General features: G+C 40.5%; 3 protein-coding genes across 5 annotated transcripts; 2 read left to right on the top strand and 1 right to left on the bottom strand.

Annotated features, from left to right (window-relative positions):
* Positions 1 to 41,240: 41,240 nt before the first annotated feature.
* On the top strand, positions 41,241 to 44,726 carry LOC111573346 (uncharacterized). The gene is made up of 6 exons (XM_023277460.3): positions 41,241 to 41,368; positions 41,463 to 41,528; positions 43,205 to 43,483; positions 44,051 to 44,182; positions 44,262 to 44,289; positions 44,402 to 44,726. Exons 1-6 carry the CDS (start codon positions 41,323 to 41,325, stop codon positions 44,523 to 44,525), a joined length of 675 nt encoding a protein of 224 aa, XP_023133228.2. The 5' UTR covers positions 41,241 to 41,322; the 3' UTR covers positions 44,526 to 44,726.
* Positions 44,727 to 44,840: 114 nt separating this feature from the next.
* On the bottom strand, positions 44,841 to 49,570 carry ptafr (platelet-activating factor receptor). Its single transcript, XM_023277452.3, has 2 exons — positions 49,441 to 49,570; positions 44,841 to 46,972 (listed from the first exon to the last, which is right to left on the bottom strand). Exon 2 carries the CDS (start codon positions 46,968 to 46,970, stop codon positions 45,780 to 45,782), a length of 1,191 nt encoding a protein of 396 aa, XP_023133220.1. The 5' UTR covers positions 46,971 to 46,972; positions 49,441 to 49,570; the 3' UTR covers positions 44,841 to 45,779.
* Positions 49,571 to 57,252: 7,682 nt separating this feature from the next.
* luzp1 (leucine zipper protein 1) lies at positions 57,253 to 109,799 on the top strand. Of its 3 annotated transcripts, none has more exons than XM_023277439.3 (8): positions 57,253 to 57,562; positions 77,368 to 77,429; positions 91,942 to 92,286; positions 92,389 to 94,672; positions 95,400 to 95,992; positions 96,098 to 96,277; positions 103,865 to 104,145; positions 104,895 to 109,799. In XM_023277439.3, the coding sequence occupies exons 3-7, from the start codon at positions 92,155 to 92,157 to the stop codon at positions 104,108 to 104,110; spliced, it is 3,435 nt and encodes a 1,144-aa protein (XP_023133207.2). In that variant the 5' UTR covers positions 57,253 to 57,562; positions 77,368 to 77,429; positions 91,942 to 92,154; the 3' UTR covers positions 104,111 to 104,145; positions 104,895 to 109,799. The 3 variants fall into 3 exon arrangements, with proteins under 3 accessions (XP_023133207.2, XP_035807400.2, XP_035807399.2); XM_035951506.2 differs by lacking the exon at positions 57,253 to 57,562 and adding an exon at positions 57,593 to 57,783; XM_035951507.2 differs by lacking the exon at positions 77,368 to 77,429.
* The last annotated feature ends 414 nt before the right edge of the window (positions 109,800 to 110,213 follow it).

Genomic DNA, 110,213 nt, shown 5'->3' with positions numbered 1-110,213 from the left:
TAGAGTTCAGCAGAAGGCAGGTGGGAGACTCTGAAGTAAAGTGGAAGATGGTTCTTCAGCCTGATGATGCCAAAATGAGCTTTTTGTCCAGCAGACTAGACACTATGTTTAGCGGATACCAAGCACTGAACATCATCGCAAACACGGCATCTCCACAGTAAAGCATGGTGGTGGCAGCATCATCATTCTTCTCGGCAGCAGGTTCTGGAAGGTTCGTAAGGGTAGAGGGTAAAATGAATGCAGCAAAATATCAGGAAATCTTGGAGGAGAATCTGATGCAGTCAGCGAGAGAACTGGAACCTGGGAGATTTGTTTTCTAGCAACAGCTGCAACTACAGAGCAATGGTCTAAAAATAACAAGATAAATGTTCTGGAGTGACTGAGTCAGAGCGCACACATCAATCCAATTGAGAATTCTGGCTTGAAAAAGGTTCACTCAGAATCCCCATGCAACCTGACAGAGTTTGAGCAGTTTTGCAAAGAAGAAATGGGGTAAAATCACAGAGTCCAGATGTGCAGGGTTGAGATCCATCCACACAGGCTCAATGCTGTAATTACAGTCAAAGCTAAACATTGACTTGTAGGGGACGAGTACTTATGCAATTGTTTTATTTGTTTGTTTTTTGCATTATATATTTTAGTTCATTGACATTACGTTGTATAAATCTGTTTTTGCTCTGACATGAAAGACATTTATTTTGTAAATCGTCAAAAAGGTAAATTATATTGACCATGATACAGTGTTGAAAAGCAATAAGAGGGGAAAACTTCTATATTTTTATAGGCACTGTATTAAATGTGTCCAGTCTAATGACTTTAAGCTGAAGATCTGGTCAATGAATAGGAAGTCCAACTCTGTGATGGGAATAAACAAGAAAAATTAAAGCGGTCGTTACCTGTCGGCTCTAGAACCAGTAGTCACAGCAGTCAATGGACACTACAATTGAATTATGAGCAGGATGGATAGTTGAGCTACGACATCAATACCTACTTATCCATGTGTCCATCTAGAAATCGGCTTATGAAACGTGATTAAGAGGTTGTGTGATTCATGCTTTCAATTCCATTGATCTCCTTCTATAAACTATTGTTGGAGCCTCAGATACACACAGTCACATCTGCATCACATATGAACACATGGGCCAAGACACACAGAAACACACACATGTAGATGTGCCATCCATATCTATAAATATCAGCCTGAGGTAGACTGACTGACGACCTTATTTCCTCTCCCTTACACAAACACACACACACACACACACACACTCACACACAGCCACACACAGTAGTGCAACGCAGACTTTCATATCGCCAGGGCAAGCTAGACAGCTAGTTTGCTGTGAATTTAAAGCGATAAGCTGAGCAGTGGTGAGCAGTAGCTATTCCTGGACATTAGGTGCACAAAACCGGGCACTGCTGGAAGATTTATCTCCTCCTCTGAAATTTCATTTGGGGGAAGGAATAATAAGGCATAGGAAATGAAAGTTAATCATGAATCCTCTCTCACTTTCTGCCTCCCCTCTCTCCCTCTATGACATTGGCTTTGAGAGCTTGGCGGAGGCCTGCTTTATTTATTCGGGACCCTTTTGTCTTTTTTTCCCCCCCGTGCAACCTTTTAAATGCTTCATAAATCAGCGACAAGGTGCACACTTCTGACGGTTTGTTGTCCCACAGAAATTAATTACGCTGAGAGAGAGCCCTTCCACCAGTGAAACAAACTAGAATGAAATGGTTCACCATGTAACAGCTATTAGAAAGGTGGGCAGGCAGGAAAGCATACGGAAATGACTGGAAAATGATTCAAGTTGTAATTGGAGTGTGTTTTTTATTTTCTGATATAGGTACATTTTTATTTCAAAGACGGCATAGTGGAACTATATCTACTGCATGGGCGTTTCAGTATACAAGGAAGAAAGTAATTACAAGTGAAATATAGTCTTTTAATAAATCAGAAACAATAGAGTTTTACAGAGCTGCAGACAAAGTTACTGTCTAGCTAAGATCTTATTTAAGTTTAAAGCAAAAAATAGTTTCTCAGAATGAAATATCTGTCTTTATTTGCTTTTTGTCAGTTACCATTGCAGCTTTTCACACACAACCACCAAGACAGTCCATCTGAACCTTCTGCTGCATTTGAAAGGGTGTTTTTTATCCATCAAAAGTCATCAGATGTTGATGAGCTTTAAAGTAAAGAGTGTGTTGAAGGTGAATGATTTTACTCAACACCAAATATTTACATCACTGTAAATAGCACTTTGGTTGAGGAAAGTTTACAACAAGTGAGAACATTATAGAAGATTGTGAAACATTTGAATGCAAACCAACAATCCATGCTTTTTAACAGATTTTACCTGTTTTGTTAAATTACAGATAATAACTAGTAAAATCACAGACAAAAGTATAATTTACATATAAAAAAACAAACCAGGCCAAACATCCAAATTAAAAAATCTGCAGTTTTACAAATAATAGTTTGAGTGTTGCAGCAGGTTTGACTCTGATTAATAATGAGGGGTGCCAGTAAGAGTCAAGTCTGACAAAAAACACTAGAACTAAATAGGCAAGTTGTCAAACCATACAAAACTAGCAAGCGACCCAACAGTAAATGAATTTAGGCACAAAGACTTCAGAAATAAGTCCATTTATAAAAACAAACCAGCAAGCAAAGAGAGTGAGCGAATGTCCATCCATCCATTATCTATATACCGTGCGGGGGCTGGAGCCTATCAGACAACCAAGCACACTCACAAGCAGATCATTCAGGATCACCAGTTAACCTCACCACGTCTTTGGACTGTGGAAGGAAGCCGGAGTACCTGGTGAAACATGCAAACTCTGCACAGACAGAGCCCATTACCGGACACGAACCTACGACCTTCTAGCTGAGAGGCAACAGTGCTAACAGAGCCATCCCAAATATATATTTTTAAATCAGGTCACAACACTAATGAACAACTGGACCCAGGTACAAGTCCTGCCACCCAGTTCAAACTTGGATGCTTGGGTAACACTGAAAGTACACTGTGATGCAAGGAAAACTGTGGAATAATCCAAAAGGTTCAGTAATATAAAATGGAAAGGGTCGCGGTGGTGGCTGGAGTCTATCCTAGCTGGCTTAAGGTGGAGGCAGGGTTCTTCCTGGACAGGTCGCCAGTCTATCAAAGGGCTACAAATCTCGAGGCAGACAATCAAGAACACTCACATTCACACCTGCCGACAATTTACGCTCATCAATTAACCTCAGCATGTTTTTGTACTGTGGGAGGAAGCCGGAGAACCCGGTGAGAACCCACAGGTGAACCAGCAACCTTCTACCTGGGAGGCGTCCAATCCAGTTCAGCTGAATCCAGTTCATTCCAAACACAAATCAAACCACAATTCAATACTCCGCTCTGGGTTTTACCATGGACCTTTCAACACCAACACCAAAACAGGAACTCAAATATTGAACAACTCACTCAGGTCTCTCAGGCAGTGCAACAACTCAACAGTGACAGTATGTAGATGACTTACTCACGGTACCATGGACCAATCAGTCTGTAAAACTTTAAGATGGCAGCATCACCTTAGCTCCACTGACAATGAGCACTCCTGGGAAATACCCACAAGGAAACACTCAATCCACGTGCAAGAGGCTCCTTTTTGATCCCTAACAGCTACAATAACGCAGACTTTTCGTGCAGCTGGATGCTGATGTAAAGTTGTTGTTCTTCTGCTCCACTGACCCAGGTTGGTTTCAAACTGCGTGGGGTCGGTGGAAAGTTAGGATTGGATAATTGGATGATTGTGGGAGGTGCCTGAGACAAACCTGAATGAATGTGATGTCATTCTATTTTATAGGTAATTGCTGTTTTGTTTTTCTGTTGGTTTGTTTCTTTTTGTGAAAGAATAAGTGTGTAGATTAAGAGCTGAAAGACGATGACTAGTTTTTAAATTAAATTCTAATAATAATAATAATAAGTTGCAGTTTTACAAATACTTTACAGATATTTTCCTGTTTTTTTGTGAGAAGAATTGTGGATATTAAGAACTGAAAAATGGCGACTAGTTTTTATCTCCTTTAGTTTTTCCAATTAAGAAATATTAATGTCAACATCAAAATCTGTATCTTTACAAGTAGTAATTGTTCTTTTACAATGTGTATAAAACTGGTCAACTTTACAGTTTTTAAATCATCTAGAAATATACTTATTTTGCAGACATTTGCCATTATTTTCACAGGTTTTTATAGATTTTTAATGTTACAGTATTTATAGTTTTTTGTTTGCTTTTTTTTTTTTTTAATTCTGGCATATATGTGTTAAATTTTAACCTAGAGCGTTACACAATAAGTATCAAAATCTACAATTTGCTGGTTGGATCATTGTCAAACAGATATTTTGCTGGATTACAGATATTTTACAGATATTTTGCTGTTTTTTGAAAGAGGAATTGTGTACATTAAGAACTGAAAATGTTGACTAGTTTTTAAATCAATAAATAGTTTTTTTTTTTTTTTACAATGTGTGAAGCTGGTCAGTTTGACCGTTTCTAAATCAGATAAAAATATCTTTATTTTACAGATGTTTGCCATTATTTTCACAGATTTATTTTTTTAAAGCTTTTAATTGTTATGGCATTTATAGTTTTTACATGTTTTTATTTACTTTTCATTATATTATGTTTACATATTTCTTCTGGCATGTTTGCGGACAGATTTTGCTTTGTTTAGTTTTTATGTGTGTTATGCAACGGAAGCTATTTAATGCATTTACTATTTCAGATGTGATTTCGTGTTTAATTAACCTGTAGAGTCACACAGAATAGTGTATACAAATCTACAGTTTGCTGGTTTGAATTAGCAGGAGATACTGCTTATAAATAAATGATATGTCCGTGTTGCCATTAACTAGAACAATTGCAACAAATCTTTCATGTTACAATCCAAAGCTTAATGAACAATTTTGATATTCACATTGAATCTATAAATACACTACACGGTGGAGTAAGGTAAATGTTCTGGTTTATTTTTCACGATTACCTTGATTTTATTCAACAGTAAACATATATACAGAAATATCAATAACTGCCGTCGGACACTGGTTAAATAATCCATTTTTAATCGTGCTTGTACATTATAATGAGCAAGTTGTAAATGGTAAATGTGTAGGTGGATAGTTGAATGTTTAAAATGCAGAAAAAGTCATTTAGCATTGCTTTAATATTTGTCTTTTTCTACATTCCCACATCTCATTTCTATTTCACAGTCTATTTTAATATTGGCCCATGTTTAAAATGCACTTAACCTTTAACCTTCTGCTTTAACCATAGGTCATTCTAAAATAGCAACAAGGGTATTTCACATTCAATTCAACAAGTGCCAAGACAGATTTAACGGATTTCTTTCAAAAACAAAGGAAGCAGGCAGACAGGACAATGGAAGAAGTGAATTGAAGGGGATATATAAAATAAAATAAAAATGAATCAAGGCATGAGTACTGAAAGGTTGTTTTGATGCTCATGTCTGTGTGGTAACAAAAGGAGCAGCTAAATTGAAACATCTATTAAAATGACCATGGGATCTGCTGCTGCTCTTCTGTTTCCCCAGTAAAACACATTAAAATACACTTCATGTAAATAGATGGAAACATCCAAAAAGCCTCCATATTAGCATAGTGGGCATGGGGTTGTTTACTGCTGTAGTTTATAGAGAGTGATTTTTATAAGGCTCAGCCATGTAAAAGCTTTAGACTTTATGGTTTCTGAGCGCTGATGGCAAAAACCAACAGCATATTCTTCTATTTCTGTATTGAGATCATGTGGTTTAGGGGTTTATCCAGGCATACATGTGAGCAAACACATGGATAAATATACCACAAACACCTACTAATGTGTCAGATGGAGTGCAGTCAAAAGCTTGAATGCAGCCATTAAGCAGCGGTTGATGAATCCAATTTTCTTTGAATAAAGGAAAGCTGCTGTCTGTCATTCCTCTCAGCAAGTCACTTAACCTGAATCGCTTGTATAAACACCCCGTGGGATAAATGGGTATTATCTCAGAGGAGGCCAAGAGCTGGCAAGGCACAAGGGTGATGGAAGTAACTAGAAAAAAGCTATCGCTTCCACCTCCTGGACAATGAGGAAGGCTGTAACGAGTAGCAGTGTGTGTGTGTGTGTGTGTGTGTGTGTGTGTGTATGTGTGTATGTGTGTTGGTTCGAAGAAAGATGGAGAGGTGGCGATTGGGAGAGTGAAAGGGGGAGGCAAGGGGAGAAAAGGGGGAGAAAGAGAGAGAGAGATAGAGGGGGATCACTGAAATGAGGTGTCTGGGATGCTGATGTGTTTTCAGAGATACACAGCGTAAAGCTAACAGGCGCTTTAATGCATTTGCCCCCCGACTGAGCGGAGCTGATCCAGATTGCTTGTTGGTGATGTGGCCGAGCTGTGATTGGCTGATGTGTTTACCAGCCAGCTTGGCCTTAAAAAAAATAAAATAAAAATAAAAAAGCGTCTTTGCTTCTTCCCACCTGTCTTTCTTTTCACACATGACGAGCAATTTACTGAGGCCGTTTGACATATATGTGATGACACAACTGATCTCACATGGCTTGTACTAATTACAGCACTGCTTAAGAGCTCTGCCACCAGAGAACTGAATCAGGAAATTCAGTGAGATGGATCCCATTATAAGTCACTGTATATGTATGCGTACTTCCCCTCGCTTTCCTCTTGCCACCAATTTTCTGCCGCGCTATAATTGGATACTGTTCATCTCCCATCTCAGACTCATCTCTGCCTGTAAGTGGAGCTTGACTCCAACTATGATAACATTTTGCAAATGTTAGTGTCTGGGACAGCTCACAATGAGGTCACGATGCGCCTCTAACAGCCAGAATTGGCCAGCTAAAAGGATGGCGACTCAAGGGTTTTTAACCTCAGAGCCCTTAAATTTGAAGTTTTAGTCTTATTATTTGGAGTTTGAGTCTTATTTCCTGTTACTCTGTGGTTGATGCCGTTTCCATTTTCCTTTTTTCCTCCTATTCCCTCCCCTCACTCACTCTGTTATCTGTTCTCTGCTGCCCAGGGCTGAATCTCCTGCCTTATGGACAGGTCCTGCCTGCCAGTGGGAGAGAACACAGCACATCACAGCACATGACACAACTGCCACAAAACTGTATTTTTACGCCTCTTCATGTAGCACATCAGGGTGGTTATACATGTTCTGTGTGCATTTTCAAGTACGTGTTTGTTGAGTAGGGAGGGCTCTGACATGTGCATCATTTCCCAGGCAGGCGAATAAAAAAATGCATGACAGCTCTTCCATGGCAGCCCTGTCATCATGCATCCATCAATCAACTTGTACGAAATATACACACGCACACACAAATGCACACATCGGTCAAAAGTAGTAATAGTCTGATTGAATGTCATGTCATTTATTATCCAATATACAGGAGAGGGAGAAAGAAAAGAGAAACTGTGAGGCACAGGTTGAGCTGAACATGACGCCTCGACGGCCTTAAAGTCAGATGGCGTCGAGGCTCGGCCCCCCGGTACGGAACCATTTCGTCCCTCATTTCTGTCCATTTGGATGTTTGTAGGGCGTCACATTAAATTCTCCTCCATATTTGTGGACTGAAGGGGACAGGAGCTGCTATCTGGGGGAATAGATGTGAAGGGAGATGGACAGGTCGACGAAAAAGCTGACGGATGAAGAAATGATACTTTTAAGGCTCTCGAGTGAGTTGCCATTTTATTTTGAAATAACTTCTAACACAGCCCGCTATCTTTAATCTCACCGATATGTCGTTATAAAGTGTGAATTTTTAATTACCGAGCATATATATCAACGTCTGCGGCCAACAGTTAGCTCAGGGCTTCCCTTCCCCTCTCCGCTGTCTGTATCCCAAGTGTAAATCAGAGCCTTAAGCAGGCAATATCCTCAGCCAGTCCCTCTGCTCTCTCTTATCTTTAAGCCATATATTGCCTTTTCCGTGCAGCAATTTCCTCAAACTTAGCCCGCCTCTCCCCTCAAGACTTATGAAGATCAGGTTTTATTGGTTGGGGTCTCCTGCAAGTGGATTCAGAAAGGTATGAGAGGGGCAGAAGGGAGGACATACAGATTTATTCGCTGTAGAGTCAGAGGAATGGGCTGCCTATTCAACCGGTATCTTTTTCAGTTGTACACAGTAGATATCAAACCGGAGCGCCGCCGTACTGTGGAACAGTTTGGGAAAAGGTCACAGTGCTGCCTCGCTCACCGCATACAGTCAATTTGTTCAACTGAAGCCAAACCAGAATGAGAGGACAAGTGTAGCATTTGAAATGTGTCATCATGCTTCACTTACCACTTTAACAGTCATTAGTATGATTAAATGCCATATCAAAAACACAGAGCATGATGCATATTGATTATATCATTACACCACATCCAATTGATTCTACTCCCAGTTTGATATTTTTGCAAGAAGGCTGCAATAATATCGTTTGAGTGACAGCTGGATCCTGTACGGCCTGAGATTGGAAAGGTTGTTATATGCCAAAGGCGTGGTCATATAGATAAAATATGGTTCCAGTCATTTTATATATTAAATGTATTATGCATGGATGGATTTCATTCATTTTGTGCGTGTTCGCATTTGATAAGTCCATGTAAATGAACTGTATCTTCACCCACAGTAGGAGCCCATTCTAAATGGAACGTCAAATGAGCGCTGCCATCTTTCTGGGAATAATAACAAAAGCAGTGGGAGAAATTATTCGAAGGCTCAGTTTAATGGCTGTTATTCATCCTAAATTACATAGCTTGAATTTCAGCTTATTGTAATTGCTATTTGTTAAAAAAAATGAAGCTTTGGTTTCTTAAAGTTATGATGGTTCATTTTCTTTGACTCAACTCAGGAAAAAAGCATTTAAGTTGTTAGAGAAATTTGCCAGACAACTGATACCTGAGAAAAGTTCTTTTCTCCTCTATCCTGTTCTGTTCTCTCCGATGTGTCAACAGTGGAACAGATCGGCAGATCCCTGAGAGAGCAGAGCAGATTCACCATAATCTGCTGTATGATGTCAGCATGTTATTGTTCTCCTGGTTTAAGCTGTGATTAGACAGCAGATTGAAGACATTTGTTGTGTTTGGTCCCAAAGATTACTGACTGACACAAAGATCAAAAAACAACCACCACCGTCATGAAGAACAGATAGGAGTGTTCTCCTGCACAGTCATGACAAAAAAACATCTAATGCCTGATGTGTCAGTGGCAGATTATAAAAACTGCTCATACAATCAATAGAAATTATCCACTCAGCTGCACATTGTGCACATTATTATTACAATCACTCACATATGCATGAGCATTGCAGCATGCACACTAAAAAAACAATATAAAAACAAATCTTTCCACGAAGAAGTCTGACAAATGTACTCTGACAACTGTATCGTGCATTTAGAATAACTGGGAAGAAAACTGCTTCACAGTTGACATATCTAATTATAAAGTATAATAAAATCATTTGGTAAAGGTGTGTTATAGGATGCTGCCATAGCAGATTATGCAAATCTATACCTTGGCTAATGACACGAAAATTGCATGTTCATACTGCATTAACGCACGCACATACACACATTAACTAGACTTACACAACTGTGTCGATGTGCTGTCGATGACAGATCCGTGTATACATGAGCTAATGCCTGCATGCATGTGTGCATGTGTGTCTGTGCCTGTAAGTGTGTTATACTGTCAAGTGTGTGTGTGTGTGTTTAAGTACCCAGACGTGTGTTTTCCTTCCATCTAGTGCTCTAATAGTATGTCCTCTGAATTAAGTGATATAAATGGATAGCTCTTCCTCCTGATGCACCAACCACCTCAAGGGGAAAAAAAATAGCACCACGGTAAGATACTGTCACACGGGGCCAAACCTCCCTTACTGTCCCCCCCTCCTCCTCTGGATATCTGAGGGGTCAATGCTGCCATCGCTAAGGATCAACAATGTGGAAGAAGAGACAAATGGAGAAGCAGAGGCAATAAGCAATTAGGATGCATCACGCTGGCAGAAGATGTAGGTCATCATATGTGTCTGAGTAAAGGGACAGCAGACACCCATTGGTTGTGTATAAAGATGGATGGACCCTACGTGGCGTCAACCACAGATTTCCTAAACAGCGGTTTTGAAGTTCAGTGTGGTTTCTACTGCCATCACCATCTTGGCAGTGCCTGGCTCTGCCTAACTCAGTTAATCCAAAATTAGCAAAGAGCTGGAGCAGGAGTAGGCTGAGGCATGGAAATATCCCTGAGCCACGAATTGTAAGTCAAAGCAGCCAAATGTTAAATTATGCCTAAATTTAAGCCTTAACACGGTTCAAACATGTAAAAATTCAACCTATTACAGTCAAGTAGCTACAGAGACAGATTTTTTTTTGTATCAGGCTGTAAACATGTTTATTTTTCTGTTAAGTGGCACATTTAACATGGGGAATTGTAGGGATGGACTTGTCTTTCGAGCCAACCTCAAGTGGTCATCTGAAGAACTGCAGTTTGTGCCACATTTGTGTTGGCTTCATTTTTCATCATCTAAGGTTTGTGGTCGCCAAGAGGGAGCAAACATACATTTACTACTGTTACTGTGTTGTCATCATCATCAAAAATCCGTTTATATTTATTTCAAGACAAAACGTTGCATTGACAATACTGTCTAACTGCAGTTTTAGAGCAGGAGAAAAACTGCTGCGCTTAAACCTCAGTCCTGTTTTAATGTTTGACAGGATTAAAACCACCTACTCTCACAAAGGCAACCCCTTGAAGCTGTCTAAATAAATTCATGTAAAATCTTTGAACATCTGAGAAAGACAGTGTCCCTGTCACTGCTTTTCAGGGATCCAATCATACTAGTATACTAAACCAGGGGGGACTTTGGCCCAAGAAAATGGAAGAGAAGCATGTTGCAGTTGGGGGAATTTGGCCTCCGAACATGCCTCAACCTAACCAAGTAGGTTAGTTTCCAATGGAACCTGAACTGTCCCTGAACTGTGGACTTTGTCACTCTTTAAACTAATTAATTTGCAAACCCTCATTTAGGGAGTCATTGCCAGTTGACTTAATCTGTCGCTTTGGTACAAGAACCTGTTAGGTAGCGCACATTACACCGATTTTAAAGACCTCCTCCCGAAGGCATATCATGAACAAAATAAGCAGTCAAAGTCATGACATTTCCAAGCGTTTCCATTTTGAATTTCATGTTTTTACTGTTTACATAAATTAAAAACCCAAGGAATCAAGCCCGTCAACTTGAAGGATAGGGCTTTTCATATCATTATTCTTCCTAAGAATCAGGACACATATGGCTCAATTCACACTAATATTGCAGTTTGTTATGTAGAGTAGTTTTACAGTGCTTGAATCGAGGCCTTGGTGAGCTTGTGTGCTCCAGCTACGTGAGTGAGAAAAGAGACTTCCTACATCTTCACTTTCTACATCAGGGGTGTCAAACTCATTTTAGCTGAGGGGCCACATTCACACTAATTTGATCTCAAGTGGGCCGCATTCACAAAGCATAATAGCCTACAGATAACGACAACTCAAAAATGTTACTTTGTTTTAGTGAAAAAAAAGTACATTCTGAAAATGTTCACATTTAAGGAATTATCTTTTGACAAAACATCACGAACAACCTGAAATTTCTTAAGAAAAGTAAGTTCAATTTCAAACACATCATGCCTCAGTTTATCATTTGTGCATTACAGCTTCCACATCACAATCTATATAAAGGCACAAAACATTAAGTCACAGGTAGCTGGAAATGAACAATATAATATTTTACTTCATGATCAAAACAACAAATATCAAAAAAGAAAAAAGACAAAAAACAACAAAAACAAGACAAAATATTACAAAAACGAGACACAAAGCGACAAAAAAATGGAGAAACGACACAAGCGAGACAAAACTAAGACACAAAACGACAAAAGACGAGACAAGAAACAATGAATAAAGCAAACAAAATGACAAAAATAAGACAAAAGGCACAATGGAGACACAAAGGAAACACAGAAGGACAAAAATGAGAAACAAAACAGCAAAAACATGAGACAAGCAACAAAAGTCAGATAAAAAACAAGACAAAAAACAACAAAAAAAACAAGACAAAATATTACAAAAATGAGGCATAAAACTACGAAAGAACAATGAGCATTATAGTATTCTACTTTACGATCAAAACAACTTGTCAAGGTCTAAATTATTTAAAATTTATAGTTTTACAAATTTACAATTTGCAATTAATGTTTTGTCTGTAATTTTTACACTTAACAAAGTCGTCCCATGGGCCGGATTGGACCCTCTGGTGGGCTGCATATTTGACACCCCTGTTCTCAAGGAAGCAACAGTGCAGAGTTACATCTAAGCCATTTTTAAGTAGGAATCGATTATTTTCATGAGAAAAAAACTTCTAAAGAAGTGCTTTCAATACACAGACATGACAGTTTAGGGGTTAAATTAATGACCAGAGATGGACTTCAAGGCCTTTACATGAGTTATTTGACAGTTATACAGATTTTTCTAGTTTTCATGCTATTGAAACACACCGACCAAAGATGTGACCGCTGATAGCTCTTGATATTTAAAAGGCAATATGAATATGAGAACGCAATAATGCAATTTATAGTCTCCTATCTGAATGATTCAGAAAGAGACGCTAAGATTAATATTTCACTGGTGGACAAACTCACGCTCCTGCTGCTATCGCATCACTAGGAACCTTTACAACCCTGTTTGTCTGGTGTTTCTCACTTTCATTGCAGGAAATGTAAGAAATTAAAGCAAATCTCAGCAGCTCAGGAAGATTTGATTCAGCACGAAAGTAGAGTGATAGCAGGTCATCTCCAAATTATTCATGATAGGCCTTAAAAATGCATTATGTATGGATGATATATACGTGAGGGTAGACGTTTTACTTCAATCATCAGCATCATGATCGAGAACTACATGATAAATGTAAAAAGAATGTTGGTGCAATTGCAGAACAGATTCATCTGTGACCGTACACAACCGATGCAAACTTGGATCTCAAGCTTTTGCTAATGTTGCTGCCTCATACCTGTTTTGCAGGTTGAAGAAAGTTACACAAAAGTCTATTTTCAGGACTTTAACCTACATTTGCAACATGCAAGAAGTTTCTAATTTGCATCACAACATCTTCACGCCGTTTGCCTCCCCCCGGCTCTTCTCTGTCTTCCTCCTGTCTCCCTCCATCACCTCCACACCTTCGCTCAACTCGCTACCACACATCAGTAACAATCTCATTTGCCGCCCCATTAATTGCTGGAATCCTAGACACTGGTGAGGGAGGTATGTGTGCATGTGTGTTCGCCAGTGTGTTTGTGTGCGTGAACTCGTATTACTCTTGTTGTGGGGACATAAATCAGTTTACACAGTTATATTGTGGGGACTCGCCTTCCATTTTGGGTACAAAAAGCAATAAATTGTTAAATTTAATGGCGAAGATTTGGTTTAAAGGCTGGGGTAAGGTTTGGTTATTGGTTAAAGGTTATGGTAAGTCTAAAAGAAATGAATGCAACCTAGTGTAATGTCCTCTCAAGTGATGGAAATACAAATTTGTGCAGGTTTGTGAAGATCGTGGGTAGCAGCAGTGTATTGAGAGGGTAAGGTGAGGCAGAGAACCACGATGTGTAGTGACAGTGAACCTTCTCCCTGTTCTGTAAAACCATTCTGGGGTATTACTGAAGAAAAGAAACTTCTGTGCAATGGTACAGCATGTCCAAAATATTAATGCTCCTTACTCTGATTAGGTGAATCTAGTTAGAAGTCATTATTCTTCATTGATCCCCCTTATTAAATCTCCATGAGTCGCAAAAGAGGACATGTAGATAACAGTTCGAGAGAGATTTTTAAAGTGCAGATTGCTCCAATTCTGAAAGCGTTCGTACAGTTTGTACATTCGGTTAATACCCGTCTCACCCCTGCTGCAAAACCAAAGGCACACAGATGTCTCTTTTATCACCCATACCTGTGCAGCTGTACAACAGAGAGACACACATATCTATTAAAACGGAAACAGTTTGGGGTTTTTTATCTTCGCCTCTGTCTCATCATGTCTCCCACTGCCACGACAAGCAGACACTGGCAAAAAACTCATAAAGCACAAAAAAAAGAAGAGTGGCACATTAGCAGGGGGCTGTTAATGAAGTGAGTCCCTGCCAGCAGTAATGAGTGTGCATATTTAACTACATTAACATCCCATTCCTCCACAACAGTGCATCAGGTAGGGCATGGCAGCGCTCACAGTCAGACATATTACAGTTATTTGTTGCAACATTGATCCAAGCGTCAGGAAAGCGGCTGCTCTACTAGCGGAGGGGGGAGGCGGGGGGAGTTTTGCTCCCACCGCACTGTAAGTTCTGTGGATTTGCTCTGAGCTTTGTTTGTATTTGTGGTAATGCGTTGAGAAGGTTTGTTGTTTGCCGCCGTGTTTTCCTTTCATGAACATCACAAGAGACTTTTCTGATCCAGAAAATGAGACATTTACTTCCCGAAGCGAACCAAGAAAAGAAACAACTGTTGCCGCAAAGGAATGGAAAAAACCGCTGAAACCATCATTAGTAACTTTAATAGCGCTTGTTTGCTCGACAATGGATGTACATTTGTTCTCTTTCGTGTGGCTCAGAGATGCCGCGCTTCTTAGTCGTGGCCTCCACATTATTTACCGAAGTCACATCTTTATCCGGAGGGAGCTCGGAGTAGAGCCGCTGCTCCTTCGCGTCCAAAGGACCCAGTTAAGGTGGTTTGGCCATCTGATTCGGATGCCTCCAGGGAGACTTCCTCTGGAGGTTTTCTGAACACGTCCACCTGGGAGGAGACCCCGGGGCAGACCCAGAACACGCTGGAGGGATTATATATCTTGTCTGGCCTGGGAGCGCCTCGGCATCCCCCAGGAAGAGCTGGAAAGCATCGCTGGGGGGAGGGACGTCTGGAGTGACCTGCTTCGCCTGCTGCTGACCCGGATAAGTGGAAGTCAATGGATGGATGGATGGATGGATGGATGGATGGATGGACAGCTTTATCCTCACCTCACACACACTTTGCTTGCTGTCAACAGGCAGATGCCAGTTATGTTCCTAATGTGCAATAACTCTAATGAGCGCCTCGGCATGCAGGGCACATCACGTGGATTCTTGGCCATGAAATGAAAGCATAATTACACCAGGGAAGTGCATTTGTCTCTTCATTTTCTCTCATCTTCACTATTCTGTGCTCCGTTGCTCTCAGGTGGCCTCAGCTCTTAACGTGAAGGCACTCAGGGGCAGCCTCTCCCTCTGTCTCTCCATCTTCCTCAGTCGTTTTTTTTCTCTCTCTCTCTCTCTCGCTCACAGAGGTGCGTATGTAGACTCCCGGCACTCTTTGTAACAATCATTGTCAGGGCAGGCCTGGAGAGAGTGAAAGAAATAGAGAGGAAGGATCTGAGTGTGTGATAGGCTAGAGTCCTAAAGGTCAAACAGATTGATGGTACTGAAACACTTGGTGCAAGGACGCAAGGTTATGACATCTTATATCACCAGTGTCTCCGCCGCCAATGCCATCACCGTTGTCTCCATCAGCGCGAGTTTTATATTACCAGCAAGTGGCAAAAAGGTATCTGACATTCCAAGGCTTTTGCAAATTGTTCTCTCGGCAGTTTGAGTTGGTATTTCTCGCTCTCTCGCAGGTTTTTTTTTGCTTGGAGATGAATGGGAATGTTTAAGTGGTGACTGGGGATGCCGTCAAATTGTCCTTGAGTGTCATACAATAGACACAAAGCGCAGTAGAGAGGGGGACGAGAATAGGAGGCGGAAAGAGATAAGAGGGAGAGGGTTAACAAAGAGGTTGTCAGAGACTGAGGCGCTTTGTCATTGTCTGAAGCGTTTAATGAGCAAGAATTAAACAATGACAGCCCGTAATAACCTGAGAGCGGAGAGTGTGTGAGTGTGTGTGTGGGTGTTTGTGTGCAGATTCCCTGAGGTTTGCTTTTTTTTTAAGCATTTGATATTAGCAACCTTACCAAAAATAGTTACATTCTTATATTGGCTGTGTGCATGTACAGATGTACTCCTTAATAAGTAAATTACAAACACAGTGTAGAACAGCCTATGGATTCAGCAAACATCCAAGGACTTGTGTTAAATTAACAAAAACAGCTGTACCTACTTGATGTTATTTGCAATGTCCTCGATTAGTTTCCTGTCACTCTGTACTGTCAACTGTCTAATGATGAAGATAAAATGCGTTGAAAATTGGCTGAAGGGAGGAAAAACAAGATGAAGTGTCCTGCTGGAAGTTCTGTGAAGCTCTTCATGGAAACAGCGGTGCTTTAGGGTAGATGCTAATACTCGAGGAAAAAGTTCTTGGCCTAACCTGGAAACAAGGGGCAGAACTCCCACTCTGGGGCATAACTGTATACTATCGATCTTTACTGTCCAGAAAAATGGCGAGGAAGCTTCCAGCTGCAGTGTTGTTGCTCCAGGACAATGCAACAGTCCACAGTGCACAGGTGGCAGAAGTGGCAAAATGTGGCTTTGAACTGTTGCCCCATAAACCTTGTTCACCCAACCTGCACTGTTTGATTTCTATCTGTTTCCCACCTGGAAATCCCACTTGCCTGGTCACCATTTTCAGAGCGATGATAAGGTCATGCATGCTGTTGATGAGTATCTGGAGGCTCATGATTGCGACCCTCTTCCATGAAGGGATAGCAACGCTTGGGCATCAGTAGACCAAGTGCATTCAAGTTAAAGGAGACTATGCTGCAAAATAATGCAAGAACAATATTTCTCCTGTTTCTGGTGAGTTTTTTTGAAGTACCCTCATGTTTGTATTTTAAAATACTTATAATAACAATGAAAACATGCTGATTGTAACCAGGTGACATACAGTTCAAGAGCATCTTAAATCAGTTTTAGCAAGTGTTAACGTTTGCTAATTAGCACAACAAAGAACAGATAAGACTCATGGGAATGAACGTAAACCTGCTTGACACAAGTTTGCTTTGATAGCCATGTCAAGTGAAGAGCTACGGGACCACCGATGGCTTCACAAATCATCTGGTTTACCACATTTCATGGCTATCTGTCCAGTAGTTGTGGAGACATTTCACTAAAAGTCAAAAATGTCAACTTCACGCTGGCTCTGTGGGGAAAATCACAGGAATCACATAAATCAGTTTGATTTATTTCTCAAGAATGAATGTCATGGCAATCCATCCAACAGTTGAGACATTTCAATCTGGACCAAAGTAGTAGACTGACCAACCAACCAATTTTGCCGTCTATACGGACACATCGCTTTACGAGGCATTAAAGAGAAAAAGTAACCTGTTCCTAAGCAGCTCATCGACTGGCTGTGATTCACGTCAAGTGCTTTAATGAAATTAATTTATATTTGCATTAATTGGTACAAACAGTATATGACTGCTGTGACAAGATGTTTTCGTTGTTTGATGTGTTGTACACCAGCATAATAACAATTTAATCAAATTTTTCCCAAGGCCTTAAATACACGTTGAACAATACTAGGTGCAACCACAAAACCGGCTGACAGTCAGCTGTCATCCAGCCCCCTTTTATTCATTGTTTTATCCAGTTTGATTGAGCCATTTTTCTCAAATCAGCTGTGTGAAGTTGTTAAACACTAATCAGAAATACAATTCACTCACAGCCTCTGCGTGTTTTATGAATCACTGTTCTGCCTCTTAACTGACCAAGCCGTAAAACAGAAGAAAAGAATTTTTGCAGGGTAACAGAAGGAGGTTTTACGCTTTGATTTAAGCATCGCAACACCTACTATGGGGATGCAATCACACGCTGAAAGGAACCAGGAGATTCGCCCACAGCTGCTAAAAACACTTCCTTTGTAATTGTTTAAAGGAGCAGCAAACATGAGCACGGTGTATTTACTCAACTCGGTGTCAGTGGGAACCACAGGGAAGCCAGTAAACCGCACAGGAAGGTAGCTGGCTTGTTTCATCCTTCAGGAAATTCACTGAGGTGGGTGGACACATGGTTATTGAGGTCCGAAAAATGCAACAAAGGACCACAGAATGAGGACACAGATAATTCGGCTTAATTTTAGTGTTTGGAGGCCGAACAGTTGTAGCGTTGTTCTAAAATCACAACATTTGGAGCAATTGTTAATGTGTGAATGGCACCAGAAACACCAACTTGTAGCACCAAGGACACCTTGCAGATCGCTGCTCCAGTGGAAACACAACAAAGTCTCTCTCAACACACACACACACACACACACACACACTAAGTAACTCCCCCTCCACAGTGTCTTAATGAGCATAATCCTCCATGTTTGAGTCTCGCAGCCTAGTGAAAGGTTTGGCCACCCAGTTACTTTGCTTTCCAGCTGATTCCAATTAGATGCTCCCATTAAATAATATTGTAATGCAGTGCTTTACTGAAAAGAGAACAAGAGTGAAAGGAACAGAGCACATTAGGAAAGCTTCTCATCTCCAGAGGTTAATCTACCATTTTCAGCCTAATTTACAGAGCGCCAGGAAACATGCATGCAGGGAGAATGCAAAAGAGGGAGAGCAAAAAAAAAAAAAAAAAAGCAGAAGCAGCGTGATGTGACAGGAGAAAGCAACATTAGGAGCTAAAGAGAAGACGAGGAACCGAGTTTAAATGAAAGAGTTTTAATAGCTAACACTATATATAGAGAGCGAGAAAGGAAAACAAGGGAAAAGTCTCCTCACCTCCTGACCATACAGCAGCACTGCATGTAGCAGAGATATTTCATTTGTTCTCTATTTGAGTGGAAAATGACTGGCTGTGATCCAATCAGACGGCCTGTCACTGGGACGTGTGAGTGAGCAGGCAAATATGAGGAAACATACACGGACCGGCCTTCCCCCTGCTGCAACGCATCAATCTCCACCATCAGATTAAACACGCTGAAATTAATCCACACCAACTGGCCCGATATGCAGATCGCACCGCCGTATGGAGATGATGGAGCAGCTGTCTAAAGTTGAACGCAAACTCTGACCTGTGCTGCTGTTGACCAAATAGAGAGACCTACAACGTGATTGTCATGTCACAGGATCAGATGTTCATATTTTGTACGACAAAGGAGGATCTTTGAGGTGAAGGCGTCATATAAATGTCGAATGAGGCAACAATAACATTGCAAATATGTTGAAACAGGTGAGGCTGAGTGCGGCTGATCTGAGGTCTTTACGCAGCAGAGTGAGCTGCATCCGTGAGGAGACTATGTCTGCTTTGAAGACACGCCGACCAGAGTGGCGCTTAGTGTTTGGATACACAGCTCCCCCTAGAGGATAATCCACAACAGGGACTCCCCCTATCGCGCGTGTGTGTGTGTGTGAGCGTGTGTGTGCGTGTGTGTGTGTGTGTGTGTGCGTGTGTAGGTGTGTGCCTGTGTGTGGGTGTGTGCGTGTGTGTGCGTGTGTGTGTGTGTGTGACAGACGGATTGACAACGGGAACGCAACAGTGAGGGTAATGTGTGTGCTTGTGCACACTAAGCATCAGGCTAGGCTGAGCTGAGAGGGAGACTCAGTGACTTTATACTCCTGATAATCTGGATTAAAACCCTCTGGGACAGCATTAAACACTGCCGGCTGGGCATTACACGCACACAAACACACACGGACTCACACATCCTCCCCCCCCCGTCACACTAACACACACAATCTCTCTACCTCAGTTTTTTTTTTTGGATTACAATATTTCTGCGTGTGCTTACATATGCGTCAGAGAAAATAAAGCTCTTTATTCTGACTCTCCATGCATCTTTTGATCTGACTGTTGTAGTATCGAATGTTCACACTCATTTCGTCCAAACTCTGGTTATGTTTAAGGCTGGATCGTTTCCTCAAAAGCTTTTCCACTCCAGTGTTGCACTCTTTTGCACCAAACACCTAAATCCTTTCATGTGCTTACACCACCGAGCGACAACACCGAGCGATGTTGGTGTTCGATGAGATGATGGGAGGGGATGGAGAGTGGGTGGGCTCTGGCCTGCCTGACCCACTGGGAGTATGAGGTTTGATTGGATTGGGATTGGGGATTTGTGTATTAAACTGAGATTACCATGTGATCCAGTGTTTCGCAGGGGAATCCACACAGCAGTGGGAGGCAGAGCCAGCGGTGGGAGTCCGCTGACCTCCTCTACGCTGCCTGATTCCATTCACATCTGCCCTGCCCTGCTGGGGCTCTGTGTTCTAGACTTGTGTTGTGTTTACTGTTTATTTATTCCATCCCACTGTGTTGCTGTTGCATTCTGTTGTCTTGTGTGGCCTATTCGTCTCTATGCCACAACCCATTTCATTTTGTTCTGCTCAAATCCGCTGTATGACCATCTGTTCTGCTCAACAACATACTGTTTTGCTCCTTCTCTTTTTGGTTCTGTTCTCCTGCCTCCATCCACTCTAAGTCTGTCCCATTTTATTATGCTCACTTCAGTTCCGGTCACTTCTCTTCGGTTCCGTTACATTTTGTGCCATTAATCAAGAATCCAGTGCGGTTCGGCCCGACCCAGTTGGTTGTGATAAAACAGTGGGCTTCAAAATGATTACAAAACACCATTGCAAAAATGAGGAAATAAACAGGAAAACGCACTTGTTTGCTTTCCTGCAGAGACCTATATGGCAGGATTTATAGCACCCTCGTATCTGTATGTAAATATGTGTAGCTTAGACTGGAAACATGTTTGTATCGCATTTGTTTAACCCACTATTCATTAGCTCAAGTGCAAAAACAACAGGTCACAGTTCTTTTGGTGTCTGTGTGTATGAGGCAGCCTTGTAAAACAGCCTAAGAGCTATCCAGCTGCCGGCTCCAGACTTAAAGTCACCATGCAGACACGAAAGTGGTATTGATCTTTTCATCTTACTCTATCCAAGAAAACTAATGAGCATATTTCCCAAAATGTTGAACTTTTTATAAGGTTTAGAGCAAACAATGATTGTCATGGTTACAAGAAACCATTGTTGTGTCCAGGGAGGGAAAATGCAGTCTCCCATGTCAGAGCACAACAGTTTGTTCACCCATCTGACCACCCTGACGTCTTATTTTCGTCGACTTTTGCGGTTCCATAACAAAGTCACGACTACGTCTTTGCTCCCCACAGATAAGAGTTCGCTTCTGAGGTTTTGTCAGTTGACTGCAAACATTTCATGTTTGGGTGGCTCTGCTAAAACAAGTAATGATGTATCAACCAGTTTTCAACTTCATGGTCTTCCTCAGCAGGGAACAGCTATTGATCATGATTTCTGAATTTCAGCTGCTTCAAGAAAGGAGAGAACGAAAGAGAAACTCTCGACCTGCTGTAAATGCATGTCACATTCCCATCCTGTACATAGCACACATAAGAGATGCCATAATTTATTTAGTTGAAGTCCAAGCTGTCAATATAAAAGCTTAAAGTAAATGCAAAAATAGACACCTAGTTCACTCATTCTGTTTTTTTCATTTTCAGTTTTCTCTTATTTTATATGTTCTGTATCGCCAGTTTTGCTGTTAAATCATATTACTTTTGCTTCTGCTCTAAACTAATTCCCCCACAGGGATCATTAAAATTTCATTTCATTTTATCTTAAAATTCCAATTTAACTTTGAGTCCTCACACCTTCACCGCAGAGTTTCACACAGCTCCCACGTTCCTTGTCTCAGACTCAGCGAGAACCGCACTTGACTGCTGGAATGCACACAAGACTATACACAGTCCACACTTGTGCTGTTTAATTGTGGGGATCTCTTCTTTTCCACTTTCCTCTTCTTTTATTTTTTTCTGCCGGTCTGCTCTGTTCTCTAACCTTGGTTAATGACTTCTATAGTTGTGAGTAATCTGATTAACCTGACCCCATTGTGGAACGTTAGTCTTGAAGTCTGGAGCCTAATGCTTTTCAGAAAGGAAAAATGGAATTATTCATCTGGTGTACTAATCTGTGTGTCGTCCGAGTCCACAAGGTTGTGTATGAGCATGAGAGCCCAGGAAGATTAGAGTGCACAATGGAAATCAGGATTCAGTGAAAGGAGATGTGTGACAACTCCGTCATAAGCCTCGGACATGAATCCATAGTGTTTACGGTGGGTCAACCTCTCTCTCCCTCTTTCTCTCTCTACACTGAGGTAGAAGTATTGGGCCTACCGAGTGGGTCATTGATTTTCTGTCAGCAATGCAAGGGCTGAGGGCCTATTAGGCTGGGACCAGACAGACGGACAGATGTGCGTGCACACACACACACACACACACACACACACACACACACACACACACACACACACACACACACACATACACACACACAGACATTTGATGGGCCACCATGTGCATCCAAATCACTTCTGGGTATAAAGTTTAAGATTTCCTATCATTAATTTCTCGTGTAGCCGTAGACTGCTCGAGTTAAAAGCCTGCTACACCAATTTGCCATGGCATCTTTATAAAGTTGGAGACTTGAAAAGTAACTTAATACCAGGGTATGACGGAGTGTGTTTCTCTGCTGATTGCATCCAGCTTGTCAAGTAATCTAGTCAGAAATGTGCTCTGTTGCACCCGTAACCACGCTCAGCAGTGGTGTCACTTCACCTACTTACTGACACTGTAAGGTGAAACCCCTGCAGGTGAGCAAAAACCTCTATTTTGTCTCCACACATCCAATTCGTAACACAGGATACGTGCCAAAAAAATTTGTGACTCCTAAATCCAAGTAGAGACACCCAAGGGATGTCACTATTTTAATTGAGCTTGTTTACATGCAAATCAGTAACCTAGTTTTGATCATATTCAGGATACGGCATTTACATGCAGCACAGAGAACTATCCACATCTTCATATACATGATAAATACTAGTATCCTGCTTATCGATTGCTGTGTGCTGTTTGCACACAAATCAGCAATTATTCTGGCATCCTTCTAACTGTTAGACTGTAGCTATTTAAAATGAGGCCATTTTGACTTAGTGCAGTCTTTAAGCACAATTAAATGCCAATATCTTGTTGTGGATTTGACATATCCAGCTTAATGCCAACAACAGAAGACAAGAGCGATGTCGTCCAGTTTGACTGATGTTAGATTGTCACTGCCAGCACGTAGGACAAAGAAACACAGCCGTGACTGGTGGGAAAAGATCACCCTGATGGAACCCAGTAACCCTAAGCAGAGAGAAAATTTCTGTGTGTGAGTAGAATATCCTTTTACCAGCAGTGACAGTTGAACCATTCATTAGACCAGAGGGAACAGCAGTACCAGCACCACTTGTGTTACTGATGAGAGTGGCCATAGTGTTGCACAAAGTGGGTATTTGTGGTGAACACTGCTTGGTTTGTGTTTGCATTCATCAGGGGATAACGTATATATGCAACGGTGTCCCTGTTTCATTCAGAGTGCTGCAACTAGCGCGATTAAGGGCTTATACGGGTTTACGAAATTAAATATGATGTTCACATGCACAAATGCAAAATCAGGATGCTTCAAAAACCGGATCAGAACCAGGATTTTTAAGTTCACATAGGCAAAGTCCTTGGTAAAGCTCTCCAAGGATCACAAAACACTCGAACCTCTGTGCAGGGTGTTTATATTTCTGTGATTAGTAATTTGATTTTGCCCTGTAAAGTTTTAAGTATGACAAAACATTGCAAAAGTGCCAAAAAATGTGCGCATTTTTTCCATCCTTGAATCTTAGAAGTCATTCATACAGTATTGCTTCAGGGCCTCAATCATCATTGCATTACGTCACTCCTAAACTTCACTTTCCTTCCCTCTCTCTCTCTCTCTCTCTCTCTCTCTCTCTCTCTCTCTCTGTGTCTCTCTGAAGGACATTTGGTTGATTGATGGTGGTCCAAGTATTTGTTAAGAGGCTCCAGGTGGAAAGCTGTTATCAGCTGTAGGCCACAAGATTTCTGCTCAAACTTCTTCCTCCTAAATCCTCCTATTCACAAGCTGCTCCCGAGATGGCACACAAACACACACATGCATAGCCACGCGACTACATGGACTTGCACAAACTCACTTGCACATGGAGATACAGATGGCGACGTACACCCACAGAACAGATTTTGTATTTGATATTTTTCCATCATTTTTAATACTCTTCCTTGTCTTTCTCTGTCTTCTTCCATTTCTTTCCCATCCCTTAAGTCAACAGCTTTAAATCAACACTGCAATGTTGACTCAAAAGAAGTCCTCTGACTGGTACACTATGCCTCAGCTCTCTTCTCTGTATTGACCCTTGGATTCAAACCGCTTTACCTGTCTCTGTCACTCTGCCTGATCTCTAGCTGTTTGAGCTGTTAAAATATTAAAAAGGGTATTTTCCGTCTCACTCTCTGAGCGCCGCTTTGAGACAGGTCTGACACCAGAATACGAGAGGAACTTAACACCTTTAAAGAGTTTAGTAGCAGCTACAGAGGGAGTCAGCGCAGTCACACCTTTCACCTCCAGGCTGCTTTTGACAGGATGGCTCAATGCAGAGGTGGAAAGCTCAATGCTGTTATCCCAAAAGCCATTTTACAGCTGATCTGTATAGGAAAAGTTGTCTTCAGTTATCATTACAAGTATATCAAAGAAAAATCAGCATCCTTTTGTCTGTCAAGGTCAGTTTTCTGCTGATAAAAACGAGCATGGAACATTTTTAAATTATTCATTTCGTACAGGTTGTTGGTGTCACTCAGCTTTTGGTGTAAGTGCGTCTTATTCTGGACTTACTGTAAGCTCCTCACAAAATGTCAGTTCCAGCCTTGAGGAGGTGAAGACGCTTTCTGTTTGTTAAAGCAGTCTGCAAGAGCTGAGTTTGAGAAGGAGAAAGTGAGTCGACAGCCTGGCAGAAACACACAGCAGCCCTTGCAGGCTGCTAAAGGGCAAAATACAGAGCCTGCAGAGATTGGCAGCAAGACGGATACACAGGCTATTATGCAGGTAAAGGATATACAGACAGCCTGGTTGAAAGACAAAAGTGCTATGAAATTGGAAGCACTACTGTATGAGAGTGACTGACAGGTTACAGACATGGCAGCATTGATGTAGTATTTAAAGAAAAAAACAAGAAATAAAATGTGTGAATAGCATTAGTGTATTATTCAGTCTGAAAGGGTGTTTTGCAACTCATGAACGATGAAAAAGGTGATAAAAGAAGTGAGTATGTAATCACTTGCTGCACCTTTTTTATAGGTGATATTGTAGGCTAACAGTTAAGAGATTTAATAAAGTCCAATATTGAAAAAAAGATATTTGTATAAAAATCCCAATGCCCTCTCCAGCCAACTTACTGGTTAGGAGGAAGCCTGGAGAAGCCTATAAACCAGACTGTCTTGCCCCTACAGTAAAACATGGAGGTGGATCAGTGATGATCTGGGGTTGTTTCAGTATGATTGGAACAGGGCAATTGTGTGAAGGGCGAATGAACCAGATCATGTACAGGGCTACTCTTGAAAGCGGTCTTCTTCCATTAGCTGGAAAACTCTTTCCTGCCTCCAGTGACTGGATTTTCCAACAAGACAATGCCCCTTGCTACATGTCAAGGTCAGTTAAAGCCTGAATGGAGAATCAGAACACTGAAACCATGCCTTGGCCTGCTCAATCACCAGATCTAAATCCAATTGAAAACCTGTGGAAAATCATCAAACACAAAATGGAGAACCACAAACCCAAAAACAAAGCAAATTTGTTTGAATTTGTGCAACAGGAAAGGGTTTCTGTGACAGCAGAACAATGTCAGAAGCTGGTGGAGAGCATGACAAGACGCATGGCTGCAGTCATCAGAAACAATGGTTATGCAATCAAGTACTAACTCCTGTGTGTATCATGTGACTAAAACAGACAGAAAAGAAAACATGAAATGCTTAGAAGCACTGTTTTTGGCAGTACAATGCCATAACTATTGATGTAAGGACTTATGTGATTTTGGTTATTATCAAGAAAACCATGGAAGATGGCTAGATATCAGCTCTTAAATTAAACACTTATGGACTATTTTTGTTGTTATCATTATATTTGTCCAAACAAATGTAGCTTTAGTTGTACCAAGCGTTAAAATGAACAAATTGAAGAAAACAAGGATGGTCTAATATTTTTTTTTCCATGACTGTATATGCTTCTACAATAAATGACAAATTAAATCAAGGTGGATACTAAATAGAGAACACTGTACAGTTGCCTTGGCACATTGTTTACTTGGTTGTCCATTGTGTGTTGATGGAAAAATTACTTTAGCTCCAGTTGTTAGCATTTCTAGTAGTGTGACTTTCAGTGTGAAAATGTTAGTATATTGGTCTGTCGGGCCTCCATATCGGTCCAAATTAAATTATCTCCACGAATGGATGGATTGTTACGAAATCTTGTACAGGCATCCATGATTCCACATATATAAAGTATGATCAATAAATTCTAAGATTTAATTCTGATTTAAGTTTGGCTGCTCCCCCCTCCGAAGTCTTTATAAACACTGCTCCCAGGGCTCCTGCCATATTTTGGAACCCCCTCTGGAAGTCCTGTTCTGATCACTTGCAGATACACATTTGGATTTTCACCATGGACCTCCATCCTCCACAGGGAGCAAACATCCATCCATCCATCCATCCATTATCTATACACCGCTTAATCCTCACTAGAGTCGTGGAGGGGCTGGAGCCTATCCCAGCTGACTTAGGGCGAAGGCAGGGAACATACACTACCATACACTACATATAAAGACAATCACACTCACATTTACACCTATGGACATTTTAGAACCATCAATTAACCTCTGCATGTTTTTGGACAGTGGGAGGAAGCTGGAGTACCCAGAGAAAACCCACGCATGCACTGGGAGAACATGCAAACTCCATGCAGAAAGATCCCGGGAAGGCCAGGACATGAACCGCGGACCTTCTTGCTGCAAGGCAAAAGTGCTAACCACCACACCACTATGCAGCCTGGGAGCAAACATAATATAATATAATATATATAAACTATTAGAATGTCCTGAGAAGAGCATTTGGCTCAAACTTCCTCATGCATCATGCTAACACATGCCTTGCGGAAAACGCTCAAGCACCCTATTTGGCAGATTTGGCTCCCTGCATCCTCTACCTCTTCCCCGGAATGAAATTCAAGTGGAACCATTATCATTTTGACACTGTCGAAGAGATCCAGTGTGCGTCGCAGATGGTGCTTGACACACTCACAGAACGGGACTTCCAGCGCTGGGAGTGTTGCATCGTTGCACGAGAAGACTACTTTGAAGGGAAGAGCAGGCACATTCAAATCAGGAACAGTTTTTTAGCATTTTTTAGGGAAGGTCTTGGATCTTATTGGTCTCACCTTGCAAGGGCATAGGCAGCCACAACTAATGCAACAGTCTCAACGATACAAACTGAGATAAACTGTTTTAAAACTGGCCTGTGTTTTTGGTAATTTGAATTCCACAACTTAGAGTTAAACTTGCTGACATGAATTAGTTCTACTCCCTAAGAAACTGGAGGTTTTAGGTGTTTTTACAAAACTGGACGCAGCATTCACATCTGCCCTGCTCTCACTTATGTCAATGCTGTTCATCTCTCTAACCTTTTTGCAGCTTCAGTTTTCCATCACAACAACAGGCAGTGGTTCAAACTTGGACGAAGACTGAGCACAAGTAGGAAAACAGACGGGAACAAGAGCAAAAAAAACAAAAGATCAGAGAAGGAGACAGAGGGGGGGACGGATGAAGAGAGGAGAGGAGACATACGGAAGGACACAGTCCAACAGATGGAGAGCTATGGGGATATTTGGAGGATACATGAGGCAGTTATCAACCTATTTGGTTTCTTCTACAGGAGCGCCCAAGTGTCACTAATGGCAAAGCAGGGGCTGGTAAACACATTTCTGTGACAGCATGACACTGCTAAAAAACAAATCAAACTCTCTTCTCGCATTTCACACCCTCTCAACCCTTTTCTCTCTATCTCCCGCGATTACTCATTTCTTGCCACTCCAGTTTTCTGTCTCCATCTCTCTCTCCTCTCAGTCTGTCTTTGTCCGGTCATCTCTCTCTTTCAGCCTGGCCCCTCTATTTTCACTTCTGTCTTTCTGCCTCTTTCTCCTCATCCATTCCCCGACTTGTGTGTACGCCCAAAAAATGAAAAACAGGGCCATATGTGTGGGGACAGCTAGCAGAATTGCACTCCTGATGTTCCTGCTGAGGCAGTTAAGCGTCTCTCGGCAGGCCGCGCCCACTTCAGTCCTGCCCAGGACATGTGGGCAGTTGGCAAGAACTGCAGCGCTGAACAACACGGTGGCTGCTTTCTGGCTGGGTGTACTGTGATGAGAGTGGGAGTATAATGAAGCTTCTGGGTCCTTGTGTAGACTCGCTACTCCATGTACGATGGCTGTCTGAGCCGCCGGTGCAGAACAGGATGAGAAGGGTGTGAGGTCCTCTTCCAAGAGAGCAGAATCATTTGGAAATCAGAATGTAAAACTTGAGATTCCATGAAAGCTGACTAACATGGCATGTGTTCTGATTGTTAATTGATACATGCATGTATATAAGATGAAAGTGAAGGGGATAAAGTGCTCTTAACATGCCCAGGAGATGCACGAGTTGCACCTTTTTCACATCCCCTTATGAGTTCTGTCTTAAGCAGCTGGATGTAAAATGGCTTCAAAATGGAATTCTGAAGTCTAATGAAAGCATGAAAGTCAGCGTTAGCCTCTCAGAAGACCTCCCTTCCTTTCCCCACAGCCTTAACTGGGGCTAAAATCATTTCTAAACACACAGCTTACCTCTTTCTGACCTTTACTTCAAGAGAGCTTTGCACACATGTGTGATCATGTCACTTCTTTTCACACTCATTGCCTGTTGTCCTTCAACATATCGATCTAGGAGTTACATTTTCCTGCTTTCTTTCATTCATTCAAAGGGTTCAAAGCACATAAAAGCCATAAAGTGTGACACTAGATAAAGCACTCGTAATGTGACCCCTAAATAATGCAGTATTAGGTACTGGAGACTTATAGAGTCTTTAACATGACACCGTTTTCAAAGTATTTTGGAGGCTGATGAGCCATAGTTATTGGGTGCTGAAGTTTGTTTTTATGGAGTAAATGCGACAGATTGTGTGTGGGTAAACTGTACTATAGAGATCGCACATACAAATGCAAGTACTCCAGTCATTACATGCTCTTTTCTAACATTTTAATGCAACTCCATATGTTTAGTTTTCTAAAGTTGTATTTTCTGAAGAGAAAATAAACAATTTATTGTGAAATAAAATATTTATAACATTCAGTATCCAATAATACAGGCAATGGCATAACTGTAGTCACCTTTTCATCTTTATGTTGATTTATTTTGTTGTATTTTTTATTTTCTTGTTTCCTGTATTGCAATTGCTATTACTGTTATTTTTCTTTCTGTATAAACCAAAAAGCATTTTTTGCACAACACTAATGTTGCTGTAATTTCAGTCCACATGTGGTACAAGGATTGTTGCTCTCCGGTGGGCTGTCCATGCGGTAACTAGTAAATAGTAGTATTACTGTAGAGAAAAAAAAATGGTGCTTTAATCAAACATTTTTCATCAAATCTTTCTAATATAGAATATTTTATATCTTTGCAAACCTCAGAAATTGGCATATGAAACTTTTTTTCATGTCTGACATTTCTGTCAGTTCAAGATACTTAGTAGGGGCAGTAATAACTTTTAGTGGCAGCAATGCTGGATTGCCAAAAGGGCAAAGAAGGCAACTGTTCTGTGCAACAGTTGGGCTCCAAAAGTTAACTCTCTGTCAGTTCCTTGATTATCACTTATTTAAGTGGATATTTGAAATAAAGTACAATAGCACTGAGGATGGGTCCTGCTTTAGCACATAATCTGATGTTGTGACCCCTTAAACCCAAGGCTATTGGGTTTTTGTTTGTTTTTTCATTTCCACCTGCAAAAACTTCAATAACTGTGGGCTCTATGGTTAAGAGACACTTGGGAAATACAATACTTGTTCTCATCACAAGGCTTAAGAAATATCTGGAAAACTCCAAGAAAAAGTGGTATGTTTACTTCTGCCCAGTCGAAATCGTTAATCAGAAAATATTTAACACACCTAAGCGACAATGATGCTATATAACCTGCTCTAAAAATGCTGCCAAGTTTAATGCAGTTGATGTACAACACAACAATGCTACACACATTCTGAAACATTCTGGAATGGCAGGTTGAGTTTTAATAACAGACATGTGGTGGTGCATGGATCTCCAGGGTGGAAAGGTTAGTAATAATGAAGTCATTTTAAGGCTTTGTTTAGGTTTTGTAGTGTTTTGTGTGTTTTAAAAGTTGTACGCATCAGATAGTGGTGGATATGTAGGTGTCTGTGTGCGCTATACTTGATGGAGATTTGTAGTAGAGACATACACAGAGCATAAAGAATAGAAGGTGAGGGGTGAAAAAAGTTTGAGCTAATCCAGAGCAGCAGTGGTGACATACAGAACATTAATTACGTGAGCAAAGAGAATTAAATAACTGTATTTGTCCCGCATTAATCCCTATAGTCTGTCTACAGCCGGCATGCAGCTCAAATGCTCAACTGAGGCCTTGTTTTGACACTACATTTACACTAATGCTGACAGTGTGACACAGCTGCTATTAGTTGTCTGCCCGATCTTCCCCTTCCTCTTTTACTCACTCAGTCCCTCTCTCCCTCCCTCTCTGCCCCTCACATCACACCCCGCATGCATTCTGTTATCGGGAAGGCTGTCAGAAGGATGTGCTTAACACTTCCAGCGAGCGGTGTGTGTGTGTGTGTATATGTGTGTACCCATATTTGGCGAGGTGACACTTTGGATCGACCATGCGCTACTACTGGAGCTGATGCCGGTATGTGTGTGTGAGGCGTGGCATGGGTCACTAAATCACTAACTACAGCTGAGGGAAAGCCGGTAGGGGGGTTGCTGATGTTTACAGGGGCCCTCGGTAACACCAGTACCGAGATGACGGCGTGCACGTGCAGGAATGAGGCGGTGTGTGCGCGTACGCTGAACTCTTCCCGGACTTTAATTCTTCCGAGAAACATTAGTAACAGACCAGAACACTCCCATCTGCCACCGTGCTGTCCTTCGATCTGCCTCCCATCCTTTCTTGCCCCCCTGTTTAATCATCTCTAAGCTTCTCCACTTGCTCCTTGTATCAGTTTCCAGTCAGTGACTCCTGTTTTCTTTTTTTTCCCCCTTTAAGGTTTCTCCCTTTTAAAAAAGATTGAGCAACCTGTTTTTTTTTCTATTTCCTGCTCTCCTCATTCTGTCATTCGTACCACCTGTTCTTCTTGATGTCTCTCCATGTAGTGCATCCCTCCCAGCATGCCGCCGTCCACTTGTACTGCACACTTTAATGCATTTATATGCATTTAATTCACTTACATGCACGTATTACACTTAAATATTGGATTATGCTGAGGCAAAAATGCCACCACTGGTAAGAGCTTCCCTTTGTTTCTGGATCTGTCTTCCTGTGTAAACTTCTGTCTGTTTCTTTCCCTTCTCATCCTCCTTCCTTTTTTTCACACACACACACACACATGCACACACCCCTGCCTCCAATGTGGGGAATATTAAAAGTGAAAACAATAAACGTTATCACAACAGCCACTGAATTCAGAGAGATAAGAAATTCATTAGGCGCCAGCTTGCTAATGACGTGCAAAGAGATGAAATTATGGCAAGGACAAAAAGGGTGTAATAGACGGGGGTGGAGGAGGAAGAAGGAGGGGAGAAGGAGGAGGAGGAGGAGGAGGAGGAAATGAAAAAGAATGTTCAGGAGAAAATGTTTCCCAGGATGGTACTGCCGTATCATAGCATGCCAGCCCGATTGGCTTGTGACCTCCGCGAGTCGAGGAATGAAACAAGGCCTCGCTCGCATGACAGCAGCTTCTTTTTCCCGCTTTTGCTGGTTTGTGCTACTTTTTTTTTGTCTGTCTGATATTAATGTGCTCACATTCCCTCACTCCGCTCACATGCAACCCAAGGTCACCCGATGTGCAGGCCTCCATTAACTAATAATGGAAGTTCGCAACCCCTTTGCCTCGGTGCAAACGTGGGCAAAGAGACGGTGATAAAAGGATCGAGGTGTTTCACGTCCAGGGCTATTATCCACCTGCGTTTGGTGCCGAGAACAAAAAACTCCAGGTCCATCTGTGGCACATCAAAAACAGAGTAACATAATCCCAACGTCAGCGTCTCAGCGTGCTTAACATTCACTCTGAAACAGACACACACACACACACACACACACACACACACACACACACACATATATTCACTTCCACCATCTGGTGCCCATCCTGCCCCATGTTAGACCCCCCTCTGTCCTGTGCTGGATTACCCTTTCAGTATTTACATCTTGCAAATCCAGCCAGTGGCCTCTGATAGGGGCCATCTGTAATCTGAAGGTTATATTTGCAGCATGTGTGCGTGTGTGTGTGTGTGTGTGTGTGTGTGTGTGATTCTGTGAGTGTGTTTTTGTGTGTGTATCGGCCTGTAATTTGTTCCCGCTCAGCACGGGGACAGTATCAGCGTCCGTGACATCTGTTCAACACAGGGCCTACACAGCAGAACTGAGCGCATCATCTGCACTGTGCAGCGCAGGGATAATGCAGAATCTCACACACACATATTTCATGCAGTCGCATGTACAGTACATTCGTGCACAAACACATGCATGGACATAGGAGATGTGCGTGTTTCTCAGTTGTCGCAATACGTTTAATGTTTCTTTACTCCTTTTTCTTTTTGATGTAATATTATTCTGTATTATTATGTCATACGTGTAATTTTTTCTTATTTGAATTGAGGGCAAAAAAATGCAACAAAATGAAGTAACAAATAACAGTAATATTTGTTTGCACGTATTACAAAGCCTTTCTGAGGCTAATTTGTGGTTTTGAGCTGTAAGAATCAAATTAAGTTCACTTGAGTTTTATTTTAGCTCCATCAAGAGACCCTTGTGGTTAAACGAAGGTCAAATTAAATTAAACATTGGAGATTTTTGAGCAATATTTTAATAATTAATTCATTTAGGATTACACTGAATTAACAAAGAATGTTCAAACTCAAAGAAGCAGAGATATCCTGAAAAGAGTTCCAGTGATTTAATACAACCGCATTCATGAAGTCGCTCGTCGGACTTGCAAAAGGCAGTTTAATAAAATAATGAACTCAACTGAAGGCAAGATTTCCCGACTCGCGGTCCAGTGAGTCATGCTTCAAAAACTTCTAAATCCCACAATGCAGCATCCTTCACTGGAACGTTTCTGCTTGTAAAATGCAAAACGGTTGGTTTTTAGTCAAATATTTGAAGGCTTGCCATCATCATCTCTACATTATGCAAATCCTACAATTCAGTATGCTAATATCTATATTTCTACTTTGTGTTATGTTGAGATTTTAGATATGAAAGGGATGTATAGAAGATGGATAGATGGTTGGATGGATATATGCAAGTCATTTTGCACGCTGTCGACTTTTTGCAGAACAAATTTTCTACATTTTTGCGCATTGTATATATTGCACATTACAAATTACAGATCTTTAGTACTTCTGTGAACAGTTGGTGTCCTGAAAATGTTTGATGTTCAGTGTCTCAAGTCTTTTTCTTTAAGTCAAGTATCTATCTGTTTAAATATGTTATTTATTAAACACTACCTACTTGGCAAACTGACCTTACATTTTCTAAATTTCCTTCCCCAAATTGTGACACACATCCCCCAGCTTTTAGAAACACTCCTTTACAGCTGTTAGCAGACTGCTCCTTTATTCATAATGACTCATTTTTTGTTTATTTCAAACTGATCTTTACTTTATTATATTCGCAAGACTGTTTACAGAACTTTCTTGTTGCATCCATGTGTATGTCCTGCAGATGAGGGCGTGTGGTCAGCCACCATCAAACCATCTCCATTCCACTCAGAAGAGACGGCAGGCACGGCAGCAAAGGCTCTGAGGCTAAATATTGAATGCCTTCTGTTTCCTGCAAACGATGACAACAACCCAAGTGGGATCCACGCAAAGCAGGAGAACAAAAAGACTGAAATGAATTTACAGCTCACCCGTTGGGGGAATGGATGTGCTGAAGATGAAGTGATGATCATCTCTCTTCTCTGCTAAAATGAAATATGATGGCGGGGGAGCTCAGTGCCATTTCCTGCCTGGCACAGGAAGCGCCCATCTGGAGTTGAGTGCTGTCTGTACTCTGTTGTTGTGTTGCATGTTGTTGTAATAGCTCTTGTCACTGCTGTTGCTGTTCTCAATACTGTTATTATTCTCTGAAGCAGCACACAGGCCTGCCGACAGAGACGGGAAGAAAGAAATCAAATTCATAATTTAAGATGCTGTGGACTGCTGAGGAGAGGTCTGGTAAAAACGGACAATAAGAAAAGGAGTTCATCATTAGAAGAGTGTGACGGCTGAGGAGGAGGGGGGTCTGTAGGAGGAAGAACAAGAGAGACGCATGCTGGCAGCTGCCTGCACGACTGTCACATCCCACCACCCGCCAGAAAAGCAGAAGGAAGCCACTCGTCATCGCTGTGACAACCAACGCGTGACGAGAGGAGGGAGGAAACTTATCCATCAAAAAATGATGCAGGGATGAGTGCGTTCCTTCAGCTTCTGTGCTCACAAACACACACACACACACACACACACACACACACACTTTCATATTTCATTTGGGTCATCAAGAACAACTGTCTCCGAGAGGATATCACTGGCTGAATCTCCACTCAACAACATAATAATGTATTTTCCTCGTAATGAAGTGACTGTAACCCCCCACTGAGCGAATGTTCAGACAAACTGAAAGCACAAGAGGAGGGGAGCAGGAATTCAAGTGTGAACTGAAGAAACGCCCCAGAGCCAGAGACTGTCACAAAGACACTGAAGGCAAGTGCATGAATTCATTTGAAGGGAATTAACCTACCAACCTGAGACTACTTTTCATATGCATGTAGATCCCTATTACATATAAAACTGGATTAATCCCACGGTGTCAAAATGTAAAAATCAAGCCATTGTGTTTGCTGTGTTGCATTAAAATACTCTAAATATTTTTGCCCTCAACTGACCATTTCCAATCTTCCCCTCCACTGGAAGACCTGCCTAATGGATTTCTCATTTCTCATTATACACCCAGTACATGAAAAAATGCCTAAAAGCAAAGCTGCTGTGCATAGCTGGGGCTTTCATGCAAGCACAAATAATAAGTGGCAACTCTGAGTGCTGAGCTCCATCCAGTGGTTGCTTATGTGTTCATTTAAAGCTCTCGCTGAGACAGACTCGAGTTTGTAGCTGCTCAGGGAAGCTGAAAAACTCACTCTCAGATACATGGAGCCGACACTTAATTACCGAAAGGTCTCAAAGGATTACTGCTGCTGTGTGTTTTGTAGCCTGACTGTCTGTCTTTGCAGTTACAGTGGCTACAATCAATATTTTTTATCATCATAATAATGAAAGAAATGACAGTAATGTTAAAATATGTACCATAAAAATGAGTGAATGTTGAACTTACATTCTACATGTGGCTAGAAATGTGACTCTTATTTATAATGTTGGTTTTTAACTCTTAGATTTGTAAATAAGTAAATGTAAGTTTCCTATATTAACTGAAGTGGTAATATTTGCCATTGTTGTGTTTGCATCTTAATTCAACTACCTCCAAGTGGCCAAAAATATCCATTATTGCAGGTTTAAAGCCAGACCAAGCCATCTTTGACAGAAGAAATTATAATTTCAGATGTTTTGCTCTTAAATTCTAATGTGGGTTATCGTTATCCAATTTTAGATGCAGTAGATATTACTGTCAACTGACTTTACTGAGTCTGTTTACAGTCTTCATAGCTCTCCTCTATTTATGTTACATTTAACATATATGATTATCTGGTAATTGTTCACCAAACAGTCTTTGTCATATAGATTTTTTTTTCCTCCACATGCATTCATTCCTCCATCTACCACTGATGTAAAAAAAATGTATTTGTATAGGTAAGTTTTATTTTTAATCCACCACAGCTCATAATTTCTAATTCCTAATATAGTTATTTTGTTCAACATACCTGTGGAAATGCACATGGGTTGACTTTTTTGGCCCCAATTCTTTTTCTTTTTTAGTGTTCTCTATACGCACAAAAGCCATATTATGTTGTGGATGTTGCTTGAACACACTTATGGAAGAAATGAAGACTTATGAGTCTTTGATTGACATAATTTATTAAGGCGAAGGAGTGAAATAATGTCTAAGTTCAGAGGGGACGACTTCTTCAGTCTTCTTCATGTTTTTCCTGTCCAAGCTCACACGAACCAGCTTCTTTAACTGCTGGGTGGATGCTGCCCCCTACAGATCTACAAAGTCAGTGTTCATAGAGGCACCTAATTCATAAAGTATGCAAATTATGTTATTTATATTTGTCACAGTAGGTCAAAGTAAACATCGACATGTGGGATAATGTTACATATGTGCGTATCTCACAAACTTTATTGCAGGATGATTGTAACGGTGTCTGTGGTGAGAACCTGAGTGAAGCCAGCAGTGCAGGGAGAATAATGAATGAGTGATGAATAATAGAAAAATAATGAAGAGTAATGACTGGAGGTAAAACACACACACACACACACACACACACATAAAGACAGATAATTACACGGTATTGCCATCACCAGAGGGGACAGAGGAACAACTGTCCCCTCTGGTGTACACAACTTCATTAAGAGGAAGTCACAGATGGCCAAAGGGCATGAGGAGAAACACTATCGCACAGTAGATTTCATACTGCAAAAGAAAAGGAAATAGCAGAAGCGATGTCAGCAAGAAGGTGTTGTTCCAACTCAAGCTAAAAATAGCAGCATTACTGAGAGCAATCAACTTCCGCAGCTGATGCTTCAATAAAAACTTCAGGCTTTCGGTGAACTTTTTGATCATTTCTTCATATCTACGGCAAATATTGACCAGGTAGAAGTGGAAAAAGTTGCTGTTGTTTTTCTGTTTTTATTGCGAAAGGTAACATAACAAAATGTAACTAGTCAAACTAATAAATACAAATGAGTTTATAGGGTTTTAAATTGTGCCTCAACAGGGAAAAGGGTTGATAAAATGGTAACTAACAGGTGACTCAGGATGAATTCATGCACTAATGCAGGACGTATCGTAAATTCCTTTTGCTCACCATTGGTATATTATGAAAGAGAAGGCTGTGAGTCTTGCGCTGACAATTTAAATAATATGAAAGACATTGAAAGAAAAAAATGTACATTTACTGTCACACTATATGGACAACTCAAACAAAAATGAGTGAGAATTATTGTGCTCCGTGTATTTATGAGGCGACTCATCACTCAGTTTGCAGATTCTATAAAATCTGTGTTTAAAAGGGAAGGAAAAAACATGATAATAATAATGCCTTCCACGGTCACACATTGTAAATAACAAAATATTATTTGTGAAAATACTGATTTTTTTTTTTATGTGGATGTTTTGGCATGCTATTTGTATTTTGTTGTTGTTTTATGGGTTAGGGTTAACATTGTAAAAAAAAAAGTCTGTAAAATTAAAACAACAAATACATACATATCGTTTGGCTTGTTTTGTTTGTTTGTTTTTCAGTTAACATGCAAATTATTCCTTGTTTTCTGTGATTTTCCTAGATATTATCTGTAATTTAACAAAACTGAGAAATTTTGTAAAATAAGTAGTTTATTAAAAAAAATAAACTGAAACCATTTTTACAGTGTGTATAAAGTAAAACAATATATGTATTTTTCCCCTTCTTGTAATAAGACCATCAGTTTGGTTGTGCTGCTGTCAATTTATACACACTCCCTCCTCAGCTATTGTTATCATTGATATGATGTTATATAAGACACTTGACAGTCCAAGACATAACGATCAATAAATCTAGAAGATTTTAATAAGAAAAGTTTCTTAAAAAGTTTCTTCAAGTGCATTTGTAAAAATCATCCAACACTGTGGTGATGCTGCCTCTTATGAGGATTGTCAAAGAAAGCAACTCTAACAGTTACCTCTGCTGCAAGGGCCTGGTTTATTAATTAGAGGTACCAGATACAAAAATCAACAATAAAAAAAAATAAAATAACCAACAACAAAAATACAAATAAACAACAAAAATAATTAAAAAAAAACAACTGAAATAAAATAAACAACAAAATAATGAAATAAACAACAATAAAAATAAAATAAACAACAACAAAAACTAAATAAATGACAAAAACGATAAAATAAACAACAACAAAAATAAAATAAACAACTAAAATAAAATAAGCAACAACAGAAATAAAATGAACAACATCACCAATAAAATAAACAACTACAAAAATAGCAACAACAACAACAAGGAGACCTATAAGACCAAGAGAAGTACTTTGGCAAAGAAACAGTTTTGTTTTGAACTAGTGTCTTTTAGAGACTTGAAGAAGGGAAACAAATGCATACCTGTGTGTCTCGTTTTGAACATGAAGCCAAGAGGAGGAGCTATGATGGTGTGGGGGAAGCGTAGCTGATGATACTGTTAATGATTTATTCACGATTTAAGCCGACATTTAAACCAGTATGGGACCTCCAACATTCTGCAGCAGCAGATCATCCCATCTGGTTTGTAGCTAGTGGAGGCCATCTTTTGTTTTTAACACTGCAATGACCCCAAAAACCCACCTCCAGCAAAACTCTGTTTGACTGAGAAAAAGAGTGTTGGAACGCTGCATCCAATGTGCAGACCTCTAAAATAACCCAAAATATATCCAGCTGAGGAGGTCTGGGATGAGTTTGAGTGAAGGAAAAGCAAACAAGTGCTCAGAATATGTGAAAGAGTGTGCAAAACTGAAAAGAGGTGGCTACTTTGAAGAAAAAACTTTAAAACACATTTTCCCTTTTTTACACTTTTGTGGGCTATATAATTCCATATGTCTTGTTTACGTATTTATTTTTGAAGTTTGGAGCTGTGCTTTAACTGGTATTGTACAATATATGCAGTTAAATTCATGTTAAAGTGATGTGTTTATTATCAAAACTGCCATTCTGCCCAAATAATAATTTTTATGTTCAACAAATTTTGTACTCATTGCACAACGTCAATGCTGGACTTTTACTGACGATTGAGTGTGGGTATTTTGTGTTGTTGCATTCACTTAAACTTGCAGCAGAAACAAGTCACAAACACCTCATTTACATAATGTATTGTCATCTTTTAGGTTGAGTCAATGAACTTTCTGGCAAATTGTTGCATAATTGCACATTCAGCAGTCATCAACAGCTGTTAACAGCACTGACACTGAGCAAAGCAGCTTTAGGTCAAACCTGTTAAGTTTTATTTTATTGTGTGTAAGGGAGCCTAAGTCTCCCTCTCTATATATTCGTGCTGTGCAGAAATTCACAGCAGCTGTCAGTTCGTTTTAGCAACAGTTTTATGGCGCAAGAGAAACCACTTCCTACATTTTAAGGACATAACTCTTTGACTCGTTCATTGCATGTGCAAAAACAATGTGCACGCCTTTACCTCAAGAGTGGTTACATCTCTGTCTTATATGGAAAAAACCATGAGACAGATGACTTGTTCTGCTTTCATACCAAACAGGAAAAAAAAAAAAAACACGATAAAAGGGAATTAAATCAAGATACCAAAAGCCTTTTCTGACCTACATTAAGGGGACAAAAACATGTCTGTACAGTTTTGAGATACACCTTGAATGAATGTTAGGCTTTTGGTCATTCTTAGAACAACAGACAACTCATTGGGGATTCGTGGTTGGTCATGGTTGAGGTTTGGGTGATCTTCCAACATATCGTGGTTAACAAAAGTTTACATAAGACCACGTATAATGACAGTCTTGAGTTGACTCCTTTTTTTGACTCAATGATTTGTTTTAGCAGATCTTTGTTATGCTCCTCAGACTTTCTCGCTGTAGTGTTCATCAAATGGGCCCTTTTTAGTAAATGGCTCAAAGGAGTCAGCAGCTGTAATCAATCATAATCACTCATGAGAAGTTAACAGGGCAAGCCACTAACAAAATTTCATTAACACAACTTTCTACATCACCAAAATCAATAATTCAAGTTGCTATATTTATATTTTTGACCCAGCAGATGTTGTCATATTTCTAGAAAACTTATTATAAATCTGCGAAAGAACCAAAATGTTTTTGGAGGATGTTTTTTTGTAACAAAGATGCATCGGTTTCAATGAATCCAGCATAGAAAATTCTGAATTATTGGAACTCAAGACTGCCAGGATATATGGGGTATTTACAAGTGTGTGTCATTTTTTATTCATGACTGCATATGTGTAGATATATCTTCACAAGTGACAAAAGTATATTTGAAATGTATTCCACCTGCAATACATTCTTCCAATGTGAATGAAGCTTAGTGAAATGTGATACCTAAAGTCTTGTTCGACTATAAATTAAAGCTTATAATTACATATGGGAGTCTTGTTTGAGAAGATGTATTGACAAATAAAAAAAATCTACAAAAACTTCACGAAAACTTTTAATGCAAAAACTACTCAAGAGTGGTTGGTGAATCCACAAATTAAGAAAATGACACTAAAACCTATCATATTTCTACCAACAGAAGTACTTTTCATGCAGCTGACTCATTGCATTGTAAGATTATACACATTTTTTGTTGTTTGTTCCTTTCATATGCATATAAACTCAGATATGTTTGTGTTATATTTCTGTGCTTTGTGCAGAACTGTTGAAAATCCACTTTGCTCCTCCCGATCCGTCTTGGCAGCCACTGAGTGTTTGCCTCAGGTGAGAGGTCCGGTGTCAAACTGTCCAACAGCAACAATCTGAGCTGTCATCACAGTCTGAGCCTGAAGGTGACCACTGTCGGAGATATGAAGCATTTCAAACCAAGTGTGTGGAGTGTCTGATAGACTTGCCTGCCAGCTGTGAATTTAAAAAATGCATTAAAAGTTAGCGAGGTCTGGTAAGCTCTCTTCCCGCAGGGCATACATTGACTGACAGATTGTAAATGTTACAAACTGAGGGCTTTTCTTGGGTGAGATTGGGTTTAATTATGTTTCTCTGCTGATTTGTGCTTCTATTTTTGCCGCTTGTGCACCTTGCCAATTGTTTAAAGGCCAACACTGCATGCTGCTTCTTGCCCTGTATATAAAAAGCGGGTTAATGTTAAACATTATTTCTTTATTGTTGCTTTAATTATTCGGAAAAAGGAACTTGATACTTCCGTTCTTTCAGTTTCCCAGTCTCATACTTCCTCCAGTCTCACCTATGCGTTGATTGCAACACATTCATTCGTTTTTGTACCTGTTAGCTCGACATACCTGTGGTGTTTTCTTTTGCGTCCAACAATATGCTGCTTGGCTTTACTCTCCTTTTACTTCTGTGTGAGAGCACAGGTAAGACGATTTGATTTGTGAACATAGTAAAAGAATCCAGAATTTAGTTTTCAAATGTTTTTTTGTGAGTTACTTGTGTTTCTTGATGTTTTAGCAGTTGAAAACCAGACAAGGCCGATTAACAGCACTGCTATGCCAGAAACTACAGCGGCTCATGAAGGTAAAACAGAATGTATCGACAAATTAAGTGTTTATATCAATAATGTACACATATTAAAAAATAATGTATGGCGATAGCTCTGTGAAGCTGAACACCGATGTACCCTACATGTGTTGTTTTGAGTTGAATGGTGCTAAAGTATGCAGAAATATGATGTTTATTTTGGTTAACATCTTAGTTTACCGCATTACAACTTCAGCATTTGCCAATTAGTATTAATCATGAAGTGCATTTGAGGCTCATTGGAATACTATTAATTTTGCTGGTATTAAATGGTACATCAGAATTTAGAGGTAAAGCAATACATTTCAATGTGTTGATAAAGTTAAAGGTATACTAGACAGGAAATACTGGCCACTGTTTGCAAATACAACATCCAAACTTGGGTCCTCTTTAACTAAAAGAGGCACTACAAGCCACCATTGTTGGACTGTTACATTTGTTCTGGTTTAAAAGCTGGATCCTTTAGCATAGACTATATATTAAAGATAGGCTTAGGGTTCAAAATACGCCTTAAGCCTACATTCATTTTAATAGCCGACAGGGGGCGACATGACTGTTTGCAAAAAGAAGTTTGATTGTATGTAAGTCAATAAGAAAATGGCTCTACGTCCTCCGTGATTTGTTAATTCAGTAAACATATTCCTAGTAGGTTTATGGTTTTAATCACTACTTTTAACGCTTTTTTAATAGAGCATGATGTTCATTTTGTAAAATATTGTCACATTTAAAGTAAAAATAGATGAAAACCTGGGGTGTACTTTGTTGAGGGTACCCTTGGAGTGACAGGTTGCTTCCACATGGGCTTTACACCCATACCTCACTCATTACATCTGGTTTCAAAATTTAAAGCTGGTGATGCCCCAATGCCAAACCGCAGGCTTCAAAACGGTCGTCATCAAGCTAATGGGTAACACCACAGCAGCTATGTCCATCTTTTGTTTATAGTCTATGTGCAGGAGAAAATAATCTAAGGTGACCTCCAACTCCTACTGTCCAACAAAAACTAGGCCATCACCCAATCCTCTCCTTCAGTATTTGTCAGTATGTTAAAGCCAACAATGAGTTCACTCTTGTTTTGCAATGAGTTTTCTCTACTTGGTCTACTTCTGCTGTGCCGTGATATTTGTAGCTATTATGATCCGTCACCTCATGTATGTCATGACCTCATTTACACGTTGTTATTGGCTGAAGGCCACACACCCAGTAGCATAAAACTGCTGCTCATAAAGGTACTGAGCACAGGACACAAAGTCATAGGAAAAGAAGAATATGCAGGCAGAGGTCAGGATCTCTGCAAATAGACACACAGTCATACTTCAAGTGGGTCATAAGTGATAACCAAGAGGAATTATGATGGGTCATTGCAGTATTTTTTAGCAAAAGTAATAACTTATAACATGTACAGTATGTGAAAAGTCAGGGACATGAATGTCAGAACCAAAATTCATGGGAATCCATCCACTACTTTTTGAAGCATTTTAATGTAAAAAAAAAAAAAAAAAATCATAAGCCCATGACGACTTTTGAAGAAGAATCAAAAGGTCACCGTAGACCGACATTGCCAGTAGCAGAACCATGTCACTAGTAAGACAAAAAACAAAAATATATGCAGTATGCATTACCAATATTATCTTTAAAGAGATATCCTGTTACTGCATTCTGTTTCTCCACAGACCTCTCTTTCCTGCAGGTGGTGGCTGTACCAGACTACCCAGTCGCAGCAGGTCAGAGCGTTAGTCTGAGCTGCAGCACTGGTAACATGTCGGCGCACGTCACTTGGTTTTGGCAACACCTGCAACATCAGACCTGGAAAGTAGTGGGCAATGGCAGCGACCTGATGCTCACCGAGCCACAGCAGAGTGGACAGTACCGCTGCCTTGCTGAGAACCAGTTATCTCAGAGGATATGGAGCCCAAACCACACAGTCTATATCATCTCCATCCAAGCAACAGGTTTGTAGTCTGCACATGTAAAGGCAATTGCAGGTCTCCACAACAATGCTGCCCATTTTATCGCAATGCTGATGGTAAATAATAGTCATCATTAGTCGGGTCTCTATTGAACAAAGGTAAGTTATTGTTAGATGTTAATTTTGCACCAGTTCTACTTCCATAGTGCCTTCAGGGCTTATAACAGTTGGCAGCTGAATGAATGCAATGACATGCAATAACATGCTGTGATCAAGTTTTGCCATATTTCACAAGACAGTCACCTGACATTCTTGGTAAAGAAATCAATAGAACAATTTATAGAAGTGCTTAATTTGGAAGCAGGTATTAATATTTGTTTGGATGTTAAAAAATCAAGTACATCAGCAGTGGAAAGTCGCAAGATTCTCTGCAAATGGTAAGTTATCGTCCAAAGCCATTACAGTATTAGCAATATTAGGAATATTAGCAAGACAATCTTATAATAATCTAAATAATCTCCTATAATAATCTTTTCAGCTGCTGTTATTGTGCTGTGGCATTTAAATTCGAAGCCTAAATTTCTGTGTTGTTTCCCCCAAATTACATCAGTGGGAGAGTATTTAGGAATGGCTGGCTTCGTCCTTTCTCTTCTGTCCTGGGTTTTCATCATTGCAATTATTTTCTGGCTCTCCTACGAAAGACTTGGTGGCACAACATCCACCTCCAACACCCCGGTTAAAGGTAAGGTGGACCGTTGAGCGCTTGCAAATTCTAATCAAAACGTTCTGTGGATCATTTTAATTCTTGTGTTTTGTTGAAGGTTTGCCTGGACCCCAAATGGCATCAAAGTAAGTCATGAGAGAAGACTTTATTTCTGCATTAATCTTAATGTTTGGACTTTGCTCTCTTGATCTGAGTTGTATTTATTAACACACTCATCACATTTTTTCTCTACACCAGGGGAGGATTGCCACAGGGTGACAGTGACGGAGATGTGTACATAAATTACACAGGCAGTAACCCAGCGTACACAGATCTGGATCCCACCAATATGACTCAGGATAATGTGTACTCAAGTATATGATGAATCATGAGCAGAGAGAAGGTGGAGATGTGCAATAAAAAGTGGAAGAATGACAAATGACTCAAGCTGAGTCTTATCCGCATGTAGAGCTCTGCATTACATTGAATCTGATAGATGAAGTTTGCCACCAGTGTGTGAATTGCCTTTGTTAGATTTAATCTATTTTCACAAAAGTCATGTATCGCAATCTGAACGTACTAAAAACCCACGGCTGTGTAGTTCAAAGTGTGTAGCGTAGATGCCTATCTGCTGTGTTCCTTCTTACTGATGTGCCAGAAACTGATTTTTAATTTATTCTAATGATCACATCACAACTTTACACGGAAATAATGGTTTTATTAAAAGACAAGGCTATATACATGAACAAACAGCTCATTTTCCTTTTTTAACATCAAAATAACACTGCACAAGATAATAAAGCTGCTACTCTGAATAAAAAAATACATCATACATCTGATTTGCAAAAACAAATAAGCTCGCCGAAAATGTATAATACAGTGTTGTACATATACAGCAAATAGCTGAATAATTACAAGCACTGGCTTTCTTTTTCACAGTGAATCATGGGATTTTTACCATGAGTCGTAGATGCAATGTCACAATATTGGATGCCAGAGGGGAAACACAACTCAGGCATTATTACTTCTGTTCCCTAGTGTCACAATACCAGAAATAAGTTGCCCAAGCAATGTTAAAAAAAAGAAAGATACTTCCCTAAGGGCAGACAACAATCTCATTATCACATTTTTGCTGATATAATATCCAGTTTGTGAAGTTCAAGTGTGTGTCTATTCGAGTGCCTGATATGCCCAAAAGGAGGTGGCCATAGACTTTTTATATTTGTATCATCCTTGACTTCTTTGCTGCTTTTAGCGCCCTACTTTGTGCCAAAAACACCAGTGTGAAGATTGAAATAACATGTCTAACGTCTCCATCATTCAACGTCATCCTTCTGTAGAATCGTCAGCGTTACTTACTTCTGCTTGCAAAACTTCTGCAGTTCAGTTTGTGCTGCACACAGGAAGGGCAGAAATACTGGTGCAATTCAGACCACAGATCTTACATGTATGACAAAATATTAACTGTGAGATAATTTTTCACACATTTTTGCACACTACATTGTCTGTGCGGGTGTAAAGCCACCAATTCTAAACACTTGAACTCTTGCTGAGCTCAAGAGATGCATCAAAAGAACGTAAATTTTGCCATTTTTAACAGCAGCATGATAGTCATTATATCTACATTTTAATACTGCTAATCTTTGAATCTGTCGTCTCTGGGTTGCTGGTGCTCACTCTGGAGTCTCTGGCTATGATTCCTGCTGTCCATGGACAGCTGTGAAGTGACTGTATGCGAGCATCCTTCTCCCTTCACTAACTTTTTAAGGTGTGCCATAATGAACCTCCTAAACTTCCTTGTGGCAAAATAATAAACCATAGGATCCAAAATGCAGTTGAGGCCCATGAGAACCAAAGTGACCTGATGTATGTCATTGAGCATCTGACGAGTGTTCTCGTCCCAGTTCACGTGGCCCCAACCCTCTGTGATCTGCAGTACTGCCAGCGTCCAGAAACCCTGAACTACATGGTGGGGCAGGAAACACAGGACAAATACTCCCACTACTGCCAACAACATCTGCAGAGCCCTCCGCTTCACCCCTCGGGGCCTTGTCGTTGAAGAAGACATGGTCCTCTTGGACTTACGGTGTTTAATTGTTGAAGATTGAAATTCTGACTGAGGAACATTTTGAGAAAGTAAGGCCCGAGCGATGAGGAAGTTGCACACCACAACAAGGAAAAAGACAAGGAAGAACATTCCAATTATTAAAAAATGAGTGACAGCCACTTTTTTCTTTTCAAAGTTTGTTTCGTTCTGGTATCCTTCAAAACAGCGAGTGACGTTGTTGGAGTCGGTGTTGGTTCCTGGATATGCCAGATATGGAACAGCCAACGACAGGGTGAATACCCAGATGACGACGCACACGATGATCCCACGACGCCTGTGGTCTGAAGACGCCGCGTCCAGAGGCCGAGTGACCGCCCAGTATCGGTTGACGCTGATGGCTCCCAGGAAGAGGATGGTGCCGTAGGTGTTGATGAAGAAGAACGAGCCCGTCAGCCGACACATGAAGTCTCCGTAGACCCAAGTGCCATTACGGCTGTAGTACCCGATCCAAAAAGGGAGGGCAGACACAAATAGGAGATCAGCGATGGTCAAGTTGGTCATGTAGATGCGGATTTCGCCCATGGCTTTGGCTTCCCGGAGGCAGCGGAGAACGAACAATACGTAGATGTTAGCAAAGACGCCCACGATGAAGATGATGCCATAGACGACGGGGAAGAGCACATAGCGAAACTCAGAGTCCAGGAAGGTTGAGTTATCGACGGCTGTAGAGCCCAGATGAGGGGTTCCTGTCATGTCAACTGGTTGAGTGGTCACCAGCATTTCTGTCAGTGGAGGACAAAATATATCAATACAATCAAAACACCAAGCATTCCGGTGTTTTAAGTGCAAAGCAGTATGTTTGAGCAGCTGATTGAATCAGAATTGAAGAAGAAGCAAATGTTGCTCCTTATGTTTCACTTTAGAAGGGTTTAGATGAAGATTTAAATCCTGCCTGAGGGTGTTTAGGTTAGAAAGGGGCTCATTGACTTTTTGTTGCATTTGAAGATAATGCAATTTACAGCAGATACAAGTAAACAATGTTCAAACATGGCATTAGCGAAGCAATTCCAAGCAAAGATAAATGAATAAATAAAGGAAAACACACCATGATAGCAAGAACTTGCTAATTTGAAATACACTGATTTGAAAAAAAGGAAACAACTAGAGGATTCCACTGATTTTGCGCATGAGTAGTCATACAAGTGCTTAACATCATTATAATAAATTAACTTTCATTTCTACGCTACCTGCTTCAAGGACTAATTTGTCTAACACATTTGTAATGTTAATCGAGTAACATTACAAATGTGTTTCCTGTATTTGTAACATTTTGTGTCTTTTCTTTCGTCTTTATTATTGAGTGTATTTTCACACGTGCTTCCTTTCTCTTTTTTCTTCCATCTTTTACGTCCACTTTTTCCACTTTCTTGATCTCCATCCACCCATTATCTTGATCCTTAAATGAAATCAGCTGATAAAAGCTCTTTAAACACATTCCTTATCTTTGCTTTGCTTTCACGTCCTCACTGGCAGCACGTAGACTTTGCTCTCTGTCTTGCTCTGACTCAACACATCACATATAGAGCATTTTCACACTCTCTGCTGTCTGTCTGGTCTACTTCCATAAAAAACACGTATATGGAAGGCGTCACTACTGTAACTAAGTTCATCTCTAGTCAGTTCTTCTTTTGCGACTGGCAGATTATTGAAACATATGAAACATTTGTATTTTAGAGGCGAATATTTTAGATTAAAGGACGCAAATGTTGATAAATGGCAGCATTCATCGACTATGCGTTATCTTAAATCAGTTACAGAGCAATAGTGAGATACTGAGGTGGAATTTGTGACCATAAACCACTAATACTGAAGCGGTAAGGAGCTGAGAAGATTCACTGGCATTAAGGCTGTATAAGCACTGATATCAAACTCTCTTTGATGATTTTAAGTGACTCAAAGGAAATCAAAGTGAGGATTGTCTGAATTCAAAACAGAAAGTCAGACATAAGAGTAAAAGTCAACTTCTACTTGATCCTTCTTCTATTCCTGCTGTAAATGACCAACCATTAAATGAAGTCACAAAATCAAGTCATCTGTTAACCTAAGAGAAGAATCTGTGTCTGCAGTTACAATTCAATAAGTGATAAAATACAAAAATAGGTGGTTTGCTCCGCTACAGTGAGACTTAAATGAACTATAAGGAGATTTAGGTGAGTTGTTCATTAAACATACACACCCCTGTATTGGCAAGATCACATTCCCCGGCAAAAAACGCACAAAGTTTTCCATTTTATTACTCCAAAATACTCCTTATTTGTGACTTCTTAGTACTTTCAAAGGTTTACTAATAGTAATTTTCTGTTTCCTAGGAATTTAGTGTCTGTGGAATGTGTTTATCTGTACCAGGGAGGCTCACTTCCAGTTTCTGTCTGACCTGACCAGATATTCAAGACAAGAGTTTAAACTGTAAAAGCAAAGACATGCTGAAGCCCGTTAAGTAGTGTCTTTTATACGGGTTATGACAGAATAAGCAATGAGAGATAACTAGGCAACATAAAGTGAAGTGAATTATTATAGCAGTGATTTGTTTTTGTCACAACTTACATGTAAGTCCAATAGCATTTTTTTAGAATGGTTTTTGTTAGAAACTGATTGTTTCAGAAAAGATTGCAATACATTAAGTGGTTCCTCTTAATACGGATACTGGTGCTAATTAATAAGCCAACCTTTATAAATGATGAATACATTGCAATTAACGGACGTCTTAATGGTTATTATATGATTTATATGTTAATTTTCTATGACAATTAACATAATTTGGAAGAAAAACCAGAGAACAAATATCAACAGTGACAATTTATGAGCATAAGACCTCAGTTCCCAAAATCTACTAATTTTATTAATTTATCCAATTCAGAAAGAAATGAAGGAAGGGTAAAATGTGGCAGGCCATTTTTTCAGATTCCCGATTAAACCACACATTCTTTTTATTCAGCTCTACACAAACCACAAAGAAGTCACAAGAAATGAATTTATTTTTTAAAATATCAGCAATAAAACTAAGCTTTTCTTTCTTTTCCTAATGCTTCTTGTTGAGCTGGTCACTAAAGAGTTTATTTGTACGTTTTCAGACACTACATTACACTCATTGTGATTTGCCGTCTCACAGTTGAAAACAGCCTTTGTTTTTGTCTGCCTGTCTTAATATCACCAAATAAGAGCAGCAGCAAATTATAGGTTGTCGACTTACCAGACTGTTTCTTCAACTTTCAGCGTCTCTCAGGGTGTAAACACTAGGAATGCTGCTGCAGCTGTAAAGCAGACTCAGACTGTGTTCATCCGGCCGACAGGACTTGTGTGTGTGAGAGTGTGCATGTAGGAGTGTGTTAAGAGTCAAGACAGAGGAGGTGTGAACTTCTTCAAGTCTTATTGGGAAAGCCCCACATGGTGCAAGAGGCCTATTCACCTCCATGTTTTCACGTGTTTGTTCATCACAGTCAAAATGAAAAGAGACGCCCACTTTGGTGCAATTTTGGAGTTGTGCAGTCGGCATTTCCTGTTCCACTGATCACTGGAATATGGATTTACTGCTTTATTGCTTTGAAGAAATAGAGAAGCAGGTTTTTGCTGGTGTCTTACTGATTCCTCTGTTGTTCTTGAGAATACAACATCGATCTTTAATAGGTGTAGAAATATAACTACAAGAAAATGCAGCAATTTTATCCTAATTTTTCACAAAGCTAAGGTGATTCACTTTCCCAGTGTGTCTGCTGCTGAAATACGAATATCACTTTAAACTTGCTCTGAGTCCCTTCGAGGATAAAGTTGTCAAAGCACCAGCTTCAATTCGCCTCAAATTAAAACCAAAGCGCCTTTAACTTTCCGAGTAGTTGCTTTATTTTCTCTTTAATTCCCACATTATACATCTCATTAATGTCTATAATTAATTTGCAGGCGGCCAGCCATCTAATTAAACAAGTTTCTGTCTCATCAGTGAGTCATGATTGGAGCTATTAGTTGGAATGATGACAATTAATCGGCTAGAATAAATACAGATTTGATGGATGTTTAATTTAATGGCATTAGTTTGCCTTCATCACTCCTTGTGCAGCTCATCAGTAACATATGCAAACATTTTAAGGGGCAGTGGCACATTTGGTATTAAAGAACACCCTGCACCCAATATATTGTCGTCCTATTGTCCGCAATACAAAGAATCATATGGAAAAATACATATACACACATGATTACTGATATTTTCAGGTTAATTTCTTACAAAAGTTTCTCTGAGCAGTGTCCTTTTGCTGCTCCTACCACCACAATTCCAAAAAGACATCATCAGATTTCATAAAAATGTTCTGAACCTCATCTGACTTGATCTCTACTATTCATTCTGCCCTCGTAGCATTAAGGACAATGAGCAGCAAGTGTTATTGGTGAAGGTAATGCAGCATTAAAACAACATCAACAGAGTCTTATCAGTGAAAGTCAAGATTTTGTCGGGTTTTCTAATTTTAAAAAGTTATGTATTGTGCAAAATTGCCCATTTTAGGGTGCTTTATTGAGATGTACATGACATATATACTATATAAACTGCCATCAGGGGACAAATAGAGCTTTTTGAATTGAGTCTGAAATTGGATTAAATTGAAATAAATGTATGACATTATTTGCGTATTAATATGATGCATTTCATTGTGAAAGCAACATTTTCTTGACAAAACTTGTTGAAATTTAGCTCATTTCAGCTACTTAACCTATATTTCAGTGGTTTAACCTCTAAACATGATCAGATTTAATAGACTGGTAAACTGCATCTTGCCATAAAACCACAAAAGAAGAAGAAAAGGCTTTCTAAAGATGCCTGTATGTGTGTCATGGGAGGAACTGCAGGGTGAATAGATGCCATATACTTATATTGTGATGACATACCTTGATATTTTTAGCCTGTCATCAATTTATTGTGCTCTCGGCCCATAATTAAACTAATTTCCGTCAACATTATCCTGGTAAGTCCTTCCTGTATGTGACATTGGCAGGAGATTCTGTGCAGTTGATGTGATGCATTTTAACCACAAAGTGGCAGCAGAGACTAATAAAAAGCGCTCAGTGTTTCAACAGGGCACAGTAGGGGAGTGATCTGAGTCAGGCTCTGTGTGAACTGCATGAGCCACCACTCTGCCTTTCTGCACAGTTCAAAGCTGCAGCAGCACCCCCTCTGTGGTAAATGTTTAATTCCAGCTCCTATGTACAAGCACAAAACACAACACGTCCTCCTCTCCCTGGTGCCACAGTGTAATTCCTAGATTAAGGTTAACGAGCCTCCCCAACCTTATTGCTGTTATTATGGCTTGGCAGTGGAACAAGACAGCAGAGCTTTTTTCGGTGGTTGTGCCCTCCATGCTGTGCCATTGCCGGGTATACGGCGCTGGCTCACACCGTAAAAATCTTTTCACATGCGACTTGTTGCTCATGGTTTGGGTGTGGATTCAAAAGATTCCACAGTAAGTCGCTGAGATTTGTCTCGGTCGTGAAATGGAGAGCAGCCTATGTGAGATGTGGTTTGGGTCGACGTACGGTGCTGGATGCATGTTGTTTTTGTGTACTCTGCCCGGCTGAGGCCTTTTTCTGCTTGGAGTTTTGTGTGTTAGGCCTGAGTCTGTGTGGGTTTCCTCTCAGGGCTTTGGTTTCTGCCCAGAGTCCAGACACATGGAAGTGGCAGTTCAAAATTGTTCAATAGTGTGAATGTGAATGGCTGTCTGTGTCTGTTTGTCAGTGACCTGTTCGGGATTTATCAGGCCTCTCACCCACTGTCAGCTAGGATTGCCTTTAGCACACCCAGGATTTCAGTATAAACTACTGGACGCGGTAGCATGTCATGTATCAATTCTACTATATAGGTTTTACTCAAAAAATCGACTTTTTGGGCTTTTTTTAAACGTGAGTTCCTCTGATTTGAAGTCATGTGACATGTGAAAATGAGTTGAATAAATGTTATGCTTGGTGTTAGAAACTTGAAAAACCTGAAAAAAAGCACCCATTGAAAATTTGCACTGTGTTTTCAATACATATTAGAGGAACTGTTTGACATTTGGGGAAAATGCTTGTGTATATAGCATTATATAGACTTGTTTAAGTGCAATCCAGCGACATAAGTATGTAACTATGGTGGATTTAGTTTCCCAAAGTTTCCATTCTTTGTGTTTGGCTGAGCTAACCGGCTGCTAGTTGTACAAACATGAGAGTGGTATTAGATTTTTTCTAATTAAATAATTCACACAGATGAAAACACTACTATGACCATGATGATGATTTGTCTACTTCAGACATAAAACTGGCAGCAATTTTGATTGTCATTACAACTGAACAGTTGTTAACTGCAATGAAACAAGATAATTATTGATGGTTTATGACTATGAATGACCTATTTTGCACACCAGTAGTCATCTGATCAATGTTTAAAACAAAAAAATTAACTATTGTAGTAATATCGTGTACTATTTGAACTTTAAAACTTATGACATGAGACAATTTTCCTCTGTTAACTTCATTTTTAAGGGATTTTCATAGATTTTACTCCTTCCTCCAGTGCCTACCTGCAAGCCTTGATTGTTTTTCTCAGATAGAGTCCTCTGTATGGCCTCTAAACATTGCAGAGAGAAAAAAAAATCTGATCCAGATTCATGCAGGTGATTGCTGATGTTCTGCACCGTTACACAGGTCAGTCCAAGGAATCCTTCCTCTCAAGGAGTGGACTTTCAGTCCAGGTGTGCAGAGACAAAGAGAGGGAATGCTGCCAAGAGCTCAACTGCTTTTTTTTTCTTTCTTTTAATGGGATAGCTACTTTGGAAGAGCTGTATAGTCAGAAGTAAAAGTCATGCTGAGATGCAGGAAGGGAGGGAGCTGCCTTTGTGGAGCTCCTCTTGTCTCATTAACACCTTTTAACAGTTGCTCCTTCACCTCAGCTTAACCTTGAGGCACTTTGCCTTTGGCAGACACGAAACACCTGAGTAGACTATTTTGCACAAGATATTTATGCGGTAAGTCTCCTAAGCACAGTTCACTTCAGGAGAAAAGAAAGAAAGCATGAGGTTGAGACCTGATAAATAGCTGTATGTCCTGCTTGCCTGGCAGAGGGTTCCTGGCAGACTGGAGAGTGTAGGTCTCTCTCAGGCAGATTTACTGCATGCCAGAGGCTGAGGATTGAGGAATGTCCCCCTGCAGTGAGAAAGAGAGGGCCATGGGAGGGTGAACTAGACAGGCTGAGGCATCTGTACTTCAAAATGATATAAAACCTGACAGTAGGACAGCACTTTTTTATACGTATCAAAGGATTTGGAGCTTGTTCCCTCTCATGGGGCATTCTGTGTATTTCCAAAGTAAGATATAAAAACCTCAAACAGCAGAACTTAATCAGAGCAGCTGGAAGTCAGCTATTATTGATTTAACTTGGAAAGACTGTTGAGATTCACATGACTGTATTATACAAGGGAGGTTGTCTTTATAAAGGGTCTCCTCAGACATAGCGTGTGCCTGATGCATTGGATAAGTGCATGTTTCCCTACATGACAGGCTGCCCCACATTTTGATCCATCAGGGTTACATCTGTTTAAATACGGGCCATAACACACTGAGAGGACACTGAATTAAGTATGTTAATCCTTATCCCCACTATAAAAAGGACATAAAGCAGGAAAGCTCCAGCATAAGCCATATTGTGACATAAAATCCTCCCACTTTGTTCTCATTTTATTTCTTACATGCTCATTTTGTAGTCAAAGGAATATTGTCGAGTGACTGTTGACCCAAGCTTTGCTTTCTGTACTATTGGTTGCTTGTAATTTTGGTGATCTGCGCAGGATTATTAGAGATAATCTGCCGCTGCAGCCACTGCAAGTCACTCTGGATAAGATAAAATAGCTAAAATGTGAAATGCAAACAGCAAAACCGTCCTCTTTTAAGAGAATCTTTTGGATAACCTGATTGTGATTTGGGCAACTTCTTACAGGAATAAACAAGTTAATGTTTCTGACTGGTGAAGGATGTTTTTGATTAGGAAGGATGTTGGCCAGAAACCTGCTCTTCCTGAATCAGCTTGTCTGTGTGCGCTGCAGTATGCCGTGTAGGAGATTACTTTCCCCTGGTATCCCGTCCTCATGCGTTAGATTGCAGTCTGTGTAATGCATTTATAGCATCTAATGTATTAAGGCAAATTCCCAACATGACAGAAACTTGTCTGTGCATGAGCCAAACCTCTCAAGATGGATGAAACATGACCGACACGCATCCTCATAAAAAGAACCATTTTCCATGCCTGTCTTTACTTAAAAGTCATCTCACTGTTTTCTGTTGCAGTGGTGGATCTTTTGTGCTTTGTCTCCTCATAGATCAAGGGTTGTTTTAATGTATAAAGCAGACAAGTTGCTCTGAAAACTGAGATGGTATTCTTTCTAGCACAGTGTTTATTGTCTTTTAAACACACACGTACATAAAAAAACCCATAAAAAATATAGACGCATTCATGCATATTCACAAACACCTGTGCTTGGCTTCCCTGCTGTGGTATTAAGTTGTCATAGGCGTGTCTGGTTATGCCTTTGGCTTGCAAAAGCTTCATTTCAGTTCTCCTTGATTACTTGGCATCTTTGGCATTTCCCCACCTGGAGAGAGACATTATTTATACCTCACTTAGCCCATTAAATCAAGTGATACAATAGATACATTATGGTGATTTGTCGGAGAGAAACTGTGTGCTTAAGGAAACACAGTCATGGCCAGTGATGATTGTGAGATTTCCAGTATCCACTCCCTTACATGGAGAGCAACAGTGCTGCTGATGTTACTTTTGAGTGGCAATGAGGCCATATAGATTAGATTTTTGATAGCACGGCAATCTTAAAATGTCAGTAGTGTCTGTGTTCTCCTGTGCTGCCAAATACAAAAGAGTTTCACAAGAATTAGCTCAGGAGATACTAAAACAATTACTTCACCTGGTCAGACGGCTGCTTATCACATTCAGTTAGGAAGTATTTTATCTCAGTGAAATTATTCCCCCTGTTTACGTCACTGAAAGACGGTGAACAACTGTTGAAGAATTTACTGCACCACCATAATCCTGCTGCAATAACAAAGTTAACAATACACCTCTGTCCAAGTTATTATGCTAAATTAGCGCAGTGTTTCTGCCCACTCAGTGCCACCACAGTTAAAACTAAAGTGTATACACCCAGATACAGATTTGGTGGAGCCTGTTTCAAACTGTTGGACGACCTTTAAACTCTACAATGCTATCCATTTTCGCACAGGAGGACACTGATAACAGACAGATTGAATGCGACTGTGCTGTCACGGTATTCAATATTTTGGGGTAAAGTTATTCTACATTTAATTTTCAAGAGAGTTACAGCAAATCATAACACTTTTATCAAAAGCTGGACATTTTCAAATCCCATCTCAAAACCCAGCTGTTCAAACAAGCATACTCTCTTTGACTTCCTTCCTCTTTCGTCTTCTGTTGTTTAAAAAACTGCAAAATTTCCTTCTTTTAAATTTTTTACATCTTTAAATTTTATATTGTTTATTTGAATGTGTTTTCACCCTGGTGTCTTTTGGCACTCTGAAAGGCCCCCAAATAATAAAAGGTGTTATTGTTATTATTATTATAAAAGTGTGTATCATATTAATTTATATTCTAAAAGCAATGTGAGCAGGAAAACTGGACAGATTTCAAGAACAATTCATAGTGTTTTTATTAGTTTCTATAGAGAGTGAAAGAACAGAGAGCTAAAGCTCATAAAGTGACAGTTCATTGAGATATATGGCCATAAAACGGACTTAGAATAAACTCATCATTATTATTATGTCACTGTCGATTTGTCATTTATGTCAAACGAGATAAAAATATTTGCACCAGAGGTGTAGCATCTTTTGGTATAAGGAAATGTATTTTTTTAAAGATTTTGTTTAAAACTGAGGTGTAATTTTGACATGGATAGTTGTATATTTTCTGAAAGGGATGCTGAAAACTGGCCACAGTCCACCCCTGACAATAAAACAGTCTAGATTGTTGTGCTTTGTGATGAGTAATCAAAACTTAGACTTTGCAATCAATATTGTGTTGCTACTGGAGAAGTTTATTCATACGTGCATGTAAATACTTTAAGACTAAACCTACTTTGAACCACTAGAACTGGATAAATTAAAACTTTAACTGCAATCTTGTGTTATTTTTTATAACTAGGCATGTTGAAGTTAATACCAAATACTCATTTTTTGATTTTTTTTTTTTTTTTTTTTTTTTATTTTTTTGCATTTTGTGTACTTTTGTTTTAACCGTCATTTTTTGCATTTGGTCATTCTCTTATTCAACCTTAAACAGATAGCTGTGGTGAATAAGACACAAAGGGTTCTTGTTTATCTGTAGTTGTCACGCACTCAATCAAATTTATGAGGTTTAGTCACGAGTCACGTTTATCAGAGGAACCTGGGAGCACATGTTGCATCCATTTTTTTTCTTCCAGGCAAACTTGGAGAACTTCTCCCTTAAATTCCACTAAGAACATTCATTGTTGCATAACTTTAATTATGGCATTTGCAGATTTTCACTGTACTCGGAGCGTTTTTGTGGTGACCAGTTTGTAGCTTTTGGATTGTTATGCACACTATGAAAGCCTAATAATAATATAGTAGGGCTTTTATAATAAGTCTGTGCCAGTGGTGAGTAGATTTATAATTTCTGCTTGCTTTGAATGACTTCTATCATTGCTACAGGTGTTTTTTAGTGCCTTCTAAGCCTTCTGCCATTGATTATGTTGCAAAATAATGGGAGTGTGATAAACAATGTTGAGAGTAATGGGAGTTTATTCGCTTAAATTCTTATCTTTATGGTTTGGAACTGGTGATGATAATGTCTGGAGAGTCGACATTGCAATAAAATCCGCTCACCGGCCAGACTGGCCTGTGTTCTGTGGAAGAGGCGGGACCTCGCAGCCGGGAAGGGCGTTCTCTGTGCGGTCAGACCGGGCAGAGTCATCCCGAGGGGTGGGTCCTCCGGCAATAGAAAAGGAAAACCCACCTTTTTTCATTGTTAAGGACGCGCTGGAATGTGATGGTTTGATCTCAAACGGACCAGGGAGGGGAATATCCGAGAGGAAAGGACCAACGAAAGCGGCGGAGGGAAAGGGGAAAGCAAATAAAAAAAGCGGTCTCCCCTCCTTTTCTGTCGCCTCCAACTCTCTGGTCTGGTCTGAGAATATGTGGATGAACTTGTCCCGGCCGCAGCAGCAGCAGCGAGTCCGACCGTCCGCATGAGCTCGACCCGTGTGAAGTTGTGGATTTACCGTTGCGTTGTTCGGCGTCGTGGAGCCTCTGAGGTAAATTTTAACACTTTATTCGTGTGTTTTCGGCGGTGGGGGACAGAGTGCATTTATGGGCTTCAGAGCGGCTTCCTGAGTTCAGTCAGTCGGGACTGCAGAAGTCTGAACTGCGGCAAGTTTTTCAACCCTCCTCCTCCTCCTTCGTCGTCCTCCTTCTCCTCCTCCTCTGCTCGGTTTGAAGCCAAAGGAAGCATCCAGGTCTGCGGCGAAAACCTCAGGTGGTTAAAATGTAGCGTCGCTCTCACCATTTGCATCCTATTTTTGCTAAAATGTAGCCATATTTGTAGCATAGTTTTCTCGCAAATGTTGCGTTCACGCGCATGACTGCGTTTTTATCCAAGGTGCTGCATGTGAAGCTCCAGTTCAGGTTATGGAGTCAAAAACATGCACTAAAACTGTCAGTCTTGACATTAATGTAGCCTCTGTTTTAGCCTCTGCATGCCAAGTACATTAGCTTTCTCTCAGCTGTTTCAACATGTACCTTTCCTCCTACGTGGTCAGGAATTTTAGGGTATTTCTTAAAATACATGAAGTAAAACTGTTTCACTTTCTCCTGATGATATTTGTAAGCCAGCAGAGCTACTAGCCTATAAAGGCTCCATTTTGACCCAGAATTCCCCCAAAATAGTGGGACAAAAAGCAGGAAAACTGTGCTTGCTCATTCAGGCTAACACAATTTATGAACATGATGTTTACAGAATGAATATATTGTGTTATTTGGGAGATGTATTGGGTTGAGGCTACTGCAGTTCTTATAGTAGCATGATATCCAAACAGTATGCAGACTGAACTTACACAGGCTGTATTTTGGCTATTCTAAGTTTAAAAACTCCCAATCTGGACACTCTGACAACACAATGTGTTAATTTTTTTTGTGTGTTCATTAGCTGTTTGGTCTGTAAAATGTCAGAGAATGCTGAGTAACGTAAATCAGTGTTCCCCAAAGCCCAGGATGACACCCTTAAATGCCTTGTCTTGTCCACCGCATAAAGAAAAGTAGCTTGGAGTCTCAGAGGAGGAAATAAACTGCAAAATAATCAAATTTAAGAAGCTGGAATCAGAAAATGTAGACTGTTTTACCTTAAAGACAGAACTGATTATCAACATAAATGTCGGTCAGTTTAGAGGTTGACAATTACTTAAGTATTCGATTAGTTTTTGCAGCTTTGCTAAGGTATCCACGTGTTTTTCTTTCTCTTTCCTTTCCTAACTTTTCTTTCCCTCTGTCTTGTACTTTATGGCTTTATTAGTTTATTGCTTTATGATGCATGCATGATGTTTTGCATTATGACGTAGTGTTTACCTGTGTGGACTCTAGGTTGAATAGTTGCTTTGTCGTGGTTAACGGAGGATCTGAATATAAGTTTTGTTTTAATCTGTAGTATTGTTGAAGATAGTTAATTGTTAATAGAGCCATTTGGCAGTTGCTAGAAGAGACAAATGTTCATGTGTGCATTGATTACAACCTTAATGTAACCCCAAAAGAACCTAAACTTTAATTTGTGCTAACATTTAATCTGAATAGTACTAATGAATATTATATTTGTTTACAGAGGCAAAATGCTACATGTTCTATGGTTCCAGCTTGTCAAAAGGGACGATTTGCTGTTTTTTTTTTTCGTTTACATGTCTGGAATATGAATAGAAAATAATGCATTTTGCAGGTTTTCTGGCATTTCTAAAGTAAACCACTTGACACATTAAATCATAGCTAACTAAATCATGGCCCTACTTGGATGTTTTGCTAAATTCCCACTGCACCCACAGATCCTTGTTCTTTTTAAATATATTTACGAGTGTTTGTTTTCCTTCACATGTGATGGAATGTGTCATGCTGCATGGGCTCCACATACATGTATGAAAACAAGGCGGCAGAGGTGAAGTGTGAACAGTGTGTGCCCTGTGCTCCCTCAGCAGAACAGCCATAGTGTGCACGTGTAAATGGCAGAAAAGGTAGTTGTAGTGGTGGAATACTAATCTGCCAGGTGGGGCTCGTAAAGAGCAACACGGGGAGGGAAGGAGATGGAGGGGACCTGCCTTGACCTGTTTCAGACATGAAGGAGACAAAAAAAATCCCTGATGACTTTCCAGTAAGGCTCGCCCTCCCAGCCAGCTGCAGATTATACCAGCTGAGCTACCAGCCTGTGCTGCTGTGAAGCCACTTTTCTCCTGGACTCAGCACAGGCACTTGCATGGAAGCTTGTCATGTTGGTGCGAAATGGGTTTCCTTTGGCATTTTAGGTGGGATTATTGCACCGCATGTGGAGGGAATGTCTGCAGTTTATGCTGTCAGTTTGGAAATGTTGGGAGAAATGCAAAGGGAAAATCAAATGAGAGTAGCAGCAAAGTGAGGAGTAAGATGTCTAAATTTCCCCCGATTACCGCCTGATCCGTGCATTTCCAGTACTGGGAAAATTATGCATCAAGTTTGGTTGGCTCTCAGGAGGAGTAATTCCCAGCAGATGCCCTCTTTGACCTTCTCCTCTGGACATGATTGCTCAGCACAGTGATACTGGCTAATGTTGACACAGCAGAAGCACCAGCAGCACCTTCACCTGTTCTGCAATCTTTAAAGTGACTTGATGCCAAAAAGAGAAAGTTGCACGAAGAGTTTGCACCACGTCCTGTCCAGGAGTTGTCGCCTGCCATGCAAAGTAATAATCATACCTCTCTCCTCTTTTATGACCTGGGCTATACCACGCATGATTGGTTTTCCACTCCGCAGAACGCTGCGACCGCCCTATGAAACTGCCTGCACTGCTTTGGGTGAAACCAAAAACTAATCATTATGGGTGTCCAATAAGGGTAATTATCAGACTAAGCACTGGACCTGGGGATTACGGAGTGGCTAAATGACTGCTCTGGGGATTAAATTAAAATATTGAGGTTTTCTGCCTGGGAGAATCAAACCACTGGGAATGTCAAACTTAGCCTGTCGGTGGTAATATTACTGCCACTCCGCACATCAGGGTTAGTGCTCGGTCCGTCCTGTTAGTGTAGCATGATCACACATCAGTGTGGAATTACAGGACATGGACGCTGACGTCATGTGCTGCAAGTGCACGGATATAAGAATGGATATTGGTATTTCTTCAGTGGAAGGAAAAAAATACCTTATCCACAGATTATCCAAGATTATTTCTGGTAAACAATTATTCGATTTCAGTAATTCTTTAAAGACAAAAAATTAGTAATATCTCATTCCAGCTTCTTAATTTAGTATAGTGTTCAGTTTCTTTGCTCCTTTATGATAGTAAACTGATTTTTTTTTTTTTTTGAGCGATCAACAACACAAGACTTTTGAGGACGACATTTTGAGCTTTGGGAAACACTGATTGAAATTATTCTCCATTTTCTGACATTACACTAAACAACTAATTGAATAATTAGGAATTTAATTGACAGTTATTGTAAAGGTTAGTTGTAGCTCTAAAACCCATGAATGAATATCATTTTCCTGATTCCATAGATTGTCAGAACATTATGACAATGTTCATTATAATTCTCCGGGGCCCAAGTTTTCAAGTTCCAATTGCATTTTTTTAATCAAACCAAAAAATACCAAGCCCCCAATGTGTTACTATAAAACATGACAATGGAATACATCGTGTTCACATTTACTTAGAAATAGCTGAAAAGCTTAGTGATGCTTAATATTCTGTCTGTCTAAGATAGATGAGATAAAACTTTTTTAATCCCGAATAAAATTCTTGTGCCAGAATTTGCTCAGAAAAAACAAAAGATATAACAAAAGTCATGTAGTGCCTAAAAATAGAAAGCAATAAGATAAAAATTATATAAAATCAAATTAGATATAAATATCTGCACTGGTAAGTTAATTGTCTTCGTCAGTAAAAATGAAAAAGCAATTTAAAATCTTAGAGTAAGTTCTCAGAGGTAAAAATGGGAAAGGAAAAGTCAGCACCAACACATGCAGACGAGTGTCCTATGCAGCATAACCTATACATCCTAATAAACTGTAATGGATAGCTGACATAGGATTAGGACCGGATGGTGTTGGTGTTGGTTATTATTAGTGGTAGACTCTCATTTTTATCCCTGGTAACCCTCTAACCCAGGAATAGAGCAGCAGAAGATGCAGAGTGATGTTGCAGGCGTTACAAACGGAGCGTCCTGGAAATAGCACAGATGAATCATGATCTCTGAGAGCCTTGTATTAGCGCCCACACACAGCCTATGAGTGTAGGTCCTTTGAGTGTGTGTGTGTGTGTGTGTGTGTGTGTGTGTGTGTGTGTGTGTGTGTGTGTGTGTGTGTGTGTGTGTGTGTGTGTGTGTGTGTGTGTGTGTGTGTGTGTGTGTGTGTGTGTGTGTGTTTTGTGATAATGCAATAAACGACTCAGTATCCGGGACAGAGGCTGCTGTTGACAATACGCAGGCCAGCTGGAGCTGCTGTCTGCGTATGAGCAGAATTGTAGGAAGATGGCCGAATGCCATAAAGACACCAATGTGACGCTCTGTGCTTGTTCATACTGTATCTGTGAGTGTATGTGCTGGTAGTAGGAAGAGCTGAAAGGAAAAAATCAATGTATGAGTTGACAGCAAATCAACTGGTAATCATTTTGACAGTTGATAAATCTTTCCTTTTTGCTTTATGTTTATTTTAACATCTGCTTCCAGTATTTATTTCTTTTGTAGGAATTTGCTACTTTTTATTGTCATCACAGATCTTAAACTGATTCTCTTTGATATGTAGACTTCTATTGCATCAAAAATATTTTTGGAAATGTAACCTTGGGCTTTTTTTTTTTTTTAACTATGCCAGTCAGTCATGAACGTATTCAGTAGATTAATCGATCATGAATATAAACACTTGTTGCAGCCTCAGAGGAAGGAGTGTGTCTGCCAGATGCTCATGTGCTGTCTACACATTTGTACATCTGCATTTTGTCTTGTTGCTGGTCGCTGTATTTATGTGCTGACACGATCAGCTGTTCAAAACAAAATTATTCAACAGCAGTTGACTTGAAATAACTGACATTCTCAAGCAAACATTTTCACCTTCTCTACCGCCAATGTTTTGATTTTCATTGTGAATTTTTAAAAATGTTTTTATGTCAATTTGAGTTTGAGTAGCAGTAATTAACAACTGTTTTATTAAGTGATCAGTCATTTGGGAGGAACTGCTAAATACTTTCTGACTTCAGGTTCCCCAGTGTGGAGATTTACTGTTTTACTCCCTGGAGGCATTGTCTGTGACATTCTTGTGAACGCAATATCTCTCGAACACCTAGAGGGAATTTCTTCAAATTTGTCACAAACATTCTCCTAGTTTCAGGGATGAAGTGAGTATATTTTAGTGGTCAAAGGCCAAGTTCACTGTGGCCTCACAAAACATGCTTTTGGCCGTAACTCAAGAATTCAAAGGCCAAAATGGTCAAGGTCAAGTCTGAAAACCTATAGATGTAAACTGCAACTTGACTAGTTGGAAGAAAATTCAAACTGCAAGACTATGTTTTTTGGTCCTTTTCCAGAAGTTTTTTAGGATGTGAACATTTTCTTTTTCTCTAACCTCCTTCCTTTCCTCTACTGTCTTTTCCTCCTTCTCTTCTCTCCACTCTTCCTGCCTGCTCTCCCTACCGGCTTTCTTTATCAACAGTAGGTCAGTAAAAGGGCAGGACTCTGTGATTTCAGCTGAGGTTCAAACTGCTTGAACTTACTGTGTAATCGTGACTTGGTTGCGTGTGTGTGCGCAGGTATTTCTGTGTTCCAGGGCACTTTTGCTTGGTGCTGCTCCCATCCATGTAGATCTGTCATCAGATACTAGAGGCTAAGAGCGTCAGTCACTCAGCAAGCAGTAGCCAGAAGTACATTTCAGCTGTGAGCATTCACACGCTTCACTCAGGCTCTCATTAACACGTACACTGACACACTGATACATGCCCTCACTCTTTAAGAATTCCATGTCAAGGCAAAAATGGATTCTGTTCATACACCCTCTTTTGCGTGTGTGAGTGTGAATGAATCCCCATCGTTAGCCCTCCAAACCGTGCCAGACTGCCTCCTCATTACCAACAGCGATGGTGGGCTCCCTATAATTTGGAGGCATGTTTACCTATTGGGGTCTCAGTAGTGCAGTGTGGTGCAGGTGACTGTTAACCAACAGATTCTTCACGGAGATTTTTGTTTGATGCTGCAGGTACGGGAGTGTATACAGCGTCCGGTGTACTGCAGCAGATATTCATGTCTACACACTATTGTATAGTGTATATGCATCCTAAGTTATTTTTTCCTCCTCTAAAACAAGTGGAAGGAAGGAGGAACACACATTTTGTTTTGTATCATTACAGACCTTGTCATATTGGCTAATCCTGAAGAGATGGGTTTGTGGTGGCACAATGGTTAAGTCTCTGGTCTCCTGATCAGTAAGTCAGAGGATCAAACCCCAATGCTGCCATTGTTGGGCCCTTAACCCATCCAGCTCCTGGGGCACTGTATCAAGGCAGACCCTGAACCCTCACCCCAATTGGGATATGTGAAAACAACATTTCACAATGCTGTAAAATGTATTTCAGACAAATAAATGCTGCGTCTTCTTCTTGTAGAGCTTCAAAGTTAGCCCCAATTTGCACTGTTTTTCTTTTTTTTTTTTTTTTGTTCTTACTTGCATGCCAACCTCTTTGGCTTTGCATTGTAGCTTGTGTTTTGTAATTTGTGATTCAGAGCAACATCACAGGATTGTGTAACTCAGCCTTCCATTAAACCAGTTTGCCAAACTGACATCTCTGGTAGTTACTGACCTGCAAAAGATTTTTACGCCGTCACTGGGTGGTTATCAAACATATGAGTGTGTGGTTATGAAATGAGTTGTTTTCCCAGATCGAGTTGTTTGCACAGTGATTAACTCTTGTATACTTGACACAAACCTGAGGTTAATAAATGCACAGACAGGTAGGAAAAAAAACAACCCTTGACCCCACTGAGAGAATCTGATAGTTTTATTATGCTGCATGGAGTGTTTTGTTGGCATGGTTTGGATCCACTTATCCATTCAGAGGCAAGAGTCACTGCAAATCAAAACAAAGTTGCTCTGAAACATTTCTTTTCTGATGGTAGTGGTCTCTCCCAGGATAACAGTACCCCTGACATAAGACTTAATGATCGCTAAATGGTTTAATGAATATGAAAATATTGGTAATCATATGCTTTGGCCTTCACAGTCATCAGATCTCAACCTAACGAAACATATAGCCTAGATTTTTCTTGTACCACTATCATCAAAACACCACATGAGGGAATATTTTTTGGGTAGAATGGTGTTTTATCCTACCAGCAGAGTTTGAGAGACTTGGAAAATCAACACTAAGTTGCTGTGAAGCTATTCTGGCAGCACATGGTAGCCCAGAACCTTACTGAGACTCTTTCTGCTGCTTTTCCTCTAATTTGTCACCCGTTTCATGTCACTGGGCTCTGCTGCTAACTGCAACACATCAAGTTTGGCGGATAAAAAGTTCTATTTTTCAAACATTTACTGTCATTTCACTCAGAATTTGGAAGTGCTGCTGGGAAGACAGAATGACAGGTTTCTATTTCCCTCTGTTTTATGAAGAAATTCTCACAGTTCCCTGGAGCTGCACCGTGATATTTGTAAATCTTCCTCATCCTGTTGCTATATTTACCTGAGTTAAACAGGCTACGCTAACTGAGATGATAAAGCCAACTGTGCGGAAAAGACGGGAGTTTCTTCAGCAAAATCTTGGTAGAAAATGTAATTCTGATATCCTTTATGAAAAGTTGTAAAAGTGGCACAGGCACAGATTAATGCTCCTCTGTCACAGTTGCTCAGAATTATCTACAGGTTATAATGCTGACTTCTAAACTGCCTCATAGCTCCATATTTCAGGGAGCCTAATTTATGAACATCCATCTTTAAAATCAGGCAGCTGCCCTGCTGTTGACCATGTGTAAGATTTTAAACTATGGGATGTAGCTAAAAGGGAAAAAAAAATCATCTGGTCTTCATTTGGACTTTTCAAACGTCCACCTTTTCCTCATCATGCGAGAACATACAAAGATGTAGGTAGAGTTGAGTCCATGGATGCTGCATCAGAGTGTGATTTATTATTTGTGGTTAACTTTGCTTGACATTTTTCCAGCTTTGCCTTTATTTCCACTTCTGTATTTGTTCTGTGATCTGCGGTAAAGATAAATGTGAATCAGTTTGTTTAGTCTTCAGATTTTACAGGCCAAGGTTTCTTGTGTGAGTCATCTTTTTGAAGTCTCTGTCTCTTTGTCCCGCTTTTGCAAACAGTAACAGTATTCATAGCAGCGTATTACAGGTGCAAGGCCTCTGGATAAACTGTGTCATAATGGCAGTTTTATGTATTTTAGTTGATACAGTTCAGATGCGGCTCCTTCTTTGTTTCACTTTCAAGCTATGTGTTTCTTTCAGAGTTTATTTTGCTAAACGCTCCTGCCAAGAATGTGTTTGTGGATGTTAGATGCATCCCAATAGCTGCAGGTGATAAGTCCTCAAATGTTTAATTGGTAACCTGGCCAGGCCAGGCCAGCTGCCCCACATGGCTGGAGTTTGGACTACATTGACTAACAATGTGGGTCACTCTGCTACTGTGTTTGTGTGTGACATGCTTTCAGGTTGACCTGAAACAGAAGCGTTTCCTTTCGGTTTGGGAATTTTTACTTTTTCCAACTGGTTCCTGCGTGGGATTTAGGTTAGTGTTGGACATTTCAGCCTCCAGCAAGTCGTTTTACAGAAAGCCCCCTGTGCGGCTGTTTTGTTCCTACACTGTACTGGCTCCTCAAAAAATGGCTACCTTGTTGGTCCTGGAAGAAAAGAGGAAAGAAGTGCAAAAGGAAACAGACTTCAAAAGCATGTAGGAGGCACAGCGAGGCAGAGAGAGGGAGGGGTGGAAGGGACTGAGGCACTTTAACAGGGGAGAGCTAAAGTTAAGACGTTACTTGTAAATTCCTCAGGCACACTTTTATTTTTTTAGGTGTTCTCCTCATTAACTGGCCAATATTCCCCCTCTCTCCTTCTGATTGTTATCTTGTCTCACTCACTCGCTCCTTCTCCTTTGCCTCACTAAAGAGGAGACCCCCTCCTTTTTCCTGTCACTCCCCCTTGTCCTGCATGGTCCAGGAGTATTTTTGGAAGTTAATGAAAAGAGAAATCTGAACCGCTTACCCTTAAAAGGCATGTCTGGGTCAGCTGGGTGGAAACTCGTGTTAAAAATGTCCTTAACATTTTCTATGCGAGTGGGTCATCTGTGATTATAAGTATGTGTGCGTTCGGTGCTGTGTAAAGCCCAGGAATGCTGTGGGTTGGGGGGGGACTAGAAGGGAAGGAGGGTGGGCTAGGAAACATGCCTGAGTCTTCAGGAAAGGAGGGGGGTCAGGGGCATATTTGGCATATTTCAGGAGCCATTCCAGTCTGGTTCAAGATGTATTCTTCTTCTTAGAGACCTGGCCGAGCAGCCAGACAGACAGCGATCCGTGGGGGAAGAAAGGTGAACATCACGCTCTACTTCCTATCAGTCTTGTAATGCTGGTGGTGGTGGTAGTTGGCACAGACTGCACATGCTTCGTTTTGATGGAGTGAAAGCTGAAAAGCTGCCAACGCAGGTGGTTGAAGATGCAAAAATATCTCCTCATGCCACCTACGTACTGACAGATGACTAAAATCCCACAACAACTCTACAACCTCAATAATATCCATAAAAGGATAATGTTGAACCAAAGTCCTTCACCCAGCAGCAGGGTTTGTATGTCTTGGGTACCATCACTACAATTTGATGAGTGTTTATGTGCTCAGAGCAGCAATATGTCTCTTTCAACCTCTCTTCCATAGCATTACAGTGACTGCTTCTTTCCCCTAGAATTTATGATGTTTTAGTCTGTTATTTGCAGTCGGACGGCTACTGACTGACGTGACAGCGGTTGGCAGGAGTTTACTGTGGTGATACCGGTCCAGTGCACAGCAGAGGTCCATTTTATCATGAGGTCACAAGTCAGAGCAGACAAATGTATTCTTAGGCCTCGTCCACACTAATACGGATATTTTTCTAGACGGATATCTTTCTCCTCTGTTTTAAAAATCAATTCTTTCCACAAGGCTGATGTTTTATAGAATATCCAGGAGTCAGGCCAGTCTACATCAACAGTATTTCGAACGCCTGCTGTTCCTGTTGACTTTACAGGCAGCAGCTTTTGCATAAAGTGGTCCAGCAAGGCCAAGTTGAGTTGTAAATGTGTGGTTGCAAGTGTTAACTTAATGTACCAAACTATATATCCACCATTGTTCTTGTTTCAGGGACTTCACTTCCATAGCTCTGTTTTACACGTTCATGCAGTGGCAAACTGTTTCAAAAAATGTCCGTTTGCATCTTAATGAGAGGAAAAATGTTTGCTTTGTTTTGCAGAATTTCTCTATTAATGTAGACAAACCTGCAGCTTTTAAAGTCACAAGAGAGGGAATATTTGGAATAGCAAATAAGTTGTCGTCCTCTTAGTGCTGCTCTTCGTGGGTGAAGCCCAGAGAGCCGACATCAAATGCGTGTGCTGTCTTGGCGTGTGCTTTGATATGTGTGATGCCTCTCATGTTTTGATCTTAGTACGAAAAAGTGGATTAGAGAACCACCTGTATAAGAAGAAAACACCTGAATAAATGAGTGCAGAGGAAATCTAAGAGCTCAGAGAATTTGTAGTTTGATGATTATGAAAATGACGTGAATTGTATTCTTTTATAGTCATCAGACGTGATCCGAGTTGAAGAAATGTGGAAGGTTTTGGAGTGTTAGACATCATAGAAAGTGCTGTCCACCACCATCATCACAACACCAAATGAGGGAAGATTTTTTTAGAGGAAGAGCATTCTATCCCTGCAGCTCAGTAGCAGAAAGTTGGAGAAAAGCACTACTGTTACACTTAAAGTTTTTCCTTTGATTCGTCTGTTTTTGCTCTAAGGGAGTCACATATATTTTAAAGAGATAATGAGGAATGACACACAATTCAAATGGGTGCAAGTGGTCCTTTACTGGGACCCACTTAAGGTAAAAGTGATCATGTGTTGTCGGTCTTAACCGCCCGCCATTGGGTCACCTCCATTTTTCAGATATTTGATAAGAAAATTGTTACTCTTCTTTAAATTCTAATATATTTTCTCCTAAAATGGATGTGACACTGGAATAAAATATTGACTCTATTGCTACAAAAATGTGAGCTACTGGTCCCAACAAAGACACAGAAGTAGCCTTGTATGGAGCCCGCCGTATAATGACAAACTGATGTTTTACTCTTTGTTTTTAAACAAATCAAATATATACAAGCTAAGGTGTTAATCATTTACTTTGTCACATTTGAACAGAGCAAGGCTAGTTGTTTCCGTCTATTTCCAGTCTTTATGTATGGCTAAGCTAGCGGTTTCCCTGCTCTAGTTTTATATTTAATGGACAAATGTGAGAGTAGTATTTCCTCATGAAAGCAAACCAGCTTAATCCCCAAAATGCTCAACTATTCATTAAACTCAGATTCATTGAACTCAAATAGTTTATAGAAGTTATGCCCTCAATGAGTAATTCCTCACCTCTTATTCTACACGCAATGTCACAATCCTGGTAAAAATATTTAACAGTAACTGAATAAATTAAGATAAATATATTCATCTGTTCCAATTTTACACATTTACATACATATTTCTGTGTCAGATTCCTTGAGACCAGAGTGCCAAGGGAGAAAATGTTGAACTGAAAATACCTAGAGGGGAACTTTTATAATGACTGAGAATTTGAGGAAGAGAAATATGGACTTTGGACTAGTAATACCTATGTAAATATCCTCAAAAGTGGCCTTCAGAAATCCATTTTCGATGAAGTACAGTGTAGGTGCTTGCCCCATGTGTGGGTGTGGATGTTTGTTCATTTGATTACTAGTGACTTGAGCCGCCTGGTGTTGGATCCTCACGTGCTCTTCCTTCATAAAGGATCTGTCTGGTGATACATGAGGTGTTTTCACCGAACTGTATGAGGGATATATGCAGTCTCACACACTCCTGTCTGACCTGCTCTAAGCCTTGGGTCTACAGGGCGGCTCTCAAAATAAAATTCCTCCTGCAGATTATTTTTCTTGTGATCAGAAAATATACATGTTCTCGGAGAGAGGAATGTTCGGACGCCATGGCAACCTGGCTGTTCAACACTTCCTCCTCTTCTGTTTCTCCCGTCCTCAGCTAGTTCGTCTTCTGTGCTCTTATTACTTGTTGACATACTTTTTTTTTGAGACTTTGAGGTTTTTTTTTTAAATATTTTTTAAAACGTAATCACAACTTTGATGGGTGTGACCTTCGTTCGCATTTCTTGTTTTAACATGTTACTGTCCATATTTTGTACTTTGTTTTCACCTGCGTAATTTAAAGCTAAATGGGTAAGATGTTTTTCTTCCCCCAGAGGCATCCCTCCCTCCGTTCATCCACCCATCCATGTATTAGCAAGTCTGTTTTTTGGCACTTTCATCATTGTGGAGCTGATGCATGCAGACCCCAACTGCTCGGCTATTTTCAGACTCTTTCCCCTCTTTGCCCCCCTCGTCTCTGGCTGGTTTTATTTTGGAGGAGATCTCTGCACTGTTGCTTTTTGTTAAGGGCAGCTGAGGCCTGGGTTTGCTGGTTTTCCCCTCCATGCCAACGTTGCTTTTGGAGCTCCTTCTCATGCTAGCTGTCCTGACCAGGGGAAGTGAAGCAGCACAATGCTGCTTTGGTGAAGGCCATAAAAATAGACTTGCTAAAGTGCAGCTTTTATTTCTAGAGTCATGAAACCCTTTTATGTCAGAGTTTTATGTAGTAAGTGGGTATAGGAAAAGAAGAATTTTCGGCTGAGTAGAACTGCAAGCAACCATTATTTTTGGGTATTTTGGGATTTATTTGAAGAGTTGATAGTATACAGACAGTAAACAATGGGAGAGGGTATAGCATGCAACAAAAGTCCACAAATAGAGTGAAACTAGTGTTATATGGTCTGCTTCTTAACTATTTGGTTATTAAGTTACCCCAATCAATGCAAATTCCTGGCATTTTTGCTTAATAAATTACTTTAGTGATAATTGATTTACCAAGTTGTCAATTAATTGTCTTATTAATTGATGTTTTCTAGTGAATCAGTTAATAAACTAATCATTTCAGAACTGTGGCTAAAACATTCGTAGTCACTGGGATGTCCCTGTGTTTTCCTAAACATCTTGAATTGCTTACAGTCATCATGACACATTTACTCTCCTTTTTGCTTGGACTAAAGCAGACAAACGGACACAGTGACTCATGTCATGTACGAGTCATCAGCTTCCTGCTGGTGGTCCCTTCATCAATGCTTTACTTCCTTTGTTTCTTCCACTAGGTGCATCACTTTATTGCAAAGTAGGCTAACATTTTAGACCTGTTGGTCATATTTAACAAAAGACATAAGCAATTATTCACCTGCTTACCCTGTTATTTGAGGTTGTTTTATCCAAACTCGTCACCGGATTGCACACTTTTACACTAGTAAAGTGTATGAACTTGTCGCTCACCCTTGATTGAGGTGTTTGTGTGCATATGCATGTGCAATGTGTGTTTATGTGGACACACTCAGACACAGAAGCCTCACAGGAATCCCGTAACACTCCCAGGTCTCTGAGTGGCTCATTTGTGCACTGTGGAACATTGTGGAATACCAGGCATATTTTATGATCCAACCTTCAGCTAGCTCCCTCTTGTTCTCTCCATGTCTGGGTTTATTTGTGAAGCTAAGCCGGTCTGACTGTGCCCCCCACCCACCCCTTCGCCCCTCTGGAGCAGAATACCTAAACATTACGTTGTAGACATTTAGCTGCTGGTTATATTCAGACTAACTTACAGTGAGTGCGAGCAGTTCCAGAATATGTGAACTTGAGGCCATGAAATGCTGCATGGTTCATCACCCTGTGAGATGTTTATGTGGCTAGGCGAGTATGCATATATGTGAGTGTTTACCATCTTTTTGTGGCTTTGACAAACATGCCTGCGACATATGGTGGCATGTTTGGACTGCCTGGTCAAACAACGGTACAGAAAAGCTTGATGCTCATGGCAAGGAGTGGCTCCTGCCCACCCACCTGGATAAACTTGTAGTCTTCACCTTGTTTTCACCCTCTAGCCATACATTTTTTCGTCTCTGTCTAAACCACTTCAAATCTTTCCCATCCCCGCTGGCCTTAAATACTTTCTCTCACTCATTCCATACCTCCCTGTTTCTCTCTCTGTAGGTGTAGACTGCACAGAAGAATGTGGTTAAATTAGTGTTTTATCTCTCCTGCCAGCCAGCTGCATCTGCACTCCCAGCCATGCCAAGCATTTGAGACACAATTGACCTTAAAAGGAAACAATAGCAGCCTATCAATTCTGCTCTGCCAGTCAAGGAATGGCTCGCTCCTGCTTGGGCAGGGTCCGAGCCGGACACACACAACACAAGGAAGTGTTTGGAAAGTGAACTTTAAAAAAAAGAAAAAGCCGAGAAATAAGAGTCACAATGAGTAAAGATCTTTCTTGTTTGTTTTTTTAAACAGTAAGTATAAACTGCCTGCACGGGGCCAAAGCCAGAATTTTAGAAGTACCTGGATCATGATAGTTGTATCTCCCTCCAATCTGAATTCTTGGATAACTTGCATAACCTTAGTGACCCCCAGTTGTATGTATTCTTCAAAAATATCAAGATTGAATACATTTAATCTAGCTCAGCTTTTCTGTTAATCAATTTTGCAGACAACCTGACTTTAACTTACTTTTATCCTCATTGTTTCCACATATAATGTTGAATCCAAAATGCTTCCATACATTACTTTGCAGCTGTAGAGTGACTTCCTGATGTTGTGTAAATGAAAAGAGGAAAAGAAAAGCTCTGTTTATTGGTGGGGCAGTGGGTCAGAATATCTGTAAGCCTCTTTAGGCCTTTGTTGAACTATTTTTTCGTTTCAAACAGCAGTTTGGACTTTATATCAAAAGTGACAGCCTTAGTGTGGGTGAAATATTTGATCTGAGAATTTGAGTGAACTACTAAGGCTTTGAATTTCCCTTTGGGGATTAATGAAGTCATTGTATTGTATTTAAGGCTTCAGAATATGTTTGTGGTCAAAAACAATTCAGGTAACATCCTCAGACTGAAACCTGTGCCAGGAAATGCTGATGCTGAACAAGACATGATTTACCTCCCAGTTACAGTCTCCTACATAGTTGGCATGTAGCTAAATCTGCTCTTTGACTTACAAAAGGAAATTCTCAAAACCTAAATGACAACATTGCCAGCAACTACTTAACCATATATAATTGAATTTACAATTTCAGTCATTTTTAGAACAAAAATACCAAAGATTCCCTTGTTGTCAGCTTCCTAGATTGAAGGATTTGCTGTTCTTCTTTGTCTTAGTTGATAGTACACAGAATTTCGGTGGGTTTAGCCAGTAAATTGGTTGATAATGAAGACAATTTAGATTTAAAACTTTTTAAAATGCAAGCTCCTAATGAGTTAATTGAGAATCCATTCCGGCAGGAGTGTTAAATGCATTCCAATCCAGTTTGTTTGATTTCAAGTCCTCCTGTTTATTCTAAATAGTGGATTTGACCCTTTAAGACTCCTCACATTTTTCTTAGTTTACATGCCAGGAGGTTTCTGGATGGTTAAGCTGTGTTATAAAGCCAAACAAGTTGTTCTGTGACATTGCTTGCTGTCATATTGCTGTTGCTGGATAATGAGTAATCGTCTGAATGAGCCTATCTGTGTAGCGAGCAGTAGCGTGTGAAACCCTCAGCTGTTATTTCTGGAGCAGGGAGGGCTGCAGGGCTGTAAGTCATTAGATATTAGGGCAGGTTTTGCAGGTTCACGGTGAAGTTAGAGATGTAGATGGTTTTCTATCTGACAGCTCATCAGCTTGTAGACAAACTCCATACTCCACCTTGTAGCTCTGCTGGAATGCAGACGGCAGCAGGAGGAATGCTGTTGGCAGTCTGCAGTGGCAGCAAATGAAAAATCAGCCTCTTGTTCTATTATTCACTGGTGTTCCCTCCTCCTTTGTTTTGTTAGCTCCTTCTGTCTGCTGCTTTCTGGATCTCTTGTTTCCTGTCCCTCCCCATCTTTCTCCTCACTGTGTATCTGCTCCTCCTTTCTGTTTCTGTCTTTTTGCCCTTGTCCATCTCTCTTGCTAGGCGTCCTGTTCACTGTGTTTGATTTGGGCATTCCTTTCCCCCCTAGCAGACAAAACAACCCCAGACCTCTCTGAACTGCAGTCCCCAGCGTGCACACACATATGCATGCACAGACACACACTCTCCCCGTCTGCTAATCACACACAGGAAATGGGCTCCCATGCAAACGAGGCCCGCCTGGACAGTGGAACCCAGGATGGAGTTTAAGGCCTTGAAATGTTCTCCATTAGAAGAAGCTGAACATGAGTTTTGTTTTTCTCCTTTGTTTCCTTCCTTCTAGTGGTCCATCCTTTTGTCCCTTTTGACACTCGTTTTCTCTCTCATTTAGGCCCAGCTATTACATTAATTGTGTCTTCTGTGTCACTTACATTTGAGCATTTGTGTTTCACGTTTGTCTGTAAAAAAAATAACTTCAAACTCACAGCGTAATCTTCCATTTACTCTGTTTGAAAAGTGAAAGCCTAAGTGCTCAAAAAGCATACACACTGTTATCTTATCAACAATTTTCCATTATATATGTGATAAAAGCGCACTCAAACATAAACACTGCACAAAAATGTTTATGTGGAATGAAAAGGGAGGCGAGTTCCCTGAACAGGGATTTTTGTTCTCTGTTTGACGCATCACTGGTTGTAGTTTCAAGGAAGGAATATTGTGTTGTTTCACTATAGCAACACACTGACTGTACATGTTAAGTGGGCCAGTACAAAGAGTCCTAAATGACTGATAAATGTACAGATTGCTGCAGATGTGTTTCGACCGCTAGTCATATCACATACTGACACTGATTGTACGGAAACGGTAATCATCCTCGTCGAATAACATATTTGTTGTGAGTAAAAAGATTAGATGTGACGTTTTAGTTCAAATGAAACCTAAATATCACAGGATGTCTCTTTTTCAACTGGCCAAAACAATGCCACTATTATCAGAAGAGTTAGGAAAGAAAAGCCTGGATTTAATTTGGTACAGAACCAAATATGCACTTAGTAGCTCTTTATTACCATTTATTGAATCTTGAAATTATTAAAGGTTGCAGTGTTTTTCATTATGCGTAAAAGTTATGCACTGATTTCAGGTTGTAAATTGGATATTCCCCAAAAAAGCAATTACTTCTATTACAGAAAACATTTTGTACATTAAAAAAAATGTACTGAGGACATATTCTATACATGCACAGCAGATTGGCGTCTATATATTCCAATGCGTCCACAGTACCTGTGGTATGATGCGGAAAGTGTAACACTGGCTATATACTGACAGATGTTACTAGTATTTAATCCACCCCATTATGAGACATGTCAATATTCTTGTAGCGTGATATTAAGAAATGCTGTCTGTCATCAAAATACATCCATACGACTGATGTTTTCTGTCGTTTTACAATCATATCTTCCTTGTCAGCATTTCTCATATGTCCATCCTTTGTTTTTCTGTGCACACATGGCGCCTGCATGTCAATAAACTCCTTGTGAATAAAGTTTTTAAAAATATCTGTGCATCAAAATTACCCTAAATCAGTATGAATCATGTTCTATCAGATACGTGTTTTTTGTCAAAATCAAATAGCAAATATAGTTGGAACATGCCGTGTTTGATTTAATTTGCTTTACTTTACCCTGCACCACCTGTGATGTGACTAATCTGCTCATCCACATTGTGATGTTGATGCTTGTCAGTATAATGCAATACAGTTTAATACCTACATGAACATAGAATTTATTGTTAGGTTTTTGTACTAGATTTCATTTGCTACAATGTAGTTGCACTTGGTAAGTTTTCAGTAGAATCACATCATGATGATGTGATCTCACAGTCTTGTCAGTTTACAATTATCTGCTGTCCAAATCATTGATTATAATGATGTCTTATAATTTCTGTGAGCATTAGTCTGCTTATTTTGTGATGTTTACATCTGAAAATCAATACAAGTCAATCAAATTATGTGCTAAAAAAAGCCATTTGCTGTGGGAAAATAGATGACTGTTCGCTGAGGGCCTGAGAGAGACGCCGGAGGAAGTGCCACCTCACACTGGTCCAGTTTTTTCTGCTGAGTAACATAATGAAACCTCCACAACCTGACATGCTGTGTGCGTGAGGGGGAGCTAGGGATGAGAGGGAGACAGCTGTTTTCAGTTTTGTTTGGTTACGGGTTGGCTAACTGTCTGAATGAATAGCTTCGACCCCCCCCCTTCCAACTCACACATGTAAAATACACAACCCAACAACATAAACACAGACAGACATAGTCTCTGGTCGCTTGAGTATTTGGCGTCTTCTGGATTGTGAAGAATGTGTCAAACCGTATTTGTAAAATCACTTGTTTCAATTAAAAATCCAGTTTTACTGATCAGAACCCAGTTTTTAAATCGGCAGAATTAGACATTTGGTTTTGTGCAGTGTTGTCGTGTAGCGTGAGAACATGAGATGATTCAGCAAAACCTGTGTTGACGTTATGAATCTGACATGACAGAGCTGAGCAGCGGGGTTGTCTCCTTCCTGTGGAGAAAAGATGTGCTGGAACAAACAGACAGGATGACACGAAAAGGAGTTGAGAGTGGCAGGAGCAGCTAAAAGACCGATTCTCCATGTCCATCAGTTGCTGCTTACATGATCAAAGTGTCTTTGAGGGCATCACTTGTCTCTGACTCCTTATTTGGCTCAGCCTGAGTGAAAAGAGAAACATCTGTCTTTAGCGTCGACAATTTATTTAGGAAGATAGTGGAGTGTTTTCATTGCCTTCCTTTAATCAGTAGTGAAAATTACTGTTAACTACAGCTAGTTTTTCCCATCTTTTTCCCATTTCCTCTTCCTTGTTAGAAGTCCTAATGGACAGTTAACATAAGAGGCTCATGGGCTTATTCTGCAGCTTTCATCGGCACATGGAGTTTGCTCAGTCAATGTTCAAACTTTACGTTATTCCTTAAGACGTCCAGTACGTGTTGACTTAAAAGTTTAGTTTGTTAGGCAGTAGTTAATGCTAATTCCCAGTTATATACCTGAGTGTCTGATTGCTGCTTACAGTTAACAGAAATGTTCCCTCTCTTTTTCAGTCTCCCCTCCTCTTCCCCGTTTCTCCACTTCCCTCTCTCATCCTTTAAATTCAGTCCAGACTCCAGTCTTAAATCTGGATTCTCTGTGCTTAACCAAACATATGGAATGCTACTGTCATGGAATGCTTCAAGTCTGGGTTGCTTTCTGCATGAATGTGTGTGTGTGTGTGTGTGTGTGTGTGTGTGTTTGCACATGTTTTGAAGCAGATGAGAGCTTCTAGGAGGATGATGATTATGATAATGGTGCGTGTGTGTGCCTCCCCAGAGAACTGAATAGGGCCTTCTGTTGTCGTGGCCAAACATTTCTTGTCTGCTCATGCATGAGTCTATTGCAAAGCCTCCGAATGTGTCCCATATCTGAGCAGTTAGCTCATTCTCAGCCTGCTAGCTTGACTGTGAACGATCTCCCCTACAGTGAATGCATTGTCAGCCTGGCTGCAGGCTCTGGGCCTCGCCAGCTGCCAAACATAACAATGGTGAAAGATGCCATGAGCGAGTGTCTTGATATTATGATGACCGGTGCATTCACTTTTACTAACCTCATGCCCTCTTTGTGTGTTTAACCACAGGATGGAGAGTTTGTGGAGAGGAGCTTGATGTGTTTTGGACAAAAGGATGCATCTGAAGTTAAGTAAGTTATGCCCCGCTATGCTTTGGATAATGATTTATTTTTGGGCTTTTATGTTGCTGCACCAAATTAGGGTGTCAAAACTCATTAAAAGGCGCATCCAAGGCTGTATTTATGTTTTGTTTTTTTTTTGGTTTTTTTTGGGGGGGGGGTAATGTGTCCACCCAGTACTTAAGTACATAGCATTTCAAGAGCATTACCAGCACCCTCACTGTGATGAGAAGACACTGTTCTCAGCTGCTCTCTTAAGAAGTAAAGCGTGTGACCACCCCTTTGAGCAAAGTATGACTTTAAGGGCCAATTCTGTACTGTGGCATAGCCAGGCTAGCTGTTTCCCTGTGTTTGCAGCATCTGAAGGATGCAACTTAGCATAGTGTCAAGTAAATGAAGTGTTCTTCAATAATTAACAATTTCATAATGTCCTTTGTCCTTATAGTGACTGAATTTCAACGTTGTCCGTTTCCACTGAATCCCATCACCTCTTCCTCTCTCCTTGTTCTTCTTCTCGTCATCCTCATCCCTTGCCCATGTTTTCCTCCTTTCCGCTCCCCCTCCTCCTCACTCTTCCTCCTTCTTGCCTCTTCCGCCCCTCCTCTGCTCTTTGTGAGTCTGTTTCCTGTTGGGCACAAATGCCGGCGCCGCATTTCCTTCCTTGAAGCCTGAAGTCACACAGGAGTGGCACACACAGATGTATATTATGCTGTATGTATTCTGTAATGTATTGATCAGTGCTCTAGGGAAAGCACTGAGTTTGAGAAAACTCAAAAATGTCTGTTGTGTACCACAGTTATACTGCCATAAACCATAAAGAACCAAAAAAAAATTACATTTTTTTTGTCATTTATTTCACAATAATTGAACAAAACCTGAAATTAAACACAGCATGAATACATTATAGTTCAGACAAAAAGTCCCTGATTTTTTTGTTGCTTGATTGGTGGTTGTATCTGAGTCACAAATGCATTCGCGGCCGTGTCGAGGAGCACCAAATTTTTTGTTTTTGACAGAATAGTCAATGCATATGGCTTGTTTTTGGTGCATTTATAAATGAGATGTGAAATTTTAACCATTATTTTTTTGGTTAAAACTGATGGGTAGCTTAAAATTATTCTTTATCACAGTTTCTGGCTCTGATAAATAAAGATAACATGACCTTCAGTCCTGATGGCAGATTTTGAGGTGCAGAGTGTTGAATAATGAGACTAATGCTGTTTTGAGCAGACTGAAACTTTTAGTGGTTCTCCTCCTTGTAGGACAGTTCCACTTTTGATAGTGTCTCGTGGTAATGCTCCATCACGTTTTAAATGTATTACACAGTGAATTTTGAACTGAAGCTTGACTTAAAACATTATATTACAAATCAAATGACAGTCACTGTGAGAAAAATCACAATTGTATATTTTCCCCAAATCATTCAGCCCTATAGTGCACTAATTGTCATAAACAATCATAGTGCTCTCAGGGACAGCAGCTGGTGTGTTTGTGTGTTAGTGTGACTGACATCAGGCCGGGTTAGTCAGCAGACACAGTGTATGTATCACTGTCTCGTCAACTGTCAGCTCACAACCTTTTAAGGTCAATATGTGGCCAAGGCGTGTCCTGTGCTTCTTCACTGACCTGAATTTAGATGAGTTTATTATTCCGGATGCTAGTTCACATCCTCCTGGAGCTGAATTCATCCTGAATGGTCCAAAACCGACAAAGACCAGAAAAACTGAGAATACAACAGGAAAAGGAGCTTCTCATCTGAGTGTGCTCCCACTAAAGACACTTCCCACTCATATGTACTCCTCTCATGGTCACTAGCAAGGTTCTTTTAAAAACAGATGCAGCTAAGAGTGATTTATGCTGATGTAAAATATAATATGCTGCTGAGTTTATCTTTTTTTCCTTGCTTCGATGTACGTTTACAATCAATCCACTGTAAGGACAATCTGTAAGAACAGCAGTATCCCACAGGGCCCGATCTCTCCTCTGATATCCAACGTCATCACTTTACCTCCCGCAACCTCTCCTGCTTCCTCTGCCTCCTCTTCCTCTCCTCCATCCTGCAGCCAGTGCTGCATTCCTGCTGCAGTAATCCACTCTGGCAGCTACCTGCTCTGCATTCTGTGGAGTCACTCCCCTTGTGCGGGTCTCTCTCTCTCCTCCCTCGTCTGTTTGCTTCTCTGCCAGTCACTCTCTCAGTCTTCCATTGCTTACCTCGCATTATTTCGCACATTTTGTTCTGCACATTTGTTTTGTCTCAGCGTTTCTACCGCCGCTGCTCTCCCTCTCTCTCTTCCTTCCCCATCGGAGAGCCACTGAGGTCTCCATTCACCCGCAGCAGGCTGCTAATGCCAAGGCTCAGGCTGATGAATCACTGCCAAGCTCAGCCAAGCAAACTGAGCATCTGTGTGTGTGTGTGTGTATGTGCCCTGTGCTGGGATAGGAAAGCAATGAATGAGCAGGATGTCAAGCAGCCAGGCAGAAGGTGGAAGGGCTGTGCATTGAGAGCTATTGATGTGTCTATGACAGTGTTTGTGGGTTAGCTGCCGGGGGGGTTAGCCTTGTAAAATGCCCAATCCATTATCACTGCAGAGGTTGATGATCAGCTGTCATCCCCTCTTCTTTTAGAGACAAAGGAAAGCACATAGCAATGCAGCAGGAAAGCAGGGGAATTAGGATCAAGGTCAAGGGAAGGAAACTGAAGAAATGCAGCAGCTGAAATGGGGACCAGGATGATATTTAGAGGTCGCATGAAAGGGGACAGGATTGATGATGAAGGAGGCAGGTAGAGAAGGCAATGACAGAAAAGAATGAATAGTAATAAGATGATGTTGTTGTCCCTGACCTTTTCTGGATGAAATGGCAAAATATACAGTTGCTGACCTTCTGTTCTGGCTTTGTACTTGAGTAGTTTCTTTCGCCTGTGTGTCATACCCTTCCATCATTCCATTCAAATGGCATTGTCATTCACTGCATCGAGTATAATACATGATTTCCATAGCCAGGCTTCCATAACAGATTTTTATGTGCATTTTGAAGTATAATATTAGAAAAAGTGAATGGAAATGGCAGATTTTACAAAGACATCCCCAATTGAAAAATAGAAAATGTTTTTATGCTTACTTCAGATATTTTTTTAAAAAAGATAATAGATGATGGAAGCGCCTTTTCTTAGTAGGTTTTGACATAGTGAGCATTTAGACCACGTAATGGATTAACCATTGATGCTTGTTTCATTGTCTTCCCATCTAGACAGCATGAAACATGGCTGATACCAGCTAAAGTGAGCATAGAACTTGCCTGATTAAAAGCAGTTCCTTCAGACTTGAACTCATATTTCTCATGATGGCCGAAGTTTTGTTTGTGTCTTCTTTGCGTTTGGTGGAATACACCTCATATATTTGCGAAATTTCAAAGATTTACTTCAAATTTGCTCGACGATTCTATGCAAACATGGCTAATGCTGCGTTACACACATTTTTTGACCAGTTCTTACTTATTCCTACACTTTCACATTATTATTTTGACAATTCATTTTTGCGTTTTTATCACAAATCTCAACTCACCAACCTGAAAATGCATTTGTGTGCTGCACCTGGTGCATAGTTAAACGTTGCACTGTGTGTCTGCAGACTTTGTGCCAGTGAGTCTGTGTGACTCTTATGATCTGACTGGAAATGGAGCAATACGTTTTGTAAATATTGATTTATTGGGGTGAGTATAGTCAAGTCATTTCACAATTGCAAGTAAAGCTAGAAAATAATGAGAGTATGCATTCCTCAAAATTCAGTTCTGCATCTACATGCAAAAAAGAAGAACCAAAAGATACAAAATGTTCCAAAATACAAACTTTGAAAAGAATCCAATAATAAATAAAGTGCCAAATGATGTGATCAAACAATGAAACACTTGTTCTCTGGTGTAACATTTTTTTTTAGATATCCTGCCAACTCAAACTGAGAAAGATATAAACAAACAGAAAACATCACCTCTGTAGGTGGAAATGAATGAATAAGTGTGTAAAAGGTTCAATTATTTGACTGTCATTCCCATGTCCTCATCACTGTAGCTCTCACTCAACTTTTTTCCATCTGCCTCACCTCATTCTTTCTCAACCTGACTCATACCTATTCGCACAGACATCCGCAGACTGCTGGCTCTCTAATGTTGACTCTAACAAGTGTCATCATGTTGTGATGTTTTCGTGTTCACTTATCAGTGTGAAATAGTGACACACACACACACACACACACACACACACATTCCTGAAAGAGCAGTTCATCACCACAGACAACTTCACATTTCAGCAGGCACTTATTCACTTGTATAAGGGTTTTAGCTGACGTATGCTGAAAGTTTTAAATAGATAACTAGTGTTGACCACCACTATCAAACAAGCGTGCAGAGACGTGTACAATTTGGGAACACGCACAGCTTATTGAGATATATAGTAAAGGTAAAGTGATTTGGTGTTTGGGTCCTTTTTTAGATGAAGTAAAAGATAGAAACTTAAGTTTATACTTCTTCTGAAAATAGGGAGTCATGTTAAATGAAGATTTGATACGACTTCTTTTCTTTACATACACACATATAGACCCACATTCATCTTTCAGGCCCTTGTTATTATGTGAGAGGTGAACGTGTCCAATAATTATTTATCGGCTAATATTAACTTACATTAACACATAAAATTTGCAAACAGCTTTTTAAAAAAAATATTAAACTCTCTCTGGTCATTGTTGAAAGGCCTAAAAGCTCTCTCTCTCTATCAGAGTTTCATATTTAGAAGTTTTTTTCCCATGAAAATAATCCCTTCTTGCCTTAGAATGGCTTAGATGTAACTCTGCACTGTTGCTTTTTCTAGAAAGTACAGATCTATGAAGTCTTCCTCCACACACTGTAGCTCAAGCACACCAGCTCACACATGACTCTGCATTACACAATGGCAAGGTGCAGTACTAGAGTAATTCAGCCATATCTGTTAAAACTGGAAAACCTATTCTGAGGAACAATAATGATAATATGGAAAGCCCCGCCGCGCAAGTTGACAGGATCAGTTCCTTCGGTTTGTTAAGTATGAAACCTTGGAAATCTCAATCTGTGTTTTTGAGACGTTGCAGTTTTAAGAGAGAAATGCTCAGTCGTCTCATTGACTTCTCGTTTGGCTTATGGATTTTAATAGAAACGCAAAATTCACATGTTACCAAGGTTTAACAAACTTATCGCTAGAGGTTGAGCTTAAAATTACTTTGTATATGTTTACTGTGTGGTACATTTTACAGCTGAAAAGTAAACTTGTGAAGGTTTTTCCAGTGGACAGACAACACAAAAGCAAACTAATGGGTTGAGTGATTATCAGCTTGGCTGAATAGATCCAATATTCCATATTTTTTCAGTTATTAGTATCATTATTTTTTAAACAGATTCCTGATAAAATAAGTTCATTTTAAAATGAGCTGCATTAACTCTGTTGAAGCCACCTCCCTCTGTCTGCAGTTCTTACTTTTCACGCCAAGATTTTAGTTTTTGTTGCAAAAACTAAAAAAAAAACATATTGGATGACCCTCAAAAAATATCCCAGGTATATTTATATAGCATTTTTCCACTATATTTGACAGCTTACGTATATGTACTTCCTCATTGATTTGCCATTTAGTGTCGTCAATGATCTGATCAATGTTTTAAATAGATTCATGTTAGCTGTCTATTCAGGATTTGCTAGTTTGTGGTGTAAGAACCATGAGCTTTGTCTCTCTGTGGTCTGATTATCCTATCTTATCATGCTAATATCATCATATGAATTAACAGTTACGTCTCCAATGGAGTCTTCCTGTCTATCACTTCACAACTGGGACTTCCCGCGGTTTCATCCACAAGACAACAGCCCACATACACACAAACCCATAGAAACTGCTGACTATTAAATTCTGAAATTCTCAATGCCAGAATTTAGCACCATGACAAATATTTATTAGACAACATTTTATCGTCTTTCCTATATTGGAAGTACCCATGTGTTTTCTGTTATCTGTACAACGACCGCTATTATTTAGCAACAAAAAAAGGATTTTTATTTTCCACATTCCAGCTAGTTCAGCTCAGCTCAAAAATACCACAATCTGCTTTCTTAATCAGGGCCTCACTCCTGTTTGCCCCAGTGTCTCATGTGGAGTGTTTTACATGTTTACAGTGTCAGTGACCTCTGACCCCAAACACAGGGGCCAACAGGCTGAGGACATGCCAGATTAGAAGGGGGAAGTATTTCTTAGAAACCTGATGGCAAGTCACATGGGATGTAAATGTGGGTGTTTACATCCTCGACAAAAGTATTCCTAAACTTGCGTTGGTCTGGAGTACATTTGCAAGTGTTTATACACACAGCCCCGCACATATTCACATATATTAGGAATATCTTTAACTGGGCCTGTATTTACATTTATAGTTTTAGTCTTCCATTGTCCATTAGCTATACACCGCTTAATCCTCATTAGGGTCCCCAGTTGTAGTCTTAAATAATGTTATTCTTTTAAAATAACAATGAGGGAGTGGACTCTAGTCATTGTGTCAGTATTGCTTAATATATTTAATATGGCTGGTGGAGGTGTCCATAGGTAGTTTGTATGAATGTAGGTAAAATGTAGACCCATATAACAACTAAAAACTGAATATTTGTCTTCTTTGTAGCAATTACTTTACCTAAAACTGAATATTAGGACTTTTTACCTAATCCAAAGTGAATGGACTGACAGAAAATGTGTTGCATTATGCAGTTCTTTTCCCGAATGTCTTAGAGGCTGCTCATCGCAACTCTCCAAACTCTCCACATTTGATTGCAGCAGCACAAGTTTAAAGCAAGGAGGGACATCAGCTTTCACTCATCAGTAGTAGAGGGCTTCACCAGTCTAAAATGTGGGCTGTGAACAATTTTAGCATGCTGGATTCTTTTATTTCCTCTGCAAGATACAAACCCACTGTGTAATCAGAGCTGATTGCAAGTTGATTAGGACCCTCTACTAGACATACTGACACACAAACCAGACGTAGAATTTTGGAGGCTGATACGGATATGAGAGAAAAAATTAAGCAACTATTGTTATAAATCTTGTTTGTTTTTGCTTTGTCTAAGAAAAGCATTTAAAATGAGAATTCCCTGCACTTTGTTAAAGCTTTGTGACCAGGAAACAGTGAGGCATGTAACATTTAAGAAACAAAATTTTCATTTATCTTTGGAGGGCTAGCTACTTTGTAATTACTATTGTATAGTATCTTTGACATCTTCTGTGTTGCAGTTTTCTGTATAGACTGAGATATATTGTAGTATCATACAGCACATCTACAATGAGCCAATACCAGACAGTGTAACATCCCAGCATGTTTATCAGTCTAATGCCTAACTGACCAGGTTATGGTTTACTTTTGCTGGATGTTGCACATGGTGGCTTGTGCCAGAAGTAACCTTAATTACTTGGGCTTTGAAGACGTTTCGTTTGGTCGTGCACTTCCCATTTTTTGTAAGCTGGCATGCACATCGTAGCTGATGCATAGAGAAAATAGATGAGCTGAAGGCACAAGTCTGTGAGCAGATCCGTCTCTACAGGCATTTCTGCGATCCACCGGTGTGGAAACATTGGGATGCCCAGATGGCACAGGACTCACAGAGGCAGATGTATTGTTGTTCCACCAGTGTAGAGTCTATTTTTCTCAGCAGTGACACCCATCATGTAGGAGAAGATAGCAGCGAGTCAAGCAGGAGTATATACAGTTATGGTTGATGTCACAGTTGGCATGTGCAGTGACCAAGGCTCAAGCATAACAGCAGCTTTAGACCTGCCAAAACTAATTTAGACCCATCAGATTCCTGGTTGGATATTAGCAGTAACAGGTAATAGTAGCAAGTAAACTGACCTTTTTGTGTTTTGATACACAACCAGTCACTAAATCCTCCCTGCCTGCATTTCTGTGATATTCTGTGTTGCTATAGATCTCCTTGGCTGCAGATCTGCCTGAGGACAAGCTAGCTACTGACTGGCTAGTATTTTCGGGTGCTGCTGTTTTAAATAGAGCATCTAATATCCGGACTCTGCTCTGCTTCTTCGTTCCTGCAGCCATGACTTGTAGATGTAATCCTGCATGTTGCGCTGATTTCTGTTGAAGAACATGCTCTAATTTACTGTTCAGCCACTAAGATTAGGAGCGGAGCCAATGAGCTCTGGGGGCTTTGAGTTTGATTCTACCTCTTCAAAGTCACGTCTATAATCAGGTCATAAACAGAGAAGCCAAAAATTTAGTGCATGTGCAGAACCGTCGTACTCTTCCAGAAGAGCTGACAGGTCAGACACTGTAACTCCTCTGGATTTTTTATTCCCTCACTCTGCCACATCTGTCTTACACTCTCCTCCACCTTTCTCTGGCATTTCTCTTCTTCTCCACTTTCCCCTCCTTCTTTTTCCTCCCTCTCTCATCTCCTTATCGTGCCCACCCCTACAAGCAGAGTGCTGGTTTTAAGCCCCAGCAACAAGACTCTTGATGTAGACAGACAGGAGAGAGGAAGGAAGGGGAGGGGAGCCCTAGAAAAGGCTTTGGGTTACTGGGCTAAGACCTGAGAGAGGATGGTTACTTTACAATGATGCTTTTGAACTAAACTTGACCCTGATATTCACAGAATTGTGTCACCAACCTAAGCAAAACCTTTGACCACTTTTGGGAAAAGGAAGTTTTTCTTTATATGTCATTCAGATACAGAAGAGTGAGACATGTGACATTGAGTCACACTCATATCTGTGTGAGAGAGTTTGAAAAATTTGTGTGCACAGATTTCCTTTCTTTTTATATACACTTTTATTTGCTCTGCACCTGTTCCAAACTTGTGTTGTTTCCTTTTGTGCTTTCTTCTCTCTCTAGTCTTGGTTTTGTCACTCCATGTGATGTAAAGTAAATGAATAAAATGTAAAATGCTTTGACAAATGACTGGTAATACAAAATGAATTAAGATGAATTGTTCATGCTGAGTGATTCCAGTCATCGGCACCCAGGCCTGGGAGGAAATGCCCCCAAGAGTAATGAAGCAAAAGAGTAATTTATCAAGTCACCTTTTCATTTTGTCCTCAGTCTCTTTTTCTGTGGGGAGAGGGAGGGCAAAAAACTGGTCGAAGGGATGAGAGTAAAGCGAAATAATGTCACTAAGGAATATGTTAAACATTGAGTGATATTGCCCTGACAAGCAGACAGCATCTGCTTTGTCATTATGGTGGTATTGTGGTTAACTTTCATGTCTTCTCCCATAAACAAATCTATTTTTCTACTAGAGACGACGTTTTGTTTACCCATTATTTCACCACATTTCAGTACTTATACTGTAAGGGGCCATTTCACCCGGGATCTTGAGGAAAAATCCAAGCAAAGTAGGTGTTCCACATCCCGGTTCAGCTTGCTCTAATGAACGAGCTACACGACCTTAGCTCCTTACCCATTTTTCTGTTGAAATGCAACACTGCCTTTCACTTTGTTACCATTTTTCCAGAAGCAGTAAAAAACCGAAAGGGTGAAAGAAACAGGGAAAAAGTAACATGACAGCACAGGAAACGGCAAACCGAACATTATGGGATGCCGGTTTTCTCTTTCTTGGAAAAATGGAAAAATGCAGGCCAAGCATCAGGTCTCCACCATCTTGTGGCTTCCATTGCTGCGCCAGCATCCATCCACTGTAGTTGTCCCTCCACAAACATACACAAACACACAGTATTTGTCACACTTGCACATATTCAAACCGGCAGTAACGCTCTACATGAAGATGTGGTTAAGGCATTTTGATTGGACTGGGGCCCTTTATTAACTACCGTTTATGAGGCAGAAGAGCTTCAAACCCAGAAGTTCCAACCGAATGTCAAGTGCAACAGAGAGGGGGGATTTTTTTCTTTTTCTTTCCTTCTTTCTCTCTATCATGGAGAGAACAGAATGTACTGAAGGCAGGCAGGCAGGCAGGCAGGAAGAGAGTGGCTAAAGCCTTAATGATATGGTGTATGATTGTAACCTTGGTGTGTGTGTATGTGTGTGTTTGAGAGAGTGCAGGCAGAGTAGATGGACCTCTTCAACTGAGTTTTACTTCCAGAACTGCTGGCATTGTTGGTCTGAGACAAAAGCCGCTGTACTTTTTTCCCTTCTTTGGTCTTCCCTTTCTTTTGCATGCATCACTGTCTGGCCCTCCCCCTGCATCTTCATCAATCTGCCAAAACAAATTGGTTCTTATTTTGTCTTTTTAATTGTGGAACACCTATTGGCTTCTCGCTGCTGCACATACTAAATCAGGTTTAACAGTTAGCAGATTCTGTGACCAGTTTTACACATGCCAACCTACGATTCCTATAACAAAGGAAAGTAATAGCAGCAGCAGTTTAGGCGTAAAGAAGAAGATATATTTGTGTTGCCTCCCAATGAATGCATCGTATTAGGACAGTACTGACTCAGGATGGATCCCAAAGCCAAAAACAGTGATGTTCTCCTACTGATCCCCTTTTCTTGTACTGTTTGTGCATTGCATGTATTAGTAAATAATTAACAACTGCTTTGTTTATGTAAGCACAAATTTATTATATTATAGGCAAAATACAGTCCATATTAACTGAGCTACAACCCTGAAAAACTAGATTTGAATTAACTGTTTTGACAACACTCAAGGTGCCTCAAGGTCCCTGCTTTTCAAGTTTTTTAATGGGCTTTATTAGTGCCTGTAGTATTAATAAGCAAAAAATCTATTAGGGAAATGACTTATTGCCACATAATGATTGACATGAGTCCCTGACTGTCGGGGGCCCTGAGGCAGTTACAAGCTTTACTTGTTGGTAATCCAGCCTTGCCAATGACACTCTGTCCTTGTGTTCCTACCTTCACATGCTCCTGGCTTATTCTGTCTTAGTCTGCTACTGTTGTCTTTGTCTCTGGATCCACCATGCTTAATTCATCCTTTCCCTCTGTCAGTTAACTCCCATAGTGACTTTCACCCTGTACTCTCTACCTAAAGAGCCTCTACGACTTACTAAGACAGAGCTCATCTCAAGTTAACTGTAGTCCCTGGTTATCGAGACTTGCTGCCGATCAACAGTTCCAGTGCTTTGTTTGTAGTACCAGCAGCAATAGGACTGTAGAGGGGAGCAAAAGGTCAAGAAGGGAACATCCTTTCCAGATTTCAAGGAAGTGAAAGGGGCCAGAGTTATACAGTGCTGTATTGAGCAGCTAATCAGAATGTGGTTTAAATTGTTTTCAGTCTTCTTTTTAATCCATATGCACTCGTGAATCCACAGTCAGTCGCAAAAGGCATGAATGTGGTCAGAACCAATCAGTAGAATCTTTCTGACTGAAAACTTGTCTGGCTGTACATTGTCTTGACCCACCTGATGCTCCAAGCAGACAGTTTTTTTTTCATACTCTCTCTGACTTGGCTGTACAAACCAGACAATGTCCCAGTTAAGATGAGCCCTCTGTAGAGACAGAAGGCCGAGGAGAGCCTGTCAGCGGCCTGGTTAAAAGCAGACAAGGCAGAGCGAGGAACTGGCAATGCCCTGGTTAGTCCATCATTAGGAATGTGTCTTCATGAAAGGGGTCAGTTTCCCTCACAGCTCCTGCCCCCCTCCAGGTTCTCTATAATTGTCTGAGAAAGCACAGAACAGGAGAATAAAACTCAATTTGAGATGTGTCAGAATACCTCACAAGCCCACCTTCTGCCCTACCTCCTTCACTTGTTATCCATCCTGCTCCATGTTTTCAATATGTTCTCTGTTCCATGTTCTTATTGAAATACATAAAGTTAGGAATATCCTCCTGATTCCTGAGTATATAGATTTAGATTTTATGAGTGCTTATCTGAGCGGGTCTTGAAATGGAAGGAATTTCTGGTCTGATGCTGGCCTGTAATTCCTCTGCTTCATTCACACAAAATTTCTTTTTGCTTCTCTTTTTTCCTCCACGTGTTTCGTCTCTCCACCTTCTTCTAATTCCCCCCTGTGTTGTCCTGTATGTGGCTAATGAGGCCCCGGGTCTGCCATAAGTGAAGCAGGTATGTTGATTGGTTTGGCAGAGGCAGGCCCTTGCCAGAGTCACTTTGCACGCACTGCCACCCCTTAAAAGCGTTCAACTTGGCTGTGCTGGTGTGCGTGTCAGAGAGAGATGGAGGGGAGAGATGAGGGAGGGAGGTAGAGAGCTGGCAAAGAAATAAAAGAGAATGAGAGAGAGGTAGGCAGCCTGCCAAGACAGGAGTAACTGGACCTAGCAAAACGCCATTGTTAACCAGGATGGGGCTCAACCAGAGCTGCTTTTTGTGAAGCTAAACCAAACTAGGAATATGTTAAAATCAAAATAGTAACCAAAATGTTTGATAGTTGAGTGGGTCAGGACAGAAGGATCACCAATATGGGAAAATTTTCTATGCAGTTATGGTGTCTAGAATAACTGAGACACACAAAATAAACATGCTTTTTTCAGTAGTTACAGTGGTACATTTTCCTTGAGATGCAATCTACAGTCTGGAGAACTGTCATAAAGAATTGAACTGAAATATTTTTTTTACCAGTGAGCGCTCTCTATTTTTAATCGATTTATGGGAGTTTCTCGTAGTGTTTTTACTCCACTGGAAGAGGATCAGTCAGGACAACTTTGGACCACAGCGACTAGCTCAAGACAACAGAGAAAAATTGGTCTACAACTCACTTAACAAGCCACAGCTGAGCAATGCCAATGCATCACAAAATGACTTATTGACTAAGGTGTTTTGGCATTCAAGTGGACAGCAAGGCTAGCAGTTTTTTCCCCACCATTTTTTTTCCATTCGTCTTTCCCCTTTCTTCCTCCTCAGTCCGTGTACTTTATTTCCTTAAAGTCTTGTACTATACCAAGAAGATTACCAAACCACTAGACCTCATGAAAGTAAGAAATAATTAAAACGCTACAGCTGAACGCTTTGAGTTTACATTGTACTTTGTCATAAAGTAATCTCTCCCATATTGACTTTCAAAGCTTATTGCATTGGTTTATGTTCAACAAGACATTTAATGAATTGTGGGAAGAGTGGTTTTGGCTTTTTAGACCAAATGAAACTGTAGAAAATATATTATTCTATCCTAGAGTAAATTGTAATGGTATGTTATACCTTATTGTGTACCATCTACACACATGGTTCATATAGATTAAAAAGATTTAGTGAATTTACTGCACTGGTTGATGTTTTTTACAGCGGTAGAAGTTATTTAATGTAAAAGAAAGCCATGTATGTAGTGGTTTGTAGCTTTGAAAAGGCAATCTTTGAACACAGTCCTGTAAACCAGAGGAAAGAGGAGACCTGGAGCAGCATGGAGCCGGTTGCTAAGGGGTCGATAAGTGATGATGTGTGCAGATGTTGTGTCCTACCCTCAGGTCGATTTTCCCTCGTGGTCAGAGGGAGAAGCTCGGCAAAATGATGGGGGGAAGGGGAGTAATGGGCTTTAGGAAAGGCCACTACCTGAATCATGCATGAGACAAAAGCATTGACTGTTAGATTTATAGAGGCCCTGCTGACAGGTAGACCGCGGTGTGCTAATAATCTGTGCTCTCATCACACTGAGCCATGCTGGGGTTACAGATGGAAACTAACACATGATAATGGTTGTACAAACCTCTTCCTTTTACCTAATAACACTGACTAACACGAGAAAAGGACACCACAGCTTAAATATCCTTATTTGTGGCAATTTTGGGATTTCTTAATTATGTGAAATGCCCTTATGTTGGAGGGATTTTGAGGGCATCTTACAGTCTCTGTCACAGTTTCTTTCATCATCATCGCCGTCCCAAAGGACCATAAAATCTGGACGGGCTGACAATGTAATGGAGGAGGCCGTGTTATTGAGATATGCTGCTGTCAGCAGAAGCAGGCAGGCAAGCAGGAATCGATGTTGAATAAACGAACAGGAAGACAACAAAGTGTGTGGGTGTGTGTCTGCGTGTAGAAGCCTGTGCAGGCATGTTGAAACCCCCACCTACACATGTGAGCTGTGCCATCTCCAGCTCCTACAAAAGACGGGCAAGGTGAAATGCATGAGGGTTTAATGGCAAAAAGGAAGCGAGGTGCAGGCTTAATTGCCATAATGATGAATCATACCTTTGCCACTGATAACGTAATGTTTATTTTTATGAATGAAAAGATCAACTGGCTTAATGGTGATTTAGAAACTAATTCCTGATCATATTTGTATATGCTATAAATTGCAGAATGAAAAAAACTGTCCATGTGTGTGCCAAATGATGTGCCCTATATTTACAGTACTTGTCTTCTGTTTGACCTTGTTTGCTCCTGTCCTATGGTTTGTGTCACAGCAATTAGGTGGAACTGTGAAATTACATGCTGGCTGTGTTCATGTGGCACAGTCTGCAGTCAGCTGTCTGCTAATGTCTATCTTCTTTGACTCATTTGCTTCACTTACTGAGCTACTTTTAAAATACAAATGATTGCCATTGACAAATTAGGGATGACTGAGTGTTGTTTCCTCTCTCCCTCCTACAGATGACAGACTTGCCTCCTAAGCAACACTCTAAGGGACCTTTGAAGTCTTAAAGAGACGTTCGCAAAAAGAAAGCAAGACAGACTGCAAAGAGAAAAGAGCTTTAAGGACTTGCTGTCACTGCTACACAAATGTGGACCCCCCAAAACGCTGTCATCAAATAATCTGGACAATAAAACAAATCCCACTGATACAACAGAAAGAACTTTGTAGTCATGTCTGATCATAAAGACATGACACACCGCCACCTGCGGCACAAGCTACAGAGTCTTGGCCGAAGGCTGGATGAACTGGAAGAAGCAACTAACAAGCTGCAAAAGTCTGAGGATGAGTTACTCGACCTGCAGGTCAGTACCAGTTGACTTGATGTATTTGCATTTCATAAGTAATTAGTCACGTAGACAAATCCATGAAATGGTTAATGAATAGTTGAACTTTCTTCTCTGTAGGACAAGATCATCCAGGCAGAAGGCAGCAACTCGTCCCTGCTTTGTGATGTAGAGGCTCTGAGGAAACGTCTCCTGAAGATCCAGGGTAAAGATGAGGAGGTACGCAAAGCTGAGGATCTATGTCGCACAGTCAGAGAGAAACTGGAAGAGGAGGAAAACCTTACAAAGGAGCTAAAGGCAGAGATTGAACGTCTTCAACGAAGAATGGCTGAACTGGAGAAACTGGAAGAAGCTTTTGGGAAAAGCAAGTCAGACTGCAGCCAGCTCTGCCTTAGCCTCAACGAGGAGAAGAATTTGACCAAGAAGCTTTCGTCTGAGTTGGAGACACTCAAAGACCGTTTGAAGGAGGTGGAGGGGTCTGGGAAAAAACTGGAGGGAGCAGAGCTGGCATTGGCTATGGAGCTTGAGAAACTCAAGGGATTCACCCAGACCTTTGTGAGTGAGCGTAAGAAGCTACTAGAGAAACAGAGAGAGGATGCGAAGATCATTCAAATGTTGACAGAAAACCTGGACGACCAGAAGAATCGCCTTGGCATGTCGACAGAACCCGGTCGTGCAGATTTCATGAGGCCAAGAATTGAAGATGAGCTTTCATCCACAGTACTCTTCACAAGTAAACTGGCCGGACGCAAGAAGAGCGTGGATTACTTAAAACTGGCTGACGATAAGCTTGGTATCGTGAACAAATCTGAGAATGAGAAGAACAGCAGTCTTGAAGGTTTGCAAGAGGAGGACAACAAAGTAAAGGAGCTGACTCAGGAAGTAGAGAGGCTGAAGAACCGTCTTAAACAGCTGGAGATCGTGGAGGAGGATTTAAAGAACTCCGAGTCCAAGAATGGTGAGCTTCACGAAAAGTTTCAGATAGAACGCAACCGAGCTCGCCAACTGAGTGAACAGGTGGAACAGCTGAGGACGCAGCTGTGTGGAAAAGGTGGAATTGGAGGAAATGGAATTAGTAACGTGGAAAAACACGGCAATGGAAGCACTAACGTTTGCACCAACAGCCCTGCTAAGGTCCTGGAGAATGGCAAAGCTGAGAATGAAGAGATTCTGAAGGGAGGTTTCAGACAAGAGAAGCCTAAATATAGAAGTGCAGCAAACGTCTCAGAACCGAGCTCCCCAAAACACAGAAACAGGGAACTCTCTCCTCAACATAAGAGAGAAACGAAACTGAGGAGCAAAGAGCTCAGCCACTCTGAAGACAGTTCTCCTAAATCTGTAAGGAGAGCCCTCAGTCCTGCTCACAAGAGCAGAAGGATACCCAAAACCCAGACTTCTTCGATTTCATCTGATAACGGAATACGAGACACAGGACGGGGAACTGAGGAAAAGACAAGAGGAGCCACATACAGCTCTGTAAATACAACTTCTAGTGATATTAAAAAGGTGTCTGTTCTTAGTCGCTACCCTCCAGCTGCTAATGACCAGAAGCCGCTGAGGACAGTTCACAAACAGGCTGATGGGGACATTAAGAAGAGCAGAGAAAAGTTTTCAAAGTTGTACGTTGGTAGTGATAGCGAATCAAACAACTCTGATGTAGTGCCTGAAAGCTCCAGTAACATGAACAGTATCTCTGCACTAGAGAAGGACACAGCATCTGCCTCAGATCAGGAATCAGCAGACCCAGTTCAGGAGTCTGTCTCTGTACCGGTCACTTCCAGTCTATCCAAAGCCAATGGATCATACACAGCCTACAGATCTCACATCACTCCACTGCTGCCCAGTGACCCGGGGTCAGAGGGTCATTCCTCTGCCTCTGAAACAGAATCTACTGGTTCAAGGCCCTCTGAACCAGACCCTGTAGCTGAGACGACTAGTACGACTGTAAGCAGTAGGACTGCAACCTCCAGGTATGCTAGATACCCCCATGTCCACGACTCACATTCGGAGGGCTCTTCCTCCAGAAGCTCATTCGATGAGGAGCTGCACAGCAGGACACAGTTAGCTGAAGGAGGACACCAGGGGCCTATCCACACTCCGTCAGGGATTGAAATCCAGCGAGTGTGCAGCCCACGGGAGGCGCTGAGGTCAAAAGCTGTCATCAAGCCTGCCATTATTGAGATTGACAGGAAGGAAGTAATGATTTCAGAACCTTTGTCTGCAAATGGCAAACCCAAGATCTCCACCAAACCAGTCGTGACCACTACTAGTAAAATGACCAGTAGTATCACCATCTACCCCAATGACCCGAGCTCTTCCAGAACCAGCAGTCGCAGCAGCAGCGTGTCCAGTGAACCTTTGCCTGTCAGAGAACGACACACATCTACCAGTAACATCCTCATAGGTAGGTGTTAACATTACAGAACAATTTAATAAGTACTATAGTCAGTCTTACACAGTTAATCTATGCAAAACTGTTACAGTCAAGGCAGCATTTTACTTGTTCTCAGAAAAAACATTGTTATGTGACCATCCAAGCAATACCAGATCAAACCCTTTCATCAGAAATCCTGTTCTGAGCCCAGAGTTCAACATTTTTTCATAAAATATGCTACCATCGAATTGGAGTAGAGCATGTATGTACTGTGATTATTGCACATTAACTCAAAACGCAACGCATTTGTGTGTTATTTTTATTTGTTTATTTTGCTTTAATATTGTGGTTCTGCATGTGTGTGTCAATTTGCATAGAATATTTTCAATTATATCTAAATTTTGTTATTTAAAGTTGCAAACTTTGTTGTAGAGTTATTTCCATTTTCAGCTGAAGAGCCGCATGATAATGATGTAAAGAGAGGGTATGTTTTAATGATACAGGTGCCATGATAAATTTTAAATTTCAGCTACATTACAACATGCAGTTTCAAGATTATGAGTCCTCAGCCATGTTAGCTACTCCGCAGGGCTACAAAAAATAAATAGATACATAAATCAGTGCAAAACTATTGAAGAAAGACTCAAATTTCCATCCCAAATCAGACATTATAAAGGGCGCAGTGTTACTGTCAGCTTGTTTTATCTGGAAATGCTTTTTCTTATACAATATGTGATACCATTTTACTCATTGCCAGGCCCCAGCAGTGACCACCATGGCAGTATTTCCGTCCCTTATGAGATCTCCATACCCAAGAGTGAGATCACGTTGCGGTCGTGCCAGGACCAGGACTGTGGTGCAGACAACCACAGTGATTCCTCATCAAGGTCCAAGCTCCACAACACTTCCAGGGTGGAAACCACCACCAGCCACCTGTGCTGCCAACGCAGCAACTTCAGCCTCCAGTCCCCCGACACCACCTCCGCGGACTTCAATGACACCGAGTCCGGATTTGAGAGCAGCAGCTGCAGTAGCACAACCACGGTCACAAGCTGGAGAAGCCAAAGACAAGGCCAGCACTCACAAGAAGACAGTTTACCAGACATGAAGAATGTGACTGTGAGGAGCACCTGGAGGAACAAAGGCGCCATGTCAGCAGATGAGGCAGGTCGAGGAAGAGGAGGTACGAGGGCCACAGCGGACGGTGGGTCTGAAGATGAAGCAGAAGCTGCAACAACATGGAGGGCTTATCGAGCAACCACCTTTGATACAGAGGAATCAGTAAACAGTGGATCAGGGGCTGCTGGTAATGCTGCAGCACAGAAGGGAGTCAAGCCGTCCCCTGCAGAGGTGAGACTATAAACACAATGTAAAGTCTCATTCTCAGAGGTGAAACTGTGTACTTTTCTGACACAAAAACTAAATGCTTCATGTTTGTGTTTTTTACTATCTTAGGTGTACATGCGCAGGATCAACAGTGTGGTTACTAGCACGAGAGAAGTCGAGGAACCAGCTCTTCGCAGAGGAAAACGCTCTCAGTCTCCCAGTATGGAAACTGGAGGCCTGGGAAGGACCATACCCCACGCACCTGTTACCTCTCAGTCCTGGAGCCGATCATATTCACAACAACCACCGGTAGGACAACCAACTTCAGGTTTAACACTTTACTGCGAGAGTGATTAATTTGACTAACACATGGTCTGCTTGTCTACATTAATATGACAAGTGTTTCCTAGTACAGAGCTGAGAGGTATTTGTAAAGGGGTTTGTTGGCATCGAATGTGAAATCTATCAAATATTCCTCATTGATATGGTTTTAAACTGATTTTCAGACAGTTTTGTTCTTGCCATTTTTTAAAAGCGGTCTTGTGTTTGCATTCATGGGGAATTTCTCAAGTATTTTGGACATAAATCAAAAATGGTCCTGAGGTATTGCTGCATATGTCACTTCTAAAGTCCCTTTTCTATCAGATAAGAGTTGTTTTACAGGTGAAGGTACTTTCCAAAGCGCTCTGCAAATATTTTCGCCTCGAAGATAAAGAATGCAGAAAGTACAGCCGCAGTTCTCAGCTCCTGGTGTTTTCACTTTGCATTAGAGCTCAGCTTGTATTTTTCCCTGACGCCAGGCTCTGTGACTTCAAGCTTAGCGCAGCAGTTCTTCAGGCCCCACTCCTGCTGCCCCAGCAAGCACAAAGAGAAAAGGGTGGGACAAAGAAAAAGAGGGAGGATGGAAATGAAAAAGACCTCAACAGGGGGAAAGGAAGGTTAGGAAAACCTCAAGGAGAAGAAAATAGCTTTCTTTTATTTAAATGTGCCACCACATTACAGTGTGCAACCCTGCCCGCCTGCAAAGCTATTCTACACAAACATTACTGGAGTCCTCACCTCCACATAATGTATGCAAAGGTGTGTGTAGCTTATATTTATGGCTTTCATTTTAAGTTTCCACCTGCAGTTGGTACATTTTTCACATCTAGTATGACAAAACTTTTCCCAGCCAAGTTGACATATTACTTCTCCAACACTTACGAGGCTAAAGCAGTACAAAGTGTGTGTACTTATGTATTCACATGTGAGCATATCTGCATTTGAATTAATGGGGTGTGAGCGTTTATACAAGTCGTAAGAAATACGAGGTGAAAACTACTAATGGGATACAGTATTGACTTCCTTGTCTATTGGTATATAATGTATTCTCAGATGGATGTAGCACTGCTTACACAGTGGGCTCTATGGCCGCAATAACATATCAGTCTGTCAGCTTGACTAATAGGCTCCACTACAGGCCTTTGGGTAAGATCCCAATATGTTCCCCTATAAATAAACTGGATGTCGCCAAGGAGACAGACACACACATACAAAGCGTCTGCTCCCCCATCCATCATCTTTGGCGTCTTTTGCGATGTAGTGTGATAAAGATAAATCCAGTCAAAATGTTCTTGTCTCATGTTTGTATAAATTTACGGTGGAAAATCATCCTAGAGAGATTTTGTAAGACTTCTTTTTTTGACTTCACACACTATATTATGTATGATGACATCCTGTAATGTGTTGGGGGTTTTTTTTGTTTTTGTTCATTTTTTTTGCTGCTATGCTTGAGTCATGATGGAAGTGGTCTGCATTTAGTAGTGCAACTCATGGTCATTTATCAGCTTCATAGGCTCTGTAGGAGAACCTTGAGAACTTTTACCCAGTTTAAACTTGCTCTTTGGTCGTTACTTTAACGCCCAAAAACTCATCTCTGTGTGTCAAAGTTATATAGTAGAAGTTTTTTCCATTATTAATAATCCCTTTATGCCTTAAAGTGACTGGCTATGGCTTTACACTGTTGCTTCCTGTAGAATTTATAGATCAATGAAGTCCCTGCTTTTCTTCACTCACCCTTCCTCATTTGCTGCAGTTCAGGCACATTAGCTCACTTACACACTACTCAGTTACTGTAAAGGGACTCTGCGCTACACTATAGCAAGTTGTAATATTGGTGGAATTCAACCATGCATTATTAAACTACAAAATGATTCTGCAGAAGAATAAGAACAGGATTATATCCTTTTGTTTGTTTCATATAAACCCCTGAAATCAGAATGTGTTTTTAAGATGGTCATCAGTACATTGTAGTTCCAAGGAGAAAATACTCAACCACAACATTGACTGCTTGTTTCTCTCATAATTTGTCTTCCATCATATAAAAAAAGCAATGCGGACATGTTAACAAGAATAAAAGCTTGAATTTTGAAAGGTTTATGGTCAAACACTTTCTTTGTACTGACCAAAATGTGTCCTTAGCTACCAAACAAAACAAAACATATGTACTCTCAAATTCTGGAATTAATTTAGAGTTTTCACTAACAGTTATTTGAATAATCTTATTAATTGTCCATTAAATTCCCATCAAAACTTTGCCTCCTGGCAGTACCCTGGTGTAAATTCACGATCAAGCAGTCACTGAGTACTTTTTTGGTTATTGACATCATTTAATCAGGTAAACATTTCAGCTCTAACCTTCCTGCTTCATTCTTAGCTCATATGGATTTTAGCACTTTCAGGCTTCTTCATTGTCAGTTTCCTGTTTTGTTTTGTCAACATTTTACATGTAAGAGAAAAATAGCTTCTTTTGCTAAATTAAGTGTATGGACTTGCCACGAGACTAACAGCCTGCAGTGGTCCACATGAATACTTGTGCAGCTGTTTCCTCTGCTTCTATGTCACGTCTTCAGTTTTACATACAGATACGCACCATTACAGCATAGTTTATAGTTATACACAGCAAAGACAGCAGACATTAGAACATTCAGCTGGACTCTTTTCTCCCCACTCACCATTGTATAAAAACATAGCAGCTAACTCAGTCTTTGAGCTGTAATTGCCTGCAGGGCCCCTCCCTCTCATTAGCCTCAATGGGCTTCATGAAATCTGTCTAACACTGAGCTTCAACCCTCTAACGCCCCCTTTCATCACTGATATAGACCAACACAAAGAGTGTCAACGGCTTTTGTTTTATAGATGCTGACTCCTCCTCTCTCACTTGCTCTTCATCTGCCCATCATCTAATTTGTCATCAAGCCCTGGCGTGAACAAAATGACTTTGAGTAGCATATTTGAGGATCTCTATCGAGGTCAGTGCACCTCAGTTCCACCATATGGCCTCGACCTTTGCTCTGCATTTTCAGGACTACAGCCTTACAGACATAAGGGTCCTGTTCTCCTCTTTTTGACCCCACATCACTCATCCGTGAGAGCCTTGGGGAACCTGGTCATTAGCTTTCAAATGAGTCCCCTTTCTGATGCGGTAAATCAGCCAGAACCTGATAAACTGCTGTCTTGTTATCTCTCCTTCAGCTTTTTGTCAGTCGCGCACTTTGTAATTTTGTTGTAGGAATTTCCTAAATGCCACTCGGTTGACTCTGCGGTATGGTAAATCCTTGTTCATCTTTATATTTGATGCATGAACTGGTCACTTGATTTGGATAGCAATTATGAGCAAAAATTGCCACAGTTTAAAAAAAAAAAAAAAAAAAAAAAAGATGCTTCTAAACATGACCAGACTTTGAAGCATGTCTTGGAGCTCAGCCGATCATCTTTGGTTTGGATTTTCAAAACGTTTCAGTGGTCTGAACAGCATCCATTCCCAAGAGGCTTGGATAAATACAGCTGTAAGTCAGGACAGTGGAAGGTTAAGATTAGTCTGTGATTGCAGTGTCAAAGGTTGATAGAAGATGGTTGTATTATTACAAGGCTGTAGATGGAAGCACTCTAGTCATCATTAACTGACATCCCATCAATTTGTTATTTAACTGGATATCTTTAGTCTTCTCTTTTTGGCCAAACGTTGATCCATCTAAGTTGTTGCTCTACATTTGTTTCTGTTTTACTCCTCATGAATTCACTTTGAACATAAAATGACTAGTTGAAAAAAAACATGAGCACAGGAACATTCTCGGTGTACTTTCAGGAAATAGTGTTTTTTCTAGAGATTAAAATCTCTAATTTTTATGGCCATCTTTCATGTAGAAGCGATGAGAGTAGAGCGGACTGAAAATCAGCTTACTGTGGATCAGTAAGGTGATATTGATCAGTAGTAATTAAGGAGGAGACAACACTCCCAATTCCCGTAAGTACCCTGGAGCAACCTGGGCAGACTGATAGCTTATTGATTAGCTTTCTTTTTTTTAGACTCATGTTTTATTTATTTGGATGTCATTTATTCAAACCTGTGTCGGGCAGAGAATGATATGATTTCATTTTGTGAAAGGTCACAGTCATCAGGGCCCAAATCTGGGGCTGCTGATCAGCTTTGACTTCAGGTTTCTGGTTTGTCTAATCCGTTGTTAACAGTGCACCTTTTTTTACAGATGGTAATGTTGTTCTATCCCAACTGATTTCAAAAGGATTTGCTGCAGACATCTAGAATTGTCCTGGAGATTAAGACGTTTGTTATCACTTCTGTTGACACCACTTTGATGTTGCCATTTTCAGTTGTGTCTATAATTGTGGAATGGATTATCATGGAACTAGCTCCCTTTAGTAAGAATTGTAATAACTGTGGTGACTCTTTTGAAAACCAAATACCTGCCAAACTAATGACATCCCCATCATCTTCTGCTGCCCTTTATGTGTAGCGCAAATTAGTAAATGGTACCACTAAGATGGTGAACATGAAAACCATTACCCAGCAAATCAGCATTGCCATTTTGACCATATTAAGACTGCAGTTAATGATTGGTTTTACCAGCTAATATGCAAAATGTTTAATTAATCATTTTATCTGCAGTCGGAGACTATATTGCTAATACCAGTTGTCTAATTTCCACTAAACCAAAGTGACATCTTTAAATCCCTTGTTTTGTCTCTGCAATAACTCCAAATTGTAAAGATATTCAGTTTACCATCATGTGCGACAAACAAAAGCACCAATCCTCATATTTAAGAAACTGGAAATAGCAAGTATGTGATTTTTTTTGTTTAAAAAAAGACAAAAAAATTACTTGATTATTAAAATGATTGCAGATTATTTCTCAGACAGTGTTTTTAATTGTTATTGTACCTTAGCTATCATGGCCATACCGGACATGGTTCCAAACACACTTAAGGACCAACTCTGATATGAAAAGGCCAACCAGGCTGCAGGTCAGTGTTAAAATGGGAATTGCTTGCTTTTTGTAGCAGTCACTCTGCACCTCAGTCTCCAGAACAGAACTGCACTGTAGTACTTCCTCCCCATTGTAGCAGTAGGAAACCTCAGCCTGTGCGTGAATGAGCCATGAACTTATGTTTGGCCGAGGACAGCGGGGCTGATATGGCCGATGAGCGAGATACCAAAACATCCTTTGTTGAATCAGAAACCAGTGGCAGCAAGGTGAAGTGTGGAAACAGAGCTGCTCCACTATTCACTGTTCGCCTGATGTGACCTGCATAGAAAGATCCCTCTGGAATAACACTCTGAGTTCAGCTGTGTGACACTGTCAGTAGCAGTTTAGAAAAATCGTTGAACGGAGACTGCAAAAAGCAATAAATGAATGGCTTCTGTAAATCATAACCAATAAACCAATCATCATCCTCATCATCGAGGTAAATTTCACCTTTCCTGAAATTTTTCACCTGGATCGTCAAGGGTATTGTCTTGCTATAGAGCAGATTTAAGAGTTTGGGTTGGCAGAGCAACATCATTCCCTGTAAATTGGGCGAGAGACCAAGGGCAGATAGATTTAACACGAGGATATAATTTGTTCTGCAGAAGCTCCAACATGCTACTTGTTATATTTCTTAAATGTGATGCTCACCATTCTGCATTGGAGAGCTTCTATTTGGTTTTTAATGTGAACTCCTCTTAATGTACTGATGTAGTAAGAAAGATCCCTCTGCACATGCTGAATAAAGGAACATGTGTCTCTTTGCTTTTTTCTAAGAGTTTGATGAGAAGATTGACACCACTGTTACCTTAACATAGAAACTGGAAACAGGGGGAACCAGCTATCCTGTCTGTTAAATGAAAAGAAAATGCTGTTACTAGCCACTCTAAAACTCACAAAATATTACGTCTTTGTTAGGTTTATTCCGTGCCAAAAAAGAAAAAAAAAGCTTTAAATATGACTGACTGTGAGCAGAGACTTGAGGAAGGAAATGGTCTAGTAGATAACTCACAACTTGGAGCGTTTACACTTAAGTTTTGGTACAGAATAAACCAAAGTGATAGAATGCTTTAATTAGAGGTGCTGGAAGCTGAATTTCTTTTTTTTTTTTTTTTTTTTTTTTTAAGCTGTTTCCCCGTTTCCAGTCTTTATGCTCCAGCTACTGGCTGTGCCTTCAAATTTCCAGTACACACATTAGACTGGTATCATTCTTCTCATCTAACTCTTGGAAAGAATTCAAATGAGGTTATTTCCTAAATGTCAAACTATTACTTTAAATATGTCAGAACATGTGTGTCCTGTTCTGTTCATTTGACATGAAAATGTTGGTATGAGAGCAGAACTTGGTCCCACGTTTTCTCTACTTATTTTGTCAAATCTTAGTGCTGCTTTGCTAAAGATTATTAAGTGTTGCAACCTAAAAATGTGCTTGAAAGATGTGAACAGCAGCGGTTCTGTGTTGACAGCAGCACTTGTTGTGCCAGTTCCCCTGCTGTGGCACATCCACCGACTTGACAGTATTTTTTTTACAGGGCTGACGTGTCCTTTTGCCCAGATATTTTCTTAAATGAACTTTAAACCACATGGGGGAAGAAGTGGCACATTCAACTGAAAGGCTTTTTTTAAAAGCTGTTCAATTAATCTAACATTTAGTATATAGTATATTTCACTCATTGTCGCAATTTCAACCCTTTTCTTTCTTTAATACAACCCAGTTGTCCCATGTATTTTTATCAGATGTTGATGTTTTAGTTCCATTTCAGTGTGTTGTACAGTAGAAGCCTCCTGTTGAGCATAGGAGGAACACTTTATTCCTTTTCACGGAAACCTTGTGAAAGCTCTTGCAGCAGTGGCTTACCATAGAAGGAGAATATGCCACTCTGCTGTTTCCTCCCCCAGTGACTGGAGCAGGAAGTGACCACACTGAACACACCCACTTGGCAGGGATTTCTGGTGACTGATTTCCTGTCTGTTACCCCTGGAGACTGAGAAAGGCAGTCCAGCAGGGCTCCATTAAAGCCAATTAGCGAGAATGCATTCTAAAACTGCATCAGCAGCCAACTCCAACCCACCAAATGTCACTAATTATGGTGCTTTTTTAAAGTTGAAATTACAGGAGCGGGGTGCTGTTTCTGTGTGCTTTAGGAACTGCATCGTCATCTAACTCTCGCTTTTTCGAGCAGGGTTACTGAGGTTATGAGAGGGGACGTGCCGTTGTAGCCACCACAGACTAGTAACTTGGGGTTTGTTTTCTAGTCAGCCCACCAAATTATAAATCTCTCAGCTTGGGGTATGTTTGGGGTTTTTGGTTGGGGATTTTTCCCCTGGCACAAGTCCACATGGCAGACTTTCCTTGTCACACACCAGTTAACATAAACAGCATGTATTTAATGCCCACATAAGGTCCAAACAAGGCCCCAAACCAAACAAACAAAATGCCCCAAAACTCCTATACACAACTCCAGAATATGGTTTTGAATTACCTGACTTCTGTGTTAATGTTTCTGTCCAGACCATGCCCAACTAATCCACTTATTAAAAACACAAATTGCTGCAGCTGCTGACTGTTTCTTTCATTATTTCTTTCTTTCAGGCTGCTGATAGCTTAGACCCCAGTCCAAACCCGAGCCACAGCCCGGCCTCTTGGAGAAGACACCTACCCAGCAGCGACTCACACCACCTGGGGAGCTCTTATGACCGGTCGTCTAAGACGTCAGGAGCCTCCTCCAGAGGAGGGGAGCTCTGGTCTAGTCGGGGTCAAGGATCAGGGGCCAGAGCTGAGGGGAGGAGTGGAGCAGGAAGCAGACAGTGGAGCCACCGTCAGTCTGAACATCATTAGATCAACTGGATCTGAGCAGGACAGCAAGAGAACAGGTAGAAGTCTTTTTTTTCTTTTCATCTGACTCCTGAAACTCTTTAAATTAATGGAGAAAGATGTTAATTACCCCTGATACAATGTCAAGTCTCTTAAGGAGCCGCCTCATCAAAATTGCAAAATCAAGGTGCTCTTATACTCACTGGTGTAGTCATTAAATAAGTTGAGATACAATCATTGTAAAAACTACTATCCAGCCTCCAGAAGAATCCTTGCAGAAGACGGTTCCAGGTAAATTCTGCTGTAGATGAATTTGATAGCAAGCACCGAGAGAAACGCTCTGTACATATGTACATATTTGTTTAATTAAGATTTTTTTTCCTGAGAAGTACTAGAAAAAAAAACAATTTAGTACAGATGTGAGAAAATTGTAAATTGTAAAGAAAAATGTCCTTAATGTAAAAGCTCAATTTATGTTTAGATTAATATTCATTAAATATTAATTTATAATTGGAAACTTATAAACTCCTCTTTTATCTTCACATTTACACATTTAGTGGATCTGCTGTGCACATGTTGCTGTAAATTAATGATAATGATTTTAATTGGAAGTGTACAAGTTAAACACATTCACTATTTCCCCTATAATTACTACCAAATTACCTTTATTCTCTCTGGCAAACTTTCAAAGAAATTATGAAGAGAACACAGGCTTGTTATGTTTCCAAATAAGATGAACAGATATGTTTTAAAAAATTTCAATGTGAAGGATTTACTGAGATCTTTTGCTTTATTTTTTCCTTTACAGCACTCCATTAAGCTCTCATCGGCACAAGGAGGGCCAAACACCGGTCTCCCGTCAACTCATGGCTACATATATTACCACCATCTCTAGCAGAAAACACCTGCAGCTTTTGCAACAAGTAAAATAAGAAAATATCTGTTTCAGCAATATAGAACAACAAACTACAGACCCGACCCTGAGTGTACGCTGAGACATGAACATCTCTCACTATGTGGAAATTTCTCTGTGCCAGAAAAGGTATAAAAGGAAAGCTAGTGCCTGTACAGTTTTTCTGAGGTCACCTCACCAGCCCACGGATCCTCTTCTGCTTCTTGTGTTGGATGTATTATCGTGTAATCCTGAAACTTGACAAGGGAGAGGCTGGCATGCTGGGGAGGGCTGGAGATTTTCCTGCGTGCCAGAGAGGGTTTAAAGAGAGCTAGAGGAAGAAGGACTCATGAAAGCGTGAATGCCTTTCTCTGAGGACCGTTACAGTAACCTCAGCGGAGCTGGATGTGCCGCTTTTGCTTCAAGATTTCAACGTTTCTTCATCACTGAAAAGACAAACCCGAACTTCAGTCATCAGCAGTGCACCTTTATGTCATGGCGCTTCACAAACCAAAAGATCTCTACTTTAATTATGACCAAAAACAGGAAGTGAATTACCCACTTTTCAGTATAATATTTTTGCCCGTTCGCTTGGAAGGCCCTACAGGCTTCTTTTCCCAATTATCTCACACATACATTTGGAAACCATGCAGATATATCCACAAACAACAAACACATGCACATTTTTAACTTTAGGTTTATTTCTGAATCCATTTCACCACTTTCCGGCATGAACTGACCTCAGAATGGATGTAATTTGGGGTCTTAGATGTTGAACGGCCATTTGCATGTTTCCAAGTAATAAACGAAGCGCACTTGAAAGATTGTGATTCAGCATGCAGTCTGCTTCAAGGATTGCTGGTTGGCCGCATTTTAGGAGCGTGTCTACACACGCATACACACAAACATTATTTCTGACAGACTGGGACCTTATTTGTGTTTTTGTTGTTTTGATTTGGTGTAATTCGCTTCCTGTTCTGCATCATCATCTCCCTTTCTTCTCAATCATGTTAAGTAAAAAGACCGTAGATTGCATGCACTGACGTGCAATCCACATGTACAAAAAAAAAAAACAGATTAGTGGGGGTGTCAGTGTTTATAACCTTAAACCAGGATACAGTTTCCATGGTGCTTTTCCAGCTGTTGCAACTGTCCTCATTCGTGAATTTTTAAGAGCCATAGCAAAGTGGAGTTTCGGTTTGAACTGAACATTGAACTTTGGACTACCAGCAAACCTGATCTGGCATTTTTTCAGTGTCCACCAGCCAGTCATAGGAAAGACCCAAGGGGTTGGACTTCCAACAAGAAACTGAACTTGTATGTGACTGGGTTCGCCGTGCGAATCATCCCAGATTCTTTGTTTCATATTTCTATAGAGGTGTACTGTTTTTTTTTTTGTTTCATCATAAAACATCAACTTGTGGTTTGTATGTTGGAGCAATCTGTCACTGGTGGGGGCCACTGCAGCCGTGAGTGTGCCATAGAATAGATTTAGCCACTGGCCAGTAAAAAAATAAGGTGTTTTCACTGCATACATGTGACAGAAACCATGCTGACAATTTCAAACTGTAAAGTCTTTCTACAGGCTCCTGCTGGAATTTTAAGACTATTGAGTCAAGATTCACTGCAGAACAACAGGCGTTGTAAACTTTCCATCCCAGAACAAAATTTGTGAATGTTGCTAAGGAATGCAGCTGAGAATGACCAATTGCTTGATGGTTCGATGCATTAATCCAGCACAACTGCATTCTTTGTCTCTTGAATCTGCTAAAAGGCAGACAAAGTAACGCAACCATAACTGTGACAACTGTGGACCAAGTTCTGGATCTCTTAAAGAACTTGGGACTTCTCAAGCCTGCTCTCCATCTGGTTCTTCTGCTGTTGTGGATTTCAGTGCTGTTGTGTCAGACCCTGCTGGGGATGATCTGATTCAGTCTGAGTACATTTCTTAGCTCTCCTGTATTCTACCAGCTGCCATCTAGCTGTAATATTTATTAGTACCCATATATGTACAGGTTCTTTAATTGTGAAGAGGTCTGCCTGGTGGCCGGAGCTCAGTCTGTTGCCACTTTGTCACTTTACTGTTTATGCAAGCAGGAGATTTTATGCAATCAAACTGTCCCCCATACAGTGTCTGTAACCATGTCAGTCATGGTGGTGTACATTAAGATACAGGAGGTGATGACTGTAAAAACAAGTTTGCCAGGTCCAAACTCAAAAGTTTGTTTACCTTCAGAATGCACATTTTCACTAATGTTTATTTCTATTGTTTACCCTTTGCTAGAAATATCTACAATATGTTCATCTGTGCCTTGAGATACAATAGGAGAGGTAGATTGTCCCAACAAATTCAGACTTGCACCATGTTCTTACACTTAGAGTGCAGATAAATGACATGCAATACTGATTGTAGGGTTTCATTTTGTTTTACTTTGTTTTTTTAACTTTATATTTTTTAAATTTAAGGATTGTCATGTGGATCGTTGTAGAAGTATTTTGGTTCTCCGAGGGAACTCCTCCCTGAGGGATGTCAAAACTAGGTTCCCTGAGTTTTTCTTTTTCTTCTAACCCAACTCCAAAGTACCCTTTTAAAGAATATAGACCACACTGCCCAGAAAGCTGTGTCCTTTGGATTTGACTGTCAGAGTCGCAGGGTCCAGCGTAGCCTCAGAAAGGATTGCCATGCGGCTTCTTCATGGCCACTGCTGGCTTTATGATGAGTAAAAACAGACCAGACATACTGTTCAGAGCTCTCAGTGCACATGCCATGACTTGATGATGATATAGTCCCTCTGTGTTCTCTCTGTTATTGTTTGTACTGCCACTCTTCTCATTTACCAAGACGAAAAGCCATTTCTTCCCCAATCTCTCATCTTTTCAACCAGTTCCAACTTCCCTTTTAGTATTTTAGAGAAGCCAAGTGTCCCTTTCTTCCCCTCTCCTCTTGTCCTCCACCTTCCTCTGTTTCTCTGCGTTTTCCTTGGATTCTCATTTCCTAGAAGGAAAGCCTTGGCTCTAAACAGCAGTCATATTTGTTGCTGGTTCAGAGAGTTGTTTTATTGAAGGCCAGAGGCCTGTCACCAGGCAGTGATGGGCAGCTCCCTGGGTAGCTGGAAGGTCAGAGGTCAGGGCTGCATCTAATCCTGTCTCTACATCTTGACTCAGGGTTTCTAAATACAGGAGAGAGGAAGACGGACAGCTTGGCAGTGATGTCCACTTTGTGGATAATTAAAACACACTGGGTATTGAATGTCCAGCTCTGCCTGCGATCAGTCTTCCACAGTTACACGTGGTCTTCAGTGGGTGTGTAGTGTTGTTAATATGTCAGCGATGGTCCTTATTTAAGGCTCGGCACGTGAACTAGTGTGTTCTAAACTTTTGCAAGTCCTTGAGCAAGAAGGTAGTGAATGACAAATGTGTGTGTGTGTGTGTGTGTGTGTGTGTGTGTGTGTGTGTGTGTGTGTGTGTGTGTGTGTGTCAGAGCGGACATGCAGGGCTCAAGACGTTTTAGTTTTTCTTTGAGGCTGACGTCACTGTGGGTCAGGATTACTGTAGATAGCAACGTAGTGATGCACGTGCTAACACCAATGCCCTCCTCGACCCTTATCCTGCCTTGCTGCCCTCCCCAAATAAAGCTCTCATGTCACGTTTCTCTCCATCCAATCGGTGATACTCTTCCATGCAGACAATCACTGCATGGCAGAGTACACTGTGAGGCCTTTCATTCATCTTGTTCTCCTCCATTCATTCTTCTACCTTTAATTTATTCTGCTCTTCAACCTTTTTCTCCCCCTCTTTCCCTGAAAAGACCATTCGAGTCGGGGGTCCCAGGAAGAGCCCAGCTGTCGGAAACTGTAGGTTTTATGACGCGTTGGAGGGTTTCCCTCCTGGAGACAGGGTTCAAAGCAAGCAAGGCTTTTTAAAGAGCACAGTTGAAACTCCATCCTCGGCTATGCACGCTGCCTTCTTCCTTACAAGGCCCCAAAGTACACTAACACCACAGCTAACCCGGCTCTACGTCCACTCCGTCCAATGAAACCCAGCTGGGCTCTGTGTGCCAAGAAGACCAGCCACGGCTTCTGTCTATATGTGCAAAACATCGCATGTGATGAGTCTTATTCGGCACTTCCAGTGGCGACAGTCTGTACAGTGTTGACATGGTGGAATGCACTGATTGGTCATCTGGGACTCGAGTGAAGACTTTCCAGGTTTCCAGACTTCTAAGGCTTTTGTGGTGCTATAAAGAAACTGCTGGGTGTTTGTGATTGTTCCTCTGATTTGTGAACGATGGCACTTTTTGTTGAACGTGCTGATTCAGAGCACCGGTGTAAAAGCTGGTGTCGTAGTAGAATATTTCGGGCAACGCTAAGTATGATATGAGGAGAAGATGTGGTTCAGCAATGGAGAGAAAAGGAGGCTGCTTGTGTTTTCCTGCTCAAATACCAGCTAAGGAAATCCTCTTAAGCTATGTTGGTGTATGTATAAACATCCGTTATTTACAAGTCATTGTTTTTCCCTTTTATAAAGTAGACTAGAATGTACTTAGTGGAGATTGGAGTGGTGAGGTAGAAATGGCTCGCGGGCAGCGAGCAGGCCCATGTCCTCAAAGGCGTCCATTGTGAAGCCAGGGTCATGGTGTCATTGGGTGGCGTAGACTGTAATCTGCACTTAACCAGCACTTAACTTTAAGACCTCAAACGACTAATGCCCCCTTAGTCCCCCTTCGTCAAAAAGTTTCCCTCTTTTGTGCCCCGTAATTGTACTTTAAGTCTGTTTTCAGTAGCTGTTTGCTGAATGTAACAGTCATATATATATATATATATATATATATATATATATATGTATATATATATATATATATATGTATATATGTATATATATATATATATATATATATATATATATATATATATATATATATATATATATATATATATATACATATATATATATGCACCATACACCAGCCAAATAGGAGTATTTTATAATCATCTCATTGTTTAAAGTAAAATTGGCCTGCACTCAGTGAAGGAATCATGTTTGAACATATGTGTTGAGGTGTGACATGCTGCTATGTCTGTGTCTCAGCCTTCTAACATTGTGCCAAAATCATTCCACAGTATTTACAGTTTACAGTTGGAGACAGTGTGAGTGTTTCCCCTGATGGATGCCCTGTCTCCGAGATACTGAAATAAAGGGGAAACATTCAATTTGAGGGTTATATCTTTTTTTTCT

This window comes from Amphiprion ocellaris, chromosome 20 (assembly GCF_022539595.1).
Source record: "Amphiprion ocellaris isolate individual 3 ecotype Okinawa chromosome 20, ASM2253959v1, whole genome shotgun sequence".
In the NCBI taxonomy this organism is placed as follows: domain Eukaryota; kingdom Metazoa; phylum Chordata; class Actinopteri; family Pomacentridae; genus Amphiprion; species Amphiprion ocellaris.
The sequence above is the reverse complement of the archived record's forward strand: the minus strand, read 5'-3'. Positions and strand labels throughout refer to the sequence as shown.

Excerpts from the sequence above, each read along its gene's own strand:
- LOC111573346 (XM_023277460.3), top strand. The coding sequence starts at position 41,323 with ATGCTGCTTGGCTTTACTCTCCTTTTACTTCTGTGTGAGAGCACAG. Across the intron at positions 41,529-43,204 it reads AACTACAGCGGCTCATGAAG|ACCTCTCTTTCCTGCAGGTG; the intron begins GTAAAACAGAAT and ends GTTTCTCCACAG. Across the intron at positions 44,290-44,401 it reads GGACCCCAAATGGCATCAAA|GGGAGGATTGCCACAGGGTG; the intron begins GTAAGTCATGAG and ends TCTCTACACCAG.
- ptafr (XM_023277452.3), bottom strand. The coding sequence starts at position 46,970 with ATGCTGGTGACCACTCAACCAGTTGACATGACAGGAACCCCTCATCTG.
- luzp1 (XM_035951507.2), top strand. The coding sequence starts at position 92,155 with ATGTCTGATCATAAAGACATGACACACCGCCACCTGCGGCACAAGCTA. Across the intron at positions 94,673-95,399 it reads TACCAGTAACATCCTCATAG|GCCCCAGCAGTGACCACCAT; the intron begins GTAGGTGTTAAC and ends ACTCATTGCCAG. Across the intron at positions 95,993-96,097 it reads TCAAGCCGTCCCCTGCAGAG|GTGTACATGCGCAGGATCAA; the intron begins GTGAGACTATAA and ends TTACTATCTTAG.